Source organism: Tamandua tetradactyla, chromosome 6 (genome assembly GCF_023851605.1).
Source record: "Tamandua tetradactyla isolate mTamTet1 chromosome 6, mTamTet1.pri, whole genome shotgun sequence".
NCBI lineage: Eukaryota > Metazoa > Chordata > Mammalia > Pilosa > Myrmecophagidae > Tamandua > Tamandua tetradactyla.
Window position 1 is genome coordinate 50,567,811 of NC_135332.1, and position 128,703 is coordinate 50,696,513.

At 38.8% G+C, this 128,703-nt stretch overlaps 2 protein-coding genes, 2 long non-coding RNA genes and 1 pseudogene across 6 annotated transcripts; 2 read left to right on the top strand and 3 right to left on the bottom strand.

Moving 5' to 3' along the window:
* Window positions 1-11,012: 11,012 nt before the first annotated feature.
* Window positions 11,013-14,478, bottom strand: LOC143686018 (uncharacterized). 2 transcript variants are annotated; one of them, XR_013176858.1, is made up of 3 exons: window positions 14,445-14,478; window positions 12,244-12,342; window positions 11,013-11,477 (listed from the first exon to the last, which is right to left on the bottom strand). It is a non-coding gene; the product is annotated as an uncharacterized LOC143686018 (long non-coding RNA). The 2 variants fall into 2 exon arrangements; XR_013176859.1 differs by lacking the exon at window positions 14,445-14,478 and adding an exon at window positions 14,394-14,438.
* LOC143686016 (NADH dehydrogenase [ubiquinone] 1 alpha subcomplex subunit 5 pseudogene) lies at window positions 11,643-11,951 on the top strand (annotated as a pseudogene).
* Window positions 14,479-45,124: 30,646 nt separating the features above from the next.
* COPRS (coordinator of PRMT5 and differentiation stimulator) lies at window positions 45,125-50,884 on the bottom strand. Its single transcript, XM_077165266.1, has 4 exons — window positions 50,673-50,884; window positions 48,276-48,345; window positions 46,072-46,293; window positions 45,125-45,590 (listed from the first exon to the last, which is right to left on the bottom strand). Exons 1-4 carry the CDS (start codon window positions 50,769-50,771, stop codon window positions 45,421-45,423), a joined length of 561 nt encoding a protein of 186 aa, XP_077021381.1. The 5' UTR covers window positions 50,772-50,884; the 3' UTR covers window positions 45,125-45,420.
* Window positions 50,885-51,703: 819 nt separating this feature from the next.
* Window positions 51,704-96,025, bottom strand: UTP6 (UTP6 small subunit processome component). 2 transcript variants are annotated; one of them, XM_077165267.1, is made up of 19 exons: window positions 95,841-96,025; window positions 90,174-90,258; window positions 87,098-87,139; window positions 86,765-86,857; window positions 86,063-86,110; window positions 82,695-82,758; window positions 81,269-81,387; window positions 80,184-80,261; window positions 79,238-79,319; window positions 78,668-78,749; window positions 71,204-71,388; window positions 67,346-67,425; window positions 66,892-66,969; window positions 63,948-64,127; window positions 62,854-62,934; window positions 62,561-62,670; window positions 61,760-61,826; window positions 54,957-55,029; window positions 51,704-54,021 (listed from the first exon to the last, which is right to left on the bottom strand). In XM_077165267.1, exons 1-19 carry the CDS (start codon window positions 95,930-95,932, stop codon window positions 53,864-53,866), a joined length of 1,797 nt encoding a protein of 598 aa, XP_077021382.1. In that variant the 5' UTR covers window positions 95,933-96,025; the 3' UTR covers window positions 51,704-53,863. The 2 variants fall into 2 exon arrangements, 1 of the variants encoding a protein (XP_077021382.1); XR_013177716.1 differs by lacking the exon at window positions 61,760-61,826 and having other exon boundaries at window positions 53,908-54,021.
* A 63-nt stretch (window positions 96,026-96,088) lies between these two features.
* LOC143686019 (uncharacterized) lies at window positions 96,089-104,915 on the top strand. Its single transcript, XR_013176860.1, has 3 exons — window positions 96,089-96,247; window positions 102,760-102,878; window positions 104,896-104,915. It is a non-coding gene; the product is annotated as an uncharacterized LOC143686019 (long non-coding RNA).
* The last annotated feature ends 23,788 nt before the right edge of the window (window positions 104,916-128,703 follow it).

The following is a 128,703-nucleotide window of genomic DNA, read 5'->3' on the forward strand; positions in this document are numbered from 1 at the left end:
GGAAACTTTCCCTAACCCCACAAGACTGCAGTAGGTTACCCACCTGTGGGCCCCCCTAGCTCCCCTTAACTCGGCATTAGAAATGTGAATCTGTCCATCTTCCCCACTGGACAAGGAGCTCCCTGAGACCAAGGACTTGATCTTATTCACTGCCGGGTTCCCAGAAACTAGCACGCAGCCGGCACTCAGTACCTATTTGTTCAATTATCAACTGCCTGAATGAATGAGCAGTGGTCGTGCAACTATCTCACAGCAGAGTCTATCTTACACCTGGGCCTAGAGCTGCCTTTCCAAAGCCCTCATCCTTTCATTCCTCCAGAACACTTGGGAAGAGCTAGAGAGAAGTTAAGATGGACTGACGACCTTTGGAAGCTTACCCTCATGGCTGTGTTAATTTTTAAAACAAAAATTTGTATCAGGAGGCTTCTCCTGCCATTCCCCTAATACATGGTTTCCAACACTGGTCGCACTCGGGAATCAGTGAGGAACTTGATGCCTGGGCCTCACCCCCACGGGTTCTCATTTAATGGTCTGCGGTGTGGCCTGCGCCCACCTCCCGCCCCCACCAGCTGATTCCAATGAGCCGGCAAAGTTGAGAGCCTCAGAATCCTGCATTCTCACCTCCATGCCACGCTGAGTGCCCCTCTCCTCCCTTCTCAGCATGCATCCTTTGCACACTTCAAAACCCAGGGCAAAAGGTTTCCCAAGCCACCCTTCCCTTCAGAATTAACGCCCTCACTACTCGGTTCTCCTTTAGAGTTTTGTATGTGTCTGTAAAGTGGCACTTGTCACGCTTGGTCTTCAGCCCCCAGCACAGTGCCCAGCCCCTAGAAGGGACTCAACAGAGATGTGTGGTGTGAACAAAGGCAGGGATTCCCACACCTGACATTCAGGCTGAGGTCCCCAGTCCCAGGCAGAGGCTGGACATTAGCATGCAGTAAGCAGCCGTTCTGGAGAGAAAAAAAAAAAGGGAGAATGATGTTCCTTCCAAACCAACAGGAAGTATGGTGCACTCAGAGGAAGGACACTGAGAAATAAGGTAGTTGTTGCTCCTCCAGAAATTATAGCAACGAAGCCAAAGAGATGCATAATCATTAAACAAAGTTTTCTCCTTGGCACTTTTACAGTTGGGCTGATGGATCCGTTATGGAAATACTGAATAAATAATGAAATGATGGTCTAGAGAGAGCCTCTGAATAGGAAGGCTCGTGCAGCCATTTTTAAAAGCAGAGGCACAGGTTTATGGAACCTGGTAGGTATACTCAATCCTGACTCTTAGAACTGGCTCTGGGAAAAAAAGCTGCTCTTCCACGTGTCATTTCAGGTTCATGAACACATAAACCCTCACCCCTGGCTACCGATTAGAAACACCTAGGAAGCTCTTTAAAATGAATGCAACCCAGCCTTCTCACTCTCCATCCCCATGTAGGTAGCTCTGCCTTAACTGGGGCTTAGGTTTTGGGATTTTAAAAAGCCCACCTGGTGAGTCTGATGTACAGCCAGGTTTGAGATCCACTGAATCCACAAGATGTGACTCGAGAGATGCTGGAAATCCCACCTGGGCTAAAATACCCACAAGGCTGCCAAAGGAGCCACAGCAGTGACTCGCAGTGGTAGTCTGCCCAAAATACATACCTGGACTGTCCCGGGAGCTTATGAAAAGGCTGATACTGGGGCCCACCCCCGGCCATTTTAAAGATCTTAGGGTGATTCTAATGAGTGGCCAGGGTCGAGACCCACAGGGCTAAAGCAATGTGTCCCCCTAGTATGCTTGATGCTGAGGCTCATCTGGGGAACTGGTTAAACACACAGACCCTGCCCCTGGGTGGGGTCCAGGAATCTGCATTTTTTTCTTATTGATTTTTTTTTTTAAATAACAACCACCACCAAACAAACGCAAACATTCATAGCTTTTGATCATTCCATTCTACATACATAATCAGTAATTCACAATATCATCACATAGTTGCATATTCATCATCATGATCATTTCTTGGAACATTTGCATCTATTCAGAAAAAGAAATAAAAAGGAAACAAAAAAAAAAAAAAAAAAAAAGGAAACAGAAAAAATTCATACATACCATACCCCCCACCGCTCCCCCTCACCAATCACCAGCACTTCACTCTAAATTTATTCTAATATTTATTCCCCGTATTATTCATCTTTATTCCATATGTTTTACTCGTCTGTTGATAAGGTAGGTAAAAGGAGCATCAGACACAAGGTTTTCACAATCACACAGTCATATTGTGAAAGCTATATCATTATACAATCATCTTCAAGAAACATGGCTACTGGAACGCAGCTCTACATTTTCAGGCAGCTCCCTCCAGCCTTTCCAACTACATCTTGACTAACAAGGTGATACCTATTTAATGCATAAGGATAACCTCTCCACACGCTGTTTGGAATCTCTCAGCCACTGACACTTTGTCTCATTTCACTGTTCCCCCTTTTGGTCGAGAAGGTTTTCTCTATCCCCTGATGCTAAGTCTCAGCTCATTCTAGGGGTTTTCTCAATCTCTTGGTGCTGAGTCTCATCTCAAGGTATCTGCATTTTTAATAGCACCCGAGGTCGGATACTTGTTAAACAATAGAGATTCTGGGTGCTACACCAGAACCACTCAATCTGAAACTCTAAGAGAAGGATCCAAGAACCTCATGTGTAATAAGCTCCCCAGGTAATTCTAGGATGGAAAACTCTATATGGCTTCTTTATGGAAAAACTGAGCTAAGATAGTGTGACAGCTGAGCAATCCTTTAAAATTAACCAAAAGGTAAATGAGCCAACTATGGCTCCCCACCTCAAAAAGCCCCGAGTTCATTCATTCGGTCACTCAGTCAGTCATCAAGCCTGTGCTTCACATCTGCTCCAAATGGGACTGTTAATTTCTGGGGTACAGGTTGATGAGATACAGCCCCTGCCTTTTCTCCAACTATATGGGCTGCTCCATTCACCCGCAGACCATCCCCACTTTGTCCCTAAAACCCCCTGCGCCCATGAATCTCCTCATCCTTCAAAACCCTGCTCCAAGTTGATGCCACTGAGGAGCAGAACTGACCTCTCACCCTTTGTTCCATCACTGTCCCTCTATCAACCACATACAAAAATGTTAGCACTCATTTGTACCTCCTGACTGAGCCCTCCTGAAAGAATGGAATTGTGGCTAGTTTACCTTTGTAACCCCAGTAGCTTGTACTGGGTAGGCACTCAATAAAAGCTTATAGCATATCATGGCAGAAGGGCAAGTAAACAGATGCACATAGCAAGAAATGTAATGATAGAGGTAAGTATTTACAAAGAAAATACAGGCGTCGGGGCCAGATCCTGCGCTTGACCCTATGGGAGACGGAGAGGTGAATGAAGCTCAATCCCGTTCCCAGGAGTCCCCAGTCTAGGAAAGGCAGAAAGTAACAGCCATTATATAAAAGCCAAGGGTGGGAAGAGGTGAGGGGACAAAAGGTAAGCAGAAACGAGGTGTCCCAAAAGGGACCCATCATGTCTGGTCAATCAGTGGATGCTTCAAGGAGACATATATTTGAACTTGACCTTAAAGGTAGGACTTGCATATTAGAATGAGTAGACGTGGGATGTAAAGACACCTCGGGAAGAGAGTACACTGTGAGCTAAGGTATGGAGGTGGGAAAACAAAATGCCTTTTTGGGGGTTGTCTTAGTTTTCTAGGGCCACTGTAACAAAATACCACAAACCAAGTGGCTTAAAACAACAGAAATGTACTTCCGGGTCAACATGGCAGCTTAACAACATGCACGTTTAAGTTCGTCCTCCAGAACAACTACTAAATAACCAGAAACAGTACAGGACAGCTCCTGGGGCCATGTCAGTGACCAGACACACAGCGTACCCCAGTCTGGACCAGGTGGACCGGCTGTGAGCACCCCCCAGAACTGTGAGTTCCCAAAGCTGCGGTGGCCAGCGCCCCTCCCCCACAGGCCGCTTCCCAGAGGGGAAAGGAAAGGACTTTACTAGCAGCAGGAACTGGGCACAATCAAACGCCAATTGTGGAACTAATTAACAAATTTGGACTACTAAAAATAGGCCTCAGCTTAGATGAACCTGATCAAAGCAGAGGTTACTCATTTTTGCCCCAGCGCCAAGGGGGCAGGGCTGACAGAAAAAGGGGGGAAAAAAGAAGGAAACAGAGGTTTTTGTGGCTGTGTATCTACAAAGGTTTGACTGCCTCTGGATACAGTGGCAGGATCTTTCAGGCTGCAATTGTCCCAGGCTTAGGCAGAATTGAGCTCTTTTGGGGGCTTATCTGGAGCCTGTGCCTTCCCCAGGGGAGGGGTGAAGCCTAACTCAGGTGGAATCCCTCCATCAAGGAATTGAGACACCAGGGCTTGGTAATTTGAAGGCATTAAAACCAGCCTACAACCTCTCCTCTGTCTCCACCACGCCCCCAGCAGGGAGAGTCTGCCAAAGTTAAAGGTACCACATCATCTTATGCTGGTGGGAACTGCAGTCAGACAAGCGCCACATACTGGGCAGGATAAGAAAAACAGAGTCCAGAGACTTCACAGGAAAGTCTTTCAACCTGCTGGGTCTCACCCTTAGGGAAAACCGACGCAGGTGACTCTTTCCTCCTGATAGGAGGCCAGTTTGGTCTGGGAAAATCTGGCTGGGGTCTATAATATCTTAAGTAGACCCTCCTAAGTGTGTGTGGGGGGGAAGGCACCACACAAGCAGGGCAAGAAACAAGAAAACAAAACTGAAAAATTCTCCTCTGTTAAACAAAAGTTAAGCTAAAGGTCCAGATAAAGCTGAACGGAATGTCAAAGAACAGATAGACAACAAATTCATCCAGCAAGAAAACCCTAGATAAAAGAAGTGGAAGCAATCTCCAGAATAAACTAATTAAGGTAATTAAATGCCTAGACACCAGCAAAAAATAACAAATTACACTAGGAAAATTGAAGATATGGCCCAGTCAAAGGAACAAACCAACAATTCAAATGACATACAGGAGCTGAAACAATTAATTCAGAATATACGAACAGACATGGAAAACCTCATCAAAAACCAAATCAATGAATTGAGAGAGGATATAAAGAAGGCAAGGAAAGAACAAAAAGAAGAAACTGAAAGTCTGAAAAAACAAATCACAGAACTTATGGGAATTTTCGACACAGTAGAAGAGATGAAAAAACCAATGGAAACCTACAATGGTAGATTTCGAGAGCTAGAACATAGAATTTCTGAATTGGAGGACGGAACATCTGAAATCTGACAAGAAACAGAAACCATAGGAAAAAAAATGGAAAAATATAAGCAAGGACTCAGGGAATTAAAAGATAATATGAAGCACTTGAATATACGTGTTGTGGGTGTCCCAGAAGGAAAAGAGAAGGGAAAAGGAGGAGAAAAAACTAATGGAGGAAATTATCACTGAAAATTTCCCAACTCTTATGAAAGACTTCATAAAATTACAGATTCAAGAAGGGCAGCGTACCCCAAAGAGAATAGATCCAAATAGACATACTCCAAGACATTTAATAATCAGAATGTCAGAGGTCAAAGAGAAAGAGAGGATCTTGAAAGCAGCAAGAGAAAAGCAATCTATCACATACAAGGGAAGCCCAATAAGACTATGCACAGATCTCTCAGCAGAAACCATGGAGGCGAGAAGACAGTGGGATAACATATTTATATTATTAAAATAGAAAAACTGCCAACCAAGAATTCTATATCCAGCAAAATTGTCCTTCAAAACTGAGGGAGAAATTAAAACATTTTCAGACAAAAAATCACTGAGAGAATTTGTGACCAAGAGACCAGCTCTGCAAGAAATACTAAAGGGAACGCTAGAGACAGACATGAAGACAGAAGAGAGAGGTGTGAAGAAGAGTGTAGAAAGGAAGACTATGAGTAAAGGTAAAAAGAAGGAAAATTAGATATGACATATAAAATCCAGAAGGCAAAATAGTAGAAGAAAGTACTACCCATGCAGTAATAAGATTGAATGTTAATGGATTAAACTCTCCAATCAAAAGACATAGTCTGACAGAATGGATTAAAAAACAGGACCCATTTATATGCTGTCTCTACTCAAAGGACACGAGGCCAAGGACACAAATGGATATTTACACACCAATGTTTATAGCAGCATTATTAACAATTACCAAGAGATGGAAACAGACAAAATATCCATCAACAGACAGTTGCCTAAACAAACTGTGACATTTACATAAGATGGAATATTATGCAGCTGTAAAACAGAATAAAGTTATGAAGTATGTAACAACATGAATGGACCCTAAGGACATTATGCTGAGTGTGATTAGCCAGAAACAAAAGGACAAATACTGTATGGTCTCACTGATATGAACTGACATTAGTGAATAAACTTGGAATATTTCCTTGGTAACAGAGACGATCAGAAGATAGAAATAGGGTGAGATATTGGGTAATTGGAGCTGAAGGGATACAGACTGTGCAACAGGACTGAATATAAAAACTCAGAAATGGACAGTATAATACTACCTAACTGTAATGTAATTATGTTAAAACACTGAATGAAGCTGCATGTGAGAATGATAGAGGGAGGAGGGCTGGGACATAAATGAAATCAGAAAGAAAGATAGATGGTAAAGATCAAGATGGTATAATCTAGGAATGCCTAGAGTGTATAATAATTGTGAAATGTACAATGTACAAATTTTAAAAATGTTTTTGCATGAGGAAGAACAAAGGAATGTCATTATTGCAGGGTGCTGAAAATAGATGATAATTAATACTTTAAAATGTCACCTTATGTGTGAGACTAAAGCAAAAAAATGTTTATTTGTTACAAATTGATATTTTGACTAGAACATTTCCTAATATAACTCATGTAGATAGTTTGATTGAATGTCATAGTACTTGGAATCTCAGGTAGGACATGAGATTTTATTGGTTTGTCCAGAGTGATGCCCCGATGAATCCCAGAGTGATTTGATCAGTGACTGGAAAAGTATTTGCAAGCCCCCTTCAGGGAATGGTGAGAGTGGGGAGAAATTCAACTTCCCCAAGTTGAATTCTTGATATTTTCACAAGCAGTGTGGACAACCAAAGCTGTAGGCTTAGCCCCCAGTCTTAGGGTTTGTTCATATGAAACTTAACCCCACAAAGGATAGGTCAAGTCTACTTAAAATTTAGGCCTAAGAGTCACCCCCAAGAGAGCCTCTTTTGTTGCTCAGACATGGCCCCTCTCTCCAGCCAACATGATGAGCAGTCTCACCACCCTCTCCCTCTCTGCATGGGACATGACTTCCAGGGGTGTGGACCTTCCTGGCAACGTGGGACAGAGATCCTGGAATCAGCTGAGACTCAGCATCAAGGGACTGAGAAAAACCCTAGAATGAGCTGAGAATTAACATCAAGGGATTGAGAGAACCTTCTCGACCAAAGGGGGAAGAGTGAAATGAGACTACGTGTCAATAGCTGAGAGATTCCAAACAGAGTTGAGAGGTTATCCTGGAGGTTATTCTTATGCATTAAGTAGATATCACCTTGTTGTTCAAGATGTAGCGGAGACGCTGGTGGGAACTGTCTGAAAATGTGGAGCTGTGTTCCAGTAGCCATGTTTCTTGATGATGATTGAACAAAGATATAGCTTTCACAATGAGACTCTGTGAATGTGAAAACCTTGTGTCTGATGCTCCTTTTAGCTACTATATCAACAGAAGAGTAGAACATATGGAATAAAAATAAATAATAGGGGGAACAAATGTTAAAATAAATTCAGTTTGAAATGCTAGTGGTAAATGAAAGCGAGGGGTAAGGGGTATGGTATGTATAATTTTTTTTTCTCTGTTATCGTTTTATTTCTTTTTCAATTGTCTTTTTATTTCTTTTTCTAAATCGATGCAAATGTTCTAAGAAATGATGAATATGCAACTATGTGATGATATTAAGAATTACTGATTGTATACGTAGAATGGTATGATATTTTCATGTTTTGTTTGTTAATTTTTTTTAATTAATAAAAAAAGTTAAAAAAAAAAAACAAATGTATTTTCTCACAGTTCTGGAGACTTGAAGTCTGAAATCAAGGTGTTTGTCAAGATCATAATCTCTCTGAAGACTCTAGGAGAGAATCCTTCCTCACCTCTTTCTGGCCTCTTGTGGTTACCAGCAACCCTTGGCATTCCTTGGCTTGTGGCGGGATCACTCCAATCTCTGTCTCCATCATCTCCTCGCCATCTTCCCTCTGTCTGTCCATCTCTGTCTCCAAATTTCTCTCTTCTTACAAAGCCACCAGTCTTATTGGATTAGGGCCCACCCTAATCCAATATAACCTCATCTTAACTAATTACAACAGCAAAAACCCTATTTCCAAATAAGGCCACAGGTACTGGGGGTTAGGACTTCAATGTTTCTTTTTGGGGGACACAATTCTGCCCACAACAGGGAGAATCAAGAGGTGAGAGAGAGCATGTCCCAGGGCCTAAAAGCAAAGTGTCTTGGGGCTAGAAAATTTCAGGCAGGAATCTGAAGGAACCTCAGTTCTCCCTCAATTTCATGGCTCCCCAGAGTGGCCACTAGAAGAGTTTGGACTCCCTCTGTCTATTTCCACAGTTTCTAGATTTCTATTTTAAGATTAATTCTGTCCCCTTGGGGGACTGGGGAGAAAGGAGGAAATATTCAACTTCCCCATTTGGAGAATTCCTGATATTCTCACAAGCAGTGGGGACAACTAAATCAACAGGCTGAGCCATCAATCTTGGATTTTGCCCCAAGAAACTTATTCCTGCAAAGGTTAGGCTAAGCCCACTTAAAATTAGGCCTATGAGTCACCCCCAGAGAACCTCTTTTATTGCTCAGATGTGGCCTTTTTCTCTAAGCCAACTTGGCAGGTGAACTCACTGCCTTTCCCCCTACGTGGGATGTGACTCTCAGGGGTGTAAATCTCCCTGGCAATGTGGGAAATGACTCCTGGGATGAGCTGAGACCCAAAAACATGGGATTGAGAAAGCCTTCTTGACCAAGAGTAGGAAGAGAGAAATGACACAAAATAAAGTTTCAGTGGTTAAGAGATTTCAAACAGAGTTGAGAGGTTATCCTGGAGGTTATTCTTATGCTTATATAGATATCTCTTTTTTAGTTTTTGGTTTATTGGAGTGGATGGAGGGAAGTACCTGAACCTGTTGAGCTGTGTTCCAGTAGCCTTGATTCTTGAAGACGATTGTATAACGATATAACTTTGACAATGTGACCATGTGATTGTGAAAACCTTGTGTCTGATGCTTCTTTTATCCAGGGTATGGACAATTGAGTAAAAAAAAATATGGATAATAAATAAATAAATAATAGTGGGAGATAAGGGGTAAAAAAATTGGGTAGATGGAAATACTAGTGGTCAATAAGAGGGAGGGGTAAGGGGTTTGGTCTGTATGTGTTTTTCTTTTTTCTTTCTATTTCTTTTTCTGGAATGATGCAAATGTTCTACAAAATGATCACAATATCAATTATGTGATGATATTGTGAGCCATTATTTGTACAGCATGTATGGACTGCATGTATGTGAAGATTTGTCAGTAAAAATATTTTTTAAAAAATAAAAAGATTAATTCTATTTCTTCAATTCACATGTTACCAGCATTTGTGATCTTTCCACCGGGCCTCAGAAATGTATCACATGGAAGTTGAATTATCTGTGTTAAACATCAGCTTGGCAGAGGTGTCTATGCAAGGTCGAGAGGAGGCTAAATAGTTGGGGAGCTGAACCCTGCATCTGTTTGTTTATAGTTCAAAATAGATCCCAAGTTCCTTCAAGGAAGGAGGCGTCTTCTTACCCTGGTCTTCTCTCCCAATCACAAGGTATGAGAACAACTACTTGTGTCCTAAACAAGTGCTCAGTGAGCACCAAGTGACCTGGGTCCGCACCCAAGGGGCCTGGACAAAGTCCAGGGGAGACAGCGTTGGGGGGCCAGGGGCCTGTGGCACCGCCCTGGGCCCAAGACAGGCTGGAGGGAAGGAACCAGAAGTCTGTTCTTTGGAATCCCCAAGCCAAGGGAGGAAGAGACAAGTGCAATAGCCAGACCATGGAATGGGGGTCAGAAGTCTTGAGAGTACCTAAAGGTTATAGCAACAAGAAAGGCTAAAACTACAAACAGGCAAGGGCAGAGATCAGGGGCTGTCATTAAATGAGGATAAGGTACAAGTGGGTGAGACCCTTCAACAAGGTCTGAAGACTTAGATTCCCCGTCAAGGGCAGGGCCCACATCTCATCTTTAAACCATGCTTAAGCATATTCTGACTGCCTATGAAACAGGAGAGCTGGCTAGTAGCCAAGTAGCTGAGTTCATACCCTCTTTATAGCAGCACCATCCAACAAAAATACATCTGTGAGCAACTTAAGTAATTTTTAATTTTCCAGTAGCCACATTAAAAAAGGACAAAGAAACAAGTGAAATTAATTTTAAAGATAACTTTCATTTACTCCAATGTATCTAAAATATCATTTCCACATGTAATTGGCATAAAAATTATTAATATGATTTTTACATTCTTTTTTAATCCAAGTTTTTAAATCTGGTGTATATTTTATACAACACATCTCTACTTGGAAGAGCCACATTTCAAGTGCTTCATTAATGTGGCTAGTGGCAACCCTAGTGGGCAATTCAACTTTAGAGTGTCTGATTTTGGTGATGTGTCTTGCAGATGGAAAAGAAATAAATGTGCTCCGCTCATCCCTGGCCTGAAGGGAAACAATTTTTTATGGACAGCTTGAAAGATGGCCCCTCTCCTCTCACTGCTTCTTATGTCCCTCTTAAACCCATGCACTTGGCAAAGACACCTTCCCCAGACCAAGAATAGGTGCCAAAGTAGCTGTGCTACTCCAAAGTAGGTTCTCAAGTCCTATTTGCAGGGTTGCATATAGCCAGTCAGTCCCAAGACTTTCATGGTATTTGATGGGGGAAAGTCTTCTTGCAAAGTCTGCTAAAGGGGACGGGAAGCACAAGATACTCTGAGATTAAACCCGGACTAAAAATTCCTCCCAAGATCCTTGAAACTTCAATGAGAAAGGCAGAAGCTGGGAGTGGGAAGGAGCCTGTATTTTCAAAGCTTCAAGACAGTCTCTATTCTACAAAACAGTTAAATTCACCTCAGGGAGAAGTTAGCCTTCCACTTTAGGAAAAATTCACTCAGTGTATCTCTAGCTGTAAAGATGTAAAGCAAATGTTCCTGTAGCTATGGAGATAGTTGAGACAGTTATGGCTCCAGGGAACCAAAGGAGTCCATGAGCTGCCAGGGAAGTTTATCTGTATAAGTAGAGCAGTTCTCTGCGGACTGCATGTCCTTTAGAGAAATGTTTCTCTTGCTGAGCATAAGATTCGGTCTGTCCTGTGCCAGAGAAGCCATTTCTTACACTTCAGAAGATGTATGGTCTCATGTAGGCACCACAGGAGGTGAGAGCTGAGGCTGTGAAGTCGGGAAGTCAGGTCTTCAACTAGAGCCAGAGAAGAGACTGTGAAAAAGAACGAGAGCCAAACTTCATCAGAGTGCTTCCTGCAACCGGACTGTGAATGTCCCACCTGAGGTCTCCTCAAGACTGAGGTTGGTTGTGGCTGAGGCTGGATCACTGAGTATTGAGGAGTAGCCTCAAAACTACTATGCTGTGGTCAGCACTGTCATGGCGGGCTGGCTGAAGAAGACCATTGGCCTTGTGGGATGGGCTGTAAGTGATATTCTGCATGAGAGGCTAACAATATTGTACACAAAGACCTCTGACATCCTTGAGCAAATCCCTAAAAATGCAGCATATAGAAAGTACGCAGAACAGATTACAAATGAGAAACTGGGTATTGTTAAAACAGAATCAGATGTTAAAAGACTAGAAGACCAGCTTCAGAGTGGTTCGATAGAAAAGGTGATTCTTCAGGTTGAAAGTGAACTAAGTCTGGGGAGAAAAATGACAGAGTGGAAACCATGGAGCTGTTAGTGGAAGAACCTCCCACCAATCAATGGAAATGGCCAATATAATCATCATTAAATGCCTTTGGTGTGTTGATGGGAAAATGCTGTAATTAAATGTTCTGGTATGTTATTAAAGATGTTTCCATATTACTGACATCATAGAATCAGGAAAATAGATACAGAATATATTTAGGGGCCTTATTAAAACTAGTGATTACTTCACAATTGTGGTAATAGGGACTTGTGTAGCAATTTTTGCGTTGTAAAGCATTCATTCGCTCAAAATAAATGATGTCAAATACGAAAAAAAAACCTACTATGTTGTGCTCTTGATGTAGAAACACACTGAGGAATGGTAGGGATGTCCTTCAAGGAGTAAACATTTTCACCGTCATTCATTCTGGGAAAAGGTCATCCTGGAACAGAAAATCAAGACTGGGGCTGCAGGTGTTCACCCAAAAGCTCACTCTCGTCCGTGGATCTGCAGGATCAGGGATGGACCAGCTGGGAGGAAGTCAAGTCAGTTGGGCTCTGTGACATGTCCACTATTCAGTGTTTGTCCAGGATGGCGCGGGTGGCAAGGGACAATGAGGACAGAACATGCAGAGAGGAAAACTGAGGCAGGAGGTGATCAGGCCATCACAAGTCTGAAAGGAACTCTGGGAATCGTGGGTGATGTTTTCTTTCTGTACCTCTGAAAGAGAGAGGTAACCTGCTTCCATCCTCAAGTATACCTCGCAACAGAACTTGCTCCCCAGAAAAGAATACAGAAAAGCCAGTAGAAAATTTTAACAGAAATAAAGCAGAGTGGTTTGTAAAAAGTCTCTATGTCCAGGCAAACATTCTGTAGACGAAAAACAGAAATAGGCAGGAGCAAGCCTCTAGACAGGGACAGATTGCCAGGGCTTGCTTTTCCTGGCAGTGATCAGATACCCTTTATGAAAATGATTTCTCTCCCAGGGACCTGACAATTGCATCCCAGAGCCCTCCCCACCTGGACTGAAGTCAGGGAGGCCAAGAGGCAAGAGGAGCAGGGCTCACTCAGTTCATTAGAAGGGGGATGAAGAATGAGGCAGCTCTGCCAACAGCATTCAAAAGCAAGGGGAATTGGGGAAATTAAATCTTGGTCTCTCCATTCTCTGCAGTCCTTCTGATGAAAGGACTGGCATGGTTCTGGGTCTAATTGGTGTAAGCAAATAAGGAATTTATTCAATAAATAATCTTACTTATGCAGACTGAGATGAAACATTCAGAAATAACACCCACAACCATGGTCTGAGAAGGAAGCTGCTAGCAATGATAAGCTCTAGATGCCAAAACCCAACCCTACTGCTGTCCCTACTATGGGCAGCAGGCAATTTTCACTCCAACATCAGGAACTCTGTCACTGAGAACCATCACCACTGCAGTCACAACCACCAAAAGCTAAATGGCTCTACTGCTGTCCATGCCAGCAAACATCACAACTTCACCCAGAGCCTGTTTCTTTGTGTAGCTCACACTCTCTTGTACAGTGTCTGACTGATGGAACTAGAGTCACAGACCCATGTCCCAGTCACAAGAGAGACTGAGAATTTGGGTGTTGATTTCCTCATTGGGAAGATATAGGAGGAATTTCCCTAAATACAGAAAGGCGATTCAAAAGACATTAAGGGTGGGCCATGGTGGCTCAGTGGCAGAGTTCTTGCCTGTCATGCCGGAGACCCAGGTTAAATTCCTGGTGCCTGCCCATGCAAAAAAAAAAAAAAAATCTGCCATCTCAACAGACATTGAGAGGGCGGTGTAAGGGTAATTCGGTGGTAGAATTCTTGCCTGCTATGCAGGAGACCTGGGTTCAATTCCCGGACCATGCACCTCCCAAAAAGAAAAGAAAAAAAGACATTGAGAAGCTATGAATATGCCAAATGGCCACCAGTGATCTCAATGTGTGATGGATAAGCAAATAAAGGTGTGAGACGGGGCTGCTGGATGCTCAAACACACAGTGGTAGTCACCAGTAACTGTTTAGCATTTTAGTTTACCAAAGATTTTTTATGTACTTTGTACTTCCTGCCTTCATAGTTCATACCACACAGATGACTTATTTGTTTACATAATTATAGCTAATTTGTAGACGTGTTTGCAATGTGGCTGGTGCTTCCACATATTATCTCAATTACTCCCTGCAATAACCTATGAGGTAGGCGATGGGTGATGGCATTTTTCAGAAGGGGCAGCTTAGTATCCTGGGGGAGGGGAGGGTATCCGAATACATCAGCAGGAATAGAAAGAAAAGTCAAGCGAATTCAGAGTAAAGATCCAGAAGAACTTTAGGGGAAACAGAGAAGATAAAAAGAGAGAAACTACAGAATGTTCGTTTTTGTAACCACAAAAGTGAGGTGAACCCAGAACAGTCTGGAACATAAGAGAAGTGGAACCAAATAGGGTAGTGACTCAGTAAAAATGAAAATAGCATATACCCTCCCACCTTATGGTATGCTGTTATGATGAGAAAAACCACGTGCAAATAAACACTCACTGAAGAAGGATCACAGAGAGTCCAGTTAGTGCCACCTCAGAGAAAGTTCTGGGGAGGGGTTTGAGAGATGTTTGCACCACAATGTAAGTTGAGGTCATGAGAGTTGTCATCAGAATTACATCTAATAAAGGATTAACTTGACCTGTTCACTCAGGGGAACATCTGGGTCCAGTCCATGCCTGTTGCTTTTCCCACTGACGTTGATCAAAGTCTGGGTGACTAGTCAGACACGGAGCTGTTTATCCAAATTCTCTCATCTGTTGTCCTGACGCTACCTAGTACCAAGCATGAGCTGGCCCAAAAGAAGGGAATAGAGTGGAGAATCAACAGTACACATTATTGTAACCCCCATTTTATAACTAAGGAAACTGAGGATTGGAAAAGTTAATTACCATGCCCAAGATTATCCAGCTGAGAGAGGTGCCAGGATTTTAACCTAATCTGCCCGGTTCTAAGGCCACACCATTAACCAGCAAGTGCAGCTGCAGACCTCTGTTCAGTTACTAGTTCAGTGACGCTAACAGATTAGTTTATTGAGTCTAGTTTCCCATTAGTAAAAAGGTACCAAAAAATGGTCTACCTAACAGGATCCTTGAGAGGTTGGGAATGATGTATGTTAAGTCTTCGGCACAGTGCCAGTCTCACAATACAGGAAGTTCTATGAATACAAGTATTATTCTCATTCTCAGATGGAGAAACTCGGCCCCTTGGGAGTTATGAAACATGACAGAATTCTATGGCCTTTTGCTATCAAAGATCTTGATCCTGGGCTTTTGATCCCAAAATTCCAAGCTCCTGGCTCATTTGAGGGTTTAGGTAGGAGTGTGGGGAAGGCTAAATCTAAGGGCCTAACTTAAGAAATTCAATTCTATTTCACTGAAGATGATGCTATGTGCATCTGTGATATATAAAGTACTATGGTAGGTGCTGCAGAGTAGAACAAGATGCAGATGGCCCGTGTCTGCTTTCAAGGGCACTGGGGGAACCAGTACAACAGGCCTCATGCAAAGAGCTCTCTTCCTTTCCCCTTCCATTAGGGAACCGGTTTTAGCTAAGCCAGGGATTCTCAACCCTAGCTGGACATTGAGACAACCTAGGAGCTTTAAAAATGCTGGTGTCCAGGGATCCTGAGTTAACTGGCCTGTAATACAGCCTGACCCTTAGTAATGGGCAGCCAGGGTTGAGACCACGCAAACTGGGCAAAGATGAGGTTCTTGGGCTAGCTGGGATGTGGGAGGAGGAGGGAGTGTGACTGGGGTTTTCCAGGTCAGGGAAGTTTATGGGCCAATGAGGCAAATGCTCAGGGCTGAGTTCTCGGTGGCCCAGGACTCGCAGCTACAGCAGGTGGAGCTTCTGCCTCCTGGAGGGCAGCTTAGGTAAAACCTCAGACCTGCAGACCGCTGCCGAGATGAAAATGCTTCCCTCAGCCTCTGATTATTGCAAGAACTGCTCACCAGGGCTACATGGAAAAGAAAAGACTCCAATGAACCACACACCTGAGAACAGCTCTGACCTGGACTTCCGGACTGGGGGAGGCAAAATGCATGAACACCTGGAAATGTTCTGTGCATTTTCAAACAGGAGACAAGGCGAGATATATAAAATGTGTTATTATTTTATTAGCAACACTTCGGAGCTCCTGCAGTGGTGTAAGTTACAGCAGACCAAACTAGCTTCATATATTTCTTTTACGTATTTAGCACTTAATTCACACCAGCTGGCACTGTAAGACTCTCAGCTGTAACACATTTTTATTGCTATGTTCTCCCACAGTAATCACTTTTTTTTTGCATGGGCAGACACTGGGAATCGAACCCAGGTCTCCAGCATGGCAGGTGAAAACTGCCTGCTGAGCCACCGTGGCCCGCCCTCAGATTTTATTAATTACTCACAACAAGTACTTCTAGAGAGCAGTTGTGTTACCAATAATTCCTCTCCTTTTTCAATGTTCTCTGTCCATCTTTTGTCACCATAGAGTTTCATTTCCAGTTCACACTCTCATCTCCAGTCTTTCCTTAGTGTTTCTTCTATGGTTTTACAAAGTTTTTACATAATGTTCTGCCATTTTTTGTATTACTTAAAACATTTTACATTTACAATTAAGTAAACAGACACTCGAAAGATATAAAATTATTTGATTACATAAAATACTACTTCGAAAACACACAATTCTTATAAACAATTCTATGCTTTGTATAAAGTTCAAACTTGGTGGTATGTTGGCATTACCTGATGGGAAATGTCACCAAAGAAGACATACAGAAGCTAAATCAACACATCTAATCTTATGTTCTTTGGTCGTCAAATGTAAATTAAAACCACAATGAGATACCACTACATACCCACTAGAATTGCTAAGATTAAAAAGCCTGACCATCCCAAGTGTTATCAAGGATGTAAAGCAACTGGAAATCTCATTTAAAGCGGGTGTGTATATAAGAGAGTGCAACCTCTTTTGAAGACAGTTTGGCAGTTTCTTAAGAAGTTAAACAACAACCTAGCCATTCAAAGTATATATATTCATACAAGAGAAATGAAAACATATGTCCATACAAAGCATGTACACAAATGCTCATAGCAGATTTATTAGTAATAGCCCCAAACTGGAAATAACCCAAATGTCTATCAAAAGGTGAACGGTAGTATATACATGCAATGCAACACCACTCAATAATAAAAAGCAATGAACTAATGATGTATCTATCAACATGGATGAATCTCAAAATATTTATACTGAGTAAAAGAAGCCAGACAAAAACAAACATATTGTATGGTTCCATTTATATACAATTCTAGAAAATCTACAGTGACAGAAACTATCAGAGTGGCTCCCTGAGGACAGAGGTGAGAATGGGGGAGGATGATTTGAAAGGGATATGAAAAAAGTTTGGGGGGGTATTAGTTATGTTCATTATCTTGATTGTGATGATGGTTTCACAGGACATAAAATAAGCATCAAAATTGGTCACGTTGTAAACTTTAAGTACATGCAAGTTATTATGTCAATTATACCTTAATATATAAAATTAAATTAAAAAATAAATTTGACATGTCAAATGTATGTATGTCAGTGTACCCAACTATTTTAGAATACACTTTTCAGAATATATGGAACCTTTCAGAAATTGATTACAATCAGATCTCAACAAATTTCAAAGGGTTGGTATCCTATAAACTACTTTCTCTGACCTCAGTACAATTAAATTAGAAATTAACTGCAAACAGAATGCTAGAAAAAAAGTGTTTGGAAATAATAAACATTTTTAAGTGTCATGGGTTAAATACAAAATCTTGGTGTAAAATTAGAAGACATTTAGAATTTTACAATTACAAAAATACTATATCTTAAAACTTAGGGAGTTTATACTCCTACGCTAGTGGAAAATCTTTTATGTTTCTATTAGACAATAAGCAAAAATTAGGTAGAAAAACTTATCGTAGAACAAGTCCCAAGAAAACTATAAGAAAGGAAGTAATAAAAATAAGAGCCCGGAATAACGAAATAGAAGACAAAAATATATTAGAAAGAATCAACAAATCCAAAATTCAGTTCTATTAGAAAATTAAAAATACTAACAAACTTCTAGCAAGATTGATTAAGAAAACAAAAAGGCACAATATTAGGAATTAAAAATGGAATATAACTTCAGATGCTACATAGATTTAAACAATAGAGACTATTATAAACAACTTTATGCTAATAAATTGAAAATAGAAAAAAATATACAAATTCCTAGGAAAATAAGCTGATTTCTTAAATAAGAAATTAAAAATCTGAATAGTCCTATAACCATTAAAGACACTGAATCAGTAAGAGTTTAAAATCTTGCCACAAAGAAAACACCAGTTGGTTTTATTAGTAAGTTCTATCAATCATTCAGGGAACAAATAACTCCAATATTATATTACCCAAACACTTTCAATTATAGGAAAAGCTTCCCAATTCATCTTATGAGGCTAGCATAAGATAACTAAACAGACAAGGACAACTAGCAAACTAATTCCATCAATGTATAAAAGAATCATGACCACCTTGGGTTTATCTCAGGAATACAAGTGTGCTGGTTTGAATCCGTGGTATACCCCAGAAAAGCCATGTCCTTTATCCTCATTGGGTGGGAGCTTTTTGATTATCCATGGAGATGTGACCCACCCAATTGTGGGTGGTAATTTTTTAATTAGATGGTTTCCATGGAGATGTGTCTCCACCCATTCAAGGTGGGGTTGTCTATGGAGCCGTTTCAGAGGAAACTATTATGGAAAGATCCACGAGAGCCCGTGCAGCCAGAGACACTTAGCGATGAAGAAGGAAACACGCCAAGGGAGCTTCATGAAACAAGAAGCCTGGAGAGAAAGCTAGCAGGCATCGCCATGCTTGCCATGTGCCTTTCCAGTTGAGAGAGAAACCTTGAATGTCCTTGGCCTTCTTGAACCAAGGTATCTTTCCTGGATGCCTTAGACTGGACATTTCATAGCCTTGCTTTGATTTGGACATTTTCTCAGCCTTAGAACATGTAAACTTACAACTTAATAAATTTCCCATTTTAAAAGGCATTCTGTTTCTGGTATATAGCATTTTGGCAGCTTGCAAACTAGAATGGCAAGATTATTTTCACTTTAGAAAATCAATTAATATAATTCAACACTTTAACAAATTAAAGAATAAAATTCATATGATCATCTCAATAAATGCAAAAACATTTGATAAATTTTATTATCTATTTGTGATAAAAAGTAAAGATAAATTCTTAGAAAATTAGAAGTAGAGTTTCTTAATATCCCAGAGTATCTATAGAAAATAAACGATAAAAATTCTATTTTATGGTGAAATAGTGAATGCTTTCCCTCTGAAACCAAAAAAAAAGAGAACACCTGCTGATAACATTTCCATTCAACATTGTATTAAAAGAAGAGAAGAGAAATAAGGGTATAAGGAGTGGGAAAAAAGAAATTAAACATGGAAAACACAAAAATTATAGAGCAATTATTAGTTTTAATAAGAAAGTTTAGTAAGATTACTGAATTTAAAAATTAATATATAAAAGCCAATGAATTTCTATAATTAACAAATCTAAAACGTAATTTTTAAAAAAAATAATCATGCCAAAAATATAAAGTGAAATAAATAAATCTAACAAAAGATATGTGCCTTATGGAGAAAATCGTAGAAAGTCTTTTGAAAATATCAAAGAAGATCTTAAATGGGAAGAATTTTGGATACCTTTTAATTTTAATATATTTTTCTTCTAAAATATCCAGAATAAACTTTTTGAAAATGTGCTGGCTTGAATCTGTTATTTACCCAGAAAAGACTGGTTTTTGGTTTTCATTTTTTTGGCATGGGCAGGCTCTGGGAACCGAACCCAGGTCTCCAGCATGGCAGGCGAGAACTCTGCCACTGAGCAACTATGGACCACCCCCTAAGACTGTTCTTTTAATCTATTCTGGGGGCAGACCTATTGTGGGTGGGACCTTTTGATTAGGTTGTTTCCATGGAGCTGGGACCCACCCAATTCAAAGAGGGTCTTAATCCTTTACTGAAGTCCTTTAAGAGAGCTCACTGAGAGAAATGCCCCAGAGAAGCTTACAGAGAAAGAAACACCCAGAGATATTTTGGAAACAGCCATTGAAACCAGAACCAGGAGAGAAGAACCAGCAGATGTCGCCACGTGCCTTCCCATGAGACAGAGGAACCCCGGATGCCAGCAGCCTTTCCTCTAAGAAGGTATCTTCCTCTTGATGCCTTAATTTGGACATTTTCATGGCCTTAGAACTATAAATTTGTAACCTAATAAACCCTCTATGAAAAAGCCAACCCATTTCTGGTATATTGCATTCTGGTAGCCTTAGCAAACTAAAACAGAAAATATATACAAGATAATTTTAATTTTTGATTTTTATGTTTTTGTTATATTCATCTAAACATTGTTAGTCCATGAATGGAGCATCCAGACAGATGCAATTATGATTCATTTTAGTCATATTGCTCAAAAAATACTTGGATACCAATATTCTCAGTTCTATTCATAGTAGCCAAAAGATGGAAACAACCCAAATATCCATCAATAGCTGTGAACTAATTTAAAGCAGATCCACATTGGTGAGCCCTGTGAAACCCCCAATTAGGTCATCAAAAAAAAAAGACAATCAATAAGGATTCCAACACAACCCTAGGATATGCTCAGGATTTCATGGAAGATACTTCTCCTTAGCTCACAATTAAAGCTAAGAATTAAAAAAAACATTTCATGGTGATAAAGAACAATTTGAAAGTAATGTAAAATAGAGCACATTGAGCTATTCAAAGACATAAAAGAAGGATAGAATCCATAAAATAAGAACAGAAGGTAATGAAACAAGGGTGTGATGGAAATTATAACCGCTGAAATAAAAATAACTCAACAGAAAAAAATATATCCATCAATAGATGAATGGAGAAATAAAATGTGGTATTACATACAATAGAACATCATTCAGCCATAAAAAGGAATGAAGTTTAGATATGCTACAACATGGATGAAGCTTGAAAGCATTCTACTAAGTAACAAATATTGCATGATTCCATTTACATGAAATATTTAGCATAAGCAAAGTCATAGAGATAGTATATTAGCAATAATGGGGAGTTACTGCTTAATGGGTATAGAGTTTTTAGGGTGATGAAAAAGCTTTGGTAATGGGTGGTGGTGATGGTAGCACACATTGTATATGTAATTAATTACACACTTAAAAATCGTTAAAATGGCAAATTTTTTTAACCACATTAAAAAATAAGCTAAATTCGGTCATTTACTACTTTGTCAAATTTCAATGGTATTATTTACATAGTTTTATGCATCTTCTTTAATTTTGTCACTATGAGGGTATATTTATTAAGGTGGGAGGATAGAACATGTTTTACTTAATCCTTTATTAGCTTGATTCATGACTTTAAAATATTTGGACACAGAGCATGTAACCCTCTTTTGCACCCTTGTCTTGGGCTTCTCAGGATCAGGCCTGATGAGAAGGCCAGGGTGGGGGGAGGATGGGTCCCGGAGTGGTCAGGAAACCTATTTCTGGCTCCCACAGACTCCCTCAGAGGGCACAGCCCAGGTGAGTCAGGATATCCTATGTGGAAACGTTAATCAACCCCACCTGAGGCTGGTTCCCAGGAGGAAGGCGCCCAGCTCTGAGGAAGAGTCTACTCAAGCTGCCAAAGGGAAAACTTAACCCTTTGAGACCTCCCACTCCATGGCTATGTTGAGTCAGGGATGGAAGATGGGCCTGTTTGGCAGGAGGTTCTAAAGAGGAGGCTGCAGATCAAGAGAGGGAGTAAGAAAAACTACTGCCTCTTTCGGTCTGCATATAAGCAAAGTCTGAAATTGACTTAATGCCTATTTCCAGAGCGCTCATCATGATCATCATCATAAAAAGAGCTAAGACTTAAGCACTCCTGTCCTGGGCCCTGGAGAGGTGATTTTACGTAGAACCATGCACAGTACACATTATACACAATATGAAGTAGGCATCATTATATTATGATCCCCATTTTACAGATGAGGAAACTGAAGCTTGTTGTGAACTGACTTGTCCAGGGTCATAATCACGGCACATGATAGAGTCAGGATTTGAACCTGGACTAACTCGGGTGTACCTGAGTCCACATGTTGACTGTGTGCCAGCACCTAAGTTACAGGAGTGCTCAGTCATGGTCACTCACTTCAAGGGCCTCACAGCCTAGGAGGAAAGTCAAATATGGACATAGACATGTTTTGATAACCCAACCTTGGATAAAACTAGATAATCAACATGGGCATCTAGAAGAAGGAAAGTTAATGAGTTGGGAATGACAGGCAGGTTGGAAAAATGGGAAGGGGCCTTCCTGACACTAGAAGAGGTTCATATAGAAAGAATGGGGCAGGTAACAAAATTAGGTTAATATTGGGTTAATATTGCATTGTGGAGGACTTCCAATACCTAGCTAAAGAATTTGGATTTTATCTTCATTAACGCTAAGTGGAGGAATGATGTGAAAACACAGCCCTGAGATTCATCTGTCTCCTCCATGTAGGATGAATGGTGAGGGTGCAACAATGGCTAGGCAACCAGAAGACTAGTGAGAGGACCCTGGTGTGCAATGATCCAGCCTTAAGCTGGGATGTTGGCAGTCAGGGGCCAGAAATGAATGGTGACAAGGAGTTCTGCAAAAGAGGAAGTGACCTGGTTTGCAAATGACTGGCTAGCCAAGAGAAGCGAGTGAAGATAAAGGCTAGGAACAATAGCAGGGCACTGCCGGGAATTAAAAATGATAGTTATGAAGATTATGCAACAATTCAGAAAAATGTTTATGATCTAATAAGCGAAAAGAGTAAAACTTTAAAACCACATGTACCAATGATTACAAAATCAAAAAATAAACTCAAACAAATAAAATCAATCATTCTACCCCCAAAACTTGTTTCCACTTGGTTCACCAATCAATCTTCAAAACCTATTGATTCTTCCATTTCAATGCTCCTTGCAACCAATGCTTCCTCAACCTTCCCACAGCCAACCTGCCAAAATCATCTGATGCCCAAATGGATGCAATAGACCCTATCATTCTCTGTGGCTTTGTATTTCATCTCCTGACTTTCTTCTCCTATTCCCAGCAACTAATTCTTACTTTGCCTCATCCTATCATCTCCAACATCTGGGATGTTTGAATGTGACAAGTGATATTTTCTTCTAGTACCAACCCTTGGCTCCCTCTTTTTACAACTCTGTGCTCATCTCTCAAATGCTAGTTCCCTAGCCTCTCCAGGTGAGCTAGATTTTTTTCCCATTTTAAGTGACAGAAATCCAGTACTGACAAGCACTCAAATGGCCGGCATGGGGATTGTCTCTTTCCACCTCTTCTGCCGTATTTCTAGGAGTACCTTCCTTAGCTCCACATTCCCAGGCCTTTTCCACGCGGAACGAAACAGGACATCCAGCAGCCTTCAGCCTAAATCACTACAGCTCTGCAAGTTCCGTGGAAAAACAAAGTTTTTTCCTCCCGTCACCCACAAGAAATACTGAAGAGGGCTGTGATCGCGGTCAAGTGCCCACTCAAGCCAAGAAGTCAGAGGATTCTACTTGACCAACACGGGATGTGATAAAGGAGTTAGGATAAGGGAGACTTTGCGAGCCCCTGTTACCAGAGAAGGGAAGCAACCTTGGGCAGATAAGAACAAATGCCCGTCCTTCTGGGAGCACCTGTTCTGAAGTGGACAAGCCTGCGGGACTCCACCTGCAGCGTGGCCATCACTGGCACTGCCACTGCTCGGCGAGCATGGCTCAGGCAGCACCTCCCGCAGCAGAGCCTGGCAGCCTGGGCCACCTCGCACCTGCGTGGTCATGGGACTCTGCTCCCCATTGGTGATGCAGCAGAGAAGCCTTTGAGCACTTCTTGGAACAACAACATTGTTTTTCTTCTATGATGATTCATGCGAACTTGGCTAGGGGGGTTTACAAAGAAAGGAAAGCAGACGTTGACGTCTCCCATGCAGGAACTCTAAGTCCTTCCAGAACAAAGTCGGGCCTCAATTTGACAGGAAGGATTTGGTTAGCGATACAGAAGGGGGAAATCTCCTGGCTTTAGAAAGGTCAGGTTAACACTGGATTAGGGCGGAAAATAAATCTACAGAATCTGCATCCTGGGAGATTTTTAAAATATAGGAAGCCAGTGCTGGCCGTGGGAAAGTAAATTGACCGCATTTGTACATTGTTGGGGGTTATAAACTGGTATAAGCCTTTTCAAGAGCAATTTGGCAATCACATCTTTAAAATGCCGATATTCTTTGACCCACAAATCTCATTTCCAATAATCTATTCTAAGAAAACAACCCAAAATACTGAGGAAGCTTTATGCAAAAAGATGTTCACAGTGGTATTATTTAAAACCTGGAAACAGCACAGGGGAATGGTTAGATACATTATAGTAAACCCTCTCCATAGGATTTTTTCAGCCATTAAAAATGGTATCTGTAGGAGATGACTCCCAAGAATGAGCCTGGCCTGGCATCATGGGATCGACAATACCATCCTGACCCAAAGGGAGAAAAGAAGTGTAACAGATAAGGTATCAGCGGCTGAGAGTGTTCAAACCGAGTCGAGAGGCTACCCTGGAGGCTCCTCTTACTCTAGCTTCAGCTAGACATTGCTACCTATCATGGTTTGCCAACCCCCAACCAAAACCATTCCTGCACCTTAAAGAACACCTAGGGCTTTATCTGAGATTCTACAAAGGTTCCATGTACTATGATTACTTCCCAGAAACCTACAACCTCTGGATTGGTCCCTAGGCCAGATAAGTCCTGACACCCAGAGAGGCAACCTCACCAGAACATCAACTAGTTCCAACCCCCATCCCATATTATTGACAGCCCCTTCCAACAGGAAAAAGCAAGATACAAAACATTGTGTGTTGTATTATACTATTAGTTTAGAAAAACTCATTTATATTTGTATATTCATAGAATAATATCTCTGGATACACAAGGAAATGATGACAGCGGTTCCTCTGGGGAGGATGACTGTGGTCAAGGGTTAGAAAGAAAATTTTTATTGCAGACCCCATACTATTTTGAATTTTTAACCACAGGCATAGATTTCCTCTTTAAGAAAGAAAAAGGCAATAGAACTAAAAACATGGGCCATAAAAAGGAGGTCTATAAATGTTAGTAGTGATATAGATAAATAACTATATGATAATTTCAAGTGACAAAAGAGAAGTTTAAAATTGCTCAAATAGTAAATGTGGAAGGAGAAAAAATAAAGGGAAAAAAGATTGGAAAAAGAAATGAGGAAATACATCAAATTGTTAACCTAGGTTTATTTAGATTTCTTATCTTTCAGCTTTTTCTATAGTTTACAAAATATACTTAATATCAAATTTTGATCTAAATAGAGAAAAATAAGCTTTTCAAAATTGTGTTAAATTAAAATATAATATCCATCCATCTTTATGGTCCAAATGCAGAAGGTAAAACCCAAGGTGACAAGAAGTTAATATATTGCTCAGCCTTTTCAAATCCATGATTCTGCATTAATGAAGTCTATTGTAGTTTCTCTTTTTTTTAACTTGTTATTTTGAAATAATTCAAACACACGGGACAGTTGTAAAAATAACACAAACTCCACACAGAGAACTTCAAGTTGTTGTCAGCCTCGAGACACTCAGATCCACCAATTTTAACATTGTGCTACCTTCGCTCCATTTTTCTTTCTTTCTTTCTTCCTTCCTTTCTCTCTCTTTCTCTTTCTATGTGTATATATATATATATCTTCTGAACATCTGCAAGCAGGCTGCACACATCATACTCCTGAACACATAATACTTCCATGCACATTTCCTACCAAAAAGGATATTCACTTATGTAATCAGCTTTAGTGCAGTTGTCAAGTTCAAGAAATTTCACATTGCTATAAACCTTATATTCTATATCTCAATTTTTTTCTTATGTCCTTTGAGGCTTTCTCCTCCATTCTTAAAATTCATTATCAGGTATTGCATTTGATTGTCATTATTGCTTTAATTTCTCTTTCTTTTTTTTTTAATTGTGGAACTATATATACAACATGACTCTCCCCGTCCTAACCCCCCCCCCAAGCATCCCATTCAGTGGGATTAATTCCGCTCACAGAGTTGCAGTCCCCTCACCACCATCCATTACCAGAACTTTCCCTTCACCCAGACAGAAACCCTACACTCATTTTGCATTCATTTCCCATCATCTCTGCCCCACAACCCTGGTAATCTACCCTCTACTTTCTGTCTCTGACTTTGCATATTCTTTGATACTGTCTTTGTGGTTACCAGGGGGCTTAAATTTAACATCCTAAATCTATAATAATCTTGTTCACTTTGATACCAACTTAACATCAATAGCACACATAAACTGTTGTGGTTTCTTAATTCCATTTTACTTTTCCCAGCTTGGCAATTGCTGCCGATAAAACCAAGACATAGCTCATAAGCCAGCCAAAAGAAAACTGTATTTACAATACCCAGTACCAAAGAATACACAGTTGGATAAGCATTATCAGACGTTACTGCACCGTAAATTGATACCACTTTTTTGGAAAGAAATTTGCCCATATGAATCTGAAGCTATAAAATGTGTTTACACTCTGTGAAACAGTAATTTGACTCCTAGAATCTACCTAAAGGGAAAAAACCTGAATACTGGAGAACTTAATGTATAAAGTTCTTAATTAAGAATGGCATGCAGCAGCCATAAAAAAATTACAATTAAGCATAACATGTAGCAACATGGGAAAATGTCTGGGATAAAGCTTCAAGTAAAAGAAAAAGAATAAAAAATGGTGCATATCCTATAATTATAACCATTACATAAAATGAATGTGGAAAAGCCTTGCGAGGAACTACACATCATGTTCATAGTGCTTGTATTCAGGTGGTAGCTTTGTGGGGAAGTTTGCTGCTTCTTTTCTCTTTTCCAAAATGTTTATAAATGTGATCTTTTAAAAAATAATAATATATTTATAAATAATTGAAAAATTAAAATCTGGGCTTTTCTGTAGAAAATGATTAGTCTCTATGCCACTGTCTCTATTTCCCTTTAGAGAAAATAAAGATGAAAATCATCTCATATAATAACAGTCATTAATTTTTACTGAACAACCACTTTGTGTCAATCCCTTTGCATACTTTAGTTCAATGACTCCAATGAGGTAGAAATTCTTATTACCATTTGCAGGTGGGGAAACTGAGGCTCATACAGGCTAAAGGACACAATTAAGAGGATTCAATCCCAGGTACCCTGGCTCCAAACCCCAGCTCTTTCCACCTTGTCACAATGACTACCCAAAAGTGTTTGTGGTCTAGGATGTGCCAGGGAGAGAGCTAACACTCTATGCACATTTTTAAATTTAATAACCCTGAAGATGTTGATAGTGTCCTCATTTTATAAAGGAGGAACTAGCAGCTAAAGGAGGCTAAATCACCAGCACAAGATACCACAGTTGGTAAGAGGTAGAACTTGGATTCTAACCCAGGTTGGTTTCTGTTTATAACCTTTATGTTGTTGTACCTCCCATGACAAGGAAAACCCAGAAATTCAGCCTGGGACATAGGGTACTGTCACAGTTGCAGCCATTGTCAAAACAGGAGTATCTGGCAAAGGGAAAGGCAACAACAGGAGGGGGGCTCTCAGGGCTGTCCTGGGCTGGGAGGGCCTAGCTCTGTGCCACTCACACACACCCGCACCCGTGGGCCTGATGAGCTGGGAGTGTGCATAGAGCCATCCATGTGGCCTGTCCTAGAACCAGCACAGACGTCATGTCTCCTGCCAGTGCCAACAGAGCTGAGGATAACCTGCCATGAGGCCTCAAGAAAAGCCATTAAAGCCTGCTTTAAGGATTCCTGGTTTAGGTAAAGGGGCGTGACACTGCCGCCTCTGTGGTAGGAAATTCCAATACCACCTTGTTGGCAAGAGTAAGTGATGTCTTACATCCTTGATCTATGGGAACCACAGCCCTACTGGGACCCAGCATCCAGGTCCAAGACCAAAACCCTGTGCCTCAGACCCAGGGACTGAGCACTGACAAGTCAACAATATAAGCAAGAGCTCAAACTCTCAGGGATCATTATTCCAGATTAGCCTGGGGGTGACCAAACCAGAGGCGCCAAGCCAGAGGCCAAGTGAGGCCCAAATGTGGACACTGGGCCTCTGAGATATGAACCTAGGTACAGTGAAAGACAGACCAAGACCACGGGCAATGCAAACAGAGCTCCAAGATCATGTAGCATTGAGAACGATCATGCACTGCTGACAGGTGTGTAAATGGACCCAAGTGTTTGGACAACAGCTTGGCATTATCTGGTATGCATATACTCTATGATCCACCAATTCTACTCTTAGTAATATACCTAGAGAAACTCTTCCACCACATGGGCCCCAGAATGCTCATAGCAGCACTGTTCATAAAATTCAAAACTGTAAATGCCCAAATACTCATGAACATGAGAATGAGTTTAGAAAACAACATAATCTATTCATACCATGGAATACTATGTAGAAAAGAAAATGAACACGCTACAATTACATTAATGACTCCCTTAAACACACTGTTGAATAGAAAAGCCAATCCTAAAATAACATATGCAATCTAATTTCATTTAACAGGAGTCCAAAAACCTTTCCAGACTAAACAATATACTAATAACATAGTATATACATATGCCTATGTGGTAAACCGTAAAGAAAAGCAAAAAAAAAAAAAAAAAAAAAAGACAAGCACAAAATTCAGGATGGTGGTTCTCTGTAAGGGGAGAGATGAAAAGGGGAGACCTTAGGGGAGCCCACAAGGGTTTTAAAAAGGATTGGACAGGGCAGGCAATGGTGGCTCAGTGGTAGAGTTCTCACCTGACATGACGGAGACCCAGGTTCGGTTCCTGCTGCCTGCCCATGTTGAAAAAAAAACAAAAACAAAATTTTTTTTTAAGTATTGGACAGCAATTGAAAGATCAAATTTAAACAAGTAAGAATAAATGTAGGAATAAATAATCAATTAGGAATACATTTAACCAAGGATGTAAAGGAGTTATATATGGAAAAGTACAAAACATTACTGAAAGGAATTTAAAAAGACCTAGATAAACAGAAGAACATTTCATGTTCAGGAATTGGAAGACTAAATATTAAGATGTCAGGTCTACCCAAAGCATTACAAAGCGACTCAATAAATTTTAAAAGATTTAAATCATGTAACACTCTTTCTCAGATCATAAAGGGATTAAGTTGAAAATCAATAACAGGCAGAGTGCCAGAAAATTCACAAATATATGGAGGTTGTGCTGGTTTGAAAGGATGTATGTACCCTTGAAAAGCCATGTTTTAATCAAAATCCCATTTTGTAAAGGCAGAATAATCCCTAATCAATACTGTATGTAATTAGATCATCTCCCTGGAGATGTAACCCAATCAAGAGTGGTTGTTAAACTGGATTAGGGGAGGCATGTCGGTCTTCATTGGCTTACTGGAGTCCTACAAAAGAGGAAACATTTTGGAGAATGAGAGATTCGGAAAGAGCAGAGAATGCTGTAGCACCAAGAAGCAGAGTCCACCGGACAGTGACCTTTGGACATGAAGAAGGAAAATGCCTCCCAGGGAGCTTCATGAAACCGGAAGCCAAGAGAGAAAGCTAGCAGATGATGCCATGTTCACCATGTGCCCTTCCAGCTGAGAGAGAAACCCTGACTGTGTTGGCCATGTGCCTTTTCACTTGAGAGAGAAACCCTGAACTTCATCAGCTTTCTTGAATCAAGGTATCTTTCCCTGGATGCCTGTGATTGGACATTTCTATAGACTTGTTTTAACTGGGACATTTTCTTGGACTTAGAACTGTACACTAGCAACTTATTAAATTCCCTCTTTTAAAAGCCATTCCGTTTCTGTTATATTGCATTCTGGCAGCTAGCAAACTAGAACAGAAGCTAAACAACAAACTCTTTAACAACCAGTGGGTCATGGAAAAAATTACAAGAGAAATCAGTAAATATCTTGAGGCAAATGAAAATGAAGACAAAACATATCAAAATTTATGGGACGCAGTTAAGGCAGCACTAAGAGGGAAATTTATTGCCTTAAATGCCTATATCAAAAAAGAAGAAAGAGAAAAGATCAAGGAATTAACTGTTCACTTGGAAGAACAAGAGAAAGAACAGTAAACTAACCCCAAAGCTAACAAAAAGAAAGAAATAATGAAGTTTATAGCATAAATAAATGAAACTGAGAACATGAAAACAATAGAGAAAATCAACAAAATCAGAAGTCTGTTCTTTGAGAAAATCAATAAACTTGAAGGACCCTTAGCAAGGTTGACAAAAAGAAAAGGAGAGAGGATAAATAAAATCAGAAATGGAAGAGGAGACATAACCACTGACCCCGCAGAAATAAAGGAGGTAATGAGAGAATATTATGAGAAACCATATGCCAATAAAACTAGACAATGTAGATGAAATGGGCAACTTCCTAGAAAGGCGTGAACAACCAACATTGACTTGAAAAGATATAGACGACCTCAACAAACCAATCACAATAAAGAGACTGAGTCAGTCATCAAGAAGCTCCCAAAAAAGAAAAGTCCAAGACCAGGTGGTTTCACATGTGAATTCTACCAGGCATTCAAGAAAGAATTAGTACCAATCCTGCTCAAACTCTTCAAAAAAATTTAAGAGGAGGGAAGGCTACCTAACTCATTCTAAGAAGCCAACATCACCCTCATACCAAAGCCAGACAAAGATACTACAAGAAAAGAAAATTACAGACCAATCTCTCTAATGAATATAAATGCAAAAATCTTCAATAAAATTCTTGCAAATTGAATCCAGCTGCACATTAAAGGAATGATACACCATGATCAATTAATGTGATATACCCATGTCAACAAATCCAAGCAGAAAAACCACATGATCATCTAGATTGATGCAAAGAAGGCATTTAACAAAATTCAACATCCTTTCTTGATGAAAACACTTCAAAGGATGGGAATAGAAGGGAACTCCCTCAACATGATCAAGGGAGTATATGAAAAATCCACAGCAAACATCAACTCAAGGGGGAAAGACTGAAAGCTTTCCCCCTGAGAACAGGAACAAGACAAGGATGTCCACTGTCATTATTGTAATTCAATATATTGTGTTGGAAGTTCTAGCCAGAGCAATCAGATGAGAAAAAGAAATACAAGGCATCAAAATTGGAAAGGCAGAAGTAAAACTCTCACTGTTTGCAGATGATATGACACTATATGTAGAAAACCCCAAAAAATCCACAGCAAAGCTACTAGAGCTAATAAATGAGTACAGCAAAGTGGGAGGGTACAAGATCAACATTCAAAAATCAGTAGTGTTTCTATACACTAGTAATGAGCAATCTGAGGAGGAAATTCACAAAAAAATTCCATTTACAAGTCTACCCAATGTAATTTACAGATTCAATGCAATCAAAATTCCAATAACCTTCTATGCAGAAATGGAAAGCCAATAATCCAATTCATATGGAAGGGTAAGGGGCCCAGAATAAAAAAAAAAAGATTTTGAAAACAAAGAACAAAATTGGAATTATCACACTTATCGATTTAAAAACTTATTACAAAGCTACAGTAATCAAAACAGTATGGTACTGACACAAAGACAGACACATAGACCAATGGAATTGAATTGAGAGTTCAGAAAAAATCTCACATCTATGGCCTGATGATTTTTGACAAAAGTGACAAATCCACTCAATAGGGAAATAATAATCTCTTCAATAAATGCTGTTGGGAAAACTGGATATCTATATGCCAAATATGCCAAAGTCAGGTGATCTTGAGCTTTAGTTTTCAATGCTCATAGGGTGTATAAAAGAAGAGATAAACCCAAGCCCACCAAAAGTGAAGAACCTAACAGGAGAACCCTTCTGTTAAGCTGGGCCACATCTTCAGTTAAAAGGTGGGCTTAAAATAAACTCTTGCCCCACAGAAGAGCAAGAAAATTTGCCCATGTCAAACTTTAAAGTGGATAGAAAGAAAAAAAAATTCTCCCTGAGAATTCTTTCACCACAAGCCAGCCTGTATATCCAAATTCATACTTCCTGGGCAAAAATCCTCAAGCCTATTGAGCAAGGTTTTAAGGGAGTAAGTTAATTAGCCATGTTCTAGTTTGCTAGCTGCTGGAATGCAGTAAGCCAGAAACGGAATAGCTTTTAAAAAAGGGGAATTTAATAAGTTGCTAGTTTACAGTTCTAAGGCCAAGAAAATGTCCCAATTAAAACAAGTCTATAGAGATGTCCAATTTAAGGCATCTAGAGAAAGATACTTTAGTTCAAGAAGGCCATGAAGTTCAATGTTTCTCTCTCAGCTGGAGGGGCACATGGCAAACATGGTGGCATCTGCTGTCTTTCTTGTGGCTCTACAAAAAAGGACTCTCTCTCCAAAATGTTTCCTCTTTTAAAGGATTCTAGTAAGCAAATCCACCTCAATGGGTGGAGACACATCTCCATGGAAATCATCTAATCAAAAGCTACCACCCACAATTGGGTGGGTCACCTTTCCATGGGAACAATCCAAATGCCCCCACCCAGCAATACTGAATGAGGATTAAAGGGCATGGCTCTTCTGGGGTCTACCACTGATTCAAACCAGCACAAGTCATAAGAGGAGAAGAACATTACAGACAGGCAGAGACAATAGCCGACATGAGGGCCCTAAGCACGATCATGCCTGGCTCATTCCAGAAAAACTCCAGAAGGCCAAAGTGGCTTGAGTAGGGAGAGCCAAGGAGAAGTACCAGGAAATGAAGCCAGAAAGGCACCAGTTGACCAGCTGGTATAAGGTCTGGGGAGCCAGTGTAAACACCCAGACTCTTCCTCTGAAATGAAGAGACATTGCAAGATTCGAGTGAAGGACTAAGGTGATTGAACATATTAAGAAGATCACTCTAGCTGCTGTGCTATGAATATGTGGAATGGAGCAGGAAGACCAGTAAGAAGATATTCCAGTAATCCAGATGAAAAATTATGGTAGCTCAAGCAAGCCTGATAGGAGAAAAAAGGATGAAGTCATATTTTGGATATGTTTGAAAGAAGAGCCAAATAGGTTCCTGACACTGGATATAAGGTATGAAAAAAAAAGGGAATATCATAGTGACTCCGTAGTTTTTGGCCTGAACAATTGGAAAGAGGGAGTTGCTATCTACTGAGACAGGGAACAGGTTTGGAGGAAAAACTAAATTGAGTCTCAGACATGTTGAACTTGAAATGTTTATTAAACATGCAAGTGGAAATGTCAAGTAGGTGGTTAGATGTATGGAATTTAGGAGGAAATTCCAGGCTACTGATAGAAATTTGGGAGTTGTCAGCATATAGATGGTATTTTAAGGCATGAGGTTGAATGATGTCAGCAAAGGAGTGAGTAGAGAGAAAGAGAAGAGAATCATGGGCTGGGCTCTGAGGCATGACCCAATCACAGGTCACAGAGAAAAGACATGGAAACCAGAGGGAAGGCTGGGAAGGAGTAGCTAGTGTGGTGGAAGGAAACCAGGAGAGCATGGAGCCCCAGAAGACAAGCTGATGGAAGTATATCAATGAGGAGATATGCAAATCTGTCAATGCCTGGTTGGTCAAATGAGACAAGGACTGAGCACAGACCACTGGCAAGATTAGTTTTGGTAGAATGGAAGAGGGAAGAGCTTGACTGAATGCACAAGAAAAGCTAAAATAAAATAAAACTGAAATACCATGTGTTGGAGAAAATGTAGAGCAACTGGAACTTTCACACATTCCTAGTGGGAGTGACAATTGGTACACCACTCTGGAAAGTGCTTCAGCAGTATCCACTAAAACTAAGCATGTGCATGATCTATGACCCAGCAATTTCATTCCTTATACATATAACAGCAATCCATTTATGTCCATCAAAAGACCTAAATGAGAACATTCATTGTAGCATTCTTCATAATGACCTCCAAACTGGAAATACCAAATGTCCATCAACAATAGATTGGAATAATGGAGATATAGTCACATCGTAACATATTATCAAGTAATAAAAATGAGCAAACTGGGGGTGCAAGGGTAGTTCAGTGGCAGAATTCTTGCCTGCCATGCAGGAGACCCAGGTTTGATTTTCAGCCCATACACTTCCCAAAACAAACAAACAAAAGAAACAAACAAAAATGTCAACAAATGGTGCTGCAGTAATGGGATACTCACATGGAAAAAGAATGAAATGTGGCCCTGCCATACAGCATACAAAAAAAAAAAAAAAAAGAGCAAACTGTTACTATGCAATAACATGGAATCTCACAAACATTAAATATAAAGTCAAAAAAAGCATAAATCATGTGATTCATTAATATAAAGTTCAAAAACAGATATAACTAATGATTGGTATTAAAAGTCAGGAGAATGGTTACCTTGGCGTGTAGGTGGGACTAACTTCTTAGGAACAGAGCTTCTGAGGAGCTAGTGATTCTTCAAAGGAGTTTTCCTTCAAAGCAGAGCTAAGATAGTAGGCAATAGCTAGAAGGGAAAATGGGATCAAGAAAGGATTATTTTAAGGTGGAAGAAATGACAGTACTTTTGTGCATATGAGAATGATCTAGTAGAGAGGAGAAAATAGAGAATTTTGCAAAGATAGAAGAGAATTGCTTAAGTGGTCCCTGAGTAAGGGAAAGGGAATGTGATGTAATAAATGAGTGAAGAGGTCTGCAGTTAGCATTAGTAAACAGGAAGCTGAGTCACTTGGTTACCTATGCTGGTGGGTGAGTAAAGCAGTGATTTCAGTTTTCTTAACGAAGCAAGAAGCAAGGTCATCATCCGAGAGTGAGAATGGGGCAGGGGATTTTGGAGGTCTAAAGGACAGGGGTGAAGTTAGTCATGTAGAGGAGTGAGTAAATGTATTAGATGATGAAATGCAATGTTATATAATAAAGGGGTTATATCCAATAGGAAACAAATTACAGTGCTTTATAATAAGTGCTCCAATTGATCAGCATCCTGAATAGAGAGGTACCAAAGATGAAGAAGTGATTAGTTGTACCCAGGTGGAGAGGACCAGGGTAGCCTTCCTGGAGAAAGAGACATTTGAACTGGGTTGTGAAGGATAAGGAAGAGTTCAATAAGCACTTAGGGAGGGGCATACCAGCATGTGAAAAAAGCAGGGAGGTATGAAATAAAATAAGTTTGGGAAACTATAAGCCATTTAAATTTAAATTTATTTACGTGTACATTGCTTTGTTTCTAAAAAGGGATTGGGATAGCTAACAGAAAAACAAGACAAAAGATGTCCAGGTAAGGAAAGTGAGATAAGGCGGAAATAAGGGTAGGAATGGGGGGGTAATATGACTCAAAACAATGCACTACAGTACAATCAATAACTAAAAGAGGATTGGGGAACTTGAAGTTCAGAGTACAGATCCTGGGGGCAAACTAAAGGGTTTTTGAGATATGGTCCCACCATTTACGACCTGTATGACCTTGGGCAAGCAACTCACCTTCTCTGTGCTTCAGTTTCCTAGAATGGAGAGAACAATAATTCTGTGAGGATTTACACAGAACAGGGCCAGGTGCATGACAGGTGCCATATAAGTGTTCCCGATCATTGTTTCATTGAGCAGCTCAGTCCAAAGGACTGGGGGTGGGTGGGATAGGAATGATGGGCAGGGGAGAGAGGTGGGAAAACTACTAAGGTCAAATTCGGCAAATGTCTTCCAAACAATCAAAACTCCATCATGGGCCCGTCATCCACTAATTATTCCAGGCCTTCTGGAATCTAGCTATATTTTCAGACTGTCCCACTTCTTAGGGTAAATGGTAATTCTTGCACCTCAATACGGGTGGCATCTTAATATAATAGAAAAGCCAGGGAGACATGGACCCTGGCACTTCACTGCCCTGCAAGGCTGCTGTGAGAAATAATCATGGCGAAGTGACGGGCACCAGGTCTGACATCCCAAAACAGATTCTCACTCAGATATCTGATGCCCCTTGCCACTGATGAGTTTAAAAATAGACAGGCCTGGGCCCATTTGGTCCAGAGAATTTCAAGGAGAGATTTGGCTGAGGTTTCAAAAAAAGAAGAAACCATAGAGCCCAAGGTCCTCTCACGTGGTCTGCTTGCCAAGCAGCCTGCCCCCCACCCCAAAGGGACACACCCTAAGGCGGCACCAGTGCTGTGGATGGCAGAACAGAGGGACAGGGAGAGCCTCAGTCCCTGAAGCAGTGGGTGGGGCTGCTGGAACACCACGGTGCCCACCTGGCCCCTGGGCTTCCTCCTCCATGAGTGAACATATTTTCCTATTGGTTTAAGCCCGTTTGGCCTGGGCATGCTGTTCACTGGAGCTAAAGCCTTTCTAACCAATATAGGGAACGCATCTAAAACACTATTTTAATGTTTGGCACATAATAGGAACTGAATAAACATTGTTACTAGGCACTTTAGTGTTCCTGCATCACTTTCACCTACACTGGCTCGTAACATGAGGACAGGGCAGAGCAAAAACTCTGATTGTACATTCGTCTCTCAAGGAAGACTCACCATGCTAATTACCTCCATTCGACTCCTAGACTATTATATCTCTTCTGACAGGCAGCTGCCATAATTATAATGAGGATAAAAGAAAGTAAGTCTTATCTCCCCCTTGACAGCGCACAAAGAACCAGTGATGGAGGCAGGGCAGGATTACTACCCCCAATACACTGATGAGCAATCTCGGACTCAGGGCGGAGGGGGAAGGGGTTTGCTTGCATCATGCAGCTGGAGCCAGGGGTAGAGTCTGAGTCTCTCTGACCCCACATCCACAACACCAACTGCCCAGTCTCAGGTTCATTTCACCACCACGTGAAACGATCCTTTCTATTGTTTGCCCTAAAACAGCTTCTTGGACTCCTAAACGCATCCCTTAGGTTTGTGGGGAACCCAGGCTTTGAGGAACAGTTCTGTCCCACCTTGTCTATGTGCCTCATCGTATAAAGGACTTTAATGACCTCCCCTCCCCACCCCTGTTTCTCCAGGCTGAAGAATTCTAACTGTGGAACTTGCCCTCATGCTAAACACCCTCCTCACACCATCATCTGGCCCCTTTCCAACTTTATTACGTCTTTCTTGGAGTGCAGAGCCCATAACAGCAGAGACCACAGTGACTTCCATTTTGAAGAGCCTCTGGCACTTCTGCAGTGACAAGGGCCCCATTTATATATTCAAACCGACAGTCAGCAAGGCTGCAGCTTCCTCAAGGTCACGCATGGAGCCTAAATGAGAAGAATTCCAATTTCCATTATGTTTGTACCACACCCAACTGCCAGAGTGCAGGACCCCAGCTGGGTGTGTGCATCAATCAGGGTGGATTCAATAGTAAGTAACGGGCAAATAGCCGTGTCAAACTGGCTTAAAGTAAGAAGGGCTTCCCAGTTGGTGGACAGAGGATCAACAATGTCATCATGGTCCCAATTTCATTCCTTCATATTAATAGGTTGAATGGTGAGCCCCCAAAAGATATGACTACCTTTTAACCCCTGGAACCTGTGAACGTGCCCTTATTTGGAGAAAGGGTTTTTGCAGATAAAATTAAGGATCTTGAGATGAGGTCATCCTAGATTACCCAGGTGGGTCCTAAATCCAATGACAAGTGTCCTTTTAAGAGACAGACAAGAAGACACAGAGAAGTCCATGTAAAACAAGACAGAGATTGGAGTGATGTAGTCACAAGCCAAGGAGTACCAGCAGCCACCAGAAGTTGACAGGCAAAAAATGTAATCTCTCCTAGAGCCTCTGGAGAGAGCACAGCTTGATTTTGAACTTCTGACCTCCCGAAATGCGAGGAAAATATTTCTGCTGTTTTTAGCCACCCAGTTTGTGGTACTTTGCTAAGGCCATCCTAGGAAACTAATACATCCTTCAAGGCCTTTGGCTTAGCTTTCAAGGCCCCTTGCTTACCTGACTAGCTCCATCTCTCACTCTGTCCCTCATCATCAGGATTGATGCACAGTTTCCCAAATACACCAAGTTCCCACACACCTGGAGCCTCTGCAGACACTCTATCTGGACGATATACACACCCCATTTTGCCTGGCCAAACCTTCAAGCACTCAGCTTAGAGACTGCCTCCTTCCAGAGGTCTCCCCACCACCTCTTCTGGGTTCCTGCTGCACCTTTGCTTTCTCTTATCATAGTTCTGTTATAATGATCTACTTGTATGCTCTCACCTCCCCCTGCTGCACCTTTGCTTTCTCTTATCATAGTTCTGTTATAATGATCTACTTGTAAGCTCTCACCTCCCCCTAGAGCCTGAGCTCCCTGAAAGCAAGGACATGGTTTTCCACCTCTATCCTGAGTGCCTAACGTTAGGTCAGGGGAACCGAGAAAAGCACTGCAACTGGAGTTGCGGGAGCTGTGTCGCCCCTCCCAACATGGCTCCTGGAACCACCCCTTCCAGCCACTCGACTTCCGGAGACCCGCCCCTTCCGACACCTGACTTCTGGAGAACCGCCCCTTCTGGACACCTGACTTCCGGAGAGCCGCCCCTTCCGGACACCTGACTTCCAGAGAACCGCCCCTTTCGGACGTCATCTGACCCCCTTGCTTAAAAACTGCCCACGCCATCACCCAGTCGCTGACTCACCTCCGTCCATGTTGGATTTGATGAGCTCAGCCTAGGAGCACAAATAAACTCGCTCGCTTTAAATTTCCCGGTCTACGGTCTCACCGTTCGGCCTCCTAAACCTTTCACCTATCATATGCATAGTACAATATAAGTGTTCAGAAATAAATGAATGAATCAAGAGCAAACCTACACTATGTTCCTTGCTTTTTTTTTCTTTCTCAAAACAAAATTCCTCTTAGCCTGCTCGCTAAATTTAAATGTTTTCCATCTCAGTAGAACAAGCATATAAGTTCGAAAGCTTCAACTCTGGCCAGTTATTTCACCTCCCTGAGCCTCAGTTTCTCTTCCTGTAAAATAGGATTAATAAATCCTTCTTCATAAAGAAAGTTACTTAGCATATAATCTGCCAGAGGTACACAGCACCATAAATTTTACTTTCCTTTGCACACACACACACACACACACAGACTTCAGTTGAAGTCAACAAGTGCTTATTAATCCACATGCTATGTACCAGACAGCATGGTAGGTATTGGAGTAAACAGTGATGAACCTCATCCTAGATTTCAGAGTAACTTTCCCTGAGAAAACTCATCCATAAAATCAGGAGCAGGGCAGTGCAAGGGTAGTTCAGTGGTAGAATTCTCACCTGCCATGCAGAAGACCCAGATTCGATTCCCAGACTATAAACTTCCCAAAAACCACAAGAAATACCTCCTCAATGTTCTGGAGCAGCTAGAAGGAAAAATCTGAGATGATGGTATGTAGTCCATGATTAACTCTGGAATCTGCCCTGTAACTACTTGTTGAAGAGTGTTTGAAAACTACTGTTTCTTTTCTTTCTTTGTTTTGTGTATGCTATATTACACAATTTTTTTAAAAAAGTTAAAAATAAAAATCAGGAGCAAATCAAAACCATGCACAGTTCTGGGAAAGGCAAAGAAATAGATTCTCCCTTACACCCGGGAGGAGTGCTACCCAGTAGATAGATATCTTGCTTTCAGCCCTGTAAAACCGATTGTAGAATTCTGGACTCCAGAGCTGGGAAAGAATCAGTTTGTGTTATTTTAAGCCATCAATTAAAAAAAAAAAAAATTCCTGCCCATGAATTCACAGGTGGGTTTGCCAACTACAGGAAGCCGATTAGTTGCACAGATAATGCTGTGCTGGCCTCAGCATCTCCTCCAGAACCCCTCAATCTCCCGGGTTCGCACTGGGAACAGCAGAGTCAATGAGTCTTTAGTGCCACCTACTGGAGCAATGGAAGAAGGCTGCAGGCAGCAACCGGGAGAAATTTCGGGCGCCTGCTTTGGAGTTTTCAGACACATGGCTCTAACTTATATGCGCCACATTTGTTCAGCAGTTAATGAAAAGTTATCACAGGAAATTGCTGTTGAAATCAAAACCATATCACCAGAAACGAGGGATAAAAAGTAAAATCAACTGCACCTTGCAAAGGTCAGCAAGTGGCAGCATGTCTCCTGGTTCTGTCACTGACTCAAAGGGGAGAAGGATCCAGGAAGCCCAGTGAGATGGAGAAAAATATATTTTCTTCAAAAACTATGGCTGTTTTTCCCCACAGGCCGTCATCAGTACAAATCCTGATGGAATTCTCCAAGCCTTGGTGCCCTGGAACCCAATGAACTGTCCTCCTGCCCGTAAACATCGGCGGTATCCAGCTCAGTCTGGAACCAGCTCAACAGAAGCTGCCGGAAGCAGGGAGGCCATTCTTTCCAGAGGTTTGAGCTTTGCAGCCAGACTGGCTAAGTCAACAAAGTGAGAGCCAGACCTGCCTCTTGCCTTCCTGTTACACCCTCCAGCATTACTTCCCTCCAACTCGGTGGTTCTTCTCCCTGGTCTGCCACACTTACACACACATGTGCGCACACACACACACACACACACTCCTCCAGGTACATCATTCCCAGTGATCAGGGTCCCCCATGCAGGAAATCTGCTCTAGGAGCATGGGCAGGCAGAGTCCAGAGAAGCTGCAGCAAAGAATATTTTTTCTTTCTCCACATTCCAAGCATCCCGTGAAAAGTTAGGCCCAAAAATGCAAGCTCCAGGTGCAATGCAGCTCCAAGATATTTATTTAGTATGTGTGTTTCCGTCTCTCTGGGAAGCATTCATATTTTCTCAAGGCAGCAGGGCTTGCTGAATCCAGGTGGTGCTTCTGTACATAAAGAGGGTTGTCTTTGAAGTCTATACAGTCAAACTCTGAGAAGGCATAGAAAAGCTCTAATGAAAGACCCCTTCTGGGCTCAGGCACACAGGCATTTGAGAGTAAAGCTTGGGGAAGCACTGCCCACTATACCCTCCTGGGGTCTCATGATGGATGAGCCAAGCATCCTCCACTTTAAACACAGCACCAAACAGAATGCTGAGTTGGGAGTGGAGTAGAGAAGACACATTCTCCCAGAATTTTCCAAAACCACAATGGACCGAAACCCTTGAAATCACCTATACAAGCTGTGAGGAGCACAATTCTATTTGCTCCACCACAGTACAAAACTAAATGTTTCTCATCAAGATAGAAAATGATCACAAAGAAAAATTTATCCACACTCTAATATCAATCAACGGGTAATGATACTTTAAATACCCCACTCTGCCTAGCTTATGATCTGCTCATAAGCCACCAAAAGTATCTCATCCAGGCTTGCCTAACTTTGTATATGTTGCATCTTGGGAGTCTGAGAAACAAAGTTGTTGTTTTCTCTAACCACCCTAATTTCCAACACTGGGGTTTCCCTCATATCTCAGAGTTGCATCAGGACCTCATCCATTGCTAAGGCAAACGAGGGTTGGGCAGCAGGTCACTGAGTTGTCCATCTACAATGGTCCTCCCTGTCCGAGGGCCCCTCCGGGCCCATCAGGCCCTCTGCCATGCTTCGGACAGGGCATCTTTTGCAAGATGACCCTGCCAGTCCAGAAGCACTTATACCCATCACTCCTTGAATACCTAATTCCCTAGGGACACTTCAGGAAGCAGGGCTCATGTGCCTTCTCTTAGAATCCCAGATCCTTCTCTCCTCCACCTCTCATACAATCCAGGGGAATTCTCGTACGATGGGGGGCATAGGAGGTGCTGGGAGAAATTCTTTCCCTTCAAATTTCTTCAAAATACCCATTTCCTTGACCCTAAATTCCCTTGCCTCCTTACAAAAAAAAAAAAAAAAAAATTCCAACAGAAAGATTTGCTGGCTCTTTTCATTCCTCCACTGGGCAGTGAGCTCAGGGCCAACCACCTGCTTCCAAGGGGCAATGGAGTGAGGGATGGCAAACAAGCTTCTGTCTCAAGTGTTATCCAGCCACACTTGATAAACACACATATACTCTCCCTCCATCAGCCAAAATTTTGGCTGTGGTCAGTTGTGGTTTCTTTACTGGTAAAAAAATTTTTATTGAAAGCAATGTGAGAAAAAAAGTTTCTCTTTTCCCTCCTAACAATCCCTCAATATCTACGTCTCTCTGGCAGCCTCTGCCCACTTCTGTTCCTCCTCTCCATTCCCTCCTTCTCTCACACCACTGCCTCATCCCAGCCTGGGTCACTATTTGTTTGCAGAATTCACAGCTTCTGGACATTTCCCTCTGTTCTATTACCACACACCGTTTAAAAATCAACAACAACAGTAAATTAAGATATAAGGAATCCCAAATACCTTTTTCACGTTTCATCACCAGCCTCAGGTGTTACCAGTGAGTCCTAAGTATGTCCAAGGCAAACAGTGTACCATTAGTGAAGACAACTGAATCTGGACCAATATTTATTGAATATTTTCATGTGGAACTTATTCTATGACACATGTTGAGGACTACTGAAGAGTAAGACATGGGCCTGCCCTCAAGAAGCTCTCAGCAGAAACAAGGCAGGGCCGTAAACCAAGGATAGCAGTGGAGTGAGGTGAGTGCTACAATGTTTGTCAGAGGGAACAGGGAAGGCTTCTCAGAGGACACAACTCCACTTTAGAATAACATCTTTTCTTTACTTTAAATACCTAATTGCAAAACCTATATCAAAATAGAAAATTGCCTGTAATTCCAACTCCTTGTCCCTATTACTGTCAAATCCTTAACATTTACATATGCAAGTGTTTTCACATTTAAAATTTTACCACAGTAGTTTTAAGTAGTCTACATTTTCACTTATTATATCATTAGCTTATGTCCATTTTGCCGCATTTTTTTACTTCCCACCCCCCTCTCTGAGAGATGTCCGAAGCCTGGGAGTCATCCCTTTACACCCTTCTCTAGCCTGAATCATCCTATGGAGGCACCTAGAACAACGCTGAGATCAGACCTATTGACCATCCTCCCTTTTCTTCTCCTGACACCAAACTTCTAACCATTCTTAAGTCTTCATTTTCACTTTAAGAGCTGAATTTGCTGTGACAACTGCCCCAAAACGCTTGGGCCCAGCTCTCTCCAGGCTTTCTGAGGGTCCCATGGCCCGGCGGGCCCTCTGTCCCCAGCGTGGAGGCCGGGCCTGGCCGCGGGGGCACTGGGACCAGGCACCGGACCACCAGCCAGGCCATGTCCAGAGCTCGGGGACACCCGCAGCCCACTTTCCCCATTCCTGCAGCTGCGATTTGGTTTATTTTCAGGAAAACAGCAAAGAGGTTCTATTCTGTAGGCTGTTGACTCTCCCTCTATGTAAAACCCACTTTCTAAATCACTGTGTACTCCATTTCATCACTCATTTCTATACGGAAAGGACATGTTTAATGAAGGGAGAAAACAGAAGCAACGGCATACTACGGAGACGCTAACTCGCGCGTCCTGTTCAGCTTCCCATGCTAGATGCACAAAACAACCCACGTGCAAATACTTCTGTTCACGTTAGCCTATGTATTATACATGTAGATGACAGTTCCTTTTCCAGAAACTCTTTTCTTACCTGATAGTGTCTTGTTTTCTGAGTTGTTGTAACAAAAGGAAAAGACAAGCACCCTCTGCCCATCTCCGCGCCGTCGCCCCCCCGGACTGTGCTTTCGACCGAGGTCAGACCCCTGCCCGCCCGCCCCCCAGCCCGGCAGCCCATGCGGAGTGAGGGAGGAGCTGGTTCTTGCTTTAAGTCAGAAGTCACAAGTGACGTTTTTTTCAATTATGGAAAAAACATGCCTCACCCTTCATCGTCCCAGGAGCGTCTGTGCGACCCCAGTTCTCTACTGTGCTGCTGTCAATGATACTGGAAAACTATTTTTATGTAATCAGTTACTGTGTCCCTTGTTTACAAATGCCTGTTTTTAAAATGAAAAGAGAGAATATCGTTTTCTATCTCCTTGCTCCAGTATTTTCCTACCTGCCTTGTCTGAAATAGCCAGGAGGAGGAAAGATCAACTTCTAAAAAGGAAGAGCGACTCCTAATATCACAAGTATTCCACGGACACAGTAGAAATTTGCAAATTTTCTTTGCTCAGCTAGTCAAGCTCATGTGCTTTTCATGCCATTGTTTTCTTACCTCCCAACCCCATGGCTTCTGCTTTTGACTCACAGCTTCTGCTCCCTCCAGCTTACACTGGGGCCAATCCTCCACAGACCCCCAATATTTCTTGGTTGTTTTCAAGTTCTCCTTTTCATGCCAGGTTCACTCATAATTTGCTCAGCTGTGGCTTTGGGCAGAGGAGGAGGGGAAGTGGGGGGGGGGGGGTTGGTGACATGGTCCATGAGCTGCCTCTTCAGCAAAGGCGGAGGGAAAGGGACATCTTTCCTCCAGAGGACACCTTTGGCAACATGCCCCTCTCGGCCAGAGTCCCTCCAGCTTTCCCTCACTGGGCCCTACCTTGGTGAATGGCCTTGTCGACACATTTTTTGAGCCTTTGAAAAGTAGTTTGGATGGTTAAATGCTCAATTAACTGCCATGGTGTTTACTCGGATTTCAGATGTGAGACATCTAATTTCCTTTGATAAGGAGGGAGGGAGATAAGAGACATTTCCTTGGCCTGTCGGAGGCAAACACAATTTACTCTGAACCATCACAGACCTGCCAAGGGATGGTCCCCCAGGCCCTGCAGCTATGCTCTCACCATTGCAGAGGGCAACAAAGAAGACCAACTTTAAAGCTGTGGGTCCAGGTCCGGGTTCTGCCACTGACTGGCTGTGTGCTCTTCAAGAGGTGAAACATTTTGAGTCTTGCTTTCCTCATCTCTAAAATGAGGTAATTTTTTTTGTTTAATTTGACTTCATATAAGTAATTGTAAAGGGTAAAAGATTAAATGGTAGAGTTTATAATGCTTCCATGCCAACTGAGGGTTATAAGATTGCTACCGTAATTGATTTCCCATTTGCCTTCCAGCCCACAGAAAACCGTTGTTAACTAAGTATTATGTGCAGTTTTCTCCCTCAATCGGAATAGAAATCAGCCACAAAGTCGCCAGTTTCTCTTGGATTTCCATTCCTCACCAACAGTGCCACACTTGTAGAAGCAAAGCTAAACAGCTGTTTTCTTTCACGTCTCCAAGTACTTCAATCTTTAAAACGTAATTCAGGGACTTTAAGTGGTGGAGTAAGGCATTACTCAGAAGAATCCAATAAAAAGGGGGAAGGGGAAGCAGACGAAGTATACTGATATTTTCTACCTTTATTTATAAAGAACACAACTGCTCCTCCTGACATAGTCACACAAACACTGACATATTCCAAGGAGGAACCCACAAAAACTTAAAATAAAATAAAATAATTAAAAAGGGAGAAAGAGAGAGCCGGGGAGAGCAGCGGGACCTTATTTAACACCAGTCTTTGTACTCCAGACCAAGGTTTGACCAGGAACGCTTTCCTGAATAGGACATCTCACCTCAAAAGGGAAAAGAGGCCTTAACCTCACAGCTCCCAGTCTACCCACAGAGCAGAAAGGCCCCACACTCAGTCTTCAGCATCATCAAACTGTCCAGTTTCAAAGACCATCTTGGAATAATGGGGTATCAGTGGAGGTGGATGGTGCCAGCTGGGGTCATAGATCATGTCTCCTTGTGGGGCACAGCACACCCAAGGTTTGACCTCTTGAGAAATGCTCCCCTGGATGTCATCAGCATCTGCAGGCAGTTTTAAAATATAGGTTGAAGGGAGGTGGAAACGGAGAAACATATATGTTTCAGTGAACAAGCACTGGCACTTATTTTCTTAAAGACACACACACTTGCTAACTCTGTTCTCCTTTCCTGATGACCTGCAAAACATGTCCATTCTGAAGCACACCATGGTGAGCTTCCCAGACAAGGGTTCTTGGCAGTGCAGAGAAGCAACTGGATAATAAAGTACTTCTGGCTGCTGCAATACATCCATTCATGCAAATATTTTTTAAGAGAGTAACACTTTTAATGTTAAAACAAACTGCTACATTATAGAATCAACTGCAAACTTTGCATGTCCTTTTGTCAATATGAATCTCAGCTGCCAAAGAAACTTCAGACTTTCAATGGATACCAGGCTGACTTACGGATGTGGGTCCCACTTCCAAGCTATCTTTAAGGGTAAGTTTGATTGGAAGGTCTGAGGAGCCATTGTTGTACTTACCATATGGATTCTCTTGATCTGTTTTCAATTCCAAGTCCCAATCCTCATTAAACAGATCAGCAGTCTGCACCTTGGACATGCTGTCGGACATTCCTTCTGGCAGCTCCCAGGGATTTGGCTCTCCTTCAGAATCTTCATCTTCCAGAGGAAAGCCTTCCTCTTCAGAGTGGGTGCCTTCATCATGGGAAGGGGTATCATTTGTGATGCTCTGTGCTCCACTGGCTACAAAACCGATAAAAGCAAAGTCTTCAAATAACTGACAAACCAGAAAGAACTACTAGCATGCTTGGATGGCATGGGGAAAGCACAATAATTGGGGTAGGCAGGCATTAAAAATCACTCATACAGAGCTTGGTAATGCATTTGGAAAAATTCTTGGCAGACTTACACAGAAGGTCGTAAACAAGTGTACAGAGATCTTAGCCACCAGAGCACTAAAAATAACATTTTTGTTCTGTTTACATTTTTAGAAGTAGGGTTATTTCTTTTAAATAAGATGCTTTGCCTTTAACAAGGCCCCTAACTGCTAAGTCTTGTAATTTACAGCAGGGAGCCAGCAGTTTATATTTTCAGGTACTTTACATGTCATGGAGGCAAAGGGTCTCTGGAAAAAACACTTTCACAATACAAGCGTAGACTGAATTTTTGCCCTTCTGCTTCCCACTTCCTCCTCCCATTAGAGGTGAGCTAGGGGCACAAGGCGAGAGGGCAGGAACGCAGGCAAAGAAGAGCAAAAGCTGTCCAGTCACAACAGGCAGCCACCACAGAGCCACCGGACATCGGGGAGGGCTCAAAGACTCATTTTCAAAAGCTCTCAAAATAACAGAAGAAAGTCTGGCGAAGGATAATGCACCTCCAAGCATATGGTATGGTATGGCGGTATGGTGATGCCAGTTCAGACCAAGAAAAGAATCAGCCTTAGAACAGTCATGCTTTCAAGTGCATAATAATAAGAACAGCTATAAGCAACCAAGTACCAGTTCAGGGCATGGGTTCTCAAGCCAGACTACGAGTTCAAATCCCAGATCTGACAATTATTAAATGGGTGATTAAGCTAAAATTCACTTAACTATTCTGTGCCTCAGTTTTCTCATCTGCAAAATGAAGACAGGGTTATTATGAGAATTAAAAAAGAAGAAAAAGAACAAGAAACACTTAAAACTGCGCCTGCCACACAATGAGTATACAAGTGCTACTTCCTGTGACTATACCTACAGTGTGCTTGGCGCTTTGTCTAAAGCAGTGTTTTCCAATAGAATTTTCGGTGATGACAAGAATCATCTATAATCTGCTGTCTGATAAGGCAGCACCAGCCACATGTGTATACTGGAAATGTGGCTGATGCAACTGAGGAGCTGAACTCTTCATTTTATTTCATTTTAATTAATTTTAATTTAAATAGCACCAGTTGCAAGTGGCTATTGTATGGGTTAGCACAGTACTAGACCTCCTCCCTCAATCTTCAGAACAACGTCTTGGGTAGTTATTATTACTCCCATTTTCAAGACGCAGAAAGGCTAAGTGTCTCACCTAAGGCCACAAAGCTACAATCCGGGATGCTCTGACCCAGAGCTGAAAATTTTCTTTTAGCATTTTTTATTGTGAAATATAGCACAGGCACAAAAAAGTGATAAATTTCAAAGTATATTTTAACAAGTAGTTATAGAACAAATCTCAAAGTATGGTATGGGTTATAGTTGTACAGTTTTAGGTTTTTCCTTCTAACTGCTCTAAGATACTGGAGACCAAAAGAAATATCAATATGATTCTGCAGTCATGGCATTTGTTAAAACCTATCTTCTCACTTCCAATTCCTCTATCTCCTCTGATCCTTCTCCCAATCTTTAAGGATATTTGGGCAATGACCATTCTAACTTCTTCATGTTGAAAAGGGGTGTTGTCATTATGAGTAAGGGGATGCAACTGGTGGATGCAGAGCAGAAAAGTATCACGATTTTTCCCCAAAGATAGGCTCCAAAGCCTATGCTTGTTCCACTGTCCCAAGCAATTTCCCTCAGTGGAAGGGAGGGGTTTTTAAGGAAGCTCCAGCAGGGCTTCCAGACTAGGGCACTGTTGAAACACTAGGCAGAGAAAACAACTTGGCAGCAGAGGAAAGGACTGGCTAGAAGGATACAGTAACAAGTTTAGAGACAGCCCTCCTAGCCACACCCTCATCTCCTCTTCAATCTCTGCCAGCTACTTGCCTAGCCGATCCATGGCCTTCTGAGTCTCTGTCTCCTTTGGCTGGGGGTGGTCAGGTATGGCAAATCCAATCTGCAGGAAGAAGAAACAATTACCTGGGGATCTGGATATCTGGAGCATGCCTTATAAAGCTGCTGTCTCAACTCCAAACCTATCCTTCTATCCTCCACTTTGTGAAATAGGGACTGGGACTCTGCAACTCACATTTTGACTTTGCCTGTCAGACTGGCAAGGCTGGAAAAAGGGACTTGCTCCTTCCTATCCCTGTAACATCACCCCAGCAATACTTCACCCCCAGCAGCAGGAGTTCCTATAGCAGTAGCTGAATTCATTTAGTTTTCCAACACTCCCAGAACCAGCCTCATGGAGGCCAGGGGCGGGAGTTGGGGGAGGACCCTCTTTAGAAGATGGGATCCCAGAACCTCAAGGCCTCCCCTCCAGCTCAGGAATCCCAAGACCAGCTGGGGCACTGCCCCCTTCTTGGAGATCAGAATTTTCGTTCTGCAGGGTCTCTCCACTATGCTGTTAAGCTTTAATAATCCCACCCCCATGCCTTTGTTCCCTCAGCCCTAGGGCTGGTAGCTGGTTTCTGCAGTTGCCACCTATGTGTTCACTTTTTCCTCTTTCAGTTAATTGGTTAACTTTATAACTAGTTAACAAGTCTTTCTATCAAGTTTTCTTTTAAATAACTCGTATGATTTCTGTCTCCTGGCCAATACATGGCAGGGCAGGAGGGAGCTTTGGTTCCTCGGCAATACTAAACACCTAAGGGGATCCCTCTAACCTAACACAGAATTCTGTAAGAGGATCCCAATAGATGGATATCTTCCCCTAAAGCAAACCAGATGTATCTCTACTCCTACCAGTCAAAAGTTCCTGAAAGCAGATCAGCTCCAAAACCTCTTTCCAGATGAAACAAGAAATGTTCCCAGCCTGCCTGATTTCAATCCCAGCTCTGCCACTTGGAGTGTGACCCTGGTCACATCATTTTAACAACCGTGCCTGGGTTTCCTTCTCTGCAAACTGGGTCAATTGTTCCATCCTCACAGAGGGCTTACTATAACATTTATGAAAACACCTAGCATGTAGCAAGAATCCAACACTTGTTGAATTTAAATCTATTCTTCTTTTCTCCCACATCTAAACTGGACTTGGCACCTGCCCAAGACTTACTTCAGCATAAAAAAAATTACCACTGATGATCTAATCATGAAATTGAATAATCATCAATTGAATAAGCAACTTAATTATTCAATTCCACCTTATGTGGTCAGAGATAGCCCTTGGGCAGTGCTGCCACAGGTGGGGCCTCTCAGCCAGACCACTGCAATATGCAATAGCCTCCTAAACACCTCTTTCTTGTCCAGCCTTACAGTGTTCATGGCCACTCTGCTCTCAAACCTACAACAGCCCTCCATTGCCTGAGCAGAGAATCAGTCATGGCATTCAAGCCTCCTCCAAGCCGGATCCCCTTGAACCTGTTGCACATAATCCTCTCTTCCCTCTCCCTGACCAGAGCTCCAAGCCATCTGCTCCCACAGTTTCTCTTCTACATCCTTTGCAGGCACCACACGCTTACCCTGGAGAAGCAGCACACATCCCTTCCTATTCTCATCCTATTCTGCATTCCCAAGTAATCTTATTTGTAAGTCTATCACTACATTCTTCACATCCTACATTGGTCAAGCATTCCATTCATCCACCCAACTACTTAGGTGTCTTTTCACGTGCTAGGCACACTACACTGGACGCTGGGGAAACAGCTCTACACTGAGGGTTCCCACCCTTAAGATGCTTACCCTAACCAGGGATTATAGATCAGAAACAAGAGTAGGTGATGCCTCTAACAACGGCCTTTGAAAAAAGCAGGAGCTGTCTGGCGCGCAAATGAACACAAGTTTCTGGAAACCCTGCGTCAAACGAGGCCTTGTGGTTTCAGTTAGCATAAAAGGAGAGCGTGCATGTGGCATCATCTGGTTTAAGATGAGAAGCATCCCCACCAATGAACATATGTCGTTAAGGTAAATTTTCTTCCCTGGCCGCCCTCACCTGTCCCCTGCCCAAGCCCCAGCCCCCGTCGGTTTCCGCAGGGCTCGGTTATCGGTAGCATCTCCCATTTACCAAGTACGCACAGGCGTGAGGAGATAGCTTTCCCTCCCCTCCCGGCTTGCCCACCTACGTCCTCGGGAGTTCCAGCCACGCAATGGCGCGGCTCTACAGCCCCACGGCCCGGCCGTTTCCAGCTCGAGCACGCGCCCAAACGGCGCTCGGCATCAGCGGAGCGGCCGGAGGCGCTTCCCCAGCTCCGCGGCCCCTGCCCAGCCCGACCCGGCGAGCCCCACAACTTCCCGCCCCGGGTTGCAGATCGTGGCTGCCACCGGCCCCGGCGCGGCGCTCACCCCCGGGCTGGGGGACGCCTCCCGCGCGCTCGGCAGCGTCGGGCACCGAGGCGGCTCCGTGGCCCCCGGCTCCTGGGCCCGGGCGGCCTGAGGGTCCATGCTAGGAGACTCCGGCCCTGGACGCTCCTCGGCCACGTGATGCGCTGGCCTGGCTACCAGCCGGAGGAGACGCCGCAGAGGGGCCAATCAGCCGGGGGTGCTCCCGACCGAGAGGGGCGGGACACCGGGGTCACGAGGAAGTGGGGCGGAGCGGCTCAGGGGGGGCGGGGCGCTCCCGAGCAGGGAAAACCCCCTACCTACCGGTCCGAGAATCTGAAGCAAACTGGGGTATGATTTTTTGCTCATCAAGCAACCTTAATGCAGTCTTTTGGGACATTAAGTTAGAGCCTATTCCTTAATCTCCCTCAAAGAATGTGTTATTTATATACTAAATAAGGCATTTGAAAAAGTTTAGCTTAACAGTTGACATTATAACCAATGCTAGTTTCTTTTCTGTGTAGACTTTCCGATACGGAAACTGTGACCACTTAATGTGTCTCATTAGGTCGGATTGGCTCTAGGTCAGTGCTGTCCGATAGAACCTTCTGTAATGGTGGAAATAAATGTTCTGTTACCTATGCTGTTCAATATGGTAACCACTAGCCACATTGGCTATTGGGCAATTGAAATTTGGCCAGTGTAACCGAGAAACTAAATGTTAACTTTTTAAAAATTTTAATAAAGTAAAATTTGAATTGCCTGGATGGCTAAGGACTACTGTATTGCTCAGCTCTAGGTGAACTAGCGAGGATGCATTTTCATAACCTGCAATGGTAAGAACCAGATATAGCCTTGCCTAAAGGAGTGAAGTATTATGCTCTTTGCTTTCTTCTCCTATGGACAACAAGCATCTCTTTCCTGAAATAAAAACACTTGGTATGATTTAGAATGTTATTCTTCTCAGGGCTTAAAGGAGAGGGAAGAGGAAATTTTTTTATTTTAAAGCACGACAAACAAACAGTATGAAAACTCAAAAATGCACAAAAACAAACTAATATTCATAGGAATTTAATACATAATAAAGCTAGCATCACAAAACAGAGAGACACACGATTGACCCCATAAATGGTCCTGGAAAAACTACTTGGGGAAAAAACTGAGTTGTGCTCAGCATGAGAAATGACTTTCGAAACATCTTAAAAATAATAGGAATCGTCTTGCCTGCCATGCTGGGAAACCTGGATCCGATTCCCAGTGCCTGCCCATGTTAAAAAAAATAATAGGAATCATATAAAAGCCTCTGGACAGGTAAAATAAAAAAAATAATAAATTAGTAAGAAAAAAACAATTAAAAAAAAATGGTGAAAGCATGAAAAGACCAAAGAAACTTGGGGGAGGGGGAATGAACATTAACTTCATTAATATCAAAGAAAATTGATATTAATTTTCAGAGTAAAACAATGACATATCACTTTGCACCTATCAAAGTGGTAAAAAAAAAAAATTAAAAAACATAACACCCAGTACAGATAAGGACGTTGGCACTCTTATACATTGTTTGAGTGAGGAGCAAATTGGCAATACAAATCAATATTCTTTAAAATAAGTTGCTATCCTTTGATCTAATAATGCCACCATCATTGGAGAGTAATCTCCTAAGGAAATAACCAGGGATATAAACAAAGATTTACAGGACTCTTCATTAACAGCATCTATAAGAAAAAATTACAAATAACAAGTTCCAACCATAGAGGATTTTATAATAAGTAATGTCTCATTTATACAATGGAATGCCATAGTCCATGAAATATTTTTAAAGCTACTTGGTAACATGGGAAAATAACATTTTAGGGGAAGCACAAATATCACAATACACTGAATGCTTGACCCACTAATGTAAGATTTAGTTAAAAGGCATAAAATTCTAACATTTGCCTCCTCTGCTCCCATACTGCCTTCTCTACTCCACGCTATGTTACATGCCTCCACCTCTGAAGTACTCTACTACTCTAGTGTACTCCTTACCCCTTCCATTCTTTTTTTGCTGGGGCTCCCAAATTCAACAGTTGTTTGCTGATCAGTCCGAGAGAGAAAGGATACTTTTATATTGTCTTAACTCTCTTAAAGGATAATCTATTCCTTGCTGATCAGTCCGAGAGAGAAAGGATACTTTTATATTGTCTTAACTCTCTTAAAGGATAATCTATTCCTTGCTGATCAGTCCGAGAGAGAAAGGATACTTTTATATTGTCTTAACTCTCTTAAAGGATAATCTATTCCTCAATACCCAGCACCTCCATCTCTGCTGCTTCAATCAACTCTCTTAGGGACATCCAGCTCAGTTCTTCCATCCCAGAAAGCAACCTTCTTTCCTGCACATCATGAGCACTCAGATATTTCTTGAAGGAATAAATGAGTAGATGATCTGACACTATAAATCCAATTCTGATATAGGAAATCAAAATTACTGAGTTTGACTTCAAACAGTGGGATTACAAGATGCTTTTATTTTCTTCACACTGTCCTATTTCCTCCATATTTTCTACAAGTACATACCACATACTTTTAAAATAGAGAATAAACAGAACTGTACTTCCTCCTCCATTTTAACTGGCCCCTACATCTAGATTAGAGATATACATGATTAGGGAAATAAATGAAACTCAGTTATATGATTTCCATGTAGTTTGGAAAACATTTAGAACCTAAGGCAGGTTCTTCAATATGGTAACCACTAGCCACATGTGGCTACTGGGCAATTGAAATTTGGCCAATGTAACTGAGAAACTAAATGTTAACTTTTCAAAAATTTTAATAAAGTAAAATTTGAATTGCCATGATGGCTAAGGACTTGTATCTAGCAGCATAGCTCAGCTCTAGGTGAACTAGCGAGGATGCATTTTCATAACCTGCAATGGTAGGAACCAGATATAGCCTTGCCTAAAGGAGCGAAGTTATACGATTTCCATGTATTTTGGAAAACATTTAGAACCTAAGGCAGGTCCATCCCCAACAAGTAGTTTCTGCCACTACACAGAAGTTCTCTTTTTTAAAATTAAGGATTACCATATTAACAAAATTGAAGCATATCTCAAAATCAGACAGCCATCTTGTCAGCCATCTCTGAGCAAATTACAGACTGACTCATAATACAAATCTGTCCAGAGGGCTCACAACACTATTTAACAAAGCTGGCTGTGTTCTTCCTCTTTTCATAAATGGCCAGCCTGGTGCATTGCATGTTTAGCTACAAACGCTTCTGTTAACTCTCCCTGCAACATCTTCATGGCTCGCCAATAGATCTGTCCACAATTCTCAGGTCTACCAAGGGGGTGGTTCAATTCTTCTTTGATGTAATCCATCCAAAGATCTTTAAAAGGCACATACCAAAAACAAAAGTGTAAATATACAATTAGATAACAGGCATGGCTTTGTTAGTTAATTTAATTATTTAATATCAATTCAACCCAAGATTTCTAAGAAACTTCTTGCTATTATCTCCCAAAGACCCTATATGGAACAATACCTCTCTCACTTGTACTCTTTACAGTAAGGTATATCAAAAAAAATCTTTTAGAAATAGAAAAACTTTTACTTCAATCATGAACATCTGTATTACTTTGTGAAATAAAAAATATTAAACATTTTAGAGAGATTCTGCTGAGTCTCTTTCAAGGTGAATCTGACCTCAATCAATCTCACTGTAACCTTGCCAGCATACCCAATAAAACTTGCTCAGGATAGCAAAAACGCAGCTTTCATTCACTTCTCCAGGAAAAGGTGTGCTGAAACTATACAGGAGTTAATTGTTAAAATGTGAGTTCAGTAACAATACATGTCACTGTTTTTTAATTCATAAAGCCTTTATATGAAGTATCTATACTCAGAGGCCTGTTTAACAAGTTCTACAAATGAGGGTAATGTGGTGACAACCAGTGACAACTAATGCCAATCTGCATACCACAGTTACCTTTTCGGCTATAATTCACACATTATTAGCCTTTCCCTTACAAATATCATATTCTTTTAGTGAGCCAAACCAAGCATATCTTTCTCTAATCCAGAGTTCTTAATAGAAGACCATCAGAACCTCAGGCTTGTGAACTCACTAGAATTATGAGCAAAATTATGCATACAAGTATTTATACACAAAGTGAGGGAAGAGGCAGGAAAAGGATATATAATTTTATTCTCAGTGAATAAAATATGGCCCAGAAAAGGTTAATAAACATTTTTCTCATGATACCAATAGGTCACAGACAGCACATGCAAAGAGACTCACATCTTTGACTGAAGTTTACTTACCAGAATCTACAGATCCAAACTCTCTCAAAGCCCTCTCATAATATTCTCTTAAATTCACCATCTTGCAGGATTCCTAAAAAAATAAATCAGATGATATTGCCTCTAAAGCCTAATTTATAATGACTCAAATCTGTTTCCACAACATTGTTAAGTACCTGCCACATGTTAGGTACTTGAAAGAGGGGCAGGGGAAGGAGGTTTGGACGAATAAAGCCTGGCTCTCAACTTATCCTGAGAAAAGTAAAATGCAAACAACTAGTACTACTACTCGCCAGAACAAAGTAAATGCTAAGCAATTATAAAAACGCTTTGCATGGTGGCATGAAGAAAAGCATATTTAATCCTCAGTGGGGGAAGATGGGCAGCTTCACAGACAATAGGAAATTTGAGAGCCTTAAGGGATGAATAGGATTGAAATAAAGAAAAAAAGGGGGGGACAATTCTACTCCCAATGGCCAAGGATACTTTTGAGTATCTGGGCTCTGAAAGATACTACTTATTTCTACCTTAAAGCTTTTTTAAATCAGGCAAAGTATAAACGAATACTAGTTATTTGCTCTTCAGCAAGTTTGTTAAACCATCTAGCCTTGAAAGTTTCCTCACATGTAAAACAAGGATAATACCTCTTATAGCAACTATGAGGATTAAATTAAAATGCTGGTTAATTAAGCACTTAGTAGAATAGTTGGTACTAGTTTTACAATCAATAAATGTAATCTTCTACCTACTTCTGTTTAAATGCATTCCCTTTTGTTCCATTTTCAAAGCAGATTACCATCTTTAGTTTAAAAATCCTCTCGTACACTCGAATAACTATTTCTCATTCAAATGTCTCTTCACTGGGACTGAATTATTTTACAGAGACGGTTTACTCTTGTAGTTTGCACATTCCTGAACAACAGAACCACATTTTACTGAAGACTTACAATGTGCATGGCACTATGAAAAGTTCTTTCATCTAATATCTCATTTGGTCTATAACCCTCACACTCCTGAGACAAGATAATATCTCTTCCTCTTTAGGGTGCTATGGCTCAGAATTTAGTGATTTGCCCAAGGCACATAACTACTATGTTATGACTCCAAAGCCTGGCTATTATGCTATGCTATCTCCTCTACTGTAGGATATAACAACTAACTGGATCAAAAGACAAGAACAGTACTTGGCCCATATAATAAAGAGCAAAACAATAGAGATACAATAAAGATACATACAATATAGGGAGCTCTTTACTGAATAAAGAGAGTTCAACCTCACTAGGAATTTTACAAAATTCAAAAAATAAATAGACACCAAATAAAATGTGAAAATAAAGGGGAAAATACAAAACCAAATATTGGAAAAATTGTGAAGACATAAGTATACTGGTATACTAGCTTGGTATCATTCTTTTTCTTTTTTTTTTTTTTTTCACATGGGCAGGCTCCAGGAATTGAACCCGGGTTTCTGGCATGACAGGTGAGAACGCTGCCGCTGCTGTCGCACCACTTGATATCATTATAAATAAGTATATTTCTTTTGGAGGTGATAGAAAGTGAATGGGTATCCCTAGTTCCAGAAATTTAGCTCAAGAAAATAATTCAAAAGGAAAAAAAGAAAACAAAACTTTATGTAAAGAAAATGCTTGTAGCAGTCTGTTTTAAAATAAAAAAACTAACAACTTACACTTAATAGAATAATTTAGGAAACTACAGTTTAAGAATAATATAATAGAGGTACATGGGTAGTTTTACCATTAGCTGGTAGAATTATCATTAGCCATGCGGGAGATCAAGGTTCAATTCCTGGCCCATGCACTCAAAAAAAAAAAAAAATACAAACAACAACAACAAAACAAACCATTCAACAAATATAGCTGTAATAACGGGATATTCACATGGAAAAGAATGAAATGTGACCCCCATCGCACAGCACACACAAAAAAGAAATGAATAAAACTACAATGATTAAAAAATACAACCATGTATAAAAATAGTAACATGCTCACAAAATAACATTAAACAAAAAGAGAAAACCACCCCCCCACAAGGCACATAAGCCAGAAATTCAACAGTACAAAATTATGTCCACATATAAATAAAACTGAAGAACAAAACAAAAAGAAAAATAAGTGACTAATTGTGCTAATATGATAGGATTACTGATACATCTGGATTTTTGTCTTTTTTTTTTTTAACTGAGACTTTCCTGTATTTCTCACTCAGACCACAAGAAACAGTTACTCTTCCCAGTCAAGATGGCGGCTTAACAACATGCGCATTTTAGTTCATCCTCGAGAACTCTACAAAATAACCAGAAACAGTACAGAACAGCTCCTGGGGCCATGTCAGTGACCAGACACAGGGCATACCCCAGTCTGGACTAGCTGGACCAGGTGTGAGCAACCCCCAGCATCGTGAGTTTCCAAAGCTGCAGAGGCCAGCGCCCCTCCCCAACAGGCCACTTCCCAGAGGGGAAAGGAAAGGACTTTACCAGCAGAAGGGACTGGGCACAATCAAACGCCAATTGTGGAACTAATTAACAAATTTGGACTACTAAAAATAGGCCCCAGCTTAGGTGAACCTGATCAAAGCAGAGGTTGCTCATTTTTGCCCCGGCGCAAAGGGGGCAGGACTGACAGAAAAGGGGGAATAAAAACAGAAGGAAACAGAGGTTTTTGTGGCTGTGTATCTACAAAGGCTTGACTGTCTCTGGATACAGCGGCAGGACTTTTCAGGCTGCAACTGCCCCAGGCATAGGCAGAAGTGAGCTCTTTTGGGGACTTATCTGGAGCTTGTGCCTTCCCCAGGGGAGGGGTGAAGCCCAACTCAGGTGGAATCCCTCCATCAAGGAATTCAGACCCCAGGGCTTGGTAATTTGAACCCATTAAAACCAGCCTACAACCTCTCCTCTGTCTCCATCATGCCCCCAGCAGGGAGAGTCTGCCAAAGTTAAAGGCCCCGCATCATCCTATGCTGGTGGGACCTGCAGTCAGACAAGCGCCACACACAGGGCAGGATAAGAAAAACAAAGTACAGAGACTTCACAGGAAAGTCTTTCAACCTGCTGGGTCTCACTCTCAGGGAAAACCGATGCAGGTGACTCTTTCCTCCTAATAGGAGGCCAGTTTGGTCTGGGAAAATCTGTCTGGGGTCTGTAATATCTAAGTAGTCCCTCCTAAGTGTGTGTGTGTGTGGGGAAAGGCACCACACAAGCAGGGCAAGAAACAAGAAAACAAGAACAAAAAAATTCTCCTCTGTTAAACAAAACTTAAGCTAAAGGTCCAGATAAAGCTGAACGGAATGTTAAAGAACAGATAGACAACAAATCCATCCAGCAAGAAAACCCTAGATAAAAGAAGTGAAAGCAATCTCCAGAATAAACTAATTAAGGTAATTAAATGTCTAGGCACCAGCAAAAAATAACAAATCACACTAGGAAAATTGAAGACATGGCCCAGTCAAAGGAACAAACCAACAATTCAAATGACATACAGGAGCTGAAACAATTAATTCAGAATGTACGAACAGACATGGAAAAACACATCAAAAACCAAATCAATGAATTGAGGGAGGATATAAAGAAGGCAAGGAAAGAACAAAAAGAAGAAACTGAAAGTTTGAAAAAACAAATCACAGAACTTATGGGAATGAAAGAGACACAGTAGAAGAGATGAAAAAAACAATGGAAACCTACAATGGTAGATTTCAAGAGACAGAACATAGGATTTCTGAACTGGAGGATGGAACATCTGAAATCCGACAAGAAACAGAAACTATAGGGAAAAAAATGGAAAAATATGAGCAGGGACTCAGAGAATTGAAAGACAATATGAAGCACACGAATATACGTGTTGTGGGTGTCCCAGAAGGAGAAGAGAAGGAAAAAGGAGAAGAAAAACTATTGGAGGAAATTATCACTGAAAATTTCCCAACTCTTATGAAAGACTTAAATTACAGATCCAAGAAGTGCAGCGTACCCCAAAGAGAATAGATCCAAACAGACATACTCCAAGACATTTACTAATCAGAAAGTCAGAGGTAAAAGAGAAAGAGAGGATCTTGAAAGCAGCAAGAAAAAGCAATCCATCACATACAAGGGAAGCCCAATAAGACTATGCGCAGATCTCTCAGCAGAACCATGGAGGCAAGAAGACAGTGGGATAATATATTTAAATTATTAAAAGAGAAAAACTGCCAACCAAGAATTCTACATCCAGCAAAATTGTCCTTCAAAAATGAGGGAGAAATTAAAACATTTTCAGACAAAAAATCACTGAGAAAATTTGTGACCAAGAGACCAGCTCTGCAAGAAATACTAAAGGGAACACTAGAGACAGATACGAAGACAGAAGAGAGAGGTGTGGAGAAGAGTGTAGAAAGGAAGACTAGGAGTAAATGCAAAAAGAAGGAAAATTAGATATGACATATAAAATCCAGAAGGCAAATAGCAGAAGAAAGTACTACCCATGCAGTAATAACACTGAATGTTAATGGATTAAACTCTCCAATCAAAAGACATAGTCTGGCAGAATGGATTAAAAAACAGGACCCATCTGTATGCTGTCTCTACTCAAAGGACACGAGGCCAAGGACACAAATGGACATTTAAACATCAATGTTTATAGCAGCATTATTAACAATTACCAAGAGATGGAAACAGCCAAAATGTCCATCAACAGACAGTTGACGAAACAAACTGTGACATTTACATAAGATGGAATATTATGCAGCTGTAAGACAGAATAAAGTTATGAAGTACGTAACAACATGAATGGACCCTAAGGACATTACGCTGAGTGTGATTAGCCAGAAACAAAAGGACAAATACTGTATGGTCTCACTGATATGAACTGACATTAGTGAATAAACTTGGAATATTTCCTTGGTAACAGAGACCATCAGGAGATAGAAATAGGGTGAGATATTGGGTAATTGGAGCTGAAGGGATACAGACTGTGCAACAGGACTGAATATAAAAACTCAGAAATGGACAGTACAATACTACCTAACTGTAATGTAATTATGTTAAAACACTGAATGAAGCTGCATGTGAGAATGATAGAGGGAGGAGGGCTGGGACATAAATGAAATCAGAAAGAAAGATAGATGGTAAAGATCAAGACGGTATAATCTAGGAATGCCTAGAGTGTATAATAATTGTGAAATGTACAATGTACAAATTTTAAAAATGTTTTTGCATGAGGAAGAACAAAGAAATGCTATTATTGCAGGGTGCTGAAAATAGATGATAATTAATACTTTAAAATGTCACCTTATGTGTGAGACTAAAGCAAAAAATGTTTGTTACAAAATTTATATTTTGACTTGAGCATTTCCTAATATAACTCATGTAGATAGTTTGATTGAATATTATAAGTACTTGGAATCTCAGGTAGGACATGAGATTTTGTTGGTTTGTCCAGAGTGATGCCCTGATGAATCCCAGAGTGATTTGATCAATGACTGGAAAACTATTTGCAAGCCCCCTTCGGGGAATGGTGAGAGTGGGGAGAAATTCAACTTCCCCAAGTTGAATTCTTGGTATTTTCACAAGCAGTGTGGACAACCAAAGCTGTAGGCTTAGCCCCCAGTCTTGGGGTTTGTTCATGTGAAACTTAACCCCACAAAGGATAGGTCAAGTCTACTTAAGGTTTGGGCCTAAGAGTCACCCCCAAGAGAGCCTCTTTTGTTGCTCAGATGTGGCCTCTCTCTCCAGTCAACATGACGAGCAGTCTCACCACCCTCCCCTTCTCTGCGTGGGACATGACTCCCAGGGGTGTGGACCTTCCTGGCAACGTGGGACAGAGATCCTGGAATCAGCTGAGACTCAGCATCAAGGGACTGAGAAAAACCCTAGAATGAGCTGAGAATTAACATCAAGGGATTGAGAGAAACTTCTTGACCAAAGGGGGAAGAGTGAAATGAGACTACGTGTCAATAGCTGAGAGATTCCAAACAGAGTCAAGAGGTTATCCTGGAGGTTATTCTTATGCATTAAATAGATATCACCTTGTTGTTCAAGATGTAGCAGAGAGGCTGGAGGGAACTGCCTGAAAATGTAGAGCTGTGTTCCAGTAGCCATGTTTCTTGATGATGATTAAACAAAGATATAGCTTTCACAATGAGACTCTGTGAATGTGAAAACCTTGTATCTGATGCTCCTTTTAGCTACTATATCAACAGAAGAGTAGAACATACAGAATAAAAATAAATAATAGGGGGAACAAATGTTAAAATAAATTTAGTTGGAAATGCTAGTGGTAAATGAAAGCGAGGGGTAAGGGGTATCGTATGTATAATCTTTTTTTTTCTCTGTTATCGTTTTATTTCTTTTTCTGTTTCTTTTTATTTCTTTTTCTAAATCGATGCAAACATTCTAAGACATGATGAATATGCAACTATGTGATGATATTAAGAATTGCTGATTGTATATCTAGAATGGAATGGTACCTTAATGTTTTGTTTGTTAATTTTTTTTAGTTAAAAAAAAAAAAAAGAACAGTTACTGAGTGCCCGCTCTTTACTTCACAACTCAAGACAAGATACAACCATGGTACTGTGGAGGCAGAGAAGTGGCACCTCATCCAGGCTAGCAGGGGCAGCTTTCTATAAGAGGTGACATCTTAGTTTTCTATTTTCCAGACACACACTTTCTTTGCTTTGCTTGATTACCATTCCAACTTACAAAATAAGGGTTAGGCCAGGGGACCAAAAATGTACACTGTTATAACAACAGCTTCTAAAATGAACAAAACACTGCCAGAGATTAGTAGCCACTAAACCACTTTCACAAACAAGAAATGTACAGACAGAACACTTACTTGCGCCTTTTCAAACTGGATCATTTTCCTAAAAAAATCTATTGAAAATGGGCGGCTTTCCTGTAAACTAAAAAGAAGGAGGGAAACATCATCTTCCACAACGACTGAAAACTTCTTACATATCATAAATATAAAATGCTTAGGCCAATACCTTCATAGCACATAGTTAACAATTCAACTCAGGAACCTGACCTACCCACCAGTCACTCTCAATGCTTTTTATCTGCAGTGACTTACTCATACCCACACTGAACCCTTTCTGCTATCCAGTTTTCTTTCTGTCCTTCTTTCTCACTTTTGGAGTTTCAAGTTCTCTGTATTACATCTCCAGGTCTTTTGGAAGATGAATAATTCCACTTCTAAAGAATATATACTAAGGAAATGATTCCCAATGTGAAAAATAATAGTTGTGCAAAGATGTTTTTCAGAGCAGTATTATTGTGGCTAAATAAATTATGGTTCATCCATAGGGAATGCCCTGTGAGAAATATCAGTCCAATTTTCATCAATACAAGTGGTATACAAAATTATGATTGTACTATAATCACAAAGATATAAAAAAAATTTTTTTTAAATGACAGATTAACAGTGGTTTTTCTCTTGATGATAGGACTACAATGACAATTATAGGTTTTCTTCTTTTTTTTGGAGTGTTCTCCACAACGGTGTGAACTGTTTTTATTGTTCACAAAAAAAGAAAAAGAAACATTACTATTTGTAGCATGTACAACCTAGATATGAGGGGCTGAGTTTGGGGCAGGGAGACTAGTAACAGCATTAAAAGTAAAGATTTGTGGGTACCTTCTAAACACTGCTCTGGCCCTTTTGTAGCCACCACTCCGATGAGCCCAGTCTAGGTACTTATCCTTCAGAGTTACTGAATCGGCACCTGTGACAGCTAGGATAGCGTTCTACAATTTAAAAGAAAAAAGAAATAAGCTGCATGAGAAAATATATAGATATCAAACAAATTTTCACAGAACCACTCCAGGCCACTCAACAGTACACTAGGAGCACCTGCTGAAGAAATAGGTTAATTATGAACCTATTTACTCATACCCTAAACACCACAAGACTTAGCATGGGGCCTATACCTTAAAGATTGCTTCAGTGTCTTCTTGGCTTTTAGCACCTTCACTCCACTCTGCCCAAGAGATCCACAATGGCAGACAAACCTGCTCAAAATAAAAAGTGTTAGAAAATGACAACTTAGCACTATGCTCTGAAAACTAATCACTAGAGGTTCTTCCTAAAATAATCAATATGTAAATTATGGATTCATTTCCAGTCTGTCCTCTGGGCAACCTAGAATTCCCCTTGCCCAATAGGAAACAGCCTTCCTGCCACATGACTCAGAACAATACTCTCCTGTTAATTCTAGTTCCCTACTGTTGGGAAATGCTGCCTATAGTTATGATCATCAATTATCTCTCAATTAATTAAGCAATTAACTGCCCGCAGCTAGCAGACCCATAGCTATAAATGTCTTAATTATTTAAAACTCACAATAGAAGTACTAACTAATCTAGGCTGAACTGTCTATCTGATCTTCACTCATATCCTTGAGGCACAAACAAATGAGCAGTGAAATAATTAAGATTTTTTCTACTTTATCTTCAGGTATACTTTTTTCCTACCGATATAAAAGATTAATTTCAATGTTGTAACTTTAAGGTTTAGAAATATATATATGTGTGTGTGTTTAAAAGTTGGGCTACATTCAACTTTGGAGGCAAGTGAGTATTATATTCTAATAATAGTTAATAATACAATAGTACTATAATATATATATAATATTGTTTAATAGTGCAATAGTACAATTATAATATTCTTCCATCAAGTGTAACAAAGGTATACTAATGCAAACTGTCCATAATAGGGGGTATATGGGAATGCTGTATTTTTTACATGATTTTTCTGTAAATCTACAACTACTCAAATTAAAAAATAAAATAAAATATCTAAGAATAGGAAATTTTATGGCTTATAGTCAATTTTCAAATATAAGATTAAAAATAGTCTATTAAATGGAAGCAAATTCTTCTACTTCTCGTCCTTCAACCTTCACCACTTGAGAACAAATACTACTCTAGCTTGAGCTCTTATCAGACACACTCCAAATGAGCTTTGGTTAAAGATGTAAAGGTTCCCAAAATAGAATGGAATACAAAAAGACCCACTCACAGACCTGCGGTTTCAAATGTGCAAAGGCTTCTTCAAAAACCATGGCTACGTCAGTGCTCTTTGATTCAATTAACACCTGCAGCTTCATCTGCCACATTGTCACAGAGTCTCTAAATAATTCGGTTCCAGCTACTGCCACCTCCAGACCCTCCTTAAAGTAGTCATGATGCAACAACAACTCAATCTAGATAAGACAAAAGATCATAGGATATTTAATTACTGAGAACTCAATTATCAATATAAATGGGACAGAGACCTCATTTTAGCAATAATTTCAACTGCATTTCCACTATACTTTTTACTGTGGCTGTTAAACAGAAACAAAGTCAGAAATTTGGGATTCCTCCTTCTCCCTGTTTCTATCTCCAAGAACTATCAAAATACAAAGAAGATGTGAAAAGCAGAGGGCCTAAATAATTTAGGCTGAAATCAAGTTATTACAATAGTTCACTATGTTAGAACCCACACCTATTAGACAAGAGTATACAAATCAGTAAAGATAAAACCAACATTTGTGGGGTGGTAAGGAAACACATGCATTCATTCAAACGGAGATGGAGACTCTATAAACTGGAATATAATTTCTTTGAAATGTAATTTGCAACGATGTAACAAGAGTGTTCTATCTTAAACTTAGGAAATTTATTTTAACAAATGTGCTAAGAAATGAATGGAAGGAAATTTTATGTGTTCAAAAATGCTACTATGCATACTACACTAACTGGGCAGTGCGGGTCAATCCAATTTTCCAAAATTGTGAAAAATCAAGTAAATGGCAGTATAAAATGCATTCATTCAACAAACATTTTTATTGCATACCATATATGCTAGATGCTAGATTCAATAACAAGCAAATCAGGTAATTCCCTATCACTCACAGAGCCTCCAGTCCCGAAGCAGAGACCAAGTTTGATAAGCGCCATGACAGAAAAAGAATTATATGCCATTGGAGAGTACAGAGCAGGAGGACCCAACATTGTCTGTGCAAGTGCTGAAAAATGACTCCCAGAAAGGAAGCACCATTTAAGCTATGACTTAAGAAGGAGCAAGCACTAGCCAGGTGAAAGCAGATACCTCCAGAAGCTCTCCCAATCAACAAGTACAAGAGGCTTAAGATAAGAGGGCATGGATATGAAAAGAAAATCCAAGTTCAGAATGGCTGGAGGTAAGCATACAGACAGAAGATTAGGAAGAGATGAAACTGGAGGTACAAAAGGGGCCAAGTCTGGGAATGTGGGCTTTATCCAAAGGACAATTAGAAGCCACAAAATAATCAGATAAATTTTTAAAAAATCATTCTATGGAAAATAATCTGGAGAAAGGATGGTGAAGAATCAGCTAAGCATTTTAAGTTTAGAGACAGCATGTGGCGAGACACTAATTAAAAGCAAAGTCACCAAATAAGTGATGAGGTGGTAGGGTTAGGAAGGAAAGCAAAGATGTGAAGAGTGTAGGATGTTTGAAATAGCCCGAGTGGTGAATGGCAAAAGAATAAAGATAATAGAAAAAAAAAAAAAAAAAAAGAGCCCAGTGAGCCTCTTCTGTGGCGTTTACCCACACCCTTTTTCAGAGCCGCCAGATTCACAGCCTGCCTTATGAATTTTGGACTCTTCTGTTCCTACAGTTGGAATGATTCCTGTCTATAAAGAGCCATCTCACATGTTTCTTTCTCCAGCACTACTGTAGGAGGATATGAGAAAGCCATCAAATGATAGAGTCTTCAGAATGTTTCTGTTCACTGTTTATCTTTTTGGGACATCATTCTGATGCAGTTACAGAATGGCATCCCTGTAACAAAACTATTTCCATGATAACCATCTGATTTATGCAAACCAAGTTTCTCATAGGTTCCATTTAAGAAAAAAAAAATTGGAATAACTGATTCTGAACCCTGTCTCATGCAAACAAACGTTGACTCATTTGAGCAAAAAATGATGTCCATGTATATAGATTCAACCCCTTATTAAGATATCTGCTAGTAAACGTATATAATAAAAATATGTTTAATAAAAAAAAAAATAGGCAATATTCAAAACCCAGATGAATGCCTACCAGCATTCAATAGCTCAAATGAGGTCCTATGACCTCATCCAGGCCTAGAATTTTCCCAGACAAATGCCATAATGTGAGAAATGTGCCTCAGTCTTGGTATAATAATACAACAGGTTACTATAAAGCATATACATTATGCAGATACTAGTAACAGCATGGAAAAATGTAAAAATAGTAGAATACAATATAAGACAGCATAAAATGCAATTATGTAAAAATTATGTAATGACATATATGGATCAAAAGAGGTAAGAATAACACAAATAGAAGGCACTCAGCAAATATGAAGATTTCTGCCCTTTTTCTACCATAAAGTTATTTAAATACATTAACAGATTGATTATCTCATGTAATCCTCTCAACAACTTTGTGAGGTGGCAAAGACAAAGATCATTATCACTATATTAAAATCAAGTAAACTCAAAAAACTTAAGTGGTTTGCCCACGTCATGTAGCTATTAAGTGGAAAAACCTGGTCCAGGACTGTGTATTCCCACAGCATTCTGTTCTCTTAAAGAATTTTTACTACACCACAGGATAATGATAATTTAATGTCTCTTACTATGGGATATCAGCTTCTGAAAGACAGGAACACATCTAGTTTGTCTTTATTGTACCAATGGTTAATCTGGGCCTGTCATATATGTTCAGGAATTGGATATTCAGTAAAAGATGAAACAGTATTTGTTCTGAGTGTTTTCCACTATATTATATTCTTCCCTTTACTGGCATACACCAAATGCTGACAGTCAAATGTAAATACGCTACAACACCTGCCATGTCAAACTTGCAGATAGGTAATTGTATAACAATAGATATTTTAATACACAGGACACCAGAACAGAACTGGAATAAAATATATTTAATAGTATTGAATGGATTCTCCGTATTCTTACCCACTGCTTGTATTGAAATTCTGGCAGAAGTTTGAGTTCATTTCCCTTCCTGAACACAATCATGGTTCTTTCCAGCCTCTGAAATTAGAAAAATCCCAAAATACAATTATAAAGACCCACAGTAGGGGTCTCTGGCCTCTAACAATGAACAAAAGCAGTTTTACTACTTCTGAGAATTCAGAAGGGATTGTTGAGTTGCCCCTCCATGGAGGTTTGCCTTATGATCAGATGAGTTGAACAGCTGTACCAAGCACAACCCAGCAAAGCGGAAAGGACCTCCTAATCTAGCTGCCAGTGTAAATGCAAAGCAGACACAAATTCTAAATGACAGGTCACCCACAAGAAGAAAAAGTCATTAGCTTGAAGTTCTAGGAAGTTGCCCCAAGTACCCAAAGGAGCAGCGTTTCTGTCTTCTTTCAGAAGGCAGTCACTGCAGCCATGTACAAGTCCTCACCTTCCCTCTGAGGAACTCACTGTTGGTCTTCTTAGTAAATCTTTCCAAGCAAAAGTTCATGTAACACTTCCACATGGCCTCTGGAAAAGTCAGAAAGATTTTATTGATCAGATTAGCAATTTGCTTCATTCAATAATCATACATCTTTTCTTCAAAGGGAAAACAAAACTGAAGCAGAATTTAAATTAGCCTCATGAGGAAATACAAATGGCTAAAAGGCACATGAGAAGATGCTCAACTTTACTGGATATTAGGGAAATGCAAATCATATCGACATCTCACACCCACTAGAATGGCCATTATCAAAAACACAGAAAACTACAAATGCTGGAGAGAAAGAATGTGGAGAAAGAGGTACATTTATCCACTGCTGGTGGGAATGTAAAATGGTACAACCACTGTGCAAAGACAGTCTGGCTATTCCTCAGGAAGTTAAGTATAGAACTACCATATGATCTAGCAATCCCATTACTAGGTATATATTCAGAGGAACTGAAGGCAAGGACACAAACAGACATTTGCACACCAATGTTTATAATAGTATTATTTACGACTGCCAAGAGAGGGAAACAGTCCAAATCTCCATCAATGGACAAGTGGTTAAGGAAGCTGTGGTATACACACATGATGGAATATTATGCAGCTGTTTAAGACAGAATAAAGTCACAAAGAATGTAACAACACAGATGAACCTTGAGGATATTATGTTGACTGAAATTAGCCAGAAACAAATGGACAAATACCATATGGTCTTATTAATATGAACTAACATTAATGAGTGAACTCTGAGAATTGAAGTTAAGGATGCAGATTATCAGGAGATAGAAACAGAGTAGAGTCTGGGTATTTGGTGCTGAAGGAAAACAGATCGTGCAACAGAACAGGACTGATAGTAAAAATTCAGAAATGGATAGCCCAGTATTACCTGACTGTAGCACAACAATATAAGTACACTGAATGAAGGTAAATGTAAATATGATTGGTGGAGAGGGGCTGGAGGCACATATTAAACCAGAAGGAAAGATAGAGGACAAAGACTGAGACAGTATAACTTAGGAATGCCTAGAGTGGACAATGACGGTGATTAAATGTACAAGTATAAAAATGTTTTTGCATCAGGGAGAACAAATGAATGTCAATGTTGCAAGGTGGTGAAAATGAATGGTATGCACGAAAAAGTACAATCAATGCAAGTAGGATCCACAGTCAATAGTAGCATTGTGATATGCTTCCACTGAATGTAACCAAAGCATCATGTCAAAACTAAATGTCAACAGGCAGGGAGGCATGGGGGACGGGTATGGGTTCTTTGCAGAATAAAAGGAAAAGTCTTCATAAAGATTATGGTGGCAAAGGCATGTCTATTTATTTAGGTTGGATTGTATGATGTGCCAATAAAACCATTTAAAAATTAACAGGGAGAAACAAGTGCTAGAGAAAATGTGGAGAAAGAGATGTACCTAGTCACAGTTGGTAGAGAAACTGAGAGGTACATCTCTGAAGGCAGTGTGATGGTTACAGAGGAGGTGAGGGGTAGGGATGCCGTACAATCCTGCAACCCCATGGCTAGGTGTATACCTGGAGGAACTAGACATCTGCACATTGGTGTTTATGGCGGGAGTGATTCACAATGGATGGAGGTGCCCTAAGGGTAGAATGACTGCGAGAATGAAGGGGGAACTGTGGTGTATACATACAACAGACTACTGGGTTGCTGCAAGAAGGAATGAAGTTGTGAGGCATGAATGAACCTTAAGGACTGTATGTTGAATGAAATGTCAGAAACAAAAAGACAAATATTATCATGCCTCCCTCATGGACTATATAATATACAAACTCGGTGAAATGAAGTCAAAAGCATAGGTCATCAGACTGGGGCCTATCTTTAAGGTCCTAGATTATACGCTCTCATAGCAGTCACATATATTTAGGAGCTGTAATTGTTATTTCTAAATTCTGAGATACTGAGCTGTTTGTATATAACCTGGTCATTCTCAGATCTTTGGGTATTTGTGTGATACCTGAGACTCAAGAATTAGAGCTCTAAAGCTGTGAAAGTCAGCATTACCCCAGACAGGAGCTGTTTAAAAAGCTGAAAAAGGGTATAAACCTACATGTCCCACTGATTAACACTAGAAATATGAATTAGTTCTCACAAGAATTACTTCAAAGATACAATTCTTGTACAGAGTGTTTAAGTCCCGTATACAGGGGCAAAACTGCTATGCATGCTATGAGCTATGTTCAAAAGGAAACCATCAGCACTACCACAGCAACAGCAGAAGTAATAACGGAGGGAGGAACAAGAGTTAAGAGGAGGTTTAGAGTTCCTATTTGGTGAGGGTGTGATTATTGGTTTTCTTTCTCTTGGGAATAATGAAATTATTTAAAATTGAGAATCTTGATGGACTGTGGACTTTGGGTCCTCTACATGATGCCCCATGAGTGCAGGTGGCTGAAGGATGCACTGACAGAGTAGATTGGTGAACGATAGTGTATACTTATAAAAGAAGGTTGTGCTGCTACAAAAAGGAACAAAATCTTGAAGCCTGCAACGATGTGAATGAACATGTGTGACATTTGATGAGACAAAATAAACCAGAAACAAAAGAACAAGAATGGTATGGTCACCTTTAGAAAATGCTTGTAAGAAAACAGGGGCCTAGACTGTAAGCTTTTAAAGCAGACACATTAAGTCCAGAGTGCTGATTATTATTTCTGGATTTTGAGAGGCTGTTTTATATACATAACCCAATATTTAGAGATAAGAATGAAGCCAAACAAAGTTGGGGTTAAAGTAGTTCAGAACATATGGGTAAGGAAGACAGTGTCTATATATTAGAACCACACATACTCTTTGGGACCATTGGAAGAAAGGTTTATTTTGTCTGGAACTGAAATTTTCTGTAGTGCATATGTGTCTGAAGATTTCTCAATAGAAATATTTCTTTTAAACCAGCCTCATGAAAATAAGTTTTTCTGACTATAGCCAATCAAACATTTCAAATATTGAGGAAAGACAAATGCATAATGATATAAAAATCAAAGCCTTATCTATGTAATATATCCACTTTGCCTTTAGTTTTCACTACTACAAAGTAAAATGCATATCTATATCAAAAGATAATTACGGAATTATATTGCCATAGCCCAAACAACCCTAAAGAGAGATATGGAATGATCAAAGGTGATGGTGGAGTTATACAGAGAAGATAGGATTTAACAAATGAATATGAATGCTGAATCATTAAACTGATATCTCTTTTAGTCTCCAGTATTTTAGAGCAGCTAGAAGTAAAAACCTAAAATTGTGAAATTGTAACCCATGTCAAAGTCTGAAATATGTTCTACAACTAACTGTGGGGCTATGCTTTGAAATTTATAGCTTTTTTGTATATATTTTATTTTTCATAAAAATAGAAGGAAAAAAAGCCAAACTCTGGGATCTGTCCTGTAATCACTTATTGAAAAGTGCTTTGAAAACTACTACTTTTTTATTTCTTTGCTTTGAATATATGTTATACTAGTCAATAAAAAAAGTATGAAAAAAGAGAAACATTATTAACACACACACACAAAAAAGATAATTAACGAATAATTAAGGAATTGTCTTAATTGTTATTTTCTAAGTATCATTTCCCCAAATAATTGAACATAAACACCACTATTATCAAGGAAAGTCATAAAAGCTCCATCTTTCACTATCAGAGAAAGAAGGAACAATTTGGAGATCAGACACTCTGAAAACTGTACTACAAAGATTCCTGATATCGAAGTTTGTATTGGGAATGAGAGCATCAGTTTCACACTCATGAATATAATTACTTTTACACCAAACCACGAATTGGTGAAGTTCACCTGTAGGTAGACTCTTCACTGCCTCTTCATACACAGCACAGCATCTTGCCTCCTTCCGGCCCATCTCTGCTGCTTTGGCCTGTTTTGTAGTAGGCTGCTCTTCCCTGGGTTGGGTCTCAATCTCTAATTCTCGCCGTGCCACATAATCCCAGGTGAGAGGGTCATCTGTGTGTAGAGCCTGAAGGCTGAAGAACACAGCTTACTAGTATAGTTCCTATGATAAGAAACTAACTCAGAATATAAACAGACATTCCTCTGTGCTCTAAAAATGTAGACAGGAAAAAAAACTTAAAGAATTTACTACCATCAGTTATTTGCCAAAAGTCCTTCCAGATACCTTCATGATCTCTGTGAATTTTGTCAATTTGTAAAATTTAAAGTAATTTTAAATTTCCTTTAAAATTACAACTTTAAAGTAAATGGGTTAAAGTCATCATATATTTATTGAGTTTCAGACTGTTTCAGACATCATTAACAAATGTTAACTTCCAAGTTATCAAAGTCAAATCAGTAGATATCTGTGATAAGAAGAACTTCTATAAACCCTGGAGAACCTTATTATAATATACAGGGTCTTCATTTTCTATAATAAAGGCAAAGATAAAAGCACAACTATCAACCTAATCCTCTACTTAAACCCTGAAGATAAAGAGAAAATGATCAAAGTTCTATTCATCGCCTATGAAAGCAAGAGGTGCTACCCAGGAGCAGAAGTATGCACAAAGAAGACTGCAAATAATTCCAAAGCCATATAACTCAAACCTTAAAGAATAAAATAACCTACAGCTTTCAACTATACATATCCATAAGTAAAACCTATTTTACAGACAAAAGACATGACAACAAAATAAGATGTAGTTTTTATATTAGCCTTAAAATACATTTGTTATTGAATAAGAGGCAAAAACTATGCTTCAATGGAAGCCAGAGAGTAAGTAAAACAACTTCTCAGGAACATCAGTTTCTTCAGTAATATAATACAATGGAAAATTTAACTTCTCTTCCAAGTTCTTACTGCGGTATCTTTCCAGAGTGTTTTTCCCCATCTAAATAAATCACACACCTTTAAAGTAAATCAATCAGAAGGGAGAAGGATTGTGAGAACATGGCAGAATAGGAAGCTCTGGGAATCAGTCCATCCACCAAAACAACAACTGAACTGGCAGAAACTGCCTGAATCAAATACAGACATACCTCATTTTATTGCCCTACACTTTACTGACTTTTGCAGATGCTGCACTTTTTACAAATTAAACATTTGTGGCAACCCTATAACAAGCAAGGCTCCATTCTTCCAATAGCATGTGCTCACTTCGTGTTTCTGTATCTCATTATAACTAAGGTATGTATGTTATTTTTTTTTTTTTTTTTTTGAGGGAGGAAGGGAAGGAAAGACAGAGAGAAGGAAGGAAGGAAGAAAGGGAAACATCTTTTAAACATTTTCTTGTTTTATTGTATTTTGTTTGTTTGTCTGGTTTTTACATGGGCTGGGGCCGGGAATCGAACCGAGGTCCTCCGGCATGGCAGGCAAGCACTTTGCCCGCTGAGCCACCGCGGCCCGCCCATGTATGTTATTTTTGTTAGACATAATGCTATTGCACATTTAACAGACTACACTATAGTAGAAACATAACTTTATATGCACTGGGAAACCAAAATATTTGTGTGACTCCCTTTATTGTGGTGGTCTGAAACCAAACCCACAATATCACTGAGTACTGTATTTGGAAACTCTTGAGAATAGTGGAACAATGGGCAGCATCCATGGACAAACTGGAGGAAGAAGCTGGTAAACTGCAGTATATATCAGTGGATTTCACCCTCCCTGCAGAGGCTACTATCTCCCATCTCCTAGCAGCATGGCAGATAGCAGAGGAGACTGCAGCCTGGGTACCTGGTACTGACTGCTGATGCCAGGCAAATGAAAATGAAAATAAAACATATCAAACAAAACATAACAGCAAAAGCAGTGCTGAGAGGCAAATTTATAGCTTTAAATGCTTCTATTAAAAAAGAAGAAAGATTTCAAATCAGAAACTTAACCACAAAACTGTAAGAAATACAAAAAAAGCAAACTAAACCCAAAGTGAGAAGGAAGGAAATAACAAAGATGGAAAATGGAGATTGAGAATAGAAAAACAGAATCAACAAAACCAAAAATATGTTCTTTGAAATGATCAATAAAACTGACAAATGTTTAGCTACACTGAATGAAGAAAAAAGGAGAAAGGACACAATTGACCAAAATCAGAAATGAAAAAAAGGGACATTACTATTGGCCCCACTGAAATAAAAAGGATTTTAAGAGGATACTCTGAACAAGTATATGCCAACAAAATAGAAAACCTGAATAAAATGGACAAATTACTTGAAACATACAAATTACCTAATCTTATGCAAAAAGAAACAGAAAATCTCAAAAGACCTATAACAAGTAAAGAAACTGTATCAGTAATCAAAAACTTCCCAAGAAACAAAATTCCAGGAGCAGCTGGTTTCACTGCTGAATTCTAGCAAACATTTAAAAATGATTTAACATCAACCCCTCTCAAATTCTTGCAAAAAATAGGAGAGATTACTCCCTAACACATTCTTTGAGGCCATCATTACCCTATATCAAAGCCAGATAAAGGCAGCACAAGGAAAGAAAGTTATAGGCAAACATCCCCTATGAATATAGATGCAAAAATCTTCAACACTGGCAAGCTGAATCCAATAGTATATTAAAACAATTATAACATAACATGACCAAGCATGATTTACTCCATGAGTGCAAGGGTTGTTTAACATAAAAATCAGTTGGTGGGCGATGCAACAGTGGCTCAGTGGCAGACTTCTCACCTGCCATGCCAGAGACACAGGTTCAATTCCCGGAGCCTGTCCATGCCAAAAAAAAATAATAATTGGTGTAATCAACCACATTAATAGAATAAAGAAAAAAAAAAAAACACATGAACATCTCACATGAGGAATAAAAGGCATTTGACAAAATCCAACATCCTCTCATGATAAAAACACTCAGAAAACTAGGAATAGAGGGAACTTTCTCAACATGAAAAAGGGCATTTATGAAAAACCCACAGCAAATTATCATACTCAGTGATGAAAGACTGAAAGCCCTACCCTTAAGATCAGGAATAAACAAGGATGCCGGTGTCACCACTGTTATTCAACAACGTACTGGAAGTTCTAGCCAAAGCAATCAAGTAAGATAAAGGAACAAAAGGTATCCAAATTGGAAAGGAAGAAAAGAAACTTTCTGTTTGCAGATGCATGATCCTATATAGGGAAAATCCCAAAGAGACCACAAGAAAGCTAGTAGAATTAATAAACAAATTTGGCAAAGTTGAGGGATATAAGATAAACACACAGAAGTTACCTGCGTTTCTATAATAATCTGAAAAAGAAACTAAGAAAGCAAATCCATTTACACTAGCATCTAAAAGAATAAAATACCTAGGAATAAATTTAAGGAAAGAGGTAAAAGAATTGCACACTAAAAACTATAAAACATTGCTGAAAGAAATTGAAGACCTAAATCAACGAAAAAACATCCTATGTTCACTGATAAGAAGACTTAATATTGTTAAGACATTCAATACAGTCTAAAGTGATGTAAAAACTCAATGCAACCCTATCAAAATTCCAGCAGCCTGTTTTGCAGAAACAGAAAAGCTGGTCTCAAATTGATATGTAACTGCAAGGGGCCCCCAAACAGCCAAAAAAGTACTGAAAAAGAGCATAGGTTGAGAATTCAAACTTCCTGATTTCAAAACTTACTACAAATCTACAGTAATTAAAACAATGTGATACTGGCAAAAGGACAGACTAAGGAAACAGGACTGAGAGTATAGTAATAAAGCCACACATTTACAGCCAATGGATTTTTGACAAGGGTACCAAATCCATTCAATGGGGAAGAACAGTCTCATCAATAAATGGTGCTGGCCTTATGTGTGAGACTAAAGCAAAAAATGTTTGTTACAAAATTTATACTTTGACTAGTGCATTTCCTAATATAACTTATGTAGACAGTTTGATCGAACACCATAAGTACTTGGAATCTCAGGTAGGACATGAGATTTTGTTGGTTTGCCCAGAGTGATGCCCCGATGAATCCCAGAGTGATTCGATCAATGAGTGGAAAAGTATTTGCAAAGCCCCCTTGGGGGAATGGTGAGAACGGGGAGAAATTCAACTTCCTCAAGTTGAATTCTTGATATTCTCACAAACAGTGTGGACAACCAAAGCTATAGGCTGAGCCCCCAGTCTTGGGGTTTGTTCATATGAAACTTAACCCCACAAAGGACAGGTCAAATCTACTTAAAATCTAGGCCTAAGAGTCACCCCCAAGAGAGCCTCTTTTGTTGCTCAGATGTGGCCTCTCTCTCCAGCCAACACAACAAGCAAACTCACCACCCTCCCCCTGTCTACGTGGGACATGACTCCCAGGGGTGTGGACCTTCCTGGCAACGTGGGACAGAAATCCTAGGATGAGCTGAGACTCCGCATCAAGGGACTGAGAAAAACCCTAAAATGAGCTGAGACTTAGCATCAAGGGATTGAGAAAACCTTCTCGACCAAAAGGGGGAAGAGTGAAATGAGACAAAGCGTCAACGGCTGAGAGATTCCAAACAGAGTCGAAAGGTTGTCCTGGAGGTTATTCTTATGCATTAAGTAGATATCATCTTGTTATTCAAGGTGTAATAGAGAGGCTGGAGGGAACTGCCTGAAAATGTAGAGCTGTGTTCCGGTAGCCATGTTTCTCGAGGATGACTGAATAATGATACAGCTGTCACAATGTGACTGTGTGATTGTGAAAACTGAGAATTACTGAATATATATGTAGAACAGAATTATATGTTAATGTTTTTGTTTGTTCTTAATTTTTTTAATTAATTAATAAATTTAAAAAATAAAAAAATAAATGGTGCTGGGACAACAGAAAATCCACACGTGAAAGAATGAAAATGGATCCTTACCTCTTACCATACACAAAAATTAATTCAGAATGGATCAAACACCTAAATATTAGAGCTAATACTATAAAAAAGGCTCTTATAAGAAAACATAGGGAAATAAGTTCAGGATCTTGTAGTCAGTAATGGATTTTTATACCAAAAGCATAAGCAAAAACAACAAAAATAGATAAAATGGATTTCATCAAAGTTAAAATTTTTGTGCATTAAAGGGCAGTATCAAAAAAGTGGAAGAACGGGCGGGCCGCGGTGGCTCAGCGGGCAAAGTGCTTGCCTGCTATGCCGGAGGACCTCGGTTCGATTCCCGGCCCCAGCCCATGTAACAAAAACGGAGAAACAGAATACAATAAAACAAGAAAATGTTTAAAAATGTTTCCCTTTCTTCCTTCCTTCCTTCCTTCTATCCTTCCTTCCTTCTCTCTGTCTTTCCTTTAAAAAAAAAAAAAAAAAAAAAAAAGTGGAAGAACAACCTACAGAATGGCAAAGAAGATTAAGAAACTATAACGCAATAAGGGTTTAATATCCAGAATCTATAAAAAGCTCCTACAACAACAGAAAGACAAACAATCCAATCAAAAAAAGGGTCAAGGCGCCTCTCAGAAGAGGAAATACAAATGGCCAAAAGCACATGAAGAGATGCTCAATGTCCCTGGCCATTAGAGAAATGCAAATCAAAACCACAATGAGATATCATCTCACACCCACCAGAATGGCCATTATCAACAAAACAAAAAATGACAAGTGCTGGAGAGGATGTGGAGAAAGAGGCACACTTATCCACTGTTGGTGGGAATGTCAAATGGTGCAACCACTGTGGAAGGCAGTTTGGCGGTTCCTCAAAAAGCTGAATATAGAATTGCCATACGACCCAGCAATACCATTGCTGGGTATCTACTCAAAGGACTTAAGGGCAAAGACACAAACGGACATTTGCACACCAATGTTTATAGCAGCATTATTTACAATTGCAAAGAGATGGAAACAGCCAAAATGTCCATCAACAGACGAGTGGCTAAACAAACTGTGGTATATACATACGATGGAATATTATGCAGCTTTAAGACAGAATAAACTTATGAAGCATGTAATAACATGGATGGACCTAGAGAACATTATGCTGAGTGAGACTAGCCAAAAACTAAAGGATAAATACTGTATGGTCCCACTGATGTGAACCGACATTAGAGAATAAACTTGGAATATGTCATTGGTAACAGAGACCATCAGGAGTTAGAAATAGGGTAAGATAATGGGTAATCGGAGCTGAAGGGATACAGACTGTGCAACAGGACTGGATACAAAAACTCAAAAATGGACAGCACAATACTACCTAATTATAATGTAATTATGTTAAAACACTGAATGAAGCTGCATCTGAGCTATAGTTTTTTTTTTTGTATGTTTTTTTTCTGTTTTTTTTTTTATATATTTTTGGTATTTTTTATTTATATTTTTTCTCTATATTATCATTTTATTTCTTTTTCTGTTGTCTTGCTATTTCTTTTTCTAAATCGATGAAAATGTACTAAGAAATGATGATCATACATCTATGTGATATTAAGAATCACTGATTGCATATGCTGAATGGAATGATTTCTAAATGTTGTGTTAGTTAATTTTTTTTAATAAAAAAAAAAAAAAAGGGTCAACGATTTGATTAGACATTTCTACCCAGATGGTAGAATGGCCAATAGTTATATTAAAACATGCTCAACATCATTAGCCATTACAGAAATGCAAATTAAACTATGAGATACCACTTCACACCTACTAGGATGGCTATTATTTAAAAAACCGAAAATAATGAGTGTTGGCAGGGATGCGGAGAACTAGGAAACCCTCCACATTGTTGAAGAGAATGTAAAAGGTGCAGCTCCTGTGGAAAACAATGTGGGAGTTCCTCAGAAAATTAAACATAGAGCTATCCTATGACCCAGCAATTACACGCAAAAGTATATACCCCAAAAAAACTGAAAGCAGGGACTTAAACAGATATTTATCAACCAATGTTCACCACAGCATTATTTACAATAGCCAAAAGGTGGAAGCAACCCAAGTGTCCATCAACAAATGTGTGGATAAACAAAATGTGGTATATCCACTTTATTTAGCCATAAAAAGAAGTGAAATGCTGATATATTCAACAACATGGATGAACCTTAAAGATGACATGCTAAGTAAAATAAGCCTGGCATAAAAGAACAAATATTCTAGGGTATCTCCTCTAGGAAGTACTTAAAATAAGCAAATTCATAGAGCAGAACAGTCATTACCAGGGGTGGGGTGTGTGGGGAGTTTTTATACTGTGAAAATAGTGGTAAAAGTTACACAGCATTGTCAATGTGCTTAACGTCAAAGAATTATCCACTTAAAAAAGTTAAAATGACTTTGTTATGTATATTTTATCACAATTAAAAAGAAACTTTTTAAAAATCAATCATAAGATCAGAAATAAATGTGTTCACCTTTCCACTATTTTACTTACTCATCATAAATTTCTTTTTGCAGATCTTTAGCAAAGTCAAATAGCTGGGCAATTGAAAGCAAAGACACATGAAATTCTGCACCTAAAATTTAAAAGGCAGGAAGAGTAGGTTCATTGCCAGTAAAATGCTAAAAAATCACCTGACTCAATAAGCACTTGATGTACTGGAGTTTGATTTCTGAATCTTAACTGATAATTAAAACAAAATAGAAAATAGTTACCCATGGTCCCACACAAACAAAGCCATTATTAATATTTTAAAATATTCCTAACTGTTTGAAACTTTCTTTATACTAAACTTCGTAAGGACATAAGGGCATTGACTGAATCATCTACTTTTTTTCAACTCCCCAAATTAGTTAAACACTTGATAAAACCTGAAGTGTCTGTCCAACTACACCCTAGTGCTTGGAAATAAGTCTTTTGTAAAAGAAACAGGTGTTACTCCTACATTCAGAGTTTTTTATACTTATTTTAATGGAAGATTTCAAAATCAGCTTTAAGTCTTCCTCCTTATAAAGAAAATACTTCACTTTCCCACCACAAACAAATATCAAAAGATATACCTACCTTTAATCTTGCTCACAGAGTTTTTGTAGATGATCCGTGCCAACTCACCCTGGAGGATTTCTTCAGGATAATCAAGATTCCCCTTAAGAGTAACACATTGAACATAACTGCTAATGGGATATACTATTAAGTAGAAAGAGCACTAGTATGTTAATTAGTAGTCCTAGACTACCTGTACGATATGACCTCTGGCAAAAACTATGTTCCCTCTTTGGGGTCAATATACTTATAAAATGTGCAGCATCAACAAGATCACTGATTTTTAAACTTTGCCCAGTCTCCTGGAGTAGCGGCAAGAAGGCAAGCTTTAAGGACTCATTTCTCATTTAGACCAGACTGGGTCAAGGTTTATGTACCTTGTAAACCCTTCTATATAAGACATTATTTGGTGAAAAAAGTTCTGAGCTGAAAACCACTCTAAAAGATGATATCAAAGTTTCTTTTTAGCTCTAACATTTTAAATCTTTTTTATAAATTATTCTCTTTTGCAGAAAAGTATACGAAAGGGAAAAGAAAGAAGGCTAGGGAACTATACACTTCCTCAAACTCTTTAAACCCATTAATATATAACTTTCCCATAGTGATTTTAATATAGTATTAAAAGAAGAGCCTTTTAGGACCACTTCAATTAGTTCAAATGTCTATATTTAAAGCAACACTAACTTCATTTTTATTACTAAGCTCAATTAATGAAATCGACTCTGGACTCATATTAAAGTTTCAAAAAATGACAACATTAAACTAGAAAGAAAAATACATCCCAATGAATTTTTAAGTTTTTTACATGAGCAAGCACCAGGAATCGAACCCGGGTCTCCGGCATGGCAGGCGAGAACTCTGCCACTGAGCCACCACTGCCCACCCCATCCCAATGATTTTTTCTTTCTCCTAAGCAGGTTCAAAATACCACCTATTATTAACAAGTGACAGTACATTAACATCTTACCACATCCATCTTGGCTTTTTCAAATTCTTGCTTTTCTTTCCTTAGTTTCTCAGTATGCATCAGCTCCATCCTAAAGTACTAGAGAAGTAAAATAATGAATTAAAAATTTTTGGAGAATATTTCTTTTTCAATAAGAAATATATAGGATGCCATCTTTTAACCCATACCAAATCTAGAGACTTTGGGGAGAATGTTTCCTTTCATTTTGTTATACAACTAGCTGAAATTAAAAAGGTATGATGAAAAAGATATTTTATGCTCTTTTGGTAAACAATTTGGAGATATGAATCAAAAAACCTAAAAAATTTTCTACCCTTTAAAACAGTAATTCAGTGTGAATTACTGATTATATATGTAGAACAGAATGGGAATGTTTGTGTTTATTTGTATTTAAAAAAAAAACAGTAATTCTGCATCATAAGGAAATAATCCTAAATACCTAAAAGTTTTATACAAAGGTGAGAGCAAATATTTGAAACAATCTAAATGACCAACAATAGGGAAAGCCAAATAAATTATAAAAGAAACAGACTATCAATGCAGCCACAAAATAGTTACAATAATTTAGTAATGGTCCACCACAATTCTAATCTTATTCCACTTTGTTTTTAAAAGTTGGCTACAATTATACATAACAGATTACCACTATGTGAAAAACGTTGTGTGCAGTATTGTTTGTCTTCCGTCATACTTTTTTCCTTCTGTGATCATGCTTTTCTGATTTTGTTCTCCAGATTTTCAACAAGCATATGTTAGCTTTTAATGTAAAATACAAAATGATCTTAAGTTGGGTTTTTTTTTTGCATGGGCAGGCAACGGGAATTGAACCCAGGTCTCTGGCATGGCAGGCGAGAATTCTGACACTGAGCTACCGTCACACCACCCAATCTTTAGTTTTTAAATAAATGCAGCTATTAGAATAGATCATGAAAATCGTAGGTTCTCAAAATGTGGTCTGGGGATTTCTAGGGGATCCCAACATTCTTCCAGGGGGGTTCCAAGGTCAAAATTATTTTCATAACAATATTAACATGTTATTTGCCTTTTAAAATCTCATTCTGTCAGGAGTTAGCACACACACTCACTTCTTGATAAAGTTTTGCACACTCTGGATGAAAGCGCAGAGCCCGAAGAAACAGTTGTCTAGCACTTTCTGAAGACAAGCGATCTTCCATTTCCCATTTGGCTGCCATAATCCACAAAGCTATGAATTCACGAAAAATATCAGACTTTCATTTCAATCAACATAATCAAGTCAGACAAGAAGACTAATACTCCAATTTTAATACTCAAAGAAATTGTTTAAAAATCTCACCAAAAGGGAAAGATGGACAGAAGGGGCTTCTAATGGCTGTCAAGTTTTGTTGCTTTAACTAAAATTAAAGCATCCTGAACCAAATAAACATAAACATCGGTTCAACCTGCATAATAGGTACATACATAACTGCTCCTATATTCATCAATTCAAAGGACACCATCATTTAAAAATATAAATTTTTAAGCTGCTAAAATATGAGGAAAAATATGTGCATCTTAAAATCAACGAAATCAATTATTTTTTGTTTTTTTCTCTACATTCGAAATAGTTCATAATTTAAAAGTAAATGTTTAATCATATCTTCTGGGAATAAAGGCTTAAAAACAAAGACAAAAACCTTTTGTTCTTTAACATGGGAAATTAACCTTGAGTTACTAATCTAGTTGTTTCCCTCAAACTTAATAAAGGTCAAGTTACTAAGCAAGATTGCTTATTGTAAAAATGACGCATGGTTGGTAACCCCATCTGCCCTGGATGGAGAGTCACTGCTTTGGACTGTCCTGAGCATGTGACTCCTGAAACTGAATATGGCCCTTGCTAGGACCACTGAAAGCCAAGCCTGAGTGGCTACCCTACCCATTTATATAGTCTCATCTCCTACCATATGATCTGTCACCAAGGGGGCCAGAGGCTATCCCCCAAACTGCTAAGAGGGCTCTGCTGAAGAAGCATACCTAATGCTATTCTGCTGTATCTTTCTGAGAAAACTGTTGCCAAATGCAGCCTATGTGAGTCTTGTGTATTGTGAAATGTCTGGTTGAGCCTAAAACCCTGAGAACAGGCATTGTATCTCCACTATAAAATAATGTGCCACTCATTTATTATTCATGAGAGAAATGTTTCCCTTATAAAACCCGAGCATCTACCCATGCTAGCCACTGTTCTAAAATGTATTATTAACATATTCCCCTTTAATTTTTTTAAATCCCTCAGGATTTGACTGTCTCCAAACAAAATGTCCTTCAAGGACCATAGAGTTTCTTTTACCATAAACTAACAAAAAAGGGAATCTTTCTAGCCCACAGATACAACATCTGGCACAGTAACTAGCACACAACAGGCAGGAATGAATTAAGAGGCACCTGTTCAGGAACAAAAACACTGAGGCTTAGATTTATAGAGCAAAATAAATTTCAAAATGGCTTTAATATAATAAAATGTTAAAAATAAAAATGACAAGGATTTCACTATACCTGGCTTGTTGGAATGAATGGCCAACATAGCAGAGAATACTTTGCTAAGCTGAGCTTTGGTAGCCTGTAAAAGAGGAAGAAAAACTTCTAATTTCTGCACAGTGAAATCACTGCTATTACTCTCTAATTGATCTGTTCTGTAGCCTCACTCCATTGTAAAATCCAGTAGGGCCATAAATAAGTTCTTGCATGAACTACTTCAAAAGTACAACACTTATTCAGAGTTAATAAAAGAAGGGCATATAGAAAAAAACTACTTATTGCTTGCTATGGTCTATATTTAACAGGAATACATCACTAGTTACTACAACAATACTAGGGTTAAATAATTGGGGGGACAAGAGTTAAGGGGAGTTCTGAATTTTCTCTTTGGTATGGGTGTGTCTACCTGTTATTTTTCTCTCTGAAGCAATGAAAATTGCTTACTGTACAACTAAGAAAGGATACTGTTAAATACTGATTTTTTTATTTTGGGACAGAATATATGCTATATGAATATATTGCAACAAAATCTGCAGAGTCTAAATAAACAAACAGAAAGATCAAGTGCTGGAGAAAATGTAGAGAGAGAGATATAGCTATTCAGTGCTGGTAGGGTAGCAGAATGGGGTAGCCTCTCCACAGGACAATGTATTAGATCCACAGGAAGCTAAATATGAGGATGCCATATGATTAGGCATCTCGTTACTGGGAAAGAAATGAAAACAGGGAGTCAGATAGACATTTTCACATTATTTATGATACCCAATGGATGGAAATGACCAAAGGATACATTGAAAAGCAGAAAGGTGAACTGTGGTATATACATATGATGGAATAATGTGTAGCTACAGAAAGAAACAAAGTAATGAGGCATGCAACAAGGTGAATGAACCATGAGGACATTATGTTGAGCAAAATAAGCGAGAAACAAAAGGACAAATATTGCATGGTCTCTTTTAGAAAATACTTATAAGAAAATTGGGGCCCAGATTGTACGTTTTTTACAGCAGTCATATTTATTCCTGAGTTTTAAGTGTCATTTCTAAATTCTAAGATGTTGTGCTATATGTGTATAATCTGGTATTTTTCTGGAACTTTGGATGCCTGTGTGACAACTAAGACTCAGAACTGGAGTTTTGCAGCTCTGAAAGTAAGCATCCCTACATACAGCAACTGTTTAAAAAGCCAAAAAAGACATCAGGCTTTAATTAGAGATAAGAATGAAGCTGATCTGATTGGGACTAAGGTAAATCAGAATACAGGGTAAAGGATGTTACTGTCTGTACTTTAGAATTTCACCTACCAAAAGAAGAGAGGTTTACATTGTCCAAAACCTAAATTTTCTGCAGCACACAATCTAACTTAACCTGTCTGGCCAGTTCAGTTAAATAACCTAAACATACAGACTCTGGAATTGGGAACAAGGTCTTGTAATTCTGTATAGCTTAATATAATACCTGGATACATTCCAGAGTATGTTGGGCAGATCATTCTAAAGTATTGGCAAAGTCCCTTAAGGGACCAGAGAAAAAAGTATGGAACTATTAAACTTCCCCACCTAGGAAATCCCTGATACTCTCTCAAACATTAGGGACTCCCAAGTTAACTGGCCAAGCCTTTGACCTTGAGACTTGCTCTTATGAAACTTGTATCTGTAATGGAGAAGCAAAGCCTACCTATAATAATGCCTAAGAGTTACTTCCAGAGAACCTCTTTTGCTGCTCAGATGTGGCCTCTCTCTCCAGCCAATACAACAAGCAATCTCACCACCCTCCCCCTGTCTACGTGGGACATGATTCCCAAGAGTGTGGACCTTCCTGGCAACATGGGACAGAAATCCTAGAATGAGCTGAGACTCAGTATCAAGGGATTGAGAAAAACCCTAGAATGAGCTGAGACTCATCATCAAGGGATTGAGAAAACCTTCTCGACCAAAAGGGGGAAGAGTGAAATGAGTCAAAGTGTCAATGGCTGAGAGATTCCAAACAGAGTTGAGAGGTTATCCTGGAGGTTATTCTTACGCATTAAGTAAATATCACCTTGTTATTCAAGATGTAATGGAGAGGTTGGAGGGAACTGCCTGAAAATGTAGAGCTGTGTTCCAGTAGCCATGTTTCTTAATGATGATTGAATGATATAGTTTTCAGAATCTGACTGTGTGATTGTGAAAACCTTGTGTTTGATGCTCCTTTTATCTACCTTGTCAACAGACAAGTAGAATATATGGAATAAAAATAATGGGGGAAAAAAATGTTAAAATAAATTTAGTTTGAAATGCTAGTGATCAATGAAAGGGAGGGGTAAAGCGTATGGTATGTACAATCTTTTTTTTTTGGTCTGTTTTCGTTTTATTTCTTTTTCTATTGTCTTTTTATTTCTTTTTCTGAATTAATGTAAATGTTCTAAGAAATGATGAATATGCAACTAAGTGATGATATTGTGAATTATTGATTATATATGTAGAACAGAATGATCACATGTTAATATTTTAGTTCATTTGTTAAATTTTTTTAATTAATTAATTAATTAATTTAAAAAAAACTTTCACTCACCAATTTCATTTTTCAGGAACCTAAAAATCCCCCCCCCCCGATGATTCCTAGGCCAGATTAAGCCCTGAAACCCAGACTACAAGTTTCTTCAAGAGCATAAACCAGTTGCATCCCCTCCCCATGTCAATACCCCTTTTCAACAAAAAGAATTGAGAATGGCCATTGCCCAAATATTCCTAAGCAATGGGAGAAAGGATCAAAGGAGAAGGAGAAATTATATCAGAGAAGATAGGATTTAACAAATGAGCACGACTACTGGATCATTATATTGATATTTGATATTTGTCCTGTTTCTTAGACCAGCTAGAAGGAAATACCTGAAATTATGGAGCTATAAGCCATACCATACTTTGGTGAAATTTGTTGTATAACTACCTGTTAAAATGTACTTTGAAATATATCACTTTTTTGTATATATATTTCACAATAAAAAATGTTTTAAAAAATCCAATGGGACAATATCTGCTATTGTTAGGACCTTATCAACGAATATAGATATAATCAGTTTCCTTCTCCTAAACCACTAGACATAAACAATTCTAAGTATAACTCAACTTTACTGAACAAATACAAATACATATCATTTTCTTTTCAACTGACTTGGAAATATTTATTTAAATAGTTTTCAGAAAAAAATTAAAAATAATCACTCAGATATATAAATGTCATTACACTGAAGTTCAGTCTTCTTGAATTCTTTCCCCATTTTTTATCTTTACACCTTTGGAGTTTCAGCAATCAAATGAGGCTTGATCAGTAATTTGTATAAGGCTTAAAGGGCAGACTAACCAAAAGCAAGAAAGAGGGAGCAAGACATGGTCTCCCAATACTCACCCATTTCTTACAAAAGACTACATAGGACAGCCAAAGTTGAACATCATCCTGCAAGAAAAGTAATGTAGTAAGCTGCGTGAATTTGATCTGTATATAAAATACACCTTTGCATTAATTAATTTTGTTAGATTTCAGAAAGTTCCATTTTTACCACCCTCTCACCTTATCAGGCTTTTTCCATCCATCCCCTCCCATACCCACCCACCATTCTCAAAGACAGATATGTATCCAATTGTTAAATGCAGTTCTTAAATAGTCTCAATCAGGGGTAGCAACTCCGAATCTTTGCCATTTCAGGACTCCAATGCACTTCTTATAATATCCAGCCTCAGAGCCAAACTTGAAGGAAATCAAGTTACTGAGGTTCTGTCCCTATTCTGTTTTTTATCTCTCACCCCAAGTTTCAACCTCTCTAGTCTTCAGTGTACTTACAGATGTATTCAAATATCTCCCAGACAATTTTCTGATCCTTAATTATCTACCAAGCACACTGCATTCCGCATCATCCTCACAAAATAAGGTACAGAAATCAATTATCCCAGTGGTTTAATTGGCTCAAAAATGTTTTAAACAATGATACTATCATTACAATATATACTGAGATGCCCAAGATAATAGAGAATACATATGAATATCCAAGTTATAATATGTATACTATATATCATCACATCTGTTACAGTTAAGGGTGCTCTGACTGCTTACTTTCCACTTTGCTGAAGCACGTCGGAAGACACCTTGCACTCGATGTACAACAGAATTCTCAATCTCATCTTTTTTAAATGAATACCCAATACGCTAAAAGGGAACATAGAAAAAATGAAGCCTCAGTTTAAGCACATTAATCCAAAGCAAAATTCCCACTTGATTCTTAAGCTAATGGAAGAAGCAAGCAATTACAAATAGCAAATAATAACAAAGCACAAAATAGAGGCATGTTATCATACAATTCATCAAAACTAACTCTCTCGCAAACCCAAATTCTAGCTATAGAGTCATGCTGCTTAACTCTATATTTTTTTCCCAATTACTACTTACTGCTCTTCTTCTCTGGATCAGCTCCAAGAGATTAATTTCATACTATGAAAGAAAAACATACAAATAAAGAAAAACAAGAAAAAAAACCATTTAAATACAGGAAATACACTAAGTTAAATACCTAACTAAAAATCAAGAACATAAAACAAATGGTATTTTACTATAAAACGCATACAGTAAATGTTTAGCACTCACTGAAAATTCACAAATACATACAAAAACCAGCAACCTTAGATACAAACAAAGTAAGTTACTCAAATCATAAGACTTATAAGATATATAATATTAATCTAGCTTTCCAAACAATGGTCTGGTCTACAACAGTGTACTCAAACTTACAGTTAAAAAAAAAAGCCTTCTTCAAACAAAATCTTAGCTGATGCATAAACAAAGCAGATGGAGTTGTTTTAACTGAAACAGGAGTGACAAGTCTCACTGGCTCTTCCAACCCTCACCTTCTGAGACTTAGAAACCCTAAGGCTATCTAAAACCATAGCTATTAAATTTTTCTCTTAGCCTCTACTTAAAGACTACTAGAGACAAAAAGCTCAGATATCACAAGACTGTATTGCTTCATTTAGAACTTTAATCGCATATTTCAACCACACAGAACACCCATACACCCACCTACACAGCTACTTAAAAGTCTACATTTTACCATATTTGCTTCCAATCTTTTATAGAAATAAAACATTTTGAATAAAGGTGAAGCCCTCTATGTATCTGTCTCTGATTTCATTCCTCCGCAGAGGTAATGACTATCTTTACTTTGGTGCTTATTATTTCCAAGCATGGCTTTATATATTATATATTATTATAGTATATATTATACAATAATATATATTATATATTATATTATTATAATGTCATCTTGTATGTTTTTGAACTTTATGTATATATATACTATACACATATTTCCACTCAACATTGACCTTATACATATCCCAGTTGACACGTGGCATTTGAGTTCATTCTTTTTAACTGCTGTATAGTATCCCATTGTATGAATGTGCAATTTACTTATCCTTTCTCCTGCTGATGTGTATTTGTTTCCAATTTCTCCCTACTGCAAAATTCTGCAATTAATATTCTTGTATATTACTTTCTTTTGAACAAATGCAGGAACATCCATAGTGTATATACCCACTTCCACTTCTAATATGTAAGCTCCATAAGGCTAGGTAGGGCTTTTGTTTCAGTTATTGCTGTACCCATTGCCTTGAATAGTGATATGCAGTGACAGATACACAGTGAGTGCTCAATATTTACTGCATGAATGTATGAATAAAATTGTTGGGTCACAGGGTATATGCATTTTCTACTTTATATGATATTACCAAATTGCTATTCTAGTGGTTGTACCAATTATCTACCACAAGTCATATGAGTTCCACAACTCTAACACTGGGGACAGCCAATTTGATGGGTAAAGCCCTCAATCTTGGGGTTTGCCCTTATGAAACTAATTTCTGCAAAGGAGAAGCTAAGACTACTTACGATTATGCCTAAGAGTCACCTCCAGAGAACCTCTTTTGTTGCTCAGATATGGTTTCTCTGTCTAAACGAACTCCACAGGTGAACTCACTACCCTCCCCCCTACAGGGAACATGACTCCCAGGGATGTAAATCTCCCTGGCAACATGGGAAATGACTCGAGGATGAACCTAGTCCCAGCATCATGGGATTGAGAAAGACTTATTGACCAAAAGGGGTAACAGAAATGAAACAAAATAAAGTTTCAGCGGCAGAGAGATTTCAAATAAACTTGAAAGGTCATTCTGGAGGTTATTCTTATGCAGTATATAGATATCCCTTTTCAGGTTTTGGTGTATTGGAGTAGTCAGAGGGAAATCCCTGAAACTGATGAACTATAATCCAATAGCCTTGATTCCTGATGCGTGAATAACTATAGCACTTTTAAGGTGTGACCGTGTGATTGTGAAAACCTTGTGGCTGATACTCCCTTTATGCAGTATCTGGATAGATAAGTAGGAAAAAAATAAATAAATAATTTGGGGGTGATGGGATGTTTGGGGTATTTTTTTTTACTTTTATTCTTATTTTAATTTTTTTGGAGTAATAAAAATATTCAAAAATTAATTGTGATGATCAGTGTACAGCTATATGATGAAACTGTGAATCACTGACTGTACAATTTGGATGATTATATGATATGTGACTATATGCTCTCTCAATAAAATTACATTTAAAAAAAATATAATCTTGAGCTTAACACAATGCTCTAAATATGGCCTTATAAGTACCAAACACTTTTTACAAGCCAGTATTTTCTGAGAGCCTGTCTCCAATGTCCTCTGATTAGCTCACCTACTCAACACTTAACTTTAGTTAATGTAGTCAACTGAATATATTTTTGACATAATATGCTCTTAGCCCACTTTGAGTTTACAATCAACTATTAACCCTAGGACTTCTTCCAAAAACATTGATCCATGGACAAGTCTCATATATCATTGGTTCACTAGATTTTTATTATTTTCAGCTCAGAACTTTCGTTTTATAACATTTTTTTCTTATTACAGGGTTTTTTCTGAATTCTGATTTCTGTCTGACATATTAGTTATTCTTTCCCCATTTGAAAATTGCTCTGGCATGTATGTTTTTCTTCACTCAAAATCATCCATCCATTTACAGAATGGAAGAACTCTGCAACATTCCTTTATCCAGGTTGATCTACTGACACAAAAGTATTAATTTTACAACCTTTTACTACAGCTGAACTCACACTCTTACTGCACAAGAGGCAGACTATTAAATCTCCTGCTAAAATCCAGATACACTGTGTTTCTGGCAGTCTCTCATCAATTAACTTTACAGGAAAAAAACAAAAGGGAGCTCAGTTAAGCAAGAACTTAAGCCTTAATGGAACAATGCTACTCCAAACAATCATCTCTACTTCTTATTTGTTCAAAAATAACCTGTTCAAAAAAATAACTAAAAAAAAAATTACCCGTTTAATAACTGGTACAATTTTGTAGAAAATTATTGTCAAGCTCCTCATTCTATAATAATTTAAAATGTGAGGGGATTAAAAAGTAATAAATTATTCACTTACTTGAACATAATTGATAAAGTCTTCCTTAAGAAGGGTTCTTCGCTGTATTTTGTATTCTAGATCTGAAGCCTTCTTAATAATAGCCCTGAGGAAAAAACCATTTAAAATATAACATATAAAAAGAGCAGAGGTTAAATATCTTTGTTTGGTTTTAAGTTTATTTTTAATACATTTTAAAACACGTATTTACCAAGACACAAAATTCCCTAATATAATTATTTACAGTAAGCATTTTTTTTTATGACCATTTCACCATTTTAGTGGTATTTAGTACATTTACAAAGTTGTGGAAATACCACATCTATTTCCCAAATATTTTCATCATCCCAAAAGCAAACCCTATATTCATTAAACGGATGCTCCTCCCCATCTCTCCCTCCCCCAGCCCATAGTAACCATCAATCTGTGATCTGTCTCTATGGATTTACCTATTGTGGATATTTCATATAAATGGAATCATGCAATGTATGACCTTTCATGTCCGGCTTCTTTCACTTAGCATAATGATTTCAAGGTTCATCCATGTTGTAGCATTCCTTTTATGACTTTTATGACTGAATAATATTTCATTATATGGATATACCACAATTTGTTAATCCATTTATCCATCGATGGACACTTGGGTTGTTTCTGTCTCTTGGCTATTGTGAACAGTGCTGCTATGAGCTTGCATGTACATGAGCATGTTTGAGGAGCAAGCCTTCTCCTACATGATTCCTTGTGTGTTTTTAATAGCTTTTATAAAAATCACCTTAATCTATTGCCAAATCATCTACATTCCCATAAGCAAAGCAAATAATATTAAGTACTTTATATTACTTATGTGTAGTACTGGTAAACTTCTCTTTTCCTCCAAATTCAGTTCACTTAAGTTTTAATAGTAAGCAAATCTCTTTACTAAATTATTCTAATTTTTTAATTTTCAACTTTAAAAAGAAAAAAAACAGAACATACATTATTCCCCAGTACACATGGACCATTCTCCAAGATAGACATATCTTAGGTCACAAAACAATAAATTCAAAAATATTGAAATCATATAATGTATCTTCTCTGACCATAATAGAATAAAGCCAGAAATCAATAACAGAGGGAAAAACGGAAAATTCACAAAAATGTGGAAATTAAACAACGTACTCTTAAATAACCAATGGGTAAAGAAGAAATCACAAGAAAAATTAGGAAATATCAAAGGCGAATGAAAATGAAAATACAACACACCAAAACTTACAGGACGCAGTAAAAGCAGTGCTGCGAGGGAAATTTATAGCATTAAATGCTTACATTAAAAAAGAAGAAAGATTTCAGATCAGAGCCCTAACCTCAAAACTGGAATAACTACAAAAAGAAGAGCAAACTAAACCCAAAGCAAAGCAGAAAGAAAAAAATAACAAAAACTAGAGTACAGACAAATGAAACAGAGAAGAGAAAAACAACAGATAATCAACATAACCAAACTGTGGTTTCTTAAAAAGATCAATATAACTGACACTTTAACCTAGACTGATGAAGAAAAAAGAGAGAGGAAACACAAACGACTAAAATCAGACATAAAAAAAGGGAAATTACTACGGACCCCACTAAAATAAAGAAGCACTATAAGAAGATACTACAAACAACTATAGCCCACAAATTAGAACCTAGATGAAATGAACAAACTACCTAAACTGACTCAAGAGGAAAGAGAAGATCTCAAGAAACCAATAACTAGTAAAGAGATTGATTCAATAAACAAAGACTTTCCAACAAAGAAAAGCCTAGAATCAGATGGCTTCACAGGGGAATTTTACCAAACATTCTAAGACTTAACATCTATCCTACCCAAAGTTTCCCAAAAAACTGTAGAGGAAGAAATTCTCCCTGATCATTCTATGAGGCCGACATTACCCTCATACCAAAGCCAGATAAAGACAGCACAAGAAAAGAAAATTACAGCCAATATCCCTTATGAATGAATATAAATGTAAAAATCCTCAACAAAATACTAACAAACCTAACCTAAAACCACATTAAAAGAATTATACATCATGATCAAGTGGAATTTATCCCAGGTACACAAGGGTGATTCAATATAAGAAAATCAGTAAATGTTAAACACATCAACACAACAGGAAAAAAACAAAAAAAACCACGATCATCTCAAATGAAGTAGAAAAGGCATTTAATGAAATCCAACATCCCTTCTGACACAAACAATTAGGAAACTAGGAATGAAAGAAGACTTCCTCAACATAATAAAAGGCATATATGAAAACCCTACAACTAGACAGAAACCTCAAACTTTATCAGCCTTTCTTGTGTGAAGGTAACCTCTTATCCATGCCTTAATCTGGACATTTTCATGGTCTTAAAACTGTAAACTTGCAACTTAATAAATTCTCCCTTAAAAAAAAAAAAAAAGAAACCCCCACAACTAACATTATACTGTACTGTAAAAGACTGAAAGCTTTCTCTCTAATATACGGAACAATACAAGGATACCCACTATCACCACTGTTACTCAACACTGTACTGGAAGTTCTAGCTTGAGTAATTAGGCAAGAAAAAGAAATAAAAGGCATCAAAATTGAAAGGGAATACGTAAAACGTTTCCTATTTGCAGATGACATGAGTCTATATACCAAAAAAACCTGAAAATATCCACAACAAAGCTACTGGAACTATTAAACGAATTTGGCAAATTGGCAGGGTACAATATCAATATTCAAAAAAAATCAGTAATGTTTCCATATGGTAGTAATGAACAATCTGAAGAAGAAACCAAGAAAAAGAATTCCATTTACAATAGCAACTAAAAGACTAGGAACAAATCTAACCAAGGATGAAAAGGACTTGTACACAGAAAACAATGGCACTTTTTAAAAGAAGTCAAAGAAGTCCTAAATAAATGGAAGGAGGGGTGCAAGGGTAGTTCAGTGGTAGAATTCTCATCTGCCATGCGGGAGACCCAGGTTTGATTCTCAGCTTTTCAAACAAACAAACCAACAAAAACAAACAAAATTGAACAAATGGGCTACTCACATGGGAAAGAATGAAAGGTGACCCTGTCATACAGCATACATTAAAACAAAAAAAAGAAAAGAAAAGAAAAAAACTAAATAAATGGAAGGATGTCCTGGGTTCACAGATTAGAAGACCGAATATTAAGATGTTGATTCTACCCAAAGCAATTTACAGATTCAATGGAATCCCAATCAAAATTCCAATACCTCTCTTTGCAGGAATGGAAAAGTCAATCACCAAATTTATATGGAAGGGTAAAGGGCCCCAAATAGTCAAAGTATCTTGAAAAAGAAGAACAAAGTTGGAAGACACTTGCTGATTCAAAAACTTATTACAAAGTCACAGTAATCAAAACAACATGATACTGGTACAAGTATAGAAATATAGAACAATGGAATCGAATTGAGAGTTCAGAAACCAACCCCCACATTTATGGCCAACTGATTTTCAACAAGGGTGAAAAAGCCCACTCAATTGGGCAAGAATAGACTCTTCAATAAATGGTGTTGAGAAAACTGACTGTCCATGTGCATAAGAATTAATGTGGACCCCTACACCTCAAACCATATACAAAAATCAATTCAAAGTGGATCAAACACCTAAATCTAAGAACCAAAACTATAAAACTCCTAGAAGAAAATGCAGGGAAACATCTTCGTGACCTTGTGTTAGGCAATGATTTCTTAGACTTCACACTCATAGCACAAGCAACAAAAAAACAAATAGGTAAATGGAATCTCATCAGAATTTAAAACTTCTGTGCATCAAAGGACCTTATCATGAAAGTAAAATGACAATCTACACAACGGGAGAAAATATTTGGAAACCACACATACAATAAGGGCTTAATATCTAGAATAAACCCTTAAACTCAAAAAGAAGACAAACAACCCAATTTAAAAATGGGCAAAAGACTTGAATAGACATTTCTCCAAAGAAGATATACAAATGGCCAAAAAGCACATGAAGAGAAACTCAACATCATTAGCCATTAGGGAAATGGAAATCAAAACCACAATGAGATACCACTTCGTACCCATCAGAATGGCTACTATTTAATAAACAGAAGACTACAAATGTTGGAGAGGATGTGGAGAAATTGGAAAACTTATTTCTGGTGGGAACGTAAAATGGTACAGCTGCTGTGGAAGACATTTTCACAGTTCCTCAGAAAGTTAAGTATAGAATTACCATATAACCTGGCAATACCACTTCTAGGTACATACCAAAAGCATTGAAAACAGGGACTTAAACAGATATTTGCACACCAGTGTTCATGGTGGCATTATTTGCAGTTGGCAGAAGATAAAAGCAACCCAAGTATCCATCAACAGATAAAAGGAAAAAGAAAATGTAGCATATACAGAGAATGGAATAATATTCAGCCTTAAAGAGGAATGAAGTTCTGATACATAGATGAACCTTGAAGACATCAAGTTGAGTGAAATAAACCTGAAGCAAAAGGAGAAATATTTATGATTTCACTGATACAAAATAATTAGAATAATGAAACTAATAAACTCAGAATCTAGAATACAGGTTACCAGAGGACAGGGTTGATTAGGGGAAGGGAGTTAAGGCTTAAAATGTACAGTTTCTACTTGAGACCATGGAAAACTTCTAGTAATGCATGGTGGTAATGGTAGCACAACACTGTGACCATAATTAACAGCCCTGAATTATATATTTGAATGTGATTAAAAGGCTAAATTTTAGGTTTTATATTTGTTACTAGAATAAAACAAAATTAAAAATCCATGAAACTGCACAACATAGTGAACCCTAAGTTAAACTATGGACTACAGTTAATAGTACAATTATAAAAATGCGCTTTTATATGTGCAAGTATAACAAACGTGCTACACCAATGCAAGATTTTAATAATAGGATAGTATATAGGAATCCTGTACTTTACTCATGATTGTTTTGTAAAGCCACAACTTCTTGTAATTAAAAAAATAAAAAGAAATAAAGAAACTATAGATCGTCTTTACCTAAAGAAGATAAAGGGCTGGCATGGCCCTACAAAGGACTTATAGAAGACACACTGCCTTTAGCTAAACCGTGAACTACACAACATGTGTGTATTGGGGGAATTTACTGCCTTTACTAATAACAATGACTAACATTTACATTGCTTTGTTCTGTGTTTCCTTAATAGATGTTTCACGGCTTACTGTCACATTGCTAAACTCAATCATTGTAAAATGAAAAAAATTAAAGCAAAAAAACCCTATTAAATTAGTTTTAACAAATTACTGAGTGCCAGTCACTGAGATAGAATACAAAATTGAATTAAACGGTCCCCAGATCGAGACTTCTCCTGGGCTGCCACGTGTCTCTCTTCACATCTCTACAGCAATCCACTCTATTACAATTAACTTAGCAGCACACTGCGCTGTAATCAAAATGTTTCCTCTCCAACACACACACAGTAGTACTGTGAATTCCTGATGGGCTGGGACTCTGGTTCTATAATTTTTATACTAAGAACCGGTTCCTTGAAGCACTGTCAGCCTGTTTGATGGGTAAACAGACAGATGGACGGACGGATTTCAAATTCTGGGCATCATTAGAAATGGGCTGCCATCCCGTCCCCGCCATACACATTCCCCCAACCTCCCCCACCTGCCCCAGTTCTTCCTCTTTCTCAGCCTCTCTCACTTAATTTCCGCATGACTGAACAGTCCAACGCGCTCCAGCTGTTCCAATTCAGGAAGTCGATCTTCTATGCGTTCCTGAATTATCTCAGCCATGAGGTCCAAACGCTACAACCCGGTAGAGAATTTGAGAACGATCAACACGCGCAAGAAGGTACCACCTCCTATTCCATCGACCCAGCCTTTACGCTCACACGTACGACGTAAGACGCTCACTAGGTCCCGCCTCTTCCGCTTCCGCCGCCTCTGCTGGTGGGACGTGCTCTTTGCTCTATGCCTGCTGTCACCTCCCTGTGGTTGATTGTGAGATTGCAGCGGGAACCCTCGGAGCCCCGGAAAGGAAGACCGGCGCGAGTAGAGGGGCGGGGCTTCGATGGAGAGAGGCTGGAAGCGCGCTAGGCTGGACGTGGGGTAGGCTGGACGTGGGCTAGGCTGGATGTGGACGGGGATCGAAAAAGCCCTTTGGGATCTAGAAGAGTTACCTGAAGAAAGCATAAAATGCATTTTACGCGGGATATCGTCTCCTTTTTTTTCCTGCTCACATCTAACATCTAACTTTCTAAAATCAAAGAGAAAAAATGAAATAAAAAAAGGGAAGGATATCGTTTAATTATAGTAAACATTTCAGTAAGTCGCTAATCAAAATCGTAGGTGATGCTAAGATAGGCCTGGCTACCGAAAACAGTTTCTTTGCATTAGGTTAGATTTAATGAAACAAGTATAGTAACTCTAGTTTTCACTTGCTGCTGAGAATCTCTGCTTGGCTGATTTTTTTTTTTTTTCTTTTCTTGCTGATTGATTTTATAAATGGAGAGAAATATTTATTATTTAAATAATCCATCTGGCTTTGTAGACAAGATCTTTCAAAATACATGATCCTGGCTGGGTAGCGATATAACTTTTTTTTTCTTTTTTTTGGAAAGGGAGCTCCTAGTATTGAAAGGTTTAAGCTACCAAAATCAATCAATCAATAAATTATAAACCTTCCTTAAACTTTTGCCCAAGCAACTTAGCATTTATAAGAAAACTACCAGGTAACCCAACTTGGAAGCACATTGCTGGTGGAATTACTAAACCTAAAATAGTAACTTCTGCAAGATGATAAAAAGCCAAAGCAGGAGTTCTTGCTAGACCTGTTTATTTCAACATTTGCCTTAGCACCTTGATCCTCTGTGTGATTTATAAAAAGGGAATAGGCTTAGCAGTTAACCGTGTTCCACCTTATCTGTGCCTTTCCTTTCTTTTTTTTCCTTTCACATTTTACCTGTTAGTCTCAGAACTGAGGCGAAGATTGGCTTGGGTTTCATCATTTCTTCATTCTCTCACTGTAAGGTATGAAGGAAGTAGAACAAAACTATGGATGAAAAGGAAGATGAAATTTCTTTATAATAGGAAAATCTCTGTGGGCCATGTTAAGTTGGAGAGGAAATGACACTAGATAGTAAGTTCCAAATGGACAGAGATTTTTTTTTCCTGTTTTTATCGTTAGATACCTACAAGTAAGAATATGGCCTAGCATATATTAGGCTCTCTAGAAATACATATTTCCCCAGGGGAAGCTCTCTAGAAATGCATATCAGAATAAGGAAGGATAACTCACTAAACGTCTTTAGGTACAAGAAAGTCCACAAACTGACAGATTGTAATGTCTCATTTCAAGGCAAATTTAATAGACACCTTGCCAAGACAATTAAAATTTTTAAAATCAACCTAACTGTAAATACTCTCCGCTCTTATTTTGAAATCTAACTTCTATCTTTATCTTGCTCTAAGAATTGTCCGAAAAGAAATGGTAAAGACTTCTTTTGTTACTTCTGCATCTCACAATAATAGCTATCACTTCGCTAGTGCTTACTGTGTTCTGCCATTATGTGCATTGTTTTTATAGTGCTCAAAATATTAACTTATCTAATCACTATCACATACATGTATTTCAATACAATTGAAAGGACTCTGTCCAACAGATAACAAGCACCTACTAAAAAAAGCCCAATACAGCAGGAGAAACTGTGTTTACCTAGTGCCCACTAGGTAGGTTTTAGAAACCCTGGCTGAACGCCTAGGGATGGAGAAAAAGTGCTCTTGGATTCTTGAGCTCCTTGGGAAACTTAACATTTTTTTAAAATCTCCTATTTTATCTTTAAAATTTGCAACAGACTTATTGCAAAGGGTTCTAGATTGTAAGCTCTCACAGCAGTCACATATATTCAGGAGGTATAACTGTTCATTCTAAATTCTGAGATGCTGAGCTGTTTGTATATAACATGGTCTTTCCCAGAAACTTAAGGTATTTATGTGACACCTGAGACTCAGAGTTAGAGCTCTAAAGCTATGAAAGTCAACACTACCCAATATAGGAACTGTTTAAAAAGTTGAAAAAGTGCTCAGACTTCAAGTAGAGACATTAATGAAGCTGATCTGGATAAGACGAAGGTATATATATATATCAGAAGACTGGGTAAAGGATGATATCGTCCATGTTTTAAAACTTCAACTTCTGTGTGAGACTAAAAGGAGAGACTTTATTTGGTGCAAAATTTATATCTTGGGTAGTACATTTTCTAATTTAACCTGTATGGTCAGTTTAGTTAACACCTTAAGTACATGGACTATTGAATAGGGCATGAGATTTTGTTGGTTTGTCCAGGTCAGTGGGATGCCCCGATAAATCCCAGAGAGATTTGGACAGTGAATAAAGAAGTATTTGCAAAGTCCCCTTGGGGGAATGGGGAGAAAGGGGACAATATATATATATATATATATATTTTTTTTTTACATGGGCAGGCATCGGGAATCGAGCCCAGGTCCTCGGGCGTGAAAGCAAGCACTCTTACCTGCTGAGCCACTGTGCCCCGTCCAGGGACAATATTCAACTTCCCCATTTGGAGAATTTCTGATATTCTAGCAAGCAGTGGGGACAACCAAATCAATAGTCTGAGCCCTCGGTCTTGGAGTTCACCCTTATGAAACTTATTCCTGCAAAGAATAGGCTAAACCTACTTAAAATTATGCCTAAGAGTCACCCCAGAGAACCTCAAATGTGGCCTCTCTTTCTAAGCTGACAAGGCAAGTGAACTCAGCTGGAAGGGCACATGGCAAGCAAGGCATCATCTGCTAGCTTTCTTTCCTGGCTTCCTGTCTCATGAAGCTCCCCAGAAGGCATTTTCCTTCTTCATCTCCAAAGGTTGCTGGCTTGTGGGCTCTCGTGGCTATGTCATTCCTCTCTGGCTCTCTCTGAATCTCCTTTGGCTTCTCTTTCAAGCAGCTTCCCCTGGGGCATTTTCTTTCTTCATTTCCAAAGGTCTCTGCTTGTGTCAGCTCTGTCCCCTCTCTCTCGGATGAGAGAGACCCTGAACTTCATCGGCCTTCTTGAACCAAGGCAGCATCTGTGTTTGTGAGCTGGATTGAGCATGGGGATGGCTCTGGTTCACCACGATGATAGGAGCAACAATGGGCAACCCTCAGTGGTGGTGTTGGATGGTATCACGGGCTGGGCTGGTACTCTCCAAGCTGAGGTCATCTCAAATGGCAAATTCATGCACTGGGGCAGTATCATTGGAGGAAAGCAGTCTGAGTTCTGGATTCAAATGTCCCCTCCCACCTCCCACATAAACCAGTGGATTTATAAACGTAAGCAGAGGAAAGAATCCAAGCCTTTCTGTTAAGAGATAAAAGTCAGAACTTGGGCCTCCTGGCTCCTTCACCTGCATTTCAGAGCTTCCCCTCATTGCTCTCTTCTCCTATTCATTAGTACATAGCATGAACAAATCTAAAAAGGAACTGTGAGACACATTACGTGCCTGCCTGGGGCAAGTTTCTTGGGTGAAAGCTCTCTTTATTCCATTGTAGAAAACCAGGACGGACCAAGTCACCAGAAACCAACACATGAGGCTAACTCGGGCTGACGCCTCTGATTTCTCCACGTTTCTCAGTCCAAGACCAGAGGCCCCATCACAGACCCGCAGACCCAGAGAGACCCTTCCAGGGCATGGCAGCTAAACGCTGCTCATCCTGGGATGTCCACAGCTAAGATGTGGGACTCCTGCAGCTACCCCAAGGTTCATGGTTGAGACCAAAGAAATCCTAGTACTGGCATGAACTACTGAGTTGAATGTGATCTGAACTGACACATTGTCAGAGTTTTATGTCTTGGTAACAGATTTATCTGGAAAACCTCTGAATTCAGTGCATCAATCTATTTTAACAAGACTGTGTTCACTGACACTGAAGGTCTGAGATTTATTTGTGCTTTTGTATTTTATTCATGGTTCTAGTTCAAAAGATTCACCACTTGACTTGTGATTTTCTATGGATCAGGAGGAACATAAATGACTCCAAGAATCAAGGACAATAACACCCAAGAGAGGAAGGAAGGTTTATGCATTCATTTCTAACTACCTGACCAGTATTCCCAGAGATGTTCTCTGCAGGGGCTACAAGGTGCTGTAGGTCATGAAAAGTCATGGGATACAGATGGATACAGGCACAAATCCCACCCTAAAGGAGCTCACAGGGTGGTACATAAAAAGTACCATTGAGGCCCAGATCTTGGGAAGGGATAAACAGGAACCTGAGTCATGAGAGAAGTTTCAGGGAGAGTTTCCTACAGGCCATGGGCCAATGGGTCTGAATCACCTGATCTGCCCCAGAGAACAAAAAGAATCAAGAAATATGACATATGTGAGCGAAATCATCTCTGACATTGATATTGCAGTGAAGCATCATGAATGCAAGATGCAGGAGTGGAAAGAATGAAGGAGTAAGGTCACCCTGGCATTCAAAGTATTTTTCCCTAGGTTCACCGATGAATTCCAGAAGAGACTGCTGAGATACAAGCAAGTTCGGTCGAGTTTCCACGTGTGCATGTGCTTAGAAGGTGGCACCCTGGCATTTTGGGAACTTGAAAAGCTACAAACTAGGAGTCGTGGTGACCAGTAAATACATTGGCTGTTGTAGGGATCGAGCCTTTTTGAAAAATCACAATCATTGACTCAAAATGCTCCAAGATTTCTAATGTTCCTAATCACCCACCAAAAATAAATTCCAGTCTTTTCTCTATCAAAATAAAATCCTTTGCCTCCATTTCAAATTTTTTTGCCCAAATGGTCAGTAAAAAAATAACCAAGCAGATACCCAAATCAATAGGCCATGCCCTCAATCATGAGGCTTACTCTTGTGAAGCTTATATAGGGAGCAGAGAAGCTTAGATTACCTATAGGCATGCCTAAGAGTTACTTCTGGAGGACCCCTGTTGTTGCTCAGATGTGGCCTCTGTCTCTATAAGCCCAACTCTGCAAATTAAATCACTGCCCTCCCCCCTATGAAGGATATGACATCCAGTCGTGAAAGTCTCCCTGGAGATGTTGAAGAAGACTCCCAGGGATGAATCCAGACTTGGCACCGTGGGATCAACAATAACATCCTGACCAAAAGGGGGAAAAGAAGTGTAATCAATAAAGTAATCAATGGCAGAGAGAGTTCAAATAGAGTCAAGAGGCTACTCTGGAGGTTGCTGTTATGCAAGCTTCAGGTAGACCTTGCTACCTATCATAACCTGCCAACCCCCAACCAGGACCATTCCAGCCGATCCTAAAGAACACTTAGGGAAGTACATAAGATTCCACAAGGGTTCCAGGCACTAGAGTAACTTTCCAGAAACCTACAACTTCCAATGGGTCCCTTGTCCAGATAAGCCCTGAAACCTAGCCCAGCCTCTCCAGAAGATCAGATAGTTCCATCTCCCTATCCCATATTAGTGACAGACCTTTCCAATATCAAAAATTTAGAATTGCCATAGCCCAAACAACCCCAAAGAGATGTACAGAAAGATCAACGATGACGGTGGATTTATACATAGAAGATAGGACTTAACAAATGAATATGAATGCTGAATCATTAAATTGATATCTCTTTTAGTCTCCAGTATTTTAGAGCAGCTAGAAGTAGAAACCTAAAATTGTGAAATAGTAACCCATGTTAAAGTCTGAAATATGTTCTACAACTAATTGTGGTGCTGTGCTTGGAAATTTATAGCTTTTTTGTATATATGTTATTGTTCACCAAAACAGAAGGGGAAAAAAGTCAATTGTGATGATAAAAAAGTATTTAAGCCTTCTAGCCTCCTATATTCTGGAGCAGCTAGAAGGAAAAATATGAGAAGATGATATCGTAGCCCATGACAAACTCTGGGATCTGTCCTGTAACTACGTTTTGAAGAGTGCTCTGAAAACTATTGCTTTTTTTTATTTCTTTGTTTTGTATATACGTTATACTATTCAATAAAAAAAGCTATAAAAAAAAGTAACAAAGAAAAAAGGACAGGACAAGGTATTGTGATATGCTAGAAACCAAAGTACAATAAAAACAGACTCAGAGGTTCCCAGATAAAGTAGCCATCACAGGAAGTTTAAGTGTGTCTCTATGTTTTAGAAATTAGAAGTCAAGATTATGAAATTCATTGAAGAACTAATAGCTATAATATTGAAAAATAAAGTAACTGAATTTAGAAACGCAATCAATGATTTTCCCAGCAGAGTCGAGCACACTGAAGACAGATTTAGAACACTGGGAGGTGGGTCCCGTGTGTGGGACCAATTTAGAACACATATATCCAGGGATTACTTTAGATATCAGTGAGTCCTCAGTATCTATCTGCCTATTTGTGCATCATTCTTCTCCAGAAGGACTTAACCTCAGTGGGCAGGAGGTTGCTGTGTACTAAGAATGTAACGACATTTTTACTCAGGAAACAGCAGACACGAATATTAAAGGGTTTCTGATGGTCCTGTTGACTCTGAAGGTTGGTTGCAGCTCATTTCTAGAAGGGAGCTACAGGAAAAGCATGGAGTTACACTTGGACCCAGCTGCGCGACTGCATGGAGCATCCTTTATATATGGTTGTTTTTTTTTTTTTTTTTTTTTAGGTGCATAATCCAGGAATCAAACCCGGGTCTGCTGCATGGAAGGTGAGCATTATACCACTGAACCATCCATGCACCCTGGAGCATCCTATATAGATTGTATCTTGGAATGATACACTTAGGTACGTAGTCTAGAAATTTCACTCTAGCAACTGTGGAGTAGATGGATTGAGGTTTTGAAGATGCAAGAAGGACATGAAATTGCAGACAAAGTCCCTAGGAGACTGGGCAGGAAAGACGATTGACCCTGAGCTAAGGAGGTGGCTGTGGGAAGGAGAATAGGGCAACCACCAAACAGCAGACTGAATGATTGTTGGAGGCACCAAATCCACACCAAGAAGGAAAACAATATTACTTTAGGTGACTGAATGACCACTGGTGGAGAGATTGAGCCCTAAAAACAAATATTGCAAAGAGACCTGAGTCTGTCAAGGCCAGATATTAAGTGTGAACCTCAATAATTTTTGGAGAAAGAATAAACTAAAGCAGAGAGAGAGGGATAAAGTGTGTAGTCCAGTTTCAGTGTTTAATAGCATCAGGCCATAGCAGCCTGAGTAAAGAGAAAATACTAAACCGTGCTCAGTGATGGTCATATACACAGAAAACATAAAGAATAGGAGTAGACTGAAACAGCAATGGTGACAGAAATCCCAATGTCAAATCAGTTATTTTGTAGAATGAGAATTCAAAATGCAGTGTAAAGTTGTAACTATTTTAAAGTTACCTAATTTCAAAATGTGATGTATATTATTTCCATACCCTAATGAATTACCCAAGTGTACTCTGAAAAAAAAAAGAGAGAAGCCAAAGATCCCAGCAGATGACAGCCAAGTGCCTTCCCAGCTGATGTAAGTGTTTCAGATCCATTGGCCCTTCTTGAGTCAAAGTATCTTTACCTGGATGCCTTACTTTGGACATTTTTATAGCCTTAGAACTGTAAACTTGTAACTTAATAAGTTTTCTTCACAAAAGTCATTCCATTTCTGGTATATTGCATTCTGGCAGCTTTAACAACAACAACAACAACAAAACAGATTTACACGTATTTAGAAATCTTTAGAGGACTACAGTTAAAACTTGTGCAGTTATGTGAGTTATACTATGATTAAGAAGAAAAAAGTAATTGCCAGCCAGTCTTTTTGAGGAAGTCATTCTCTTCAAGAGCTTCAACTATTAATTTTACATGTGTGTGATGATATTGTGAATTACTGATTATATATGTAGAATGGAATGATCACATATTGGGAATGTTTGTGTTTCTTTCTGTAAATTTTTTTTTAATTAATAAAAAAATTTTTTTTTAATTTACATATGTGGAAAAATACAGAAATACAGAAACACAAACAAAACTTGCTCCCTCTCCAAAAGAGCTCATGCAAATTTTACATTGTAACAAACAATATTTTAGTATTAGTTTTAATATAAATTGTTGTGTTTTTTCCAGATTGTCAAGTAAGATTGATCCCAGAAAGATGTTCCCGATTCATTGAATGACTTTGAGAAAGCCTTGACTTTCATTGCCGTGCTCATGAGCAAGTTTGGAAAACAGGGAAGGGACAGGGAGGTTTCAGTTAGGGTCCCAAGACAATCTGTTAAGATGAACATAGCCAGATGTTTGCAAATCAAGTTAACGCTTCTATTTTTGCCTTCAAAGTACTTAAACATAAGCTTCAAAATAAATTTGAACTTTTTCTTGGACTATTCACATTGTCACAGCTGATAACTCTGAATTCACAGATAACTCAGTGGTTAAAAGCAGCAGAGGAAGAAACACCCATCTTTTTTTTTTTTTTTAAATTTGGTAAAAGGAAGTACCTAATTTCAGAGATAATGACAGGCAAAGCACCTGGAATCCCATCCCCCTACCTCATTTGGAGTGCCCTGTCTGCCTCTCCCACACAGAGTGCTCTCATCAACTTCAAAGTCAGAGCAGAAGTGATAGATACTGACTGGTCTTTGATGCCTAAGAATATCGGAGCCTTCAGTTTGATGCGAATGCAAAGCGTGTGCACTTTTCAAACCTTTCATGTTATCTCACATTTCTAACAACAAAAGCTGAAAACTTTGATGTGACACACATTACACACGTTAAAATATTTGGAACCAGTAACTTTTCATTTCTTTTTCTATTACTTATAGCTTCTTTTACTTCGCGAACCACGCTGGATAGTAAATTACTTCTGGCATGCAGCCTTGTCAGCTTGCCAGTTTTCAACTGGAGCAAGTTTTTACAGCCAAGCTAATAAGCCCTGAAAATTAGGAGGTAAGTATAATGGAAATAATGGCATGGTCTTTAAGTGTAGGAGCATGGAATGACAACATGAAATTCCAAAAGATTCTATTTTTAAAGTTTTTTATTCTAATGGATTTTTTTTAACTTAGATTATTCTAGTTCAGAACATGTAAATCGCGAGGGTTTCTTTTAATTAGTTAAAAGTAATTTTGTGGGGGGGGTTCTGTGGCTCAAGTTATTGCTTTTTTGCAAACTCAAAAAAATACAAAAAAGAAAACCAAGAATATAGCAGTTTGGGGATAACAACCTGCTATTAAAGCAAACTGACATTTTGGAAAAACATGTTCTCAAATGATTGGCTTTCAAGATAGGGTCTGGTGATTGTTTAGATGTGAATACATTTCATCAAAGCCATAGCTGATTAGCTACATCAACTTTTTTTCAGTTTGTCCCAATCCAGAGAGAAACCCAGTTCCAGCTCAAGTAACTTTCAGGTCCTTTTTGAACAGAACTACAAATCATTGGAAATAAGTATCATATTTAATATTTATTATTGAAAGAAACTTACAGGAAGGTAATATCCACTTCTCTAAACATAACTCTTACATCTATTTTCATGCACAATTTACAATGACAAGGAAAATTCTTTTTCCTTTTCTCATTCTGCCCTCCAATTAGACATGGACTGATTAGCCTCAGCACCACGTGATCAGCCCAAAATTGTTTAAGCAAAGACGAGGCTTGGAGGTTTTGTTGTTTTTTAACCATACTAAAATAATATGGCCTTCTTCCAGAAATGCCAGCTTTCTTATATTTCCCCAACCATGCTATACTATTTTCTGCCTCTATTAACACATACTATTCCCTGTGCCTGTGATGTCATTTGCTCTCTTATCCAGTTAGCAAACTTAGTTCATAAAAAAATAAAATAAAATAAAGGAAGCCTTCCCTTAACACCCTACCATCACCACCAATTTATGCACTTACATACATTTATATAAAGGGCTCAGTCCTTGAATCTCATTTTTTTCTCTTTCATTAATTCTGTAGGTGATTTCATCCAGGCCCATGGTTTCAAATATCATCCACATCAGTGTTGTCCAATAGGACTTTCTGTGATGCAAATGTTCTGTATCTACACTGTCTGATACAGGATGAAATGTGGTTAGAACAACTGACTTTTTAAATTTTATTTAATTAATTTAAATTTAAACAATGTAGCCCGTGACTACCATTTAAACAGTGCTGATCTCCCAGAGCTATAGCACAAATCCCTAACTCTACCTGAATTCCAGACTCTAGACTCATGCCAGTATATCCAACTGCCTACTCAACATCTCTACCTGGATGTCTTATAGGCATTTCCAAATTAGTATGTCCAAAGCCAAGCGTCTGCTATTCCCCTCCCCCCACCCAAGGCTATTCTTGCCATAATCTTCCCTATCTTCTTCAAGGCAACTTTTTGTCCCTAAACTCCACATCTAATTTGTCAGGAACTCTGTCTGCTCTACAAAATATATCCAGAATATGATAGCTTCTCTTAACCACTACTGCTGTCACCCTCGTTGAAGCCACCATTATCTCTTGCCTGGATTGGTGCAATAGCTTCCAACTGGACTCCCTGCCTTCACCCTGGCCCCCTTGAATCTATCTGTTCTTAACACCACAGCCAACATTATTTTGTTAAAATATGTCAGACCACATCACTTCTCTTCTTAAAACCCTGCAATGGCTTCTCATCTCACTCAGACCAACTGCTAAAATCCTTTCACTTGTCTACAAGAACCCATATGATCTGGTTCCAGCCCCTCATTTTCCACTGTAACCTATTTCCCATGCTTTTCCCCTAGTTCCCTCAACCTTAGAACTCTAGCCTCTTTGTTGTCAGTTCAATGTGGCAATGCAGGCCTTTTGCATTGGTTGTTTTTTCTGCTTGGAATGCTCGTAAATTCATGGCTTATTCTCTCACCGCCTTCAGATCTTTCTCAGGTGTCACCCTTTCAGGGAAGCCTTTCTTACTTAAAACTGCAGCCTCTACCCTCAATACGCCTTACTCCACATTCTTCTTCTTCTTTTTTTTTTTTTTAACTCTGCATCGTTTCATCATCTAACACTGTATAGTATTTATTTGAACCTCCTCACACACATACTAAAATGTAACCTCCATGAGAGCTGCCATTTTTTAATAACTTGTTCACTGCTCAATATCCAAATCTAAGCACATGGTAAATATCTGTTACATTCTTATTGAATGGATGAATGAAGATTTGTAGTTGTACTACTTATCAGTTTGTTTTTTAATTTATTTCTTTAACCCTGTGTTTACCCCACAAAACACTATGACTTCTATGACAGAGAGCAAACTAGGATTTTATTTATCTCTGAATTCCCCAGAACCTAGCACAGGGCTTGGAATTGTTAGGTACTCAATAAATATTCACTGATAATATTCACTGAAACTAAACTAGATTATGCACACACCTGTCTACAAGTCACTCATAGTGTCTAATATGCCCAACTTCCTTCTAAAAGAACTCATCTACCCACAACTACTTTTTTCTTACCACTTGGCCCTGTGCACATCTCACCATTTGTTCTAGTTTGGCCGCTTCTGGAATGCAATATACCAGAAACAGAATGGCTTTTAAAAAGGGGAATTCAATAAATTGCTAGATTACAGTTCTAAGGTCAAGAAAATGTCCCAATTAAAACAAGGTTATAGAAATGTCCAATCTAAGGCATCCAGAGAAAGACCCCTTGGTTCGAGAAGGCTGATGAAGTTCAGGGTCTCTCTCTCAAGTGGAAGGGCACATGGTGAACATGGTCAGGGTTTCTCTCTCATCTGAAAAGGGATGTGGTGAACACGGCATCATCTGCTAGCTTTCTCTCCTGGCTTCCTTTCACAAAGCTCCCAAGGAGGTATTTTCCTTCTTCATTTCCAAATGTCGCTGGCTGATGGACTCTCTGCTTCTCGTGACTATGTCATTCTGCTCTCTCCGAATCTCTAGCTTTCTCCAAAATGTTTCCTCTTTTATAGAATTTCAGTAAACTAATCAAGACGCACTCGAATGGGTGGAGACACGTTTCCACCTAATCCAGTTTAACAACTCTTGATTGAATTACATCTCCAGGGAGATGACCTAATTATAGTTTAAACATACAGTACTGAATAGGGATTATAAAAAATTGCTGCCTTTACAAAATGGAATTAAGATTAAAACATGGCTTTTCTAGGGTACATACATCCTTTCAAACCAGCACATCACTGATTGGACCTCAGCTGAGCTCCTGACTCAAGGTCAACCAATCTATTGGCTGGTCCAAAACCTATAATATGCCCTGCATGAAAAGATTAACTCAACTAATCTCATTCTTCCTCTTTGGACTCTGAACTAAGAAGTAAACAGGAACTAAGGTATCTAGTTAACGAGGGGTATACTGTGATGGTTAAGTTCATATGTCAACTTGGTCATGTTTTGGTCCAGTTGTTTGGTCAAGAACTGGCCTGATTGTTACTGTGTTACTGGACAAAAGGCTGAGGATTCTTTCTCCCAATGTGCTCAATATCAATTCCAAAGACACTGGGGTTTCAAAGAGAAAGAGTTTATTACTAGGCATGTGGTATGGGAGTAGAGGACCTACTGGCCCAAAATCTGTCTCCCAAAACTGCAGCAATTCTGATAGTTTTATTAGAGGAAATGATGGGCAGGGTTTAGGATACTGAGCACAGTGGCCCCAGGTGATGTGATTAGAGGTGATCTAATTATCGAGCATGCACAGATTGATTACATGCTTAGTCACAGACCATATATAAGAAAATGAGGTATACGTGACTTGTAGGTAAAAGTCTAAGCTACTGTGCATGTCAGGTGAGCCCACTTTGGTTAGACCCAGTCTTGGTTATCAAGATAACTTTGGACTTGAGGTGGGTTAGTTCTGAGCTGATCCAAGACCCTTCATTAATAAACATTAGGAGCTGTCTTTAGTGATCACAAGACTCTAAAGTTGAAAAATTGGATAACTAGGTACAGGTGTAGGTTAGTCACAAGGTTTTTACAATAAGAGGGGCTGAAGGTAAAGGCTGTACAATCATTATCAGAGATCAAGGAAGCTGGATTATAATTTAGAGATTTCAGGTATTTCCCTCTTTCTAGTACAATATACCAGAAAACAAAAAGGAATATCTATATAACGATTCAGTAGTCAAAATCATCCCTTACTTCCTGATTTCTCAGTTACAATGGTGAGGGTATTTCATAGATGGATTTGCATCTATAGTTAGCTGATTGCATCATTGGCTGACTGCATCTACAATCAACAAAGTAGATTTGCCCTCAGCAATCCTCCACTTCTCTCCTTATTATATTCATGTATTCTTTTATATTCTTGAGCATGTTCATAAATTTTATTTTAAAATTCTCATTTGCTAATTTTATCCTGTCTGTCATTGCTTGGTCTATTTCTATTGATTGATTGGCTTTTCTCCTGATTATATGTTACATTTTCCTTTTTTTCATGTTTTAAGAAATTTTATTGGATGCTTAAAAGAGAGAGAGAGAATTTGGTTGGTACATATGAGTTAAAACCAAAGAGAATCTATGATCTAAAACCAAGGAGGATCTGTAGGAGTTTGAGGGGTTTGGCAAGCTGAAGTTGTAAGAAAGCAGAAACTAGGAGTAAGTAGAAACCATGAAGTATGGAAAATATAGAGAGTAAAGGGAAAGAAAAAAGAACTTGGTACCTAAGAGCAAATGAAGAGTCCCTGAATCACATTCATAAGAGCACCCTGGAGTGATGATCCACAAACTTCTGCAACTGAGGTCCTTGATTTGAATCCAATTCTCTTGAAGCTCTGTGCCCCTTTTCAGTCTCTGTGTGAACTTACAATAATGCCCAATTGCTTAAAGTGCCTTAAAGAAGTATATCTACTCTTTATAAACTTCAAACCCTGACTAAAATACCATTCTTCATTTATATCGTTGCTGTCACATGTGGAAGAGTGAGTGTATTTCATTTTCATATTTTCTGCCAAACAATTTTTTGAGGTGTTCTTCAAAGCCTTGGGCAATTGACCCTTGTATCTTTGACATTTATTAGGAAGCACAAAAGAGGAGCCAACTGATTTCTTTTTAAGATCATACTCCTATGGCAGGGTAGAATCCACTTACCATGTGAACATGCCATTAGATAAGCAAATTCGAAACAAATTAGTCACTTTTAACAATCTCGTATTATTTTATTACAAAAGTTATTTACTCTTTGTTAAAAACTCAAATGCCGTATTCTTTTAAATAGTAAAGATTTATGAATCACAAGACACCCACTGCTAAGTTGCAAAGTTCCCCTGCTAAGTTTCAGTGAATACCATTAGTGTGGATCAAATAGAAAGCACCTAAGGAAACAGGCTTTCTGCTTCAAAGATTTAGTCGTGATCTTTTTCCTTTTCCATTAGTAGCCTTCCCCTATGTGTCCACACAGCTGCCACTACCACCAAGGAAGCCAGCTGTCTTAAAATGCATTTCCTACTTTGCTGGAGAGCAATGGGGCATAACAGTTAAGACCTCAAGCTTTATTCTAGAGTATGATTTTGCAGTATCTACCAAATTTTAAACATGCATGCCCTAATGCTCAGCAATTCCCACATCTACAACTCTATCCTACAGAAATACTAACAAAAGTCCACAAATATAGATGTGTGAGGATGGTCACTGAAGTAATATTTGTAATAGCAAAAATTGTAAAGATCCTAAGTTGTCTATCAGAAGTGGTTAAATAAATTAGAGTATATAATGACATGAGACTAGGTCTATTACGCATTGTTACATTTAAAAAAAGACAAGTTGCAGAGGAGTAGTTATTGTCATGTGGCGTATGTATGAGTAAAGAAAAATCTTGGAGGATTGCCCAGCAAACCATTCACATTGGCTACCTCTGGGAGGCAGAATGGGAACTTTATATCTTGCTATATTATTGAGTAATATAACAATTACTACTGTAATCTTTATTTATATGAGACTTTTTTTTATAGAGAGGAAAAAAAACAAACAAAAAAAGAGACTTGAGAATCAAATTCTGGCTCAAATCCCAGGTCCATCATCTTTTTAGAATTACTAGATATCCAGTGTTAAGATGGAAATTTGCTCTACCTTAACTTCTGATTGATAACTTCACATCAATTGCTTGAAATACCTCTTCCTTTATTTTCTACAGTGTTGTTAGTAAACAACACCATAAAAGATTCTCTCTTATGGGTCTTGTAATCTGTTTTTCATGTGAGGAACACTTTTTGTAAGGTGAATAATTTCACTCCCTAATTTATCTGTTTGCTAATAAGATACCCATAATAAACACAGCATATTCTGTTCTCTCACAAATCCTGCCCCTCTTTTTCCACATCTCACCCCAATCCTCCACAATCTGGGAGCTGTCCAGGTACAAATTAACATCTAAAAAGACCTCAAGTTGTTCACACAAGCAGCTCTATTATATTGCTTTCTCCTTTACAGCCTTGGTATGCTCAGAAACCCACATTCAAATTGGACCTTGTCCACTCCAGTCCTTCAGCATACAGGTATTGTGGGCTGGAGGCCACAAACTCCTTTACTAATTTAAAACAACTCCATTTATAAGGTTCATTGAACAAATAATCTGTGCCCATCACAAGCCCTGACAAAGCACTTTTGCTTACCTTTTCATTAATCTTGATAGCAACCCCATGGGCGGGTATTACTAGCTCTATTTAGTAGTTGAGCAAATCAAAGTTCCAAAGGATGAAGTGACTTGCCCAAGATCACACAGCTAGTAAGTGTGGAGCCTGCTGGAAAATCTAGGCGTTGGGGTTACTAGAGATCACTAACATTACTTTTCTTTTTCTTTAAAATTTTTATTGTGGTGATATATATCAACATAACATCTCCCATTTTCAATTCTACATTTCAGCAGTGTGGTGTTGATTACATTCACAGTGTTGTGCTACCATCACCACCGTCCATTACCAAAATTTTTCCATCACCCAAGCAGAAACCCTGTACCCATTAAGCATTAATGATCCATTGCCCACCCCCACAATCACCCCGTGTACCCTGTAATATACTTTTTCTATACACAAGTTTGCATTTTCTAGTTCTTTCTTACGAGATCATCTAATATTTGTTCTTTGTATCTGGCTTATTTCACTCACAATGGTATCTTCAAGGTTCGCTCAAATTGTAGCATGCATCAGAACTTTGTTCCTTTCTAAAGTTGAATAAAATTCCATTGAATGAATATACCACATTTGTTTACCATTCACCCAATGATGGATATGTGGGCTGCTTCCAATATTTTGCCCATTGTGAATAATGCTACTGTAAACACTGATACACAGATCAAATGCCCCAGTTCCTGCTTTCATTTCTTTAGGACACATACCTGGAAGTGGGATTGCTGGATAAGATAATTCTCTACTTAACTTTCTGAGGATATTTAGTCTTCCAAACCATGAGCACAAAATGTCTTTCCATTTATTTAGGTCTTGTCTAACTTCCGTCAGCTTTGTTGTTTTGTTTTGTTGTGGTGGGTTTTTTTTCTTTTTTTGGTTAGACATCTTTGAAAATTCATTTATTTTTTATTCGATGTTTTCTTATTTGGGGAAAAAAATTAAATATTTAACTCAGAATTTTCACAGGCAAACATGTAGACCTTTAGAAGGAATTCTTAGCTGTATTTTTATTCACCATACTACCATCTGAAGTACACAAATCACTGGCTCCCATAGTCATCTCATGGCTGTGCATACAACTCCATGATCAATTTTAGAACATGTTCATTACTCCAGAAAATAGACAAAAAGAAAACTCAAATCTCCCATACCACCCCCGCCCCGCAATTATTGGCTCATAGCCAATGGTGTAGTACATTTGCTACTGTTAATGAAAGAGTATTAAAATATTACTGTTAATTATAGTCCATAGTTAGCAATAAGTACATTTTCCCCATAAACCCCTCTATTATTAACTCCTTCTAATAGTGTCATACATTTGTTCCAATTCATGAAAGAACTTTTTCTTTAATTAATGATTCATTTATTTCTCTTTAGAAAACTGTAAAATACACATACACAAACATGCATATATACCTATACCTGTAATTTTAACATGTGCATTCCCATCTGCAGTTCATTTTGTCTTAATACACAAAGCAGAGTCAAAAATTATACTAAATTAGGCATTGAAAATGTGACATTTAACTTTCTACACTGTATTCAGTCATGAAAGAACTTTTTAATATTTGTAGGGTTAATCAGTCATTGCCCACAAGATTCACTGTGTTATACATTCCCATGGTTTAACCTCCAACTTTCCTTCAGATGATATACACAACTCTAAACTTCCCCTTTCCAGCACATTCACACCCTATTCAGCACTGTTATTTATTCTCACAATAACGTGCTACTGTCACCTCTGTCCATTTCTGAACGTTTAAGTTAAACATTCTGCACATATTAAGCAACTGCTCCCATTTTTTAGCCTCATTCTATACCTTGGTAACCTATACTCTATATTTTGTCTATGAGTTTAGATATTATGATTAGCTCATAATAGTGAGGTCATACTATATTTGCCCTTTTGTGCCTGACTTATTTCACTTAACATAATGTCCTCAAGGTTCATCCATGCCGTCATGTGCTTCAGGACTTCATTCCTTCTTACTGTTGAATAATATTTCATCATATCTATATACGACATTTTATTTATTCGTTCATCTGTTGATGGACACTTGGATTGTTTCCATTTTTTGGTAGTTGTAAATAATGCCTCTATGAACATTGTTGTGCAGATACCTGTTTGTGATCCTGTTTTCAGATTTTCTGGGTATATCCCAAATAGTTGGATTCCTTGGACATAAGGCAACTCTATGCTTATCAGCAGTGTTTTATAGTTTTACACATACAAGTCCTTTACTTCCTCGGTTAAACTTATTCCCAGATATTTTATTCTTTTAGTTACTACTGTAACTGGAATCATTTTCTTGATTTCCTTTTCAGATTGTTAATTGCTGGTATATTAGAAACACCACTGATTTTGTGTTTATCGTATATCCTGCCGCTTTGCTGAGTTCATTTATCAACTCTAGTAGCTTGCTTGTAGGTTTCTCAGCATTTTCTATATAAGATTATTCCACTGCAAATAGGGAAAGTTCTACTTCATGCTTTCCAACTTGGATGCTTTTTATATCTTTTTCTTGCCTGATTACAACTTCCAGTACAATGCTGAATAGAGGTGGTGAAAGTGGGCACCCATGTCTTTCATAGTTGAGTATGATGTCAGCTGCGGTTTTTTCATGTATAAGCTTTATCATATGAGGAAGTTTCCTTGTATTGCTCCTTTTCTGAGTGTTTTGATCAAGAAGAGGTGCTGGCATGACCTTCTCTGCATAACTTCATTAGTGTAGCCCCCTTTCTCAGTTATTCTTTAGTGCATCGCCCTCTGATTTTATTCCTTTACAGCAATTATTGCAATCCTTAAGTACTTTTTTTTTGTTTGTTTATTTGGTTAATTATTTATTGTCCCTTTCCTGTACTAGAATATATTGCTTCCTGGAACAGGGAGTTTTCCTGGCACATCGTATGTGCTTAATAAATATTGTTGAATTAAAAAAAAAGGGAGGGGGTGGTGCTGGATTATTTTTATTTTTATTTTCATTAACTAGTTTTAAAAGGTAAATAGAACTGGGAGACTTGTAAAGAAAAATATCATCCCTTACCCCACCCATTCCATCCCCTCTTTGGAATTATAAGACTTCTATGCAAACACGTGGAATTATTAAGCCATTTCTCTCAGCTTATCGCCATATTTCTTAATAACACTGTAAATTCTAGTTTTGCACAGCCTTAACACATTCCCCTATTCCTTTGTAGTTCATTCATAGGAATCTACCTCCCTTTCCAGGTTGAAAACTCTGTCGGATCCCCTTTAAGTATAGAACAGGCCTTTGCTCATGCTTCGTTGTCGTTGGCACAGTCGGGCTGGAGTAACCAGCGCGGCGGTGGCGGTGGCGGCGACTGCAGGTCCGGGCGGGCGGGAGCCGGGGCCAGAGCAGCGAGCAAAGAGGGTGAGGGTTTGAGGAGGGCAGGTCTGTCCCTTGTAGCTGAAGGGCCCAGGCTCTGGAGCCGCAGAGGGTGGAAGAGGATTTGTACAGGGCAGCGGCAGCTTGGTGCGTAAAGGGAGCCAATCTCCCCGCCAGTCTGGTCTCCGCGCCCCGGCCCGGCCCGGCGCCCCCCAAGCTGGCCGTCCTTGCTGCAGCATCAGGCAGCTGGCCGCAGCCCAATCCTTCCCGCCTGTAAGCGAGAAGTCGGCCTCTTCCTGCCCTCAGATTCCCCCTTGGGAGGCAGGCCCAGGGCATAGCTGGCCTCTAGCTTTCTGTAGTCTGCAGAGAAATTCAGGTTTCCCAGTTCAAGCAACAACATTCAAAGACCCCTCCAGAGGCTTGGGGTTAAGGGTAGCACCCCTTACCCCTTCTCCAACGCGGGGAGTAGGGGGAACTCACAACATGGCAACCGTGCTCCAAAGAAATCACTCCAAGAATCCCCCCTTCCTTTCTTACCCCCTTTTTATGTCTTTTATCGGGTTGAGTGGCCCAAGATGTGTTGAGCAGCTTCTAAGGGAAATCTCCTTTGCATATCTCATATGAGGGGACATGGGTGTGTTTCCCACTAATTGTGTCCCTACTCTCTCACCCTTTCCACAAGCACACTCACTCTCCCCCATCCTCCTGATACTGTTACTCCACCTGTGGATTAACTCAGTTTTTAAATTTTCATTATTATGGACTTGAAAATATTTTTCACGGTTAATATACTATTATATTTCCTTTCTTATCAGACAGATTTTCTTTTCCTTGGGGTTTATATGTCATCATCTCATTTTTTTTTAAAACTTCCTCTGTACCCATCATGAATTATTTTCCCAAATGCTCTTCCAGAATGGTAAATCTCCTCTTGATTCCTTCAAACTCATCAGGTAATATATATTTTATATTTTTCTTGGAAATATACCTCCCAGTTCGATCTTGCTCACTAGGCCAAATTCACAGCTGTTCTTCTGGGATTCCCCTTCAACATCATCCTGGGGATTTTCTTTATTTCTTCTTTGTGTGAGACACTTGTGTCCTGAATTAAATATCTTTCTTGTTTTTCTCCTCGATTTGGGGAGAGCACATCTGTGAGTCACTTCCTGAGAAAGGGTGTGGGGATCCACGGCCTGGGATTCTCCTCCATATTGTGAGCAGGCAATTGCACGTAGCCGCCTACATGACTGGGACAGACATTAAAGGTCATCGGACCTCTCAGTGGGGAAAGAATGTACAAATGGTATCGTAAACAAAGCATTGAAATGCTGCTCCCTTGATTACTGCTCACAACAAACTTCCAAACCCGTGTCACCAGACCCTGCTGAAACTCTGTTGTCACATCCTATGAAATTCCTTTGTCCTGAACCCTTATTAGCCGCCCTCTGTTCCTCCCTGCCCTTTGTGGAGCATTAACTTCCATTTCCCTGCAGGCTGCCATTGGGAAGAGTGCTCTCCTGTTCGTAAGTCCTAATAAAATTCACCTGTTACTCCCTGCTTGACATGCTGTTTGGTCTTTGAGCTGTCCTCACCTAAGCCCTGTAAGAGTTGGGTTGGAACAAAGAATTAAAGGAGATGAAAATTTTTGAGATCTTGTATATCTGAAAATAACTTTTTTGACTTCCTGTTACAACCTAGCTCAGTCCTAAGACCAAAGAATATGCCTGGCAACAGAGTTAGGCATGAGGTTACTAGGACTTACGGACAGATCTTCCACGGTGGCGGCCAGCCACGGAGAATAATGATTAGTGCTCCACAGTGGGGTTGGGGGAGTGCAAGGGCTTATAAGAATTTAGGACAAGGGTGTGAGAACAGAGTTTCAGCAGGGTCTGGTGATACAGGGGTTTGGAGCTTTGAAACCAGCAGTGATCAAGGGGGGAGAGTTTCAATGCCTTGTTTACAATTCCATTTGTACATTCTCCCCCCCACCTCCCCAGGAGGTCTCATGACCTTTAATGTCTGTCCTGGTCATGTAGACAGCTACGTGCAATGGCCTGCGAAGGGGAATGCTCTCAATATGGAGGGGAATCCTGGGCCCTGAATCCCCGCGCCTCCTCACTTGATTGATGTGATAATTTGTCTGGATATAAAATTCTAGATTGGAATTCATTTTTCCTTAGGATTGTGAATTCTTTTCTAGCTTCCAGTGTTATTGCTGAGACATTCTAACCTTTGTATAATACTCATATATTTGTACATAACCCCATTTTTATTACTTCTAGAGTCTTTGAGGCTCTTATTTCTATTCTTGATAGTTTGAAAATGCACAATGATATGGCTTAATGTTTATCTTGTCTTCATTCATTGTGTTAGTTAGTCAGAGGGCCATTTCAGTTTAGAAATTTACTCTTCAGTTCTGGAAAATTTCTTCATTATTTTTTAAGATATCCCCTACATGCACACACATATACATCACCCCACCCTATCCCATCCCATCCATTCCTCTGTTCTTTCTTTCTTAAAATTCTGTTATTTGTACATTGAACCTCCAAATTATTCCCTAATCCTTTCATTTCCCCCCCACACCACTTTTCATCATCTTTTTCTTTTTTTAATTTTCCACTGTCCAGGAGTTTCCTTGATTCTGTTTTCCAACTCTTTCATTGATTTTTTGTCAATTTCGCTTTCTAAACAGTGGTATGCTAGTAAATGTCTTACAGCCGACTCTGTAAAGAAAAAAAAAACACTAAACTTTAGCATTTACCCATATCCACAATGTACAGATTTTCACCATGCTAACTTCAAGCTACCAACCCAAGGCCAGAGTTGGGAAGAGATGCACATCATTATATAGCATTTCTACTATATGGATACAATAAAAAGAAATAACCTTAAAAGCCTACATAATAATAAAATGTAGGGAAATAATTCAGAATTGATGAGTTTTAAATGTCCATTACCTTTGTTTTTAATATAATTTATTCAACTTTACTTTTGATAATCTAATGTTTAATAAAGGTTGTGTTTAACAACCGGCTTGCAAAAATTTTTGAATATTCAACAATTGGCTCCTACAAGCTGGTATGAGCCAACTCCTGCAAGCTATTGCTTCAAAACAATCATAGTCTCTAGCATAATAAAAATGTATCAGAGTTTTCTTCCAAATGCAGTTTTGATCATATCACTCCCCTAAATGAAACTCTTTATTGCTTCACTGCCTAGTGAAATCCTAATCAGCAGCCAGGCTCAATTAACATTTCACTTTTCTTATTTATTCATCAAACAAATATTGATTAAATATCTGTTGTGGGCAAGATCTTATGCAAAGCAATAAGGATACAAGGATGAGAAAAGTACACTTCCCTTTTTTGAGGCACTCACAGTGTAGTAGGAGAAACAGAAATTTAAACACTTGCTATTGGATGTGATAAATACCAGCAAAAAAAAAAAGGCATGTGCAATGTTCTATAGGAATGCCTAGTGAATGACTAATTCAGCCTGGGGGATCTGCCAAGGTAAAACTCAGCATGTCTTTCCTTGTCTTTTGCTAATGGGTTGGGTTTTCTTTTTATTAAGCATTATATACTTTTCTCACCACAAATTCTAAAGATAAAGTGAAATGTTCATTTTGAATACTGCTACTCTTTTTTTTATCTATAAGAGATGTCCTCCAAATAAATTACTGATATATTCAGTCAAGAACAAAAATTGTAGACTGAACTAATAGAATTTTTTAAAACTATGAATGTATGGAAAAGGTAGGAATACTAAAATGTGCTAATTAGTCTCTGGAGTATATTTGCAACCACAAATAGAAAAAATGTCATGGAAAATAATGTGAAACATAAATGGAAGTAATGAGGTATATAACAGTGGATAAAATATATTTGAAATTTTCGCTTGAGCCATAAGCGTCCCAGAAACAAATATATAGGATTTCATAGGATTAGCAATCATTTTATCAGGGGATCACAGATTTTTTTGACCCATCATACTTGAGGCTATGATCCCATTCCAAGCTGAGAATAAGTGATATATACAATTGTGCTGGTTTGAAACTACATACCCCAGAAAAGCCGTGTTCCTCTAAATCTGGGTCAATATTTAGGGTGGAACCTTTAGATTGGATTGTTTCAGTGGAGGTGTGACACACCTAATTGTGGGTGTGCACTTTTGATTAGATGGAGATGTGACTCTACCCATTCAAGGTTGGAGCCATTTTGGAAAAGCACGGCTTCTTCAGAAGTCACATAGACACAGACATTTGGAGATGCTTGGAGTCCTGAAAGAGAGAGCAGATACCCAGACACAGACGTTTGGAGATCAAGATGGAAGTAGCCAGAATCTAAAGAGAAAAAATCTCCAGCCCTGGGAGAGGCTAAGCTAACGCTGGATGAAATCCAGAGTTTTGCCCTGAAGCACAGATGATTAGAGAAGAAGCCACTGGAATGAGAAGCTAAAGGTAATGGAACTGGGAACAAGGACCAGGAAACACCAGCCACATGCCTTCCCATGTGACAAACATCAGCCTTCAGAGTCAAGGTATCTTTCTCTGTATGCCTTAGTTTGGACATTCTTAAGACCTTAGACTGTAAACTTGTAAATTAATAAATCTCTATTATAAAAGCCATTCCATTTCTGGTTTATTGCATTCTGACAGCATCAGCAAACTAAAACAACAACCCTTTAATTGTGTAAGGAAATAGGCTCAAAAAGTTGAAGTGACTTTTCTAAAGCCACATAGATGGTGGGTAAATTGGATTAGAGAACCTAGGTGTTTTGGCTTCCACTTCAGTGTGCCTTCTACTCTAAATACTTTTAAATACTTACCTAGGAGCAAGCTATGATGTCCACCAAGCAGCATGTTGATAAGTTCATTCCCTTATCAATTAGTTCAATAACCATTTATTGAAAGCCTATTCTACAATAGGCTCTAGAGATACAGAGATGAATTAGACACATTTCCACCCTTCATTACTTCATGGAAGAGACAAGCACATACACTGTGAACTCTAGTACTATGCATTGAAATTCATTCTATCTGGGAAGATTGGGGATATTTTCATGTCAAAGATGACATCTGAGTTAAGTGATGAATGCGTAGAACTTTGATAAGGGAATGGAAGCAGAGCATTCCAGGCATATTAAGAAAGTGTAGAAAATGTTCATGGAATAATGCGGAAACTTCTGTGACTAGGGAACAGGCATATGGTAAGGAATAGAAAGAAATGAGATAAGAAGGTGGAAATCACTCTGATTTTGCAAGGCATTTTCCCTGTTGGAAGAAAGGAAATTAGGGATATTTATTAACTTTGCAAAAGGCTCTATCATAGTAATCTTTAAAGCAGGAGTCAGGAGCTTGGGCTTTTGAGAAAGTCTGCAAAACTCATGGCTCTCCAAACTACTTTTATATACCATATTTCTCTCTCTGAAATTCTTCTGAATTCAGTGCCAGGAAACATTTCGCCAGAATGGGACCTGTTTTTCCCAATTCTGTTTGGAGGTTTTATGGTGAACTCTGTTTTCAATATACTCTGTTCTCCCTTCTATTGCCTAACACTTTAGTAAAGGTTCCAGATTTCCAAGAAATGAAAAGTAGCTTTTAATAAAAAAAAAAAAAACCTTTGCTTTGAGTATATAGACAACATAATTGGAACTAGAAAAACATAATTTATGTTACAATTCCCCAGGAGACTTACAGTGAGAAACTAGAAATACGCCTTTTGTGATGGGGATTCAGTACAGTAAAGAGGGAGTCCCCAGTCTGAAGAACTGCCAGTCATCAGGAGGCATAAACTTTATTTGTTAGCCCAATCACCTATTTCCCTCACCAAGGATGAAATTTTTAAAAAATATTTTTATTGAGGTATCTTCACACATACAGTCCATCCAAAGTATATAATCAATGGCTCAAAGAGTCATCACATAGTTGTATATTCATCACCACGATCATTTTTAGGACATTAGCATCACTCCAAAAGAAGAAAGAAAAAGAAAAAAAAAACTCACAAATAAAGGTGAGAGTTGATGCAGTAAGAATGACCCTTCACTGTGATCTTCCTCCTAAAACCCATAACCCCATCCTAGCATTGAGGTAAACATCAGACAAACCCAAACTGAGGATCAGCCACTATCCCTTAAAACTATCAAGGACGTCAAAAACAAGGAAAGTCTGAGAAATTGTCACAGACCAGAGGAGGCTAAGAAGACACAAGGACTAATTGCAATGTGGTATCCTGAATGATAAATGGATAGACAGGTAGACAAACGTAGACAGTTAACTTTGTACTTATCAGGACATACACATATTGTTTAAACACCCATGGAGAATTAAAATTAATGGACCAGTTTTGGGTTCTGAAAAGAAAAACAACCAGCAGCTCAATACCAGACATTACATAGGCCTTTCTTTTCCGTTTAACATGGTGCAATACAGAATTAATAGGATACTGGCTGAAAAGTTATTTAACATTTTAAAAAGGCCCATCAACTTTATGTTTTGAAGAGCTGTCTGTGGATAACTCGGACTAGTCAGATCCTTTTTTACTCTAAACATTTTTTTTAGATATTTTTGTCTTAGTGAAAGAGAACTTTAGATTCTTATATAAGCGCAATGTAAACTTTCCTTTTTATTTCCCTTCCTATACATGCCATGCATTCCTCATTCATGGTATTGTACAGTTCACATTCTTACAAGGTACTCTTCTATATCATTTGACATGGTTTGAACTGAATTTGTAATAACCCCTTTCGGTCCCATAACAAGAAAGATAATACCATTTGCCTTTCGTTTTCTTGATCATTCAGGAAACAGAAATAGAAACCATATTTTATAATTTTATTTTAAAAATAACATTGGTATAAATTTAACTTTAGCACACTAGAAGGTAATTTCTGTGATTTTTTTCTTAGAATTGAACAACTGTGATAACTTTAGTAATAACCTAGATCATTCTTTCTTGGTCTTTATTTCCCTTCGTGTCTAATTTTTATTTTTAAAATTCTCACTCTTACTACTCCTTGTCTATCACTGTGGGGAGATGTTCCTTAAGAACACTAATATGTGAAACAATCTTCTATCAATGAAGACCTTTATTTTCAGTAATTGTAATGTAAAAATTGTTGGGGTTTTTTTTCCCCCAAAAAAGCATTGAATAAAATCAATCCTTCATTTTATATGTGAGAAAACTGAGAGAAGTTAAATTATTTTCTCAAAATCACACTGTAAATTAATGTCCAAGTCAAGTCTTGATTCATAGTCCAATATCTTTCCCCTGAATTATTTACAAAATGGAACTTGAGGGAAAAAATAGATTTTTTTAAACAGAAGTAGTCAACTAAGCTTTTCTCTCCTATTGAGTAGTCTCTTCAAAGAATGCCCTCTGAACAAAGCCTGACCACAGTAATATTTCTCAGCCTCTGTGTTAATTTGATTCTGATCTACTAAAAGCACAGAAAGTTAATTTATCTTGATATAAAGTAGAAGACCTACTCTTCCAATCCTTCCATATTTTTGTAGTGCTTCTGTGATAGAAAATGGTTTCAAAATTCTGAAAGTCTATTGTTGCATGTTTTTATATCTCAAAGATTTTTTTCCGGAGTACAAATCATTCCAGTGGCAATATATAAATCCTGTTGTTCAATCAAAAAACAGCTTCTAAATCATTCTGTGGTCTCTTCAGGACACCTCTCTTATTCAGCTCAACTATGAAGGTACCAACTTTCTCAAATTAACCACATGAATAGGTTATTGTTACAAATTTCCAAGCCAAAAATTAAGTTAGATTACTAACAATTGCAGGGAATATAAAATGAAAATTCCTTTCAGTGGATCCATAGCAAATTTCAAGTGTTCAAATTAATATGTACTTGAGGGATTGCAGATTAAGAGATATAGGAAGCTATGAGTATGAAGGATAAAAGTTCCACATGGAGTAAATTAGTGTGTCCTCAGGAACTAGTTCTGCTAAATAGTGTCCAAGCAGAAATAAAATCTTGAAAACAGTAAAGTAGATGAGGATTTTTTTTTGTATGAAACAACATAAAGAACACTGACTTTGCAAGCTAAAAGACAACCCTCCCATAAACTTTCATCCCTACAGACTCTCCATCAACATACCCTTAATCTCCTGTGTGATCATGGCTAATTATTTTTTTTTTTATTTTTTTTTTTTTTTAAAGGAAAGACAGAGAGAAGGAAGGAAGGATAGAAGGAAGGAAGGAAGGAAGAAAGGGAAACATTTTTAAACATTTTCTTGTTTTATTGTATTCTGTTTCTCCGTTTTTGTTACATGGGCTGGGGCCGGGAATCGAACCGAGGTCCTCCGGCATAGCAGGCAAGCACTTTGCCCGCTGAGCCACCGCGGCCCGCCCCATGGCTAATTATTTTAAACAGCAAGACAGATTTTTTTTTCTGGCGAGGCATCTATGAAATACACACAGACATCACAAAACCCCCATGAGATAACAGCTGACACCCACTAGAATGGCCATGGTCAAATAAATAAATAAAACAGAAAACGACAAGTGCTGGAGAGGACGTGGTGAAAGAGGCACAGTTATCCATTGTTGGTGGGAATGTAAAATGGTACAACTACTCTGGAAAGCAGTTTGGCAGTTCCTCAGGAAGCTAAGTATAGGTTTGTTTTTAATGCTATCAAATTTTGGAGTATAGCTCAGAATACATTTTTAATGCCATTTTTACCTCATTGCTTCTCATTAGCAGACTTGTGAAGGCTGCATAATATAGTGCAGTGATTTTCAAAAAAAAATTTTGTGTGTGTGAGTAGAACCATTATTTTTAAACAAATTACAAAACAGATAAAGGCAGAACAAGACTGATTGAAAAAGGGTGGGGAAGACAGACCCCATCGTATCCCAGCCTAATCTGGGGCTTCTATGAGACAGCTTTAATACCTCTGTTGTATTGGAAAACACATCTCTTTAACTAGGTTCAAATCCTACCTCTTCTCCATATAAACTGTGGGATGATGATAAGAGAAAAATTCCTTTAAAGCTTCAATTTATTCATATGTATGAGGGGTTGCTAATAATAACTTACATATGATTGCTGTATGGATATTTATTGCCCAATAAATACAAATTAATTTCCCCTTTCATTTAAAATTAAATATAAAAAAAATCTGTCCAGTAGTTTAAAAAATGGGCATCATAGCTGTCTCTAGATATAGTGCTCCCAATATTCAGACTTAGATATTTCCAGTTTGGCTCAGGTGTTTTTTTCTCCCTCACGTTATTAGTGTCAAGTGTCTTTTCGTCCCAGGGGTTCTAACTATGGCTTACTACCATCCTTATTATATCCAGTTAACTCTAGATAAACACACATACAAATCAGTGGCTTATTATGAAATAGTAATAGATAGCGAATGGTTGCACAGTCCTCATGTTTATCGTTCTTAGACAAAGGAAATGAAAATGAGTAAACTTTTGGTTTTAAATTTCAAGTAGGACTGTTGAGGCTCTTCCTTTACACTATCCTTTCATTAGGAAGATCAGTGCTATTTTTAATTTGGAGGCCATTCCTTTTTTAAAAATCAAATCTAGTTATATTTCTTCCAGAACTTGTCAGCCTGTGGAATTTTTTAGTTTCGTCAAAGCAAGATTTAAAAACATATAAGGGCTGCATGAGTAGTTCAGTGGTTAGAATGCTCACCTTCCACGCGGGAGACCTGGGTTCGACTCCTGGACCATGCACCCCCCCCACACACACACACACAAATAATATATAAAAAGCCTATGTATTGATGAAGTTATAATTAATTTCCAAAAAACACATTTTTTCTGATACAGCATTCATTGGTTTATTTGAATAGTCTTAGCCCTCAATCTCAAAATGATGAGAGTGGAAAAGAGATAAAAAGACATAGTACAAATAAATAAAAGAACTGATATCTAGGTTATTTTTTCATTCAATGCTAATGATCATTCATTCCAGCAAATCAGAGGCAATATTTACAAATACTTATCTTTCTTGACCTTGATTCTTGACCTTGAAATGACATGCGCAATATCTTATAACTCTAAAACTATCCAGTTTTGTGACATGATGGTTAAGAGTAAAAGGGCTCTGGAGACAGACTATTTTGAGTGGAATCCTGGATCCACAACATGCCTTGTGCTGGTTATGTAACAAGTCTTGCTGTTGTTTCCTAACCTATGAAATGGGGATGGATATACCTTGGACGGTTTGTGTGAAGATTGGATGAGTTAAAAATGCTAAAACAAATTTTTTAAAAAGCTAAAATCTTAAAATACCGCTTAACACATAATAAGCACCGAATCATTATCATCACAATTTATATTGTGCACTGGTGTCCATCCTCATTCATCAAGACTCATTGCAGGAGCCCTTATTCTATGCCAAGCACTGTGATGGAAACCACAGTTACTAAGACAAATCATCCGTCATCCCCGCCCCCATGAGTTTACAGTGGGGTAAAAAGAAAAAAGACTTGCTGCCATAACAAAGGAGTTCTTAACTTGAATAGGATTCACCAGGTCCATGAACCTCATTGAGAAACAAATTACATCTTTATTTTCACTAACCTCTAATGGACTGAAATTCAGCATTTTTTCAAAATACTAATTTTGGCAGCAAAACAAAGTAGTATCAGCAGTGCCTGTGGCTTTGTTACCAAGAAAAATCACAGATACTTCTATATCACATTACAGTTCTTGCTGGTATCTCAAAATATTATTTACCCTCATCACTACTTTGAAATTATGATAGCTATCAGACTGACCTGAAACCATGTATGTACATTCATAAAGAAGCACTTACATTACTATACCACAATTATTATTTTCACTATTTTGATAATGGTATTTTATTATAATTGGTCTCCTTTATAATCCAATATATTTTATATTTATGCATTTGAAAGAAGGGGTCTATACTCCATATTAGTGAAAGACCCATACAATATAAAAAATTTAGAAGTGCCATAGCCCAAACAACCCCAATGTGAGGTATGGAAAGATCAAAAGTGATGGTGGAATTATACATAGAAGATAGGACTTAACAAATGAATATGAATGCTGAATCATTACATTGATATCTCTTTTAGTTGAATGCTGAATCATTAAATTGATGTCTCTTTTAGTCTCCAGTATTTTAGAGCAGCTGGAAGTAAAAACCTAAAATTGTGAAAGTGTAACCCATGTCAAAGTCTGAAATATGCTCTACAACTAATTTTGGGGCTGTACTTTGAAATTTATAGCTTTTTTGTATATATGTTATTGTTCACAAAAAAGAAGTATATATGTTATTGTTCACAAAAAAGAAGGAAGAAAAAGTCTATTGTGATGATTAAAAAGTATTTAAGCCCTCTAGCCTCCTATATTCTGGAGCAGCCGAAGGAAAAAATATAAGAGGATCGCGTGGTAGCTCATGACAAACCCTGGGATCTATCCTGTAACCACTTTTTGAAGAGTGCTTTGAAAACTAATGCTTTTTTTATTTCTTTGTTTTACATATATGTTATACTATACAATAAAAACAAGTTAAAAAAAAAAAGAGAAGGGGTTCAAAGTCTTCACCAGACTGCCAAAAGGATCCATTGAGCAAAAAAAGGTTTTTAAAAACGCACAAAAGTCTGTGTAAGGCAAAGTAAGGATACTAATCAAAGAGCAGATAATGTGAGAAAGAGGGAAGAATAAAAAAAAAATTTTTTTGGTAGGGAAAGTTAGTGGCCCCCATTAAAAAAAAAATACACAAACTTAAGAACAATTAACTTGAGGTACTCAACTAAGGATAACCATACAGATTTCACAGAGCTTAAACATTTGAGTTAGAAAAAAAATGAGTTCAAGTTATAGCTATGCCACTAAAATGAGCAAGTCACTTAACCTTTCTGAATCTATGTTCTGCTGTGGGAATATTAGCCTGATAGGGTCATTATGAAAAAATATGATAATTTACATAAAGCATACTGATAACTGTGAAGTTTTAAAACAATTGCTATTCCTTTTTCCTTGTACAGATATCTAGCCCTGCGCTGGCAAATACAAAAGAAATGGATAATGGCCTTTGCCTTCTAGGAGTTTTCAGCTTAATTTCAGATATGGCATGAAGGCAAAAACAAACAAAACCCATAGAAAGCAATTCAAATTCATGTGATGTAGGGGAATATATATGTCAACATCAGTCAACTGGAACTACAGGTCACAAAGACAGTTGTCACCCTGAAATTTAGAAATAATAACATAAAATAAATAAACTAATTACAGAAGCGGCCAACTTTGAGATAATCCATAAATGTTTTACCTAAACCACAAAATCTGATTAAGAATTTAATAGCCCCTCCCCAAATTAATTCTAATTCGTCCGAGGTAATAAGATTTTTCAAAGGTTTACATACTTTTTTAGAGAAAAGAGCATCAAAAACCTGAGAATTTGTAACTATGCTGCTCCTACAGTTCTGATTCTATGGCCAGTTCTAGTTAATTACTGTACATATGCCCATAGCCAAGCTAAGACCATTATATTAAAGAAAATACATCACAACTCCCTTTGTTCATTTTTCTGCTCATCAATGATTTATGGAAATATACGACTTGCTTTTTTTCTTATTCTCCCACTTCCTCCTCTCCCAAAAAAGAAATATGTACAATGATAAAGACTGATTATTTTGCCGTTCATATTTATTGTTAATTAATAAATAAACTTTCTGGTTTATAAGATGATATTTTGTGACTTGCTTAGTATCATTTAGTTCTCCAGACCCAACAGATTTGATAAAGCCTCATTTTCTAACCCTGTAAAACAGAAAAACAGAAGTTTACCGAAATCTAAACACCACAAGCCTCTGTGGGGTGGCATTAATCACAGTAGATTTATTTCAGCAATCTAAAAGAGAAAAAAAATCTAATTTTGTGGAGGGAAGTCTTCTTAAAAATACAGCGAACAGAGAACAGACAAGAAAGCATTCTGAACTTTTTGTCTGCCTAATCATTTATCTGAATTTTAAATATAGGCTGTACTTAAAAATCAGCAACAGGTAGATCTAATTTCAAATAAGAGCTGTGTTCCTGGATTGTCAAATTTTACATTAAATGCAACATTTGTAGAACTCACAATCTTAAGTAGGAAATACTTTAAGTCAAGTATGTTATTTGAATAACCATCCCACAGTTATTTGTTTTGTAAACAGTGTTCTGCAGTTAACTTATAAAGGACTCGTTGGAAAATGTTACTGAAAGTAAGAAATGGTTCTGTTTATAGACTGGGATTTTTAAAGTAATATAAGACCACAGAATTTGTATTGGAAGGACATCCCTAGAAATCATCTTGTCCAATCTAAAATTCACAATTCCAAACCGTATCCATACCAGAAAACTAAATCGGGCCTATGTATTTATCTTTTTAAACAAGCTCCCCGCATAGTTAAGAGCAAAACGTGTCGCTCCTAACTAAGAAATCGCCCAGTCTATCCTCGTGACCATTCCTAGGGTGTCGCGGGTGCAGGGTGTCGAATTATCTAGGCTTTGCTTCCATCATGTGGAGAAGCCACAACCCCTCTCGATAACGTTCTAGAAGCTTCACAACATCTAGAGAAAAATCGTTTTCCACATTTTTATAGGAAATTACTCCTACAATATAAACCTCTCCCTTTGATGGGGCACGGTCGTGTACGAAGCAACAGCCT

What these genes read in the sequence shown, in the direction of transcription:
- COPRS (XM_077165266.1), bottom strand. Translation starts at nt 50,771, where the DNA reads ATGGACCCTCAGGCCGCCCGGGCCCAGGAGCCGGGGGCCACGGAGCCG. An exon ending in AGGCGTCCCCCAGCCCGGGG is followed by an intron (nt 48,346 to 50,672) that starts GTGAGCGCCGCG and finishes TTCTTCCTGCAG; the next exon opens with ATTGGATTTGCCATACCTGA. An exon ending in GAAGGCCATGGATCGGCTAG is followed by an intron (nt 46,294 to 48,275) that starts GCAAGTAGCTGG and finishes TCGGTTTTGTAG; the next exon opens with CCAGTGGAGCACAGAGCATC.
- UTP6 (XM_077165267.1), bottom strand. Translation starts at nt 95,932, where the DNA reads ATGGCTGAGATAATTCAGGAACGCATAGAAGATCGACTTCCTGAATTG. An exon ending in ACTTTATCAATTATGTTCAA is followed by an intron (nt 87,140 to 90,173) that starts GTAAGTGAATAA and finishes TTTCTTTCATAG; the next exon opens with TATGAAATTAATCTCTTGGA. An exon ending in CTCTGTGAGCAAGATTAAAG is followed by an intron (nt 78,750 to 79,237) that starts GTAGGTATATCT and finishes TTTAAATTTTAG; the next exon opens with GTGCAGAATTTCATGTGTCT.